Source organism: Lottia gigantea (genome assembly GCF_000327385.1).
Source record: "Lottia gigantea unplaced genomic scaffold LOTGIsca_40, whole genome shotgun sequence".
Classification (NCBI taxonomy): Eukaryota; Metazoa; Mollusca; class Gastropoda; family Lottiidae; genus Lottia; species Lottia gigantea.
In genome coordinates this window covers 230022-374200 of record NW_008709380.1, presented here as the reverse complement: position 1 = coordinate 374200, position 144179 = coordinate 230022, and the positions used below count along the sequence as shown (strand labels likewise).

Here is a 144179-nt window from a genome sequence, read left to right as displayed (position 1 = left end):
TGAATAAAACGTTAAGATTTTTGATAGCTTATATAATATCTCGAATCCCACTCCTTCCTAGGAAAAGAATAAGAGTTGTCTGGATGTAAGAGATGTCTGGATGTATGAGTTGTCTGGATATAAGAGTTGTCTGACTGTATAGAGTTGTACGGTAGTATAGGAGTTGTCTGGATGTATGAGTTGTCTGGATATAAGAGTTGTCTGGTTGTATAAGAGTTGTCTGGTAGTATAAGAGTTGTCTGGTTGTATAAGAGTTGTCTGGTAGTATAAGAGTTGTCTTGGTGTATAAGAGTTGCCCAACGACTACCATTCGACTACCAATCAACAAGAAATACCATGATCAGAACGAGTTTGGAAGAATGAAGGAGACCGAGTAACTCACGCCACACCATCCAGGGCCGAGTTTCACCGCCATGTCATTCGACCCGACCAGATCTAACGAAGAATCAACAACCAAACCAACAACACCGAATCATCCAATTTGATCCAATCCAACTACCAACTACTACGACTACCAACAACTACCTAGTTTGCGATATCAGCATCCGCTGGAAGCGAACGTTAACTTGTCATCTACCTACGTACCATAAGAGTTGCCTGGTAGTATAAGAGTTGTCTGGTTGTATATGTTGTCTGGTTGTATAAGAGTTGTCTGGTTGTATAAGAGTTGTCTGGTTGTATATGTTGTCTGGTTGTATGTCATAGACGAAATATCTTCACGTCTCTCGTCACACGTCTGGGGATTTCCTAGTCTGATTTGTAGACTAAATCGTTCAGTAACACAATTTTAATAGGAATAGGGCATATTAATATAAAATGTTACCTTTACACTGGTCGATAGAGTGTTCTTTTTCACACCGGTTTCCTCAGTATGTGATACATTTCATAAGATCAATCAGGTGCAGAAAGGTAGAACGTCGATCCCAATTGTGGAATTTTGCTGTACATGTGGAACAGAAAGCTTTGATCAATTCAGTTTTCAATGTGTTTCTCAAAATTAGATCCAAACAGTTCGTCCGTTATTTAATTTACCTTTCATCTACACACATGAGTGGTTTTTGTACTCTTAATCGGTGACCGTTCAGTTACTAACAATCTGAAAACAATCCTAGTTAGTTTAAAAGCAATTCCTCACAATTGATAAGAAACCGTTCTAAAAAAGGCTAAAAGATATAAAATGTCATTAAATCTTAACCATCGTAGATATCTTGTTAAACTTGTTATTTATATTGAAGATGTCAGAACTACTGTCAAGTGACAGTGCATTGATGAGAACTTTTTCCTGTTGCATAATTGAAGAAAGTTAAATTATAAAAGACTAGCTTTAATGGCGTGACGATGATAAATTACAGGAATAATACTTGAATTAATTTTCAATTTTAAAATTCCCAAGGCACAGAAGTAGGTTGAAAAAAAGCTCTACTTTAATGATTATGACTTTTTCTATACAACTGTGAATGAGTTCTTCGATCTCTTTAATAGCAAATTGATGCATCTCATTACGTATTGCCAGTTGGCATGAGGTTTTCTACCAAGTTTTGAAATCTAATTCTTGACATGTATTACAAACACAGGATGACTCTGGCTCTTGTCTTCACTTTTTACTGATCTCATCAACCAAGGTATGAGGTATTTGGCAGTCAAAAGAATCCCCTCTGTCCGTATAATAATCGAAGTATTATTGGGACACACTGAAGATTTGTCCACGACCTGATAAAGAATCTACAAAGCTTGTCTCAAATCTATCAAATATTCGCAATATTAATCGGACACATTGAAAACTTGGCCCTGAGCGTATAAAGGATTCTGCTATGGTAGTTTCTTAGTTGAGGTGTTATAAATCTACATAATGTACTTTTGTGGACTAAGTGCTTACTTCTTGAATACACTAACACATATTCTTAACCGAGAATTTTCTTCATATGTAATCAACTGAACGGAATAGGTTCCAATGAAGCTGAAGAACAGACACAGTTAACCAGAGCCGTGGTCCAGACTAGATAAGACTCAACAATCCAATTACTTTCCAGTTGAAATAACTGCAGATGAATAAGTCTCGAGAATTTCCTTCAATTTAAAACATATTTTCACGCATGCTGGCCTTCGCTCTTACGTTCAACTTTATAGACAATTACAATAATGCTCAGAGATTGGTTAGCTGTTGATGCCAAACTAATAATTTGACCGATATCACAATTTTAGCTATGTAACAAATGTTTTCGAGTGTCAAATTTGATGCATCGTTAACTTAAATAAAGGCTTCTTGTTTGTCTTCGGAGAATATTCGACACCCCCGTGTCCCTTTCGTGAACCCTTCAAACTTATCAGCTGGAAAGGGACTAAGTGAAGGTAAACATGTTGATACATACTATATCGTGTTGAAACAAGGGCCAAATCTCAAAAATAAAAATAACAACTTGTGTAGTGACTCAAAAGATACTGTACCAATGTTCATTTATTCTACTAGTCTAGGGGAGTGCTTCGTCGGGTACTCCTAACCAACTGTAAGATTCTACTATACCTATGTTCATTTATTCTGCATATATCAAAGAACTTGTGGTGTACTTGATGTACTTTCGACCAACTGTGATAATATTATAGACAGTTGTTGGATTATTGAACTCAATTCCCTTCTAAATTAGATAATTCATGTTTCATTTGAAAGATGAAATGATCAACATGGTGGTCTAGTGAAGCGATCAACACAAACATGTGTTGTAACATCAAGAGGCTAATTTCTGATAATTATTGTTGATATTCAATCTAATTTTCTCAGTTTTCTCAATTATCAAGTAGTCTTATCTTGGTTTGCATTACGAACGGGTCCACACGATTTGTACATTATTTAGTAGTGTTACGTAAATAAACGGCAGAAATATAGAATTAACAACCAGTCTACATTCGAATAATCGTTTTGCGACATTTCTGAGTAAAGATCACAACAAACAAATTAAAACGTCGCTGAAACGTGTGTAAAAAAAACCATGAGCAGTATTCCAATACCAATAATTCCAATAAGAAGATTCAATTCTACAAAAAAACAGATCTGAGGTTCAAGAAGGTATGCAATTATTGACCAAGCTGCGGGGTTACGTAGAGTGTCATCAGTCACTCCGCAATAAATGACATGTTTTAGATTATTTACCTTTTTTCTACTCCTAAATTCCAACTAGATAAGTCACCTTACAGCTTCCAACATGTTTCAATGTAACAAAATAACACCTTATAATGAATGATATCCAGACTCGGAAAAGGTATTATAGCTTCTATAGACTTATATAAGAGTATATATTATAATGGTAAATCGACCTTTTTAAAACTGTTAACGAAGGTAATTTTCTAATACTCGAGTCTGACAAATAATAAATATATTTCATATACTGGCCACGATTGAAGATCACATTTTATGAAATTAAGCCAAACCCAATATTTTTCATATAACACATTGATATAAATAATATTTAACTTGTAATCGAATGCAATGTGTCCTGGTTCGCGTGGTTCAATCTGATAGTGGATATTATCCGTAGGTAAGTTCGTTTATGACCATAAGAAATTTAGGTACCCCGTCAGTTGTCCGCCTTTGAAATATGCTTTATCTGTCCTTAACTAACCAATTGAACAACGATGAGTTAGGACAACATAACACTGTGCCACTTTAGTGAATGCGGACTGGATAAACGTTTAAGGAAGCAACAACTGTGCAATCAAGAACGTTACTAGTGTACATCAATGAGGTATACGTGGCATGTAGCTTTATTTTCACCATTGATCAAATGGTTATCTATATTAAGCCACGATAGGGTTGATATTATGGACAAGATCATGACTTAAACTCGACAATATAGGGATTCAAAACATCATTATCCGGACATATCTATATTTAAATAATTGTATTTACATTACATGGCCTCAAGGGTGTTTTTTTTTTCTTGATTATTATATAACACGCTAAAGGCAGACTTCTAACAATGCTTTGGAAGAACATTGCAAAACAATTTCTTTTTTTTTGGTCGTAATATTCTGACTATAGTGGGTTTCTTTTTAGCATTTGCACATATCTTACACAGCTGTTGTTTATATCTATTTTTGTGGATTATTATGTTTGAGTGATAACATTTTACTATTTCTATCTTTAAGTCTTAAAATTGTTGAAAATATGACAAACCTCTGCCACCACCATATGCCACTCGATGTCTAAGGAAAACATCTTCATACCTGTTGGCAAAGTCACCACTGTCTATCGAAACTTGGCTGTGTGTGATGATCTTTGGTTACTGTTTAGAAGTAAACATATTTATTAGTTACAGCGAAATGGATTTCTGTTTTACGGCATTTCTGTTTTACGGTATGTTTGTTGTGCAGTTTTGGTTCAGTTCAACCACTTTGTATATCGATATCTGCTCACTTTAATGGCTTTTCGATTTCATCAAGCTCATCTTTGCTGTAAGGCCAACTTTTAACCCCAAAAGATCAGTGGGTCCTTTTCGGAATTTAATGTCAATCGTGCTCGATTCTAAGAGTTCAGATCAGTTCAACGATCAGGACGTGGTGATTACATTAAGTTCGATCTTCTGGTGCAGCTTGTGAAATATGTTAAATGTTGGGGACACAGGTATAACTTATTTCAACTTAATATGCATTTTAATTAACTTCCACATTTTTAAATTATTGAGCTATTGGCGATTGGTAGATATTATTACGAACCCAAACTATCTTCGATTATCATAAATAAAAGTAGCAATATCTGGTTATTCAAAGTACACTGTCTTAGTGCATAAAGGTCGATTTGTGAGACAATTAGGCTATTAGTATGCATCTACAGAAACGTGGGACACGATTTCCGCATTTTCAAATATTGTTATTTTAATCATTACCATGAAATAAACAACGCTACATGATATTTCCCACCTATCCGTCATTTATGACATTGTTTTCAAGAATGAAGGAAATGAACATCGGATGTTTTTTTCTCGTCAGTTATAATCCCACTATCTGGAAAATATTGAAGTATATATATGGATGAACAAATATGTTACAAATGTCGATTAGCATGGAATTCCTGGCTTGGAAGCTTCTCTTTGAAAAAAATGCTATTCATTCACTTAAATGTAAACCGGAATTGGACTATTTCACGTCCCTTTGGAGGTTCGCTTCACTTTGAACAAACTGGCTTTCAAACCAGTTCCATCACAACTTGCTCTCAAGAGACAAAACATTTATTTTAAGTAGTACTCAATAGGTGTTTTTGTTCCATCGAACCTTTTAGACAAGTCAAGTGGATTGATTATATCTTTAGAATGTTATTCTATATTTCATCAGTATTGTGGTATTAAATATGATAACCCAATATACAAAATATTGGCATAACAATACACGAAGAAAACTATTCTCTCAGCGAGTGATATTCTCAATAATTCTCAACTATTGTTTTTTTCTCTCTTAGAGTAATTTTTACATCAGACATATTATGCGACTTTATTATTTTCTTTTCCTTTCAAAAAGGATGGGTATGTTTTCATATCTCATTGAAATAGTCTACCACTACTACAGGAATTTTAAAGAACTGTCTGATTGCAGCTGTGTAACTAACAATAATAACCAAAGAATAAAACAATAGACGCAGCAGTATTCTTCAGAGAAATAACCAAAAAGTAATTTTATTATGTAACAATCGCCTACATATATAATTCGAGAAAATATCTTTATAACAAAAAAGGTAAACCCTATCAAAGGAATAAACAATAAAGGTAATGTTGATAACGTTACAATCGCCAACATATTATTATATACGTCTATAATAATTATGGAACCTCTGCAATAAGATAAAGAAGAATAGTAAACCCTAACTACTCTCAAAAGCATTCTTTACTACGTTCATAAAATATACGACGTGATAGTCTTGCGTTGCTCCATTGTTCATTTATTGAAGTTCTATTTGAAAAATCGAGTCACACAACTAGTACGTGTGGACAAATTGATCAGTTAAAAAAGCATAGATTCTTCATTTTACACGTTGTCGAACTGAAGTGTTACTACAAAAAAATGAATCACTTAACGATAGCATCATCGATCAATCTTAAGAATTATCAAGACTCTATTCCAGAAAAAAATATCATTACCTTACGACACTCGACATTACTAGAAAACACGAAGCTTGGTGGAAATGTCGCCACGGATATTTAAACGTTTGCTGTATTTTATGTGTATTGTTAAAGAATTGTGCAGAAACTTGTCTCCACAAACTTAAAGACTATTTTTAATCAATTTTACAATATCTGTGTGGCCTTTTAAAGTGATGAGCTCAGTCTATTGTCATTTATTAAATACTTCGGTAGTTCGAAGAGAAGCTGAAAGTCTGGAGTTTCCAGCATGTCTCCTACACAATTATAAATTTGATTATGATTGAAGGTATTGATGTACGGCCTGATATATTTCTAATCTTTCATACACTCATCGCCCTTTTTAATATTCGCCCTATAAGGAAAGCATTAATGTTCTAAATCATCTGGAGCTAGCCCTTCACCATTTTCACATTGTCAGGCTATTACGAACTTCTTGGAATATATTATTTCTATCTTTTGATGTTGGTTTGTGTTTTTGTCATTACAAAATTCCATTTTAAGTTTCCCTGCGTGATATAAGATCACTGATGTACGTTAATTTGATAGTTTCAAATGTATTATGTCAATTCAAAGAAAAGCTGGTATATCCATGATTCATGTCAATTCTCTGACTGCATGTCATCTATTAGCTTTTTATCAAAAGATAATAAACTTCTTGTTGCCGGAAGTTCAACAATTGTGCAAATGGAACTTGATGCGTATGAAGTTACGTTAAAAACATTAATGCCAAATGACAGATAGGATTGTCATGTTGTACTTTAAATTATATCAGAAAAACACAAATTATGAAGCAACATCTATTCACAATAAATTATCTACCGGTATCTAAATACATCAATCTTATACGCCCCCTATCAATTAATGTATTCTCTTTTTTCTGTCACAGTGTGCATGTCTTTAACTAGATGTGAAATGGTATAACAAGTGAATATATAGATACAACTGCAAGGCAATTCTGGTTGATGACTATCTTAGAATTCGTCACAGTGCCAAAAAGACTAACAATGAATGGAGCAAATATCTTACCAAGCAGTGTGCATTGCGGAACGGTTTCGAAGCTTGGAATAGGACACGCTTAACCACCGCGTCCTCCTCTTTGTTTATAATGAAATGCAGGCTTATTAAATCATGTTTTCTCCTTTTTTGAAGCTTATGCGCGATATCCAACAGATATGGAACGATTATATGGAATAGTGCAAATTCAAGCTCTTAATGTCATCTGTCTATAAAGATAAGTAATCTTTCGTGATGACAATCTCTTTCAGAGCACCCGTAGAAAACAGAATTAATTTCAATGACATATGTAACAGATTTAAAGCAACCTTTCGATTAACGTTGTGTTGTAGCAGTCTGGATGACTTGTTGAAGCTGTTATTGTTTTTGAAGAGAAGAGCATTGGGACTATTTTATCTGAAACTGATAAGAGGTGCATTGTAAAAATTCGAAATAATCTTTCGATCACCGTCTGAATGACTGAATTCGTTTTTTTATTTAAAAAGAAGTACATAGCGACTGTGCCATCTGAAACTGATAGAAGATGAATACGTCTTGGAAGCTTGTTAAAGGAAACCGGATGATAAGCCTGGACCGGGATAATCTACAGACTAGCAAGAAGATTACAAACTAATGGAGACAATAATCGAGATAATGAAATCAATTAAGAGTAATTTGTCACAATTTGCTGTCAAAAACACTTTGTTTTGTCCCTCCTCGACAAAGTCACCGCGCTCCAGACAGACATGGTCTTAATTTCACACTACTTGGCAAAAAAATAGGGAAAATCTATGAAATATCACACTTTTGTCTAATAAAACGGTAGGACATTACACCATATGCTAATCTATTTGGCTAGATGTCAGTCTAGGTAGTAGATTTATTTTCTTTCTGTCACTGATGATGATTAAGAGGCTCAAAAGAAAAAGTATTTGAGACACTGCATGGTGCGATAAATAGTCTATTGACCGTTGGAAAATGTGTAAACAGATTTTATGTGTTTTGGCAATACTAATTCCCTGTTGCATTTCTCTAAAAGTAGAAAATTACGCATCATTCCTTAGCAGTTTGATTTCGACCAAATTTTGATATGACAATAAGCCGAAGAGTGCTTGTTGTTGCGTTCCCTCGACAGTTGCTGACAGTATTATCTGGCATACACTGTCTTTAGTAGCCCAATCAGGTGCAGAAAAGATGGACGTTTAGAAATTCGTTTTATTCATCACCGGGGAAGCCAGGTATTGTGGTCTGAATGAAACCAATTAATGAAACTTAGAAGTTATTGGTATGTGGTCATTATGTCTTTTAAGATAGTTTACATGTGTATTTAGAGAGGATGCCATGAAAATAGATTCTAGTCTATCGGTTAACAGAGGTCGGTGCTCTACATACTGTACTTGATAACGGCCCCTCTAGAATATATAACTAACCGAGGTCCATTTACAGTTGAAAAGCGCAAAATGAGGCAAACCCTATACTTGTCTTGACAAAGTTTCTATGACTGCGCATTGGATGGCGTTGTCTGTCTTCATTTGCCTGATCTGAAGCAAAAAGTTCATTTTACTTTGATTGTTAACTGACATGAATCGTGTCAAATCGTATGTATCAAGTCTTATTCCCTCTGGAACATGCGTGTCAGACACTCACCGTCATACGATTCCGATTCACAGCTACATAGCTGACAAGATACAATTTATCTAACAAAATGTAGACGAAATTTAACCGAACAGATATAGCTCTTGAGATTTAACAAAAACCAATTAGTGAGTCTTACAAAGAAGTACTCTTGTAGACTGAATAGCTTTAAAATGGGCTTACCTTCACAAAATACAAAAACTCAAAGTGTCATAAGCTTAACGTATTTAAATTAACAGCATCCGAGCCATTTAAAATCCAAACCAATAATAAATATCAGCTTAGCGTTGGTTGTTTCCTCGTATATCTGGTGAAAAATCACTTGCTAAGTCCAACACCTTGTCCATTATATCTCATTAATAAAATGTGCAATTCAAAGTCTCCATTCACCAGGTGTTGAATAAACAATTTTTTCTTCACCATTAGTTCAACATGTTACCATTTTGTTACATTGAAAGGTGTAGATTTCTAATTCAAAATGTGATTCATATCAGATATAAGTTAGAACAGATGGATGTTAGGTGTTACTCAATTCAACTAATTAAAAACTTGCTACAGGATCGATTATGGTCTCGACATTTTAAAAATGAACTGTTCTACAGAAATTTTTTCAATATCTTTTCATAAAAATTGTCTGTGTTGTCTAGTTCAAGTCTCGTAACCGGAAACCATGCCCTGCTGATTTAGCCATGGTGATCCAAAGGTGGAACTTTATACGATTATGTGCGTTGTTCTTTTATAAAAATGTGTTTCTATAGAAGTATTAGATAAGTTTCTCTTTGATGTACCTAAAATAATGAGTACAAGGTGGCTTATATTAAAAACCAATTCCCGTGTGAAGGTAAGTAAACGATCTGACTAAAGAAAGTTGGCCACAAATCTAAATATCGGAAACAGCAGTCTACGTCCCTTCGTCTTCCATAAGGTTCCACCCTGCTGTATAAATGCCACTATTCTCTGTAACATTAGTCGAGGTATGAATTATCAATCTAGGAATCCACTGACTTACTAAAGTTAGTGTCTAAATCATCTAAACATTTATAAAAGTTCAATAACAATCGAAATGATTTCTGGTGGGGTTCAGCACACTGGGCTTTTTCCGCAAGCAGTCAATATACCATGATTGTCATTGGACTAATTTTAAGTCTACATTATTACCTTGTGACATATAGAATATCTTTTGGATGAGAAAAGTTTCGTAGCGATTAATACTATCTGAATGGCATCTAAACATTCGTTGAGCTAACTGTGAAGGTATATGCCAATTTCGACAGACCAAAAATGCTGTAAACTTCAATAATTTTATGCACCATCAGTGAGCTGTTGTATTCTTATTCGCTTTTACACAATTTCGTTTGTTGTCGGTCAAGTTATAAACATTTGCTCTGTCTTGCAGAAGTTACATCATTCAGAGTTTCGGATTTAATCATCAACCTGCCGAGAAATTTTTTTTATATCATAAAAGTAAAAAATTTCTTCTTTGAAAAGCAAATCTTAGAAACTAAGCCAATCAAAACACCAGGAATTCAATTTTCTAACAAAAAAAAATCGATGTAGGTGGCAATGCTCTGATTTCAATTGTTTTATTAAAAGCCACAAATAGATTGAAAAAAGAAATCAAAGTTATAACTTGTTGGCACGGTTGTCATTTGTTAAATGTATTCCAAAATCAAGACAAATGTATATCTGATCATTGGCTGGGTCAAGGGGGACAACTTGGGTCATACATCTCACGGCAAGTCTGGCTTTTTGTCTCGGTATAAAATTGTATGAATACGTACATTAAAATTGTGGTATTGATAGAAAACAGATGACAGTGACAGGTGAAATGTTTGACAACTGACAGTATATTGATTAGAGAATCTCTACGTAACACCAAGATGGTATCGTTACGTTTTTAACAATCCTTATATGAACATGCCTTATGCATATACAAAAGATTGTTCGTTAGTAAGTGAATGGGTAAGATAGTTCTGTGAGTTATAGCGGAGTGCAATGTTATTCCCTTTTGTCATCAACGCGAAATCTCCCCACGTTGGCCTTAGCGATATTTGAACATTCAAGACACAATAGACCTATCTGAAAGATGGAACAACATTGGTGAGACAAAATACATACGGTGATAATTTCACAACAATTTGAAATAATAAAAAAAAAAAAATAAGTATGGTATGGGACACAATCGTGTATCTAAAATATGATTTTTTTATTAAATTTTTTAATGTTTTTAAATATTTCTATGATTTGAAATGTTACCGGATGCGCATTTGCATCTTTTACAACACCGCGTGTCCCACAAACTGTCATAAGCTGAAGTCATGCCGCATTGCATAGAGTTGCTCTCGTTTTCATAAGTCAAATTTCGTATCAGAAAAAGACGACGTGAAACGCCATTGTTTTGGTTGATGAAAACAATTGTTTATATTGGTCATTGGCATTCATTGGTTGACTTATTGTAGTCTTAACTGATGTCCAATTAATCGATACACAATTATATCTAACATCATAACATCATTCCATTAAAGAAATTAAATACAATTTACCCTCTTTGTTGATTGGAACTGAAACCCAAGACAACAGTTACACGATAGAACCAATCATTAAGGCATAAACATACATTAAGGTAGATTACCTTGGTCATGGACGAAGTTCCTGTTTACTGTGATGGTCACTTATTATTGACAGCTATTGCGTGACTATCGTCAAAACGTGACAGACATATACAGATTAATCAAATGTATAATTCTAATGAATAAAGCTAAAGGTAACAATAATATATATATAGAATTGATTTGTAATAAAGATTTGTAATAAAAATGTGTTAAAAATCTAACTAATATAATAACTATATTGTTCTTATTTGTCTTGGACTTGTCAGATAACTAAAGAATTGAATACCAGTGAAAGAATAAAACTATGAAAAATAAAAATTCCATCCTCACGAAATAAAATGGAATTTTCAAAGCGGAAATTGGAAATTGTCTTCATATAGCCTGAAGTTTAGTTTTATTATCAAAATTCAATGCACTTTAATGTGTCTTCGTCCTTGATATTTAAATAAAGTGCTTTTGACGTTGTATCTGTGTACATCCTAGTGTTAAAAGGAACCTGAAAAGTACATGTCTATCTAAACTCTGGAACAGTATATATAGTACTTTGTCGTTTCATCCTTTTGTACTTACCCTTAACAACACTGGACACATTTCTATGTTCCTGTTTTTCTGGTCGACAAAACGAGTTATTATTCAATGATAGAATTCGGTTAATCGTACTAAATGTAAATACGGCGTTATAATCTTTTAAGTCATGCAGTGTGATATATATTATCATTTTACAGAATACAATCATATCAACTCGTAATACGATACACTATTTAATAGCAATGTGATAATATCATTAAAAACCCGATTCATGATAATAATATTATAAGTAGAACTGTGAACAGCTCAGAGCATGGACTCAGATCTTTTCTCATGGCTTTTTACCTTTAGTAACTTCTAGCCTGTTAGTTTTCAACCCGGTGTTTATAAGCCTACCATTACTTAACAACCTGAAACACAATTTAATTTGCAGTATGATAATATTATTAAAAACATTATTTCCATGGAATTAAACTGAATGTTAATCCAGATTCGTCCCAGATTACCAGACTATTATATTCACTATCTAATATCTATATATGGAATATATTTTCCACTAATGAAATGGTTAGATCAGGATTATACAATAACAACTTTCTTGAAACCTCATTAGATAACAAATTAAATAAAATATATATCATTTAGGTCGAAGAAACACTAGACATTGTTTTGGAAATATGTTTTTTAACAAACAAATTATGGTCAAAAGAGATCGCCCACACGACTAGCAGCTGAAAATCTGATCTTTCATTTTAGTTGCAATTCAAGCTGCATTCACAAGACGGCATTCTCGAGATTAAATCAATATTTATCTGAGATATACTCAAATTTGTAATAGCTATTACACGTGTACAACTATCAATATATTTTTTAGAGCAAAATGGTTATGACATTACTACATTAATCTTCACATTTAACTTCTCTTAATTTGGCATAATTTCGGCATTATGAATGTGGGTAAAACTTAAGCAGATGTGGCCCCGGCCTGCAGATATATCGGAGAACTTCTGTACGACAAATTATAGTGATATTTCTTTCCTTACGGTATAATCTGTTATCTTACATTCTGTCACTTTACATAATTATTACTACTGTAAACTTTATTACAATTCCAAATGTCAATGTTCTTTCGAATTGATCGATTGGTGTTTTGCATTCGTGATCAACATACTAAATAGTTCGGACTCTAAAATAATTGGTTAAAGAAATCCATGATATAGACGTAGGTACAATATTATCAGCTTTAGAATAATAAAAAGAGTCTTGTGTGTCATAAACATTTAAGGTTAAAAATGTAAAATTGTTCAAATGTAGACATAACTTGATAAGATTTTTAAAAATATATTATTTTACGAGAAAAATTAGCTTTTATAGAACTCTTGTTTTTTTTATCAGGAAAAATATACAAAAATTTCCTGTCATATAAAATTTCATCCTCGTGTATCAATCTAATTACATGTAAATGATTTAGTTTATTAAATCTGTCTAATTATCACAAACGACGAACGAAAAACCAAGGTCCAAATTGGCATAAAAAAAAAAAACCATTCGATTGTGTTGTCACTTGAGATTTCAATGATCACGTAGATATTGTTTCACCTTGTACTGATAATCAGACAACGTCCATCGTCTATTCGCACATAAACTAAACATTTAAGGCAGTTTGTTTTTAAGAAATTTGAGGACGTACCACAGTTCATATCAAGAGATAAACTTTACATTACCTTCCGTATTCCATAGTCGAACACAAATTATAGTTTCCAAATCGTTACGCAAATTTAGTAAGAAAAATCACAATCACCTTCTGAATTGTAGTTGAGAGTAAGATGGTGCTTGGTATGATGTGATAAGAACATACAAAACATTGAGAGCTTGGGTTACACTATAATTTACTCTAATCATCATTAACGAAATAAAAGAGAGCTATAACCTTTTAACCTTAGCTCTATTACTGTACAATGTATTTAAGATTGGACCGATTATTTCAAATAATAGGAGAATGTTGAGTGGCATTTGTTCCCATTTACAGTGACCACTTCCTGTTTTTAGCATTATTGGAAGGGTGTTGGACACTTTCAAAATTATTAGCTTTAAACTTTTATGTCTCATGAAAAACATTTTACGCAGTATTCGCAAAGAATGGGGTTCGTCGTCCCACCCGGACCACCATGTTTTTGCTTGAATTCCATATTATTGTTCAAATTCAGATTTCCGCTTTCTTATTGCTCTAAAAATGGGCAATTTCATTTTAATTTCAAAGAAATAAGATATCGGCATTGAATATTCACGAACTTATTGCGTTATGCGTCGTTTTTTGTGGTTATGTTAGAAGATTAAATTCAATTACCTCTTTAATTTAGCATGACAAATGGAATATTCTATCATGGTTCTTATTCTGTATCATTATTCCAAAATTTCCTAGTTAATAATGCCTTAAAGTGGTATGATATTTCCCCACATGTATAATTCATTGACATTAAATGATTCGTTCAAGTTAACAATTTATCTCTGTGTATTTATCATTGAAGGTTTGAGAGTTTGGTCATTCATTTAATTATTCTGACCTTATCTAGGGAAATACAATAGTTGATAAGTTGCTACTAAATCTTACAGTTACCAAAGAATACTCAAGTCACAATAGTATATAGTTCAAATTGAGTGCCCTCGGGTGGTTACCTTGCTACAACTTGGTCGTTGGTGACCGTTGGTAGTCAAAATATTGATGTGGCGTCGGTAACAAAACGTCATACATGTACATCCCTTATGATTTTTCTGTATTTTTGATTTTATGTTACTTTGAATATAATTTAGTTTAGTGAGACCTCGTGACAATTTGACTCTTGTCAAAATAAAGTTATTATTATTATTATTATTATGATTTGCATCCATAATTTGCAATATAGCTTGATTACATACCAATTGACAGTAATAATTGTCACCTTCATGAATATTCATGAGGGAAATCGTTTGATTAATTAAACACTCCGCTTTGGGGTAATATCAATCGCTACTAATATATAGTTAATTGGCCACCAGAGAGCCAGTGTTATTGACAGGATATCCACTTTAAATCATTCTTTCTAACTCTCAATAAAGCAGATTGATATTCACAGTACACATCAAGTGATGAGTAAACGGTTGTTATTATAGTTGATCACAATTTGAGTAACATTTACCACTTATTGATAGTACATTTCAGGAACTTCGGGAATATTAACACTTAAAGACTTCATGAACATCAGTAAAAAAAAACGAATATGACAAGAAAATATCGTACTATTTGTTCCCCCGGGTAATGTCCATGAGTGGTCAAGGAAGTATTGAACACAAAGAGTGTATCTTAATTATACAAACAGAAAAAAAATACGATTGAGGAATATATTGGGTCTCCAAAAAGGATTCCGAATTGAATTGGTTGTACTATTATGATGAACATATTTAGTTCTTGATGTGGATCGATGTACTTCAAGTAACTATAAGAAGTACGTTGTATTAAGGCAGTGACGTATACGTTATTAGTCTTTTCGACTGTGGATTTAACTTATAAGGTATACTACCTTTTAAAATGACCAAAAATTGAAATTTTTGAACTTGGTGAAAATGAGGTTTAGTTCATCAGTGGATTTACCTGGTGTCAAAACTATACAATAGAATCCCTCTGTATTCCAAAATAGTTAGATTAATGGATATATAGTTAGTTCATTCTGTAGTAATGGCACCTGGTAGTCATCGCACTTGGTAAGTCAAACTGATTAATATATACACTTGTAGACCAAGTTGGAAACCTTAAATTATGTGTCCATTCTGAAAGGTAGTATTCTTTTAAATCACACACTTTTCAGTAAAAAACTTGTTGTGGGAGTGGGTTGTTTTCTGCAAGGCATGATAAAAGCTAATTATAGTTCAGGAATTAGTTTTAACAAAACATATGATCAATCAATCGATACCAATAATATACCTGCTGATATTTCATATATCATATCTATAATATTGGATTAGGTATCCGGTCTAGACTCGGCCACTAAATTAAACTTTGTTCTAATGGTGGAAAATCGGAAGAATAAATCAATCTTTTCAGTCTGAACATCGCACATGATATGAATATACATATTTAGTTGTGTAATTTTATAAAAATAAGCGTTTAATTGTCAGACAATTCGATTGTAAAATGTCGTGATGTATCATTTTTTTCGACATAATCTGCAAATCGAGGGTATTCAATTCTTCAACTAATGAGTGTCATGAAATAAGTACAGTAGAAGAGTCCATTTTCAAGCTTTTGCGAAATTATTCTTATACCTTGACTGCAATAGTCATTTGAGCCACAGAAGTATGTAAATGCAGCGATTTGATTGGAATGTATGCTGCATGACATTGTGAAGATGTTTAGGTGTTATGACTAAATGTATGCGTTTGCTATTTCAAGGTTTCCCTTTGCTTAGCAGATTTCTGTACATTTGAAGTAATGCATGTTTCAATTTCAATGCTCATGTATGAAATCGCCAGAGAAACTAAGTAAAATCTTACGAGAATTAACATTCCTATTCTGTATTCAAGTGTATAAATGTCAACATATATCACACAATTCTTCTCTTAAAAAGAAATGAAATCAAGGCTATGTAATTGAAAGTAAAGTATCGATCAATATGCCGTAGAAAATATGAACATCAACTCCCGAAAGTTTTTCACATTTCATTAACCATTCCCACTAAAGATTATTGGAAGTGAATATTAAACCGAGATATACATACAACTTAATTTTATCATTTCAAATAAATCCTTTCAACGTCTTCCAAAAATCTTTCGCTCTTTCGACCTGTGAGGCAATCAATTACTTTTCTTGATATTTCGGTCAAATATCGCTTCAGAGATGCTGTAACAATAAAAGAAGATTCGACCGAATCGACTGCAGAATCTGAGTGCAACTGGATTTCCATCTGCTGTTGGCAACTGGACGTATGCGATTCATCGCTGGATTTTTTTTTCTTTTTTTACCTTAGCACTTCGACGACTTGAAAATTGCAGTTGTTCGCGGCCAACTTTCAATTAAATACTGGATCGTATCGACCAGAGAGGTTGGAGTCTGAAACCATCAAGTAGATCGTAGCTTTAGGTAATCTGTCAATTTTCGAATTAAACGTATCGCTCAGGATAGGATAGGATATTTAGAATCTATAGTCGACCAAGGCTTTTTATAACTCGAGATAAATCGGCACAGTAAAAGAAACGAGCTACAGTTAATTGTCCCATTGTTCATTTGGCACCATGTCAATAAGTATTCGTTAATACTTACAGAAATATTTCAGTTAGTTTAATTAACATTCTTTTAGCTTTTAACAAAACCATGTTTACCACTTGTAAGTTTAGTGCACCCCTTTTAAGATGCCAGCTATTAACTGCTTACAGTTAACACAACGTAGTGAAACTTACCCGTAGTTATGCAAAAAACTTCCTAACAATTACAAAATGTCACCTACCTGAAATACAAAATAATAAAATAACTGAATAATGTACAGGAAATGAATGTTAAGTAATGCTAATAGGTGGTTCAGAGAGGATCTGAAAACAAGCTTCTCAAGCAAGCAATTAACTACGACTAGGAGAATCTTTTAAATGTTGGGAGTTCCAACTCGGCTATTAAAGAATATCAGCTGCTTATATCCTACATTCTGACAAAAATTAGAATTTTAGTTGAGCTAGGCGCTTGAAATCTGCAACCCCAATTTCTCCGACTAATGGGTGTCATGAAATAAGTACAGTAGAAGAGTCCATCTTCAAGCTTTTACGAACTTAATCTTCTATCTTGACTGCAATAGTCATTTGAGCTACAGAATCGTTTAGAAAAATTAGAATTTTAGTTGAGCTAGGCGCTTGAAATCTGCAACCTCAATTTCTCCGACTAATGGGTGTCATGAAATAAGTACAGTAGAAGAGTCCATCTTCAAGCTTTTACGAACTTAGTCTTCTATCTTGACTGCAATAGTCATTTGAGCCACAGAATCGTTTAGAAAAATTAGAATTTTAGTTGAGCTAGGCGCTTGAAATCTGCAACCCCAATTTCTCCCTTCTATGTTTCGTAAAAATTACAAGTTTAAATTTATTTATTACGAATTTTAAGAATGTATCAGTTCGGTAAGAGTTTGTCGTATGGATTTGTATTGTACAGATTGGACTACCGTACTTTTTACTTCTGTTGACATTAAAAAAAGTACGCGAAATAAAGTTCAGACCGTTAAGACCGAGATGGATGCCATCAGCAAAAATGAGAGAAGAGATAACTAAGAATGCAAGGACACAAGAGATTTTTAATTGTGGTAACAATTCTTGAATAAAATCGTTAGTATAATGGTCCTCGGTGTGTCTGCACTAAACTACTATATGCTGAACATAATCTGTTTGGCATATGTCTTTTAGCCATTTTTGTTATATTATATAAGTGATTAATTTTTCAACCATCTATATTCAGAATCTGTTAGAGTACTATGTAGCTGATAAAAGGTTTCTTAAAATTTAGGTCAGCTTTCTTTTACTCCGTTTGATGCGATTATACCTCGATTAATGACCCACTAGGTCATCATATAACTATTATTATCCAATAGAAGACGTCATGATGTTATAGTATTTAGACGAGATCATTAAGTAATGACAAATCGATAACAGTATGATATTATAGATCTATATTGACAGAGAGGGTCATTAGTGATGACAGTAATGACTTGCAGGACTTATTCATGTGATCAAAATCAGACATTTAAAAAACGATCGCCGTATATCTCACGAACTAAATATTGAACTGTTTAGCCTTTCCTTTTAGGACATGCCACCACTTACCAATACAGAGATTAAGTCATATTTGTTCGAATGGTATAATAAACTGAGGCACCGTATTCTGTTGGTAGTGCACGTTAAATATGTCCAAACAGATGGATAGTAGACTTATATCACTCTCTTGAATTTTTCTCATTGAATGCTGCATGGCCTTTCTTTTCTTCCTTGGCCAAGCCAAGTGAGTATACAAATATCGATAACATGGGTGAAATATTGGATGAGTCTGGTCGACACAACTGATATGTTATTATATTTCAATGTAAGATCCTAATATATGACTGTTTAAGACTATTGTTACCTTGCTTGACAATAACAATTACATTCCTGTCTTAATTAATCAGGTTACATACCTGATACATCAAAACAGCGGAAGTGAGCTAATTATCTAATAGCATACTTAAAATTCTCAAAGAAATCGTGCTAAAGCTATCTTTTTAATTTACCGAAACAGTCGTTATTGTAGGACTTGGTATCTTGTATTCTCATCCAGACACATCACGCAAATTGTTCCGTTTTGTTCAAGAAATATCCAAATATAGACAAACGTTTGTCTTTATTTATAATTTGTATACGTTCAATTCATAAATATAAAAATTGCCTTGTCCTGTATCATAAACTGTTATGTCTGACAGACTTCATAGAAGAAGACCATTAAAGAAATTGTTATTTATGAAAAGAAACAAATTGCTATTATGATCAATCACTATTTCAGCCTTATAAATTTAATGTTTTGATTGGCTTGTCTGTGTTCGTTTCTAATTTATGTTTTCATTTAAATTCAGCCTTCTCTCAGTGAGGTTGTATCTTTTGCAAAGTTTATACAGTGATGTTGTGGTATTTGTTACTCTCAAAAATTATTGCTTGGCACATTTCGTCGTTATGAAACCCGTATTATCAATTTACAATAAATGTAGCGATATATAGGAGCAAACCTAATATTGACCAGACTCTGAAAAGAATTTGAAGTTCCATCTATTATATTCAGGTTAATGCACCGAATGAAATGAGAGGAAATAATATTTATAGCATTGAAAAGGAACCTTATTATAAGAATTGACTGGTCAATTTCAATGGTGGATGTCAATATTTGTCTATAGAATGTTGTACAACAAGAAGACTTTCAATTGATTCACGATTGGATAAGAATTTGAATACTTAGTTTTCTATACATTCGACCTCATTAACTTGCTGAATGTCTTATTTGATTGGTCTAGACGATTGAAAATAATTCTATCACCACAATCGCATTATAAGGAGATCTCGAGAACTCTTGATTTCAATTGAAAGATCAATCGAAGCATTTTTAATTGTCATCCGTCACACCAGACAGAGTCAGTAAACCGGGAAATCACTATCTCGTAAATCCTTCTTCTTTATAGAGTCAGCAGATATGTGGCGTGGATTTTTAACAGATTTATATACCGCAATGCTGATTAAAACAAGATCGTGTTTCAGCCTCCCAAGAGGCTAAATATTATCTAAATAAATAAGAAATAAATAAGAAAAACCTCCTCACAGAATGGACCAGACTAGTATATAATTTAAAAATGTCTCCGTTAAGTGAAAAAACGAAAATCAATTTCAGTTTTTTGATGATTTCAATAAAGATATAAAATTTGGCTGTCATGTTTTATATTGATGAGAATAACTGGTTATCTCGTTTATTACCACGTATAAACACTATATTCACACTATTTAGAAAGATAGATGAGTCTTAATGAACCTCTAGTTGAGTTCATCAATCAACAAGTTCACAATGATTGGGTAATGGGGGTCTGTAATGTACTTGATGACATTTATATTAGGAAAATCCTTTGCTCAGTTCATCAAATACTGAATAATACATACTATTTTAAGTGGTAAGTCACCTTTACTCAAAAGTAGCTTCCTATCTTATGTAATGAACAGTAAGTCAGTTTCATTATAAGATAAGCCATCAACGTGTACATACCCTTACAATTAATCTCTTCCATTTGTTCTGTGTAAGCCACCCAGTGTAAGAAAACGTAACCATCTTCGAAACAACATCGATTTGATAAACCAAATTTCAGACTAATATCCTAGCCTTCTTGGTAGAAAGCCTGCTCTGCCGCTTTAACAGTTGGATTTAGAGAAAATTCACAAGGAGTTTTCTGAAACACATCTTTAGTCTTGTCGTCCACCTGTTTGAAGGTTAGTTATCTAACGCCCTCAACTATTACTAATTTTCTAAACTGATAAATAAAAAAATCATGCCTCACGTTTCCTAAATGATTATTCTGGTCATTTCTTGATTCCAAATATTGCCGTCAAGACACTTGACTTGTGAGAAGCAATAGGTTTGTCTTGTTAACCGTATTTTTCAATGTGTCTAGGTCAATAGGTATGGCACTAAGTTTTGGTAATTAACTAACCTACTATTCCAGAACTCTGTTAAATATTTGAATTAATCTTAGCACCAATCTCGAAGAAGTTCTAGCAAGTGTTTTGAAAATATTGCTTTAAGTAGTTCCGTTGCAGATTTTAAATTAATTCTTTGAATGCGAAACCTTTGTGAATTTTTAAGAATAATATTTACTTAATTCGTGATCCAACCACAAAAGAGTATGGTACGGATCTTCTACATTTTATGGAAATCGAAGTTTACCAACATGAGTTCCCAATTTGCACTGTATTATGTGTTGAGACATGGGAGATACAAAGTGTCACATTAAAGCAAAAAGGAAAACGGCTCAGACAGTGTAAATCGCTTAGGTTTCATGTACCATTTGGATTGTGTTACAGTTATGTGCTAGATAAAGTGAAAAGGCTATAGATATCTAGGAAACATTAACATCTTTCATGTATGACCATTAAAGAAATTCTTTACCATCTATTATCACGCAATAGATTGAGAAAAACTCGTACAATATTAAAATTTCCATAAAATAAGAGAATCTGTGAAAGGTTCAGAATTCTGAATGACATTTGACAAATCCGAGATTAGCATCTTATAGTCGGTGATGTTTCGATTTCCAATAAAAGTTAATAAAATAGATGATATATCCCTTTTATGTTCTGTTATTAACCATTGAACTGTAGTGAATTAATTCATTTATAGAAACGGTTCACCAATATAAAGTGACAGTTCGGTAACTAGCAAAATGTTTTTATCAATATTGATAATGATGTAGAGGTTTTAGCAACTTTTTACCCGATGTACATCTTGGACATACAATATTGTGATGATTGATTGAGGCATTTTTTCTGTACTCTGTCCTTCCAAGTTCAAATTATGTGTTTCTCTTAAATATACTCAAAGTCTTGAATGCTATCTGTCATACCGTATCAGAAAACATGGCCTTAAACCATCTGTATCTACTTATGTGATGAACTAAATTGGTGGTAAAACATTCGAATTCAAGACTTCCAAAGCAAAGTTACTTTCCTTAATTGAAAGTTTCAATCTACTATACATATATTTACAAAAAATCCCCTTATCCTTAAGATAGCCGAAGTCAAACGTTGCGTTTTACGAAAATGTTTTCGTGGACAACTGAAAGCAGAACAGTTTCTAATTAACACATGTTGTTCCACTGATTAATATGTGAGGTTATGTAGTGCTGTAATTCATTTCCAAGTCTTCGTCTGAAATAACCGTTGATTTATGTCAAGTTGGGTTAACATGTAGTGTCAACATAGGATATTTGATACTTTCTTTTATATGGTTTCTTTTCATATCAATGGTGGCCTTGGAATTTAAGTATGGTCATAACTGACATGTACCTAATCAAATCCCAATCCATAGTTTAAAGTGACAGATTGGCTATCCGTTTGACCAATCGTACCTTAGTCCAAGAAACGAGACTCTGTTTAAGTTAAGCTAATGAGTAACAGTGTTCGCAGCTCACGGCCTTCTAATCCATGTGTGTCCAGAATTATCTGCGTTGGTAAATTGCAAGTTTTTTCTATAGACTTATATATGACTAGTAGTTCTGAAGACTATTTACATATATTCAAGACCCAAATCAACCCCAGTCATGGAGTGCAACAGCCACCAAGTTATCATTCAAGATGAAATTGAAAGAAGAAGTCGTGTTATTTCATCGTATGTAATCTCTTATATATATTTCAATTTTAATTTTTAACATAATCCGAAAAGGTTTATAATCGTGAATGTGATGGTATAGTATGATCTAATCTATTGGCTTATGGTTCGATTCCATTACAAGTAATAACCATAAACTTAAAATAGTCACATAAGCCTTTGTCCTCGAATAATGCAGAAGAAATGGTACGAAAGACGAAAGCATTTAATAATCCTCTTAGAAGAATATGAAAAACGTGGTATTAAATACTAAATTGTATTCGCGTGGGACGAAAATCTATTAAAAGACAGCAGTAAATGCTGCTTGGGGGTTATTAAAATCGTCTCCAGCATTAACTGATGTAGTCGAGATGGCTGAGTGAGTGAGGTACACGCTTCTTAATAAGAAATATGGAATTATTTTAGTTTCCGAACAGTGAAGCACACCGGATGGACTGAATTTGCATTCAAATGTATTATGTGATTATAAATGCAAGCTTTGTATTTTTCAAACTGGCCTTGTTACAGTTTTACAATGCTTCTTTCAAAACGCGAAATTTGCATTGGCCTTTTATTTTAACATTGCGCTGCAGAATGAATTGTCCATTCATCTTTATAATGATGGTAGTTTCCTTTGTTCGATTTTTATGAAGGTCTCATCTGTAAATACGTTATTTGTCCAATCTGGTATGTATGGGCGTAATTGGGGTTTGTAGTTACATGTGACATTTATACCTAAAGGATAGTGTGATTATTTTAATACTTCTCACATCTTTTTCTTTTGTGCATCATTTAGTAGTTATTAATTTAGTTTTTATCATCAGCGCAGCAATCAACATCAAAGTTAATCAAGGTTCTAATGCATCTAGTGCAAACTTAGGAAATTCGACGAATTCCTAATTATAATTTTTTTTCAAAAGCTGAGCACTACAAGAATACTTTCGGCTTTAAAACGCTATGGAAAAGTACCCCGAAGAATATTCCGTTTACATGGCGTGCAAATGAAAACTTAGTTGTAGCATTCAAAATTTAACCGTATAAGTGTATGTATCATGTCCAAATGGGTTTATTACAAAACTTCAGCGCCTGTGTATAGTCTTAGGTGTATACGAGAAAGTTGTAAAAAGTTGATGCATGTGACTGACTAGTTTGTTCTTTACCTTGTAAAATTAAATGCTCAAAAATCTCTTAAGAAGAGTATGACGTAAAATTCCATATATTTCATGTCATTAATAAATGTATATAATGTAAATATAAAAGCTACGTTAATATGAGTGATTTTGAGGACGTTATTCCCAGCAGTACATTCATAGTCTATAATAATAGTTATTAGATAACATGCATGTAATCAAAAAAAGATCTTAATGGATGTACGCAATGACGAACCAATAATTGTGTCTTGATCATATTTAGACAGACGGTTTGTTTAAGATGCTATTAATCATGATAACGTCTTAGTAATCCACGCCATTAAATTGATGGATTCAACAATTCTGTGCTGTATTTCATAAATACTATAGGTAAACCAATAACTGTATCTTGATCATATTTAGACAGACGGCTTGTATTAGATGCCATTGATCAAGATAACGTATTAGAGTCCAGCCACGACGGAAAATTAACCAAGACCATGCTAAGGTGGCCATAAGCGTTGTACATGTGTGAAGGAAGCGTCAGATACTGTATAGTCACCAATAATCGCCGTCCAGATCACCACGGAATCGAGAATATCTAGACAAGCTTCGTACCATCCCTATGAACGCAATAACAGTCAAATGCTACAACCCAACCCCACCTCGAGAACGCAATATGACCGCATAAGTCACAGGTTGGTAGCGACTGTAGTAGAATTTGTAATTTGAAAGTACATTTTCAGTCACCATAAGATCGCAAATGGTTGGATTGCAGTCCGATGTGACTTGCCAGTAAATTGCTGGTTTTCAAAATTATCTGCTGTATTCCATAAATACAAGGTAAAGTAACCATATTTTATTTTAAGGTGATTGACATTATATTCTATGTTGATACGGCGTAGATAAGCCTTTTTATCCCCGGCTTTATTGACCATCGTTCCGGAAATAAGCGGATTTTGTTTCAGACTGGAACATTCAATGAATCGATTTCATTTACTTACTTGAAATCAATGAAGATGCGAGTAATGAAGTCATGATCTTGTAATTTTCCTTCGATTATTATTTGTTCTACTGATCATTAATGAAATTGTTAGAGCAAGAAGAATTATTCAACCTTACCTTTATGTACTATCATTGTCTTTTCCGATGCTTTGAATAAATGGAAAGGGAGACGAAATATATGTTCTATATCTCCTAAGCAATTTAATACATTCTTCTGAGAAAGAAGAGTTATGTAATCTATGCATACTTAGCGAGAAGTACACTGGTGATGAAGGAGTTATTTAAAACTTTGGAGAACTCCTTGATATTACTAATGTCACCACTCAGATCGAAGATTTAAACGGTAGAATTGCATGAAGAAATCAATTTCATTATTTTATTGCATTTTAATTGTTTATAAAGCATATTTTAATAGCAAACAAAATGAATCGTGAATGGGAAACCGAAATATCTCATTTCAGATAAATAATTAGTGATTCTTTTAACATGCTCACTAATAATCAAAACATGTCAACAATAAACTATTTTGAGTTTTCTCGAAATAGTCTTGTGTCGTAGCCTATTTTTATCGATAGCAAAATAATTATTTTCTATGTGTGCTTTATGTAATTGTTAACATTTAACAAATTGTTTCTTTTATTTCAGAACTACTTTATCACATTACATCTAGCTATGTTGAAAGTATCATTAAATTTAACAGCTGAGCTTGGTGCTTTTGAGGTTTCACTTTATGTCTCTTCGCTGTAAGATTTTTCTGGGTTTCCTTTTTTAAATTTTGACAAATTGTATTCTTTCAATAATAGTGTCCAATACTGACCTGGCTATCCCATAAGTTACGGGTAGACTAGAATTTAAATTTCGCTTTCTCTACAACGGGGTTCTTCTTATTTGGCTTTCAAGAAATCCAACAGAGCCCTTTCCTTCTAAGCAAACAAAAATGCTGGAAATGACCGTGCAATTAATTTGAAATTGCTTACTTTTTCACAATGCCGAGCTAGTGATCACAGCCAATCTGACATCCCGACTGAAAGTCTATAACCAAAATTAACCGCAATGTTTACAGTTTGTCTGTCGATGGTCCTGATTATCTGTATTCGCTGCACCCAATGATACAATAAAGATTGCTTTTGCAATCAAGGTATAAGACGTATTTCGTAGTAGCTTGACATTGTGGGGATGACCTGCTTAGAAAAGGTTAGAATGTCCGGGAATTTATTATTCTGGTTTATTATTTGATGGAGCATTTCATATTAAATATCTTATCTTTTATGACTAAAATTATTGAAATTGCTAGGAAGTTCTGTATAATACATAACATTTACACTGTTGAGTCGTTCTAGCTTTTCAAAATTCTTAAGAAATAATTTACAATAATTTCGATTTGGCATTTTATTTTGAATTTAAAGAAGCAAAAATTATTTTAAGCTTGTTCTCTTTTTTTATCATTTTTTTCTGTTTCTGTTTCCACAGCTTAATAACTTGCTCCGGGTATCGTCTTGAATTCGTGGAGTAAATGGTTGGCACTACCTCGTATCATCTTCGTGATCTTATTCAATCTTCTCGTCTGAATCCCAACACATAACGCGACACTGGCTCCACAGAAACGCAATTTGCCGTTGTATCTTTGAAATATCAATGTTTAAATACATTCCTGTATAACAATATTCTAATTATCTACATTGTTCTGACATTTTAAAGAGTAGTCAGAGACAGCTATAGACAATTCAAATTACCAGTGCTTACTGAAACGCTTCCTTTGAGACACCGAGACAGGAACTCTATACGACGTGATAAGTAGTTTGTAATACAAGGATCATGTCTATATTAATAACGTCTATGTGATTCGTAGTATACCCGTCAATTACAATTATATTTCATACATTCCTTAAAGACTCATTTTCTTGCCTTGATTGCATGTGTCACATCAGAGCAATAACGTGATAAGCAGTTTGTAATACAAAGATCATGTCTTTATTAATAACGTCTATGTGATGCGAGGTGTACCGGTCAATTACAATTATATTTCATGGTTTCTCTAAGGACTTGTATTCATCACTTGATGACATATGTCATATCAGAGCAACACTATGTTTCTTACAGCGGTAAACCAAACATGTATAGCCTTTGTTTTGTCTTTTTCGCGAATGCTTCATCGATATTACCAAAAGAAAAGGAAGCATCATATTGTAAATATTATGAGCTTTCAAACTGGACCAGAAAAATTTCTTCTAATAAAATACCATGTTGGTGAATCTGACAAGGACCAGACACCGAATATCGAAGTTTATCTCGCAGAAAATTCTTATATTTTTTTACATGGGCCAACTGAAAAGTTAGAAACTCTGTTCTCGTCTTTTTCTCATATGCGTCATCAATATTACCAGAAGAATAGGATGCAAATTATTGTTAATAAAGGTCATCCATTCTGGATCTGAAAGATTACTTCTCATACGCCACCATGTTTGTTATCTTGACTTATCGACTCTTGCCCCCTAATACAATGTCGAAGTTTATCTCGGAGCTCTCAGAAAATGTTTTCAATTGGTTTTGTGATCCCTACAGGTCGATTTAGTTACGATCCTTGAGATACCAATCGGCCAGAGGTAAATACTAACCACTATAATTAATTAATTACAGAATTACATTTTTCCTGAAGATGTCTCCGCCGACCTCCGGCTTTTAGATTTGATTTGTTCTATATATATTTATCCAAATTGCCGCTACAATTATTAGTAAAAATTGAAGTAATCATTTAAGAATTTGAAGTCAACAATCTAAAACCATTGTATAAAAGAACCACCTCAAGCATTTAAGAAACACAATTTTTTTATAAATTCAAATTGCTCTACTTTAGTCCTGTTTACTACTAGGTTTTTTTTTAATGAAATCCGTGTTAGTGCAACTTCAATAGCTTTACACAATGGACAGTTTGTTATGCAAGTAAAAAGTCCTAAGTCTGATGGACAACATGCTGACAATATCCCTTGAAAGGATTCCTGCTTTTCTGATTGAATAACTCGAGTTAAGTTATGTTCAATCAACCAACTATAAGTCAAGACGTAAACGATTTTTGCTGCAATATCCTTTCCGCTTTTTCCTTCTTTTACATCATATTCGGTGCAATTACACAATACTTAATATCGATTTTTTTCTGAATGTTAGAATTTAATCATTATGCTTGTCCAATTTTGAAAAGGTTATTCATAACTTGGTTTGTCTTGGCGAAAGCCGTGTATATTCATGAAGGTATATTGTTACATCGTCTTCTAACTCTTTTCCTTGCTCCTTATAAAGGGCCAATTTTGAAAAAGTTTACCCTCATTTGAAAACTAGCTGTCCTTGTGAAGATTATTTATCCGGAAGTAATGTCGGTAGCATGAGATGAACTCTTAGTCAATTTAATGACCACGTAAATATGGTTTTACATAAAGCCACACCTAAACACAAGTATTCTATTAATGAACAGAAAGTTGAACACTATCTCGAAACTTACAAAGATAAACAGCGTTCCGGTGAAGATAATTTCCTGTTTGTGTTGTATCAATCTGAGGAACATCTGAGCTTTAGATTATATACTAATAAATCTAGCGGAAGGATATTTTAATTTCAAAAGAGATTTAATTACGAGACCCATCTGCCTTCAACTGAAGTAGACGAGAGATTCGTGTTGTAAATTAGAATCAGAGTTATCAAGTCGTAATATGTTATTCCAGAGCGTATCTCGATCCAATTTAACAGATTGCTAAGTCAGTGTAAGTGGCTGTAATTTAGTGTAATAGAGATAATGCAAGATAATTCATATGAAGGGTGGTCAATCAGCTACCCACTATCTTGTGAACTCACAAATTACGCAAATGAACTAGTTTATTTCATGTTGCGATATTGATAGTGTAGTTCATTTAATGAGGTATATGGTTAGCAGCTCAGTAGCAGTTATTGAGTGTAAAACCAGTGCTGTGGTCAAAGTTGTGGGTTTGTGCCCCTTGTTTATAGGGATATAAGAGATATATGAACTGCATTTCGTGATCACTCAAGACTGTCAATTGCTGTAAGTTCTTCCAAATCTACTAGAGGCAACTGTGATTCTAAGTATGCATGGAGCTCATATTCACCAAATCTGGCAGTAGCAAAATAGAAAATGGAGGAAGTCGATCAAGATTGCATTAAATGAGACAGGTTTCTTTTGTAATAAGTGCATAGATGGCCGAAAAACACTAACTTGGTCTGAAGCTTTACTAAGATTGCATTAAATGACACAAGTTTCTTTCTATAATAAGTGCATAGATGGCCGCAAAACACTAATTTTCTCACTTGGTTTGATGATCTGACAACAAAATTTCAATGGAACCTCTACTTACATTGGCTTACATATTACTTTGAATCCATTAAGACTATCACAGTCTCATTCAATTTCGAATTCGCATGGTTTTAGAACATGCATTCATTTCAATGTCGATTTTTTTTATCATTGTCTTACAAATAAATGAACCATTTTCTTAGGTTGTCGATAATAAGTATGTTCATCGACTGAAATCAAATTTAATGAAGCTAAAAACAAATGATGTTTCAGTTTTTGCAAATCATTAAAAATGAAGCCAATAAGGACAACATCTGAAATCGTTATGTCATTGTTCAAAGAAAGAAACGTCGTGGGTGCATTTTTGTGAACATATTGTGTTATAATTATCCTAGGGGTTTTTTCTCCTTTAAAGCAGAGTTTCCTTGTGAGACTGATGGGAAGAAACTGTCTACCATGTCGTTCAAATTAAAAAAATAACAGAAACCTGCGAAGAAAAATAGCTTCATAAACAGTAATGAATATACAACCAGTGAGTTATTTTAATCAAATTTTACCTAGATCATATCACACGGCATAATTCAACATTCACACAAGGAAACTGCAAATCAAGACGTCTTAACCTGCATATTGGATTAACTTAACGAAAAGAAAACCGGAACAGTATGATATATATTTCCTGTGTGGGTGTTTCATCTGCTTCTTTGCAGCCCTGTGTTTTTTCTAAGAATTCAGTCAGATAGCTTGTAAGCATCAGTCAAAGGAACTAGCATCGTATAACATAATGGTCAAGTCAACATTCACACGGAGAAACTGCAAATCAAGACGTCTCAACCTGCATAACTTAACGAAAATCGGAACAGCATGATATATCATTAATTAGTCCCGTGTGGGTGTTCCATCCATTATTCCAGCTCTGTTATTTCTAAAATTCAGACAGATATCGTCATTAGATAGCTTGTCAAAGGAACAAACATAATGACCGACTCAAAATTCACACGGAGATACTGCAAACCAAGATGCCTTAACCCAAATATTGGATTAACAGTAAGATATACCATAAATTTGACACGTGCGGGTGTTCTATCTATTATTCCAGCCCTGTTATTTCTAATAATTCAGTCAGATATGTTATTGGATAGCTTGTGAGCATCAGTCAAAGGAACTAGCATCGTATAACATAATGGTCAAGTTAACATTAACACAGAGAAACTGCAAATTGGATTGACTTAACAAATTTGATACTGTATGATACGTTACAAATTGTATCCATTATTTCAGCCTTATTATTTCTCTGAATTCAGTCAGATAACATTCTTGTAATAAGAATGTCAAAGGAACAGGCACCATATGTTTAATTGCGGAACCTCATATTATTGTGGCTTAACCTATAACGCCACACCCTAACCCCTAATACGTTACTAACGCTAACATCGTACAAGATCATTATTCATAATCATCGGAGTGGATTTTAAGTGAGCAAGATTTGAATAAATCGTTTGATAGAGTGAAAACTTATCCCTCTTCCGAATTAAAGACAGGAATATTCGAAATGTAAATCCCTGTTGGAATCGAACTGATTTCTGTCTGTAACTTTCTCATTCATCTTTCAAATGTTGGCAGATTATCGGTTCATGACGGGGGATTAATACTTTCAATGAATTAAATTCCCTAGGGTCGAGATAAGTTGTTAATTCCCTTCACTTGTCATGAAATTTTATTTTTTCGGGTTTTTCAGTTCTGGTATTCGCTTCACGTCTGCTACAGATTACCGCAATGTTTTCTGTATTTAAATATCTAGTATCTTCATATGGTACGTTATACACGATATAAAGCCATTTCGTGTTGATACATCATTTATATATTCACGAAGATAAAATATTTACATCCGTGAGATTAGTAAATGTTAATGTTGACCACCAATTCAGCTAAAATAGCCTATCCTCGCAATCTCATAGATTTCTGATCCATTTAAATAGTTTTTTATACGCCCACATCTCTCTATGTGGACGTATATTGTCGGCACCCCTGTCCGTCCGTCCTTCCGACGCTCTAAAAACTAGATTTTTTGATGGAATCAAATGAAATTCGGTATGTGTATACATAATCATAAAACGAAGATCAAGTTCGAATTTGAGCTATTTTTGACCGTTAGAAGCAGAGTTATTGCCCTTGCCCCAAAATCATGAATATGCTCTTACTCTCTTAGTTTTCAACTGATTTTGATGAAACTTAAAAAGGATGTTATTGGACCTAAATCGAAAGGTTTGAGAAAGTTTAGTTTACTTCTGATTAAATTTAAGGCTTTTTCAAGATTTGACCTCTTACGTCAGTTTTGAGGAGTTATGGCCATGTATCCTCTATAGAGTAAGTGCTTCTATCAACATCAATTGCTCGTAAACACTCTAAAAACTAGAGTGTTTGAAGGAATCAAATGAAATTCTGTATGTGCATACATATTCATGAAACGACGGTCCGTCAGTCCGTCCGTCCGTCAACATTTGCTTGTAAACTTCAGTATGTGTATACATATTCATAAAACGAAGATCAAGTTCGAATTTGAGCTATTTTCGACCGTTAGAAGCAGAGATATTGTCCTTGCCCAAAAATCTTGAATATTTACCATCCGCATGCCGTGGTGGGCGTATATGGCTGTGGCCCACTATCTTTAGATCGGAACTTGATCTTAATTTAACAATGTACGATTTCAGTGTAACACTTGAATAAGATATGATAAATGAACAGCTGATGCACAATTTCAAAGACCTAATCGAAAAAAACTTATGTAACAACTAGATTGACATGCACCTGGTGCACACGTCCCAAGGCCCCAATAAGTATTTAGTAATCCCATGCTTCATGAATATAAAAAATAGAATTCATCCTTCAATAATCAATTGAAGAAAACTGTCAAGTACATACGAGAAGGACAATTCACAACTCGAAATCGACACGCAATCCTTGATTTGAGGAATTGTTTTGCTAACCTTTTGGTTCAGGGTTCGATCTCTGCATAGGTCGAGCTAATGTCTACGAATTTGTTATTCTTATCCGTGATGCCAATGGGCTAAATGTTAGACAGGACCATGTCCTTGTGTATTGGGCCTAATTCTGACCCATGTAAAATAAAGGGTTTATTATTTGTATTACTGGAAACTGTATCTAGTTCAGGACTAAAAGCAGAAGCTCTTTTAAGATCCTTTGACCAATGGAAAAATCGAAAAAGATTAGGTCAATGTCTAAAAATATTTCATGAAATGAGATTTCCCACTGTCAGGTATCTTTAATGTGCAAAGCCTGGGCCTCGGTTTATTGTCCCATCTGAACGACCAGGCACTGTTTCCATGTCAGACCCTCTTACCTCCGTCACAGACCCGGGGAAACCTAGTTGTAAAATAATAATGAAACATCTATGGCATAGCAAGGTAGGGCATACTTGCCCTTTCTAGTGATCTGGTGGTAATTAGTTCCTGGTCCGGCATTCTTTGCCATGTTTTAAGATATTTCAATCATCAGTACAAAGTATCTTGATCATCTTTCAGCCTTCGGCGCTAGTTTGCGGCACAAGTGGCTGTTATTATTCATAATGCAACGTTGATTGATAAATAGCTCATCTTCAAGGAATTGCTTGCAGGCTTCCGTTTAATGTAAGCTCATCAAGAACTTGAAACCTGCCTTATTAAATGAAAGAATGAGTGCACATAACATATTTGAATTTCTGTAAACAAAAACCAACACATTAGTACACAGTCAGCGATCTCTTGTAAAACTAGCATTAGTTCAACAGCATTACTTCAATGTGCAATGCGATGTTTGGAAACGGAAACAAGTGTGTGTGTCACTGAAACGTCAACAAACATTACCACATTGTGGTATATTTACACTCCAAACACATTATAATGAAGGCGTTTAGTGAGTAGACTTAACGATGGGAATCATCCTGCTCTTGGACCATTGATTTTGTTCTAAAGCCGTGTCTTATCTTATTACCTAAGAAAGTGAATATCGAGAAAAGATAAACTTGTTAATGGAATCAGTGTAATACTGTAATGCAAGCAAATTTCGCCAAGTCAAGCCTAAAATACAATAATTGGGCGTTAAAGAATAAATTTATTGATAAAACGTTGAGATTTTCTGTCATTAACTACAGAAATTCATTATGGTAATTATTATAACAATAGGTTGTAAACAGGTTTTATTGGGATTTTATTTTGAACGAAAAAGTAACAACAACTTGATCGGCTTCTGGTGCGAGGACATTTTTCTACAACTCTAAACAATTGAGGACTCATTAGCGTCTTTAGAAAGAAAACATGTTCCTTACAAAATAGTCCTTTGTCTGTAAACCTGTACAAGAAACCATTTCTGAGTGTCTGTGAAAAAGCGTAGGCCAAGGGGTTTCAACCTTTTTCTTTCTATTACCCCTTGTCCTTTGTCGATCTTTGATCGATTGCATTACCCCTCCCCCCCCCCCCCCACTACCCCTATAAATCCTAACAACATCGTCTTATATATTTGCTCTTATGTTATAAGCTCCAGATTGAAATGAAATGAATGGAGTTTTGCGTCCTACTATTCTGCACCATGTGGCCCCAGATTGAAAACACATGGCGAAGGCAATATCAGGGCGTTCTTGTAACCTATAATAGTCGTAAAGGAGGGCAAATACTTCAAGAAAACTTCTTTTATGGTGTAATATGGATTGATTTTCTTTAAACGACTTGTTTATCACAGAAACCCACAATTCAAAACCTCAGATCGAACTACTTTATATGAAGGTGAAGGTAGTGTTCTATTGACATTTTCTTAAAATCGACAGTACCCTGTGGTGAAAATCACGATTGCCTTTTATCGAAATTTAAAAATATAAAATAATGTTATTATTTCGAGATTGGAAAGTAGGCGGTGATGACTCCATCAATAATGACCGGCTACAGAGATGTTTGTTTCAGGTCCAACTGCCAATCTTTTAAAGAGTACATGTTTATTGTCTAGAAGTCTTACGGGTATCCGTGTATGAAACAGATACCAAAGTTAATATGTAGATTAAACAGAATTAAGGACACTCTAGCTGCTAATAAATCTTAAAGTTTGACATTAAGTAGCCTTTCACGTAAATAAAACAGATCAGACACTTTTATTCTAATATTGATGAACTCGCTGGCATGAGGATAGGAATTCGCTCTCGACCTCGTCTTGTCCATGAGGTATTATATTACTTTACATTATTCTTACTGCTAGTTGCATTGCATACGTATTGCCCGATGTTTGAATCTTATCACTTGCCTGGCATGTCATACCAACCTTCCCAAACAAACAAAAATGTCTCATGCACTTTCAGATGTGTCACACATCATGAATGATCAGATAAAACGAGTTTAAACGCACCCTCGGGTGCCATGTATGTACGTTAACTTAGTAAGTTTCGTAAAGGTTAAGTTTTATATCTGAAGCAAATTAAGCCTGACATAAAACTGTATGTTTTTGAGTTTTGACGATACAATTGTTGTTGTTGAATGAAAATCCGTTTGGCTGAAGGTAGATAAAATTTTAATCAATATCAGTTTAATTGGATTTTGGATCGAAACATCCTATTCTTAGTACGGAACACCCTTTTCAGTCAATGCATGCAGAGGTAAACAAATCAAAATCTATAGCTGTAATCAGATTAACCAATTAAAGTCATTTGACATTAAACATCGAATCTTGCTATCTTTGTGCATGGAAAGATCACACTAATGGGAATCTTAAATGAACAACGACCACTTTTATTACGAGAAACGTTCGATGCCTATTATTAATCAGTTGCTTACAATTGCTATCGACTGGATGGTCTTAAATTCCGACTTTATTCTTTTGTATTTTTTCAGTAGTCAGTTCGTTAGGGTCGACTGAATAAATCGTGGTGAGATTATCGTCGATGCCGCCAGATGCATGCAGTCGTTTGTAAATACAGTCGCTTACAGATTCTGACAATAGCATGGTCATAATTCTTGTCAATATCGCCAGCTACTCTCAAAATCAGACAGTAACCAGCTCAAGTCAAGTCATCCTAGATGCTTTATCGACTGCGATGTATTCTATGGGAAGCACGTTGACCCAACCACCCCAACCTCTGGCCCACACCTATCAAAATATATTAAAATTGTTCGCCGTTTGACGTCTTTAATACTCATCGGATGACTTTCTTTAAGAAACGCTAATTACTTAAAAATATTAAATTCACATACATTTCAGACAGAGTTCTAACGAAGAAGTCGCCACGTTTAACAAATTATATTCCAAAAGAATTGTTGAAAGGAAATTACCGGGTGCTAATTAACTTAGTGTAATCACGTTTCACCACGCGTAGAGTTTATGAATACACCGAAATCTGCAGTTTTCAATTTAATTAAATGGTTTGTTGAGCAGTGATTTGATTCACCACTATCTCTGGAGGCCATGTGTTGGCGTAACATTCACTCCTGATATTTATTCTGGCCTTGTTGGTTATATAACTAGCGCATTTTTTTTTATTGAATAAAGGTAAGGTATGAAAGTTTATCGCGTCAAACATGCTATAGTGAAGTTATATTTGAAATTTCGCAACTTTTCTTTTAAAAGATAGATTTAGTATAAGTTTAAAAACAAAATTATGGTTGCATTTTTTTCTCGAAATTCTAAGGGTATGAAATCCAAGATGGCGCCCAAAATGGCCGCCGAACAGTTATTATATTTTCTCTAATACGTATAATATAAAAGTTATCTATAGGACACTCGAACGGGCAGTCAGCACAAACAACGTTTCACACTCGAATGATCAGTGATATCATCAATTATATTCTTAGAACACAAGATATACGGATAATCTACCTCTGACTTTATTTCATACTACGTTTCGAAACATTTCCATATATCTTGTGTTCCTAATGTTAACCTTCCTACTCTATATATCTTTTAAATATTAAACTATATTCTGTTTGAAAAAGAGTTTTAAAAATTGAACTGAAGATATATATACAATATTCTAAAGATAGATATCAAAACTTGTCTGCTAACTTTCACAATAGTTATTGATATTACGAACACGTTGGATAGTTATCGCACTTCTATTACGGATATTTATTCTGGCTACGATATTGCAAGTAAATTAATTATAGTTCTATACAGTCTTGGTGATATGTGTCTATCACGATAATTAGGTCTAATAAAAATTATAAACCTAGTTTAATCTGAAAGCAGAAAAATGTTTCTTGGATACATAATAATTTACGGGGGTTTGACTTAAAAGATATTATTATCGTCACTCTTATTAATTATCCTATTGACAAAAATCTCATCTAATTTCCACTCACGCTCGAAAAAGAATAATGTTCAATTATACCTAGATATTTAAAGGAACGTGACAGAAAATATATTCCCACAATTAGCAATTTTGAGTCCTTTGTACCAGGAAGAGTGTTTGTAGTTGTTGCCCGAGGCGATACTTCCTGGTAAATAAAATCAACATGAAGTGCCCGGAAATAAAAATGAAAGAAGAGGAACTTTGGATGAGTAGGCAATAAAGTGAGTGCTGGTTCCTATTCGAAGAAAAGACAATAATCAGCGGACATATTATGAAGAAATTTGTCGTCTTTCACTACTTGATTAATAGGTCACAGTGTCATCTACGAATTGTATCTTCGAATAGACATGTTCTGAAAATCTCAAATAAAAGTCATATATGTATCCATCTTCCGCACCAGAAGGAAGTTCTTTAGTATTCTCATTTAGTAAAATCCCTGGTGTGCCCAAGAATATATTTTTCAAACCTATGCTTAAAGGAACCGGTAGGCCATTTTTTTTTTACTAATCATACTTTCGTCTCAGAAACTTGAATTTTTTAGCTGAGCTAATCTATAAAAGTGTTCACAGCTCACCGTCGAAATTTGAGACTTCAAATCCATGTCTGTTCAGAATTATCTGCGTTTGAATGTTAAAATGACGACTCGTCACGTTATGATACTCAGTGATATATACAATAGACATATATAGAAATAGTGAATAAAATTCCTAGTTTGAAGAATTTTAAAATGAATTATGTACATTACTAGTACTTCTAAAGACTATTTACATTTATTCAAAACTAAAATCAATCCCCAAAATGGCCCACCTGTCCCTTTAAAAACGAAATTTAGCCAAATGAATACGGTTGTTGTTTAGTCCAGAAGTGCCCTTAGTTGTTTATAATATCCAATCTTATCAAAATGCATTTACAATGGTAACATGAGTGACTGAGCTACTAATCGAGTTGTTTCTTTATTTTTTTTTCTTTTCCGTCTGACTTCTTTATGCTATCCTAATGAAAAGTGACTTCCAATACGTAAAATGTACTAATTAACAGATTACACTAAAGATCCCTTTTTGTTGCGCTGATTTAACCGGCAGACTTACTTGATTTCAGTTGTTGTATAGCACCGGCTCTATATCAAGAATGTTTTTAAGATAGCGCCTTATAATGGTAAACCTTTTTTGATAATAACAGTGACGTAATCTAGAATCTCTAAAAACATGCTTGAGGCAACATTTGATCTGGTTACCAATAACTAGTTTGAAAATTCTGTTACCCGACATAGGTACACCATTAGTGTAAACAAATTACAGACACCAATATAGATAACCTTATCAAAATAATGTAAGTCCTGACATTAATAATAGAGCAGTTGTAATCCTTTCACATTGAAGAAAGCTGATGGTGTTTTCTTGCTCGCTTACTAGAAGTAAGCCAATCCCTAGTAACTTTCGGAATGATTTTCACCCTGTTAGTGATGAAAGTTTGAAAGAGTCACCTATGCCCAAAGTGATACAGATTGTGCACGATCCATCGATGATGATACTGCTGTTCTACGGTCAACATGTGTTGTAAGGGTTTGTATTTTTTTCAAATTTAGTTTTATCAAACAATTACGTGTAAGGATTTTCTCAATTCTGAATTTTAATATCAAGAGTAAAGATCTGGGTAAAAACAGTATTGTGAATTGGTCATTATGTACGACAAAGCTCAAATACTGAACTGTTATCAAAGGATGGTTTCTGATAACATCTTGCAATGTATTCCATATTTCCAGTGACACATCGAATTAATTCATTTCTTAATGGACTTCCGGTAGAACCGGAATTAAATACTGATAATGAGTTATCACCCTTGGATATGTGATATTTTCAGAAATGATATTTATTTCTTTACTTCTTTTCAAGACAAGTTAATTCGACCCTCGAACTTTTTTGATCTTAGAACGGATCCCACCAGAGAACAGATAAGTGTGGTATGTTGGTTAGCAAGTAAATTATTTGAAATTGCTTCACGATAGGACAGCTTTAGCCCTTTAGATGTTAAGATTATATATCTGAAGGAGTACTTGCACACCCAATACGCTTGTCGCTAGATTGGCAGTGTTAAAAAAATTGATCTTAACCTTTTCTATATTACTTCATTGCAGATGAACAAATAGGAATTGCGGTGGAATTTAATACATAACCCAAAATAAAACTTCCCGAACGAATTTACGATGAGATTAATACCACAAGATTTAAATTTAACCTCAAACTGCTCGTTTTAAATATTGACTGTTTATCGCATCTGGTCGAAGTCTTCTAGCCAATTAAACACTCAAATATTCATTCATATTCAACTTGAACAAATAACGTGTGGTGGTATTAATTAATTTAAAATTGAGGTTTTTAAACTTTTGGTGAAATTAGAAAGTAATTTGTCTTAGGTCTAAATGCGTTAATAATTCATTGACGTCGTCAAAGTGTATAAGTGTGAACTGAAGCGGACTGTCAAACTTGGCATATCAAAGTTTTTCATGTGAGTTGACATTTTATACACGATTCTGGTCCTGTAAATTGTATTACCAATTGAAGTTTAAAATTCGTTGGTATTCTAAAATAATATTTAACACTGTGGGGAAGGGTCATAGATTTGAGCAAGGGGCTATAGATTTGACCACATGGAAATGGTCGTCAAAATCTTCACTGGCTGACAAAGCTCAGTTTCGGATATTCAACGTAGATTTCTGGATCAAAATCTCCATTGGATCATAAATGCTAATGACTACATTAATAACGAAGAGGAGAAGAAAAGAAATGAAGAAGGTCGTTACTTCCATGAAGGGTTTTTGTTGAAATGATGAGGAATCCGACATTTATTCTTTATTTCGAAAAGTCATACAGAAAAAATGAGCGCTATTAGGCGACTTTTTTCCTCTTTAAGTCCTCGTGTTCAATTCTATTGGGATTTTAAGTTGAATACCAAGAACCAAGGCGTGGAAACTTGTATCGACAACTAAAAGAATGTTGATATTTGCAAGCGCATGTGTACAACCTTCTGCCAAATGTAGCACAAAAGTAATGTCTGCTTTTGAAAAGAGCTAGTCGTACTGACAAGTTGTTGTTAAGGTGTGAATGATCGTTACTGTCTACGAAGAAGTAGAACAAAATCAGTAATTGGTGGTAAAAAATAAGTCTGATAATCGATGGTGGAACTGGTTGACATTTTTACTTTAAGTCAATTATGTTACCAACTTCAATGAAATCAAACGCTGATGTTAAATAACATTGATATTTTTTCATTTTGTTCAATGAAAACTAAATGCGATAAACTCGACATGTGTTCTCATTAAAATGGTATTCTCATCTGGGGATTAAAGATACAAATTTGATCGGGCGATTGGAAGACAGTTCCAGAAAAATGAAGTTGAAGACATTCCTCGTTGAATTTAATATTTCTATAAGTTGATTTTCAAATAAATATTCATGCACCGAGCATTTTGATTAAAATTTGGCATTTCAGTTACAATGTTTTCATTCGCAAATTTTGTCATTCTAGTTGACGACTGCTAGCATTTGAACAATAATTGTTAGATTGAGACACTGACATTTGGTTTATTTCTGATATTGTTGCTTAAAACTTTCAATTGAAACTCGATATACATCTTAAGATTGAGATGCCATTCAAACAATATGAAAAGAGAGTTAAATATATTGACATTCGTTTAGAAGCATCTGTTAATTGACACTTCAGTCAGTTAAAAAATTTTTCCTTGTGAAATGATGTCAAAACATCAATATTATCTCAATTCATAACACGAATTAAGTTGAGATAAGAAAGATGGTATTAAGGTTAATAGTACTAATACATCAAAGTTTACTAGACCATAGTCGAAGTGCCAGAATGTGCGTTTTTAGAAGTCTGTAATCGTTGGAATGAAACAAAATTATGACACTTAAAGGGACATATTCGCCATTCGTTTAACCAATCATGCCTTGACTAAGAAACATGATTTTTTTCAGCTGAGCCAACCAGTCTTCACAGTACACCTTCGAAATTTGAGCCTTCAAGTCAATGTGTTTCCTGAATTATCCGCGTTGGAAAGTTAAAAAGACGAGTTGTCTTTTCTTGAGACACTACCACATATAGAAAACGCATCTACAGAAATAGGAAAAGAAATTCCTTGTTTGAGATATTTTTGAAGGAATTGAACGATTTACGTACATTTTTGGTACTTCTAAAAACTTTTACATGTACATACATGTATATTCAAGACTCAAACCAACCTCCCAAGATGGCGTCTGTCTGTGTTCGTTTGCGTGAAACGTGATTATGACACCTTATCTCAATGTTATCAGACTCTGTGCAACTGGATGCCTCAGTTTAGAAAAAGCAATTCCACTTATTTATGAAATCAGATCAGTAATAAAACTGACACGAGCTATTTAATATTATTATTTATCCAATTAGCGAAGGTGAAGTTAATAACATTGATAAAAAGGCTAATGAAAAAATCAGTAATGATAAGAAGGGTGTCATATTCCCGATCATCATGTGCTGATGTGAGAGGAGGGGGCTGAAAAGTTCATAAGCTGACTTCGGAAGGAATAATGTCACAGCAATGAAACTTTTTATGAATAACATTCAACATTTTAGACACTTACTGAAACTGTTAACTGTTTCTTTCCAGATCAAATGGCGCTGGTTGAGTGTTTCAAAACTTTGAAAAGTATAACTGGGAACATTGTGAATATGGATATAATTTGGCACACCAGGCTGGTCGTAGGAAAGCTTGGCACTATTTAAAGCAGAGCTAGCCAGTTCCCTTGAACATTTTCACACTCAAGATGAGTATTGGGTTCACCCAAAGACCAAACGACAGTCGGTGCAGAGTTAACAACTCTTCTCCCCTCCACAGAAGGCAACGGTGTTTCTGGTCCTACTTTTCAAAGTCTTGAGTAACTCAACATCGTCAGTTGCTCTGAAAAAAATGGACATGTCAACTGCCTTTTCGGCATATGGCAATTTGTGAAGGAAAATATTTGAGGTATATCGTACATTATTCGGCACCCTTATTTGATCATTTTTAAATCATTTTTTATCTGATGTATCATCTCATTAAGAGGATACAGACGTTTAAACATGTGCTTACCAGTAGATAGAGCTCAATTTCAGCTATCAATATATCTTTACGAACTTTCAGAAGTGGATCTAGAAACAAGAACTGTCTAGAAACAAGAACTGTCAAGAAACAAGAACTATAATTTCAACTTTTTGTTCAGTAAGTTATCGCAATAAAAAGAAAACTGATTTATATATGTACATTTCCCACGGGGCCTATAATTGATAAAGTATTGTATGTGCATTTTAAAATATACATCAGTCTACAGAGCCAAATGCATAAGCTCACGTAGTATGAGGGGTTGGCCAAATTTGCCAAGGATAGTTTGAAATCTTTGCTCTGTCTATAAGCGGTATACATGTATGATAATTATGTTTCTTGCAGACTGTTTGTGACTACCGTATCACAAATGAATTTAACGCTGATTACTACGTACTACGAATGGAATAATTTGATTTTCATGTTGTTTTATTTTATAGTCGTTCTAATGTGCAGAAACCCCAGAAAATCTACTCTCATTTTAAATGCGTTAACATTTCGATAAACCTCCACAATAGTACGGCGATGTAGCTGCGGTAGAGTAATTACAAAGATGAAGCCAATCAAAACCGCATCATGCCTTGTTATTTTTCGTTTCTGCCATTTTCATTGTAGTGCCTACAATTTAACAAATGTCCAATACTGCACATATACATATTACAATTTGCATTGATTCGACTATAATTAACATCTTACCTGTCGCTTACTCCTTCATGAGCCATTTTAAGTCCTCCACAATAAGCTAAGTCACTTCATAAGATAATGATGATAACTTTTTACACTAAAACCCTTTTCTTATGATTAAATCAATAGCACTTCAAGTCCTATCAATTGATATAAATATTCTCACGAAGCCTTCTTCTGAATAATTGATTCGTCAATTATTTAAATAAAATACAATTTAATGTCACTTTCAATAAACGATTCGTGATCAAATAATATTTTTTGGTTGAAAAAACTGTCCTGAAGAAAGTTAAGTGTAACTTTGTAAACGTTTAATATTGTTTCAGTACACTCTTAAAGAACTGACGATTTCTTAACACAAGATGAACAGAGTATATAAGATTTCACCAAGGTGTCTATTTCGCTCAACAAGTCATTGTGTTATCACAATTTTTCACTCACCATGAGCAGTCTTCCACACTAACGTCCGTAAAGGTAAAGATACAGTATGTTCTTCAAAGATTTATAATTCTTCCCACTGCTACAATCAAGGAAATCGTATCGGATGAAAGTAATTGAACAATAATGGTTTACCACTATTAACGAAATAATACGATGGACAATTGATTGATAACTTCGTATGACCACGTGCTAAGGATAAACCTATAAAAAGTAGTTACAAAGCGTTTTGATAACTTTTATGTTCAGAATATACACGCCAATAGAATTAATGAAACGTTCGATTGTATACACGCAGTAGCTTACTCGACAACACCATTCAAAGACATCAAAATGATCCCCGCCTGTACGCCTTAACAATGTTTACAGTATAGACAGGTTCTGTATACATCAAACAAGTGTCAGTCTGTACAATGCAGCACAATACATGCCGAGGAAAAGTCTGACTCTACATGAAATGTAAATCAAAAGGAACTGCCATTTTAGAGCTAATAAAATGGATGACAAAGTACCACACCGTGTCATTCTGATCTGGGGGCTTTACGATTGGCTTTTACGTACAAAAGAACACGTTCATAATTGTTTAGTGGTTAAGACCTCTAAACGCGATGACGAGCGAGTTCTGAACACACTACGGCTTGTCTCACTACTCAGTGCTTGTTCGTGTTACAAGTTGGTATTGTAGCGACATCCACAAGAGTGGCGTATTTTTCAAGTATTTGAGACGCCTTACGAACACCATATATTTTCAGCAGTGATTTTTTTTGGTGATTGTTGACAAGTCTGTTCCTCTTACTACCGATGATTTCAGCAAATAATACCTTCGGACTTGCGTGTTTCCGTCTCAGTGGAAAATTCAACCGCAATTTGATGGTAACATGTTTTATGGGCGGTATACGACTCCTAGGAGTTCCTTGATGAATTGTCAGTCATTCTGAGCTTCCTTTTAAAAGTCTATCTAACCTACGCGTTGTGTGTCTTTAAATATATTGAATTGATGGATGATCTTGAAATTTAAGAGACGATAATCAGGAAATTTCGATGTAAAGAAAGCATTGCAAATACATTGCATTCAGTCAAAAACACAACATGAAAAACAATAATGATAATGCCATTGAAAGTGTTTTCAAATTCATTTCACTGTTTTCGTGTGAAATTTTAAAAACTTTCTAACCCAGATATTGTCAAATATATTTAAATGATGTCCAAATTGACCATATAAATTTACCTGTACGCACGAAGAGATAACTTATTACAATTATGATGACAATAATGCATAAAGTTGTGAGTATATTGATGTCCATTGGTAAATGTTTTTACAACTAAGTTTTTGGATCATATGATTAGAGACAGTTATACCTAAATATACCTTAATCTGTGAAACGGTAATTGATATGACTATGGGTGATACGTCAACTCTTCAGTACCTTGAGCAATGTCACGCTGGAAAACTTTCTTTTTCTTTTTTGTTAGTCAAAGTAAATTTAACGTAAACAACGTCTACGAAACACGAAGCAGATCGACACATTCATTATCAAAATTGATTACGACATAAGACAGAAAAAAGCCTCATTAGGAAGGATATAATATCATAACCTGAAACTATAATGATGACTTTTTGTAACATCCAGTAGAAAATCTTAAACAAATAACATACGCCATACTATTTATACATTAGTTGACCAGACGAAACCAACCATCGCAACCATAACTACATCTGATTGTTATGTACATTTCATATCTTTTAACAAACTTTATATGATCTCGATTTTATTTGCCCAGGACATCGATATCAACACACCTGATACGACACTTGCTCACTTACGATTGATAAACTTCCTCATATGAAAATTTCATTAGCTGCTACTATTGCCAATATGTTGTGCTGGATTTTGAGTTTCGTTTTATTGATCCTTAGTTCTTGCCTTATTTATAATACCTTCAAACTGAAGTGTTTAAATTGTACCCAAGGCCCATATTTTGGACTTTGCTGATCGATAATGATCTGAATAAAAACAGGTATTACCGTTGAGGATATGAAACTGAATGTTTTCGTATTTAATATATATCCAATGTAGATATTTGAAATGTAGTAATAAGAGACTAGCCGGAGTATGTCTATGTTTTTGGTAGGGGTTAAGCTATATTAGTCTGTGTTTTCTTTACATCTCCTATGATGAACTATATTTCTCAGATCGAATTTCAGTCAACAAATAATAATGGCAACGTTTCCACTTGTCTGCATCTACGACAAACTTTTCACATTGTGTTCGACAATGAATAGGCTGTCTTGAAATGTGATTCTTTTTGTCTCAAGGGGACATTGGGTACCCTGTCAATTCCTTCAGACCTAATTATTAACACTTCGCAGATTTGAAGTCTACTAGTTATGAATAATTACGATTCATCGAAAAGTGCTTCCGTCCTCGATTACCAAATGAGGAAATAAAACTTTATGAAAAGAGCGAATTTAACTTGTTGTTGGGCTTGCAAAACAATGCACGGCAAAACTTTTTTAGCAGTGAAATACATCGGTAGTTTTATAGTTTTAGGGTTTCTTCTCCATCAATGGTTAAGTTATTTCCTATTAGCTGAAGAATGGGAAAGACAGTTAATAGAACTATTGCTAAGTCACAAATTTATATGCAATGATGAGATAGCGATAAAATAATGTAATAATGAAGAATAATTCGAATTCTGTTTACAGAAAGCAGACCTGTAGCCATAAACTGTAAATATGCAGATTATAATGGAATTTAAAAAGTTTTGGCTTGTAATTACTTTTCAAACTACATGTGTTCAAGAAGGCAAAGTTATGAATGGTTAATGTATTATCACATATTAAGTGGGTAATGCAGAAGAATCAAATAGCTTCTTTATTCAAAACCCTGGAAATGATATCCAGAAATAACCAGAAAGTCTACTTAAAATCAAGCTAAATTTAGATTATATATTTATCAGTTCATCAATCAAACGACAAAATTATAATTTAAATAATTTATAAGAATAGGTCCTTAGGCATAAATCCAAAGATGAGCTTACTGCGATGAGTTAAGATAACCGAAACAAGATATTTTGCCACCTCGATGTCGACAATGAGGCGTAGAAGAAGCTCACCTAATGGATGGTAATAGAACCGAAATCGAACCAAAATAACAGCTAATAAATCATTCGGTATATAAGGGTGTATTTCATTACTTGAAATCAATAAATCGACGATGCATTGTCTGGATTTTGAGAATAGTCTTAATGCCAAGAATTCCCCAAGAGAAGAACAAACGTTGATATCAGGTTTGCCAGTAATAAGAATTTTAATCTGGAAGAAAAGTGTTGAATGAAGTTGGAAATTAATTAAATAAAGAAAAGTGAAATAATAAAAAGTAGTCATTATTGCGTATCAAAAAACGTACTAAGAATTGTTGTCACATTGTCCTTAAAATATCAGTGGCACAGATATATTTGTCACTTGAAAGGGTAATTTTCCGGGGTTCATCTTTTAGCCCTCTTGCTGGGAACAACTTCGTACGGAATTATAGTTAGTTAAAAAAGCAAATATGCTTTAGTTTATTACGATCTAAGGTGAGAAAAGGAGCATCATTCTGCAACCATGACAAAAGGTTCTAAATGTCATATGTAATAACAAAGTAACTCGTACAACTTGGTCTCATTAATTAAAACAGTGGTCTTCCGAACTCATACGCAACTTCTAGGTTTTGTTGGTTTGAAGTATGCAACAATCATGCAGGTGGTCGCAGCTCAGGTTTGGAATGTTTAATATTTCTCTGACTTCTTAAGAGAATGTAACACAAGTAACACACGATCGAAACTCATCAGTTGAATGCGAACGATCAACACGCAATTCACATGCAAAGCAGTACTGAAAAAAAGTCATAATCGACTTCCACACGTACGCAGGCGAAAGGCAACTTGTATCTTTTTACCCAACTCAAACGTAAGTTCAAGACGCAACTTTTACACAACGTGTACGACTGTACGCCGATGATCGTAATTGTAAGTTCAGATAGCAAACAACACACAAGTTCGACAAAGAAGTATATTATATTATTAGAATCTCTAGATTTGGAATGCACGTCATCAGTGGCCGCTAACGAGATTAGGAGATTGATTCGTTATTTTTTCAGGATTAAATACGTGATATAATTAAGGTGATAAGAAAATATTAGCTTTTAACTTCAGGAAAGAAATAGAAAAACAACTATGACAGTCGTAATCATAATAAGGTAACAAATCCAGTACTAACGATCCGAACCAAACACCGAAACCTGAAATTCAGAATAACATATCGGCAATACATTGGTAGTAGCAATTGAACTAGGAACTGAAGGAGCTGAAGTGTATCCATCATAAATATGGAAGTATGGTATAATGAAAAGTGGTATCAGGTGTCTAGAACAGTTATCGTAAACAAAAACATCTGAAATGACAACACGACAATATTTGATGTAAAACTCTGTAGCTTTTTGTGAACGTTGTTTATCCCATCCTTCAAAGGTGATAGCATTCGCTTACGAATATCGTGTGATGTGGGAGAAATTAATGACGGAACTAGGTGTGAATTGTTACGCCTATAGATAATGCCTGTGTTTATTTTTAAAGGTTCATTGAAACTTAGGCGAAAAAGGTGCGAATTAACAAAGCGTTTTGTACGTAAACGGCGTCCTGTACCCTATAGGGTTCGGACTCACCATTGCAGTAGCTTGAAAGAATACACAAGGTACAATAATTTTACCAGAGTTTACAATATTGAATATATTTATCAATGATATCATATGGTCTGTATCAAGGCTTAAGAAACATTTACCATTCAAAATAACTGAGTGGGATGATTGTTGATGTAAACCTGAGCAAGTCTTGTCTTTGCAGCGATGCTAATTTGGCAGGTATGATTTGTTAATCATCACGATCTTGAATGAGATGAGAATTGATACCTTGTTGAAGTTGTCGGCTTGGGGACTTCAACTAGAGATATGCATGTTTAGGATTTCTTAGTGAAATTAGTTATTCGGTACTGCATATTATTTTTGAACCGTTAATATTAACACTGGCGTTAGAATTTTATTCGATGACAACTCTTAATTCATTTGAAACCAACAGCATAGGTCATCTACTTGAACTCTCTGTCCAGCTTTATAACTGCGTGTTTTGATGAAACATTCATTTTGGACAGTATAAATAACGTAAATTGCCTTATCTGGTCCATCTAGCTTTATTTGAAGCTAATCTGGCAGTTACAGATTGGTCGGTTACAGATTGATTGATTAAACAACAAAAACTTCAACTAAAAGAATTATTGAAATAAATACACAAAACGAATCATTTCAATAAATAAACCAGATAATATTTTTAAATTTCCGATACAAGTTTTTCTAATCAATTTCATGAATCCAGTGTTCAACTTGTTTTTCTATTTTTAATTTAGAAAGGAAATTGCATCTTTTACAGTTTGTTAGAATACATCCGGGTTTTTTCTCCAAAAATAGCTACTTCTAAAACAGAAATAATAACAATTTCAAAATGACACAAAATTAGAAAACCTGTCAATGGTCGTAATTACGTTTCGGTCAAATTTAATGTTGGTGTTATTTTTCTTCAATTCCTTGCCAAATTAAATAAACAGTATTGATAAACCAGAATAATCCTATCACATTACAAGAGGATTGTGGGCGAAAATATTGAGTTCAGGACTTACGGCAAAACTTAAACTCGATATTGTCGATATGGTACTTATCATCTGCCCGGAGTCTATGAGCAATCAACTTCGAATTGGTCACAAGAAAGACCGAAGGCTTGTCTATTCCGATTGCCTTGTTATTAAACATTTGACCGCGCTTAAAATTGAAAGAGTCCTTGAATATTTCAGTGTATTACAGAAGTTCTAAATGTATTTTCAAATATATTTACCAAATAAGCAATATTGACTATGAGCATTTTGCGAATGTGATGCAAGTGACATCCGCTACAGACCTTATTTAAATGAAGCTCAAATTAAATGAAGTCTTTGGACTCAAACAGCTAATAGAAGAATCATAATGTGCTATCGGATTTTTTTTAGTTCCACGGCGGTTTAACTGTTAAATTAATTCATACCCTGAAACAAACTTTGGGAGATATTCTGAAATCCACAAACCATGTTAAGTCGTGTTTGGCATACTTTTAACCAGAACTTCATTATGAAGATTTATTATAATATCCATTAGTATATCAAAACTGCGGAAAAGTCAAGATTCGCCGGAATGTCTACCAGATAGGGTATCATTATTGAAATGGGAAGTTAATTAATAAAATGAGAAGTTAATAACAGCGATTAACTTAAATATGGTTAAGAGCTTCTATTAACCCCCGCCTATAGACCGCCAAAGAAAGGGGTTAACAGTCACTTAATTCTACAGCGTCTTCTGATATTTTTTCAATCCACCAAATAAACACGTTTTCATTCCACTAAACCTTCAAACCTTTTATAATCTTCAGATAGAAAGGTCGCCAAAACACACTGTGAATGTGATAGGTTGCGTATATCCACGCTACAGGAATGTCGTCTAGACATATCGAGAATATTTACTTAACTACCTTTTGGTGATATATTTTGAGATATGTACTACATTACTTTTAAAAAAAGAATATATACATCGCTTTCGAAAGCTAACTTTGACAATAACTAAAATTTGTCTGTGTATTGGGGACAATCTTTATTCAGGTGACTGTAGTTTCCATTAAAACTAAGTGTTTGAAGAGGTCTCTAATCGCGAAGTCTGGCTGAAAATTGGAATTGGTGTAAATTAATAAATATATACAGTGGTGTAACCTATTTTCGTGGATATAAGGATTCAACACCAAATTTGGTCAAAGTTAAAAAAACGAAAAAAAAAATTTATGTCTTAGATGTTTCCTCAGATATTCTACAAAATAATTAAAATTGGTTTATTTCGATTTTCTTTATGAATCCGTCGCTTTGACCCATATTCTATGAGCAACCAACTCGGCAACGGCGGCAGAATGCGTCACATATTTTCGTGTACAATGTTTGATCTATAAATAGGTCTAGAAAAACACGTTGTATGGATACCGGGTGGTATAATTAACTTCTCTTAGTATTTATCTTTAATATCAATTCATTATAACTAGTGACAATTCCTTCAAAGAACCACGATTTAAAAAATAATAGAGACTGACAAAATATGATACGTAGCGTGATTTATTGCTAAAAGTTACTGAAACAACATAAGAATATGGTCCACTTTGTGTTCCATAGAAATTTTCTGCTGACACGGAATCCGCTAGTTGATCACGTGGCATCATTCGTTGGAATATATTCTAGCAGACGACACTTGGAATTCCGATTACCGCTTGGGATTATAAGGAAATTCGACCGATAAAAAATGGTGACGTTTGGTAATAAGTGAAATCCGCCATTTTGTATTTGTCAAAGTATACATTAATACATTTTACCTTGCTTGAAACTACTGGATTCATTCTACTAACTGATATTGTAGAGAAAACCCATGTTTATTAAAACAAACTAATGCGGAGGTCGCGCAAGGTCGCTCATGTAGATTATTAATCCTTTCCGGAAATCCACGAATAATAGGTTTCCACGAAATTAGGTTACTCGACTGTACATATATATCTCAACAATACTTGTACATATATACATACATTACATACAGTATCCATAATGTGCAGAAAAGTAGGGCATGAAACTCATTTCATTTCAATAATCTGCGACCTTCTGTCTGAAACTCCCATCATATATGAAATAAAAATCTGATGATATTCATTTATTCATTATATTTTCATTTTATTTTGTAATGTATGATTATAATGCAAAGACAAAATCACACGAATGTGATTCAAGGATTATACATGAGATTCATGCAAGTCTGTGCATGCCCATTTCAATGAAATGTCATTAGCCTTAAAGTATTAATTAGCATGGTTTCTTCCTAAAAGAAACTGGCATGATTTTTTCTCAGACATGTGCAAAGAATTAAAATTGTCAATCTTAAGTCTTCCGTTCTTGCAATTATTTATTAAAATTAATTTGATTTAAACTGATTTTAATCATATTTCTTGTGGAAACCCTATCATCATTTTTAGTTCTATTTCAATCGACAGACCTCTTATATCTCTTTCCATAATCATAGTTTACAGCAAGATCATTTATAAGGTTTGAAAACACTGTAACATTACAGAGTTATCTCCCCGCAGGACGATCAATTGTGTCGAAAAGGGAAATTTTCTCTTCACCTGCAGGATTTCTGCGATCCGCTTTTCTTTTCCTGGGTTTTTCTAAACTTGGTAAAAGATCACTTTATAGATCATGATAATGTATGTCAGAAACGAAAGCAGACAGCCTTTTTTCAATCAAAAATTGGTAATTGTCTGGCAATTCGGTTTCTATCAATTATTCAGAAGATTATCAGTAGGCGGAATATTTGATTTTTAAAGTCACAGTAGTCTGGTTTATATAAAGGACATTTATTCAAACTCGGGTACCTATATATAGTTTGCCTGTCGCTTCCAATCATTCAAACGGCGGGGGAAATACCCCGAAACGTTGCATAAAACTTAAACCAGTGATTGTTGTTCCATAAAGCTGTATCTTTTAATCAAAGTGTTATTTCAAATGATACCTGATGTCGGACAAAATAAAATCTATGCTTCTGTCTGTTGAGATGGGCCGAAAACAGTGGATCTTCAAGGCATGGCTACATTTAATAATAGAGAAAATTAATCACGATTACAGATAGGAAGCAGTGACGTCACGACCACCTAAGGGGGAAAATAACGCTGGACCATCAACTAATCGATGGCTGGTTCTGAAATCTTACAAGATCTAAACTCGATTTCATTCTTTACAAGGTTACAACAACTTGATGGCAATCTGTCATTATTAGTAATGTTATTATTTACATTGAATTACTTTGTCTATATAATAACATCATTGGTTTATATGGCAGAAATCAAACGTCTTTTGTCTTTCTGACCACAGGAAACTACTATTAGTCTATGCGAAGCATATTTTCCTTTATTAATCTTTCAAGGAATCTAAGATAAAGTCCGAAAATGTACTGCCCATGGGAGCAGCCACATTGTATTTGAGCATAAACGTGCAACTATTATACGGTGGAGCCTTATAGTACAAAAAGAACAAAGCAAAAACTTGGCGAAATTGTTTATTATCACCTAAGTGAAAAACGTATAAAAAAAAGGGAAAATATTAATTATGAGTTAGATTTTTAGCTTTAGTTTCTTCATAACTTGTGACTGATTTAGACAAAACCTTGCCGTTCATCTGTTTTGTTTTGTGTTCTAATTCAAGCAAAGCTACCAGTGGACTAAGCATTCATCACTAACCATCCAGAAATATCCTTGGCGTCAGGGCAATGCAGATTTAAATATCAAATCAATAGTTTCTTTATATCCACCTGGTATTCAAAGACTAAAAAACAGGATCTCGGCAAATTATTTAAATAAACTACAGAGAGAATATCTAACAAAATGCCGCCGGGATTCAGCTTTACAAAAGACTTAGCAGGAATATGGAAATGATTCCCTGTATATCGCCATAGGAGGTCAATTAGGAAATAGAGAAATTTTCTTAACAAATGACAAGCAGGCAGGATCCTTAAAGTACAGGCTGTTATTACACTATTATTCTAGGGTTTTATTACAAATATGTATATAATGTTCAAATCATGTTCTCAAGAACGCTGTGAGATGCTTTTCATTAAATGTTTCATCTATGAATACTCTTCTTAAGTAAATTTATACTTTTTCTTTTAATCGTTTCCTCAAACCTAATTTGAAATTAATCCGATTCCGCTTCTGGCAGTGTTTTATTACGAGGATTTACTAGTGTGACATTGCAACTGTTAGAGAAAAGTGGTCATCGACGAATGGAATGTCGCGTCACTCTATGAAAATGATACAAACAGAACTGTTGTTTATTAAGGCAAGTGGCATTAGGCATTAGCATTAGCAACCTATCTCTAATTAACTTGATAAAGGTTCCATTAGAGCCAGCAAAATGTATTACCAGCTTTCCTCATGCCAGATAATCAACAACAAAACAAATTTAAAAAGTTATTATCTCGCTGGATACAGGCAACTGAGCAAAATGTTATAAAAACGGACATGTCATGTCATGTACCTAAATAGAAATGTATTTATGATGCTAAATATATAGTAGAAAAAAGAAAAATAGCGTAAGCACAAGAGCATTATTAAGTAACCACATCCAACTTAATTAAACCCCACGAGAGCTTCCATACAATATTATTGGATCAAAATCAAGATACAAAACACATGATGTTAATATTCTTTCTTTTACATCATGAAGGACACCATGGGTAACACCTGATCTTTTTTACAAAGAAAATTTTTAAAAAAATATCGAGATTTACATGTGTTGATTTCAATGGCAGTTTTCTGTTTATCTTTTAATTGTTACTTCTATTTCTGGTGTCAATCTGGGACTGTTTCTGTGAATCTAATAAAAGCCGAATTCAAAAAGTCCACAAAGGCTTAAATTCAAGAACTTTAATGTGACAGAAGTATAGCTGATGGCATCAAACTAACCACCATATTTTAATAAAGCTGTACTCATAAAAACATAAAAAAAACTAAGTTGAAATAGGTTGGGCTGCCATTACAATTGTTTAGAAGGGTTAGACATAACGGTAGAACTTAGTTTCACATTTTCATAGAATTATACTTAAAAAAAACTTAAGAAAAAGTACTTGTTTAAAAGATGACAATGAACCATTCAAATTCAAACGACCGATCATAGAGTATATGGAGACTTAGATATGGTATTTGATAACTATCTATGGTAAAACATGAATTCGGAGATTAGAAGAGAAGCTACAAACTAACCTTAATAAATAATTCTCCAATTCGACAACACCAACAGTTGATAACGTAGTATTCTCCATCTTCTCCTCCGTAGAAATCTCGATCTACTCAACTAGGGTTCGGTGGTGACTAACAGTAATACAAATATCCAGTTATTGCACAGTCTTTTTATTGATATACTCTGTAGCTGTACCACTGTACCGTTCAGAGATATTTACTGGCGATCATCAAATTCCCTGAAAAAATAACAAAGATTAACATCTGCTTCATTAAGGTCTGAGGTAACAAAACGAATGATGATATTGGTATCAACGGATGTTAATTTTAGCACTTTCTGGGTCGATTCTTCCTGACCTTCCGGAGGTTTAAGATTCAATCCATGCTTTGGTGAATATCATTTCTTAATTCTCCGTGTGCAACAATTTTTTATCATTGCCAATCGCATGATAGTTAAAATTAAGAAGCGAATTGTCGTTGATATCTTTAAAAACGCTAAATTTTGAACTTTCATGGCAAAATACGATCACGTTCACCTTAGAGGATTCATCAGAAAATAGGAAGAAAATCTCCAATTATTTCAAATAAACCTCAAATGACTTTGCTCGACAGCTAAATAACGTATATATTTTAAAATTATTGTTTACGAAAATGTAAATGGTAACAAACCTTTCCAGATCTATCCAAATGTATCAAGCTATAAAGACAATCTTGAACTATGAATATTTAAAGTCCTAGGTAACACAAGCAAGTCGAGTATTTTATTGGTAGTTTATATGTACTCGCAATAGACTCGTTCGTCGTTAAATAATGTGAACTACTTCGCAATAAGAAAGGAAAACAGATTTCAAAGTGGAAGTTTAGTAGGAGGAATTGCATACCATTGAAATATCTCTTTTTACGGAATTTTCGCTCGAAAAGTAACCTCCTTTATAAAGTTAATTGGTGAGGTATTTATACCTATAATTTATTATACTGATAATATCTCACTTTGCTAAAATTATTTACCACTTACAGCTTTTCTACATCCACATTTCCACTTCCTTTCAAGGTAATGGTCTTCCAAACAGCATCGTAGGATGTTTCGCAAAATCTTTAATCGTCAGGAATCGTACTCTTTGCGGATACACCTCTATGTGTATTGACAATTCTTGATGTTTTGCACCATTCAAAAGTATAAAAGCATGCGAGACAGTCTGTCCAAATAATTGTCAATATCTGTCATATAGTTTATAGACTAAGTAACTTTTCACACGATATCCTTTTGCCGCCTGGATCGTTCGCCACTCACAGTACTTAGTAATCACGATTCACAATATAAATTAATCTTAAACACCTCAATCAATATAATCATTCTGTAATCACAAACTCTCGAATCTCCACTTCTTAGTTCAATTAGCTCAACTGTTCAATTAACCAATGCTACATGTTCCTTGTATTCATGCAGGAGAGATTATTTAAACCATCATGTTTTGATACAAATGATTGTAAAGAAATAAAGGGACAGAATATTCATTTACTGTTCACAGCGTCTTTTCTGTGCTATTAATGGAAATGAGTGAACCAGATTATGAAATGGCTATAGAATGTAAATGATAATACAGACTTTAAATATTCTAAAATTACCTATCTCCATTAAGTAAATCCTTGTAAAAGTGACTTGAGCGGCATCTATTACGCAGGGCTTGACATCATCCTTGGAATTCCACAAGAGACAAGAATTTAGAAGAACTATAAGTTTCAATAAACTTCAATGATATAGAAATAATTAACCTAAATATAAACCAGTATACTCAGACAAAGAGGTTAGACAAAAAGATAAACCTTTTATGAACAACAATATACCTCTCAAAATAATGAAAAGAAAAAACGATAAGCTAAAAAACAAAAAATGCAAATCCTTTTTAGCAAATAAGGAATGAAGTGATCATTAAAGGATGAATTTAAAACCAAAATACATCTGTATTTGATATAGATAAAATAACTTCATTCGAAAGAAGATCATCTCTACTGCTTTTAAATGCAGTTATGAGTGGAAGTGCGTAAATCGGTATATTCATTTGGATCCAGCAATTAATCTGATTGTCTCAAATACCACTTGCCTGATTCTGTCAGTTACAAGGTCGACCTTGATCCTCTACAATTTCAATGTAATTTAAGGGAAATGATGACGCGATTTTAAGGTTCCCCAGAGTCTTCGATGCGCCGCTCTGATTGACGTTAACAAGAATTTATGAATTATTTCAATGCAAGAAAAAAACTCTTCCGTGACAAATAGCCATTTCCAAACATTTATGGCATATTCCCAATTATCTTTGAAATATTAATTTTAACGGGAAGTGGAAAGCGAAGAAATCCGGAAAAGTGTGACAAGTATCTCATGTAAAGTTCATAGGTGTACTACGGAGAAATACGTAGTCTTTAGTCTCACTGGAAAACAAGAAAATTTGATTAAGTAATAAATCATATATCTCTCCAAGGAAAACTTTAACACTAATATAATACTGTTAACAATAACTATTAGCTTTCGAGGAAGGGAGGGTTTGATTCTCCCAAATGTACAGGCCTAGGGTGGAGCAGACACTTTATTTAGAAATTTGGATTAAGGGTCTTGATATTGGGTTTTCTTCTGTTCTTATTCTGATCTTAAATTAGAAAAAATAACTCGCCCGGTGGGCGAGAAGTATAGTATCTGTTATATGCTGATTGTTTTTAGTTTACTATGAACAATATTATCATTTAAGTTCTTATTTTTTGAATATGCAACTATCATTTTCTGCTTGTAGACATGGGGGAATTTCTCTTGAAGGCATGAACTATCTTGCTTGCTCGATTGCTGGTTGTATTAAACGGGACAACAAAGGGTGCTATGCCTACATTATGATGAATATTTAGTCCTATAGGTCTTGCTGTATTCAATGTCTCAATCCAATGGGCTTAGTTTCTCCTACATATTGTTTGGGGCATTTCTTGCATGAAATTAAATATATTACATTCGAATGTTCACATGTTAGATGTTCCTGGATCGGATAAAATTTTTTCGTAGAGTTGCTTACAAAATAATGAGTTTCTGATATAAAGGGATATGTTTTGCATCTACTGGACAAACATGGAGCACTTCTTCAACCTGGAGGTACTTCGGCATAAAGTCTGTTTTTAGCTGCTATCTGTGCTAAGGTGAAATTTTTTATGTTTCGTAAAAATCGTTTAGAGTACCAACGCTCTTTTAGTTTTGAGAAAACAATCGTACAGGCTTGGTTGAAATCAGAAGATCTTGTACAAATTCGATGAAATCGTAAAACTGGTGACTTAATTATACCAGAAAAGGTATGTTTTGGGTGAAAGGAGCTCTTGTGCAAGAGTTGATGAGTATCAGTTTCTTTGAAATAGACTTTAATATCCAGTTTATTTGTTTCTGCTATGGAATCTCCCTTAAAGACTGCGGTATCGAGAAAGTCTATGCTTTTGTCACTCACGTTTGCGGTTAGTTTGATAGAAGGATGGTGGTTGTTGAGAATTTCAAAGAAATCCCAAAACTGTTCGATAGAATAAGTCCAAACCATAAAAATGTCATCCAAAAAGCGTCCGAAAAAAGTGGGTCAAATGGACAGAGGGGCAACACCTCACGTTCCCACTCTGCCATGAAAAGGTTTGCGTACGAAGGGGCGAATCGTTTGCCCATTGCTGTCCCTGAAGTTTGTAAATATGTTTTACCATTAAATGTGAAATCGTTCCGACTAAGACAAATCTCTAAAAGCTGTAGAATTGCATCGTCGGGTCTGTTTGGATCTGGGTTTCTATTAAAAGCTTTACGAACTGCCGTTAAACCAGTAGTGTTATCGATATTGGTATACATAGAAGAAACGTCGATAGAAATTAAAATAGCATTAGAGGGAACTCGAAGATTTTTTATTTTATTGACAAAATCGGTTGTGTCTTTAAGGTAGGCGCGATGTTGACATGCTAGAGGTAGCAAGAAATGATCAATGTATTCTGACACTGCATATGACTCACTACCACAGTCAGATATAATCGGGCGGCCTTTAGGGATTTTATTCGAGATAAACCACTCCTTGGTTGGATTCTTATGGATTTTAGGCAAAGTGTACAAATGTCTCTCGCGACAATCAGGTTTGGCAGACAGATAGTCATATTGTTTCTGTTTGAGATAACTAGTTTTGACTAAATCGGCAAGAATATTGTTAATCATGTTAGCAGTTTCTTTGAAAATTGGTTTCGGTAAAATGGCATAATGTTTAGGATTATTCAGTTGATTCTCTGCTTCTGAAACGTAATCCTCCCTATTCAGAATGACACAACACGAACCTTTGTCACTCTTTTTAATAACAATGCTATCGTCTTTCTTAAGTAAGTTTAACGCTTCACGTTCCACTCGTGTGAGATTAGGCTTTTCGTGTGTTATGGAAAGGTTCACTGTTTGGCTATTCATACTCGCAAATGCTTTCAATATTTCAGGATGGATGGCGGCCTGAGGGGGTGTCCACGTGGATTTAGCAATAAACATTGTTCTAGCACCACGTGGGGGTGGTTTCGAAAAAAAATATGTGCAGCTAAGATTTCGTTGAAATCGTTCAATGGATGGTCGGAGATAATTCAAGTTAGCTATCTTTGGTGTGGGAATAAATCCACGGTCTAAGATTGAATGCTGAAGGGGTGTGAGAATATTGCGGCTCAAGTTAACTACAGTTTGGCCTAGCGGTGGCCTCTCAGTATTTTTATCCCCAGTAATTAGTTTAAAGACTTACTCGATGCTTGAAGCTGGTGTATCCAAAACAAATAAATGCTGTTTGCTGTTTCTGGAGACAGGTTGGCACAGTGCGAAAAGTTTGTCATATATTATCTATCATTGGAGTATTATTACAACGCTGTTTTGTTGTTCAAAATGGCGATATATTACATTTTCTTTGTACCAATGCAAGCTGTAACACTGTTTCCGATTTCACCTATTATATTTGGCTTCATTGACTTGGCAATCCAGAAACTGTTCCAATCACGTCTTTTTGGTCGTTTGAAAAGTAACCAAAACTTTGTTTGTCGTTGTGATGTCATGAAGGTATTTCATCAGGATATTCAGATTTGTGCTACTTTATTAACAAACTAAAAACGACATCTGAAATGCCTACAGGACAAGGATATGATTGGCAAGAGAACAAGGCTGAAGTTCAACATTGACCAACCATAAGACTTGGCTTATCAAATATTGGTTCATATTCTGAAATATTTTATTTTTAAAATTCATTTAAGCTCCATGAATTAGAAATAAGATTAATTATTGTTATTTTAGAAGTCATATAGAAGCAGGATGTATGTGATTTTCTGATTGCAGCAGGTTATTTCTCTAAATATCTACAGATTCATTACTCTGACAAGCAAAATACAACAATCGATTTCCCTCCGATTATCATTGGTCGTAAATAAAAGAGATGGAAGAATTAAATACCGATAATTCGGAAAATTCAATATAATAACCTACATTGTCTTACATCAAAAACACGAAACGACATGAAGCACTAATCAAGTCAATTATTAATGTAAATATCAAAGCAAAATAATTAATAAAAAAAAGTCTTAGGAAGTAAAATTTGATGTATCTTTAACAAGCACACTGTTATTTTCTCTGACCAAGCACAGTGTACAATCAAATGTTTTCGTATAATTTTTAGATTGTCAAAGTTCATTAGACCATGCAACTTGCAAACAGGTGCCTCAAATAATCGACTGTAGGTAATTCTCACTATTTTTGGTCAATTATGGTCGAAATAAAGCCATGACCTTCTCCAGTGAGCTTCTTGCTGCCCTTATATACTGGGGAAATGTTTCATCGACATACATGACAAGATTAAAAGTGATAAATGTTATGTGAGTATACATTTACTTCCTTTTAGCGACAAAAAATTTCTAAAGACTTTATCAGTGTCTTTCAGCTTCGTTTGCTTTATGATATTGAAATAAAAACATTAGGCTACTGTAACAAAAGATAGATTTCGTAATATCATAAAAATATATTACCTAATGGGTTTTGACCAGGGCCAAGAGACAAAGGGAACACGAGAACATGCCTAGGTTCCTACGCATTGACTTATACTGTGAGGACAATTTCAGTAGCCACAAGTTCACTTTCAATAGTTACGAGGGTTGGCTGGAACGTTCTATGCCTCAATCAGATTGAAACAAATGATTATCATCAACTACAATCTAAATCATAGACGTAAGAACTACAACAGTGTTATTATTGTCTTAGTATTAGACCATCTTGTGAACTATGCCCATTGTTTTATAATCCTGTTTCTCGTCTACCAAAATGAATTTTTTTTGTCTGTTTAACTGCCGTCCTTTCTGACCATTTTAATGGTGGCTGCGGAAAATCATTGCCCGCCTTGCATCTACAAATTGCAGCGCTGCTGGATTATGTAGAAAAATAAACGAAAACCATCAACCTGGTATGAGTCTTTCAAGGTTCACTTCACCTAAGAACTTTTCAGTCAGCCCTTGTAAATCGTTGTTAATAAAATTTCAAAAAGAAGATAATGATATACTGTTTTATTCTAGAGATAATAAGGAATATAATTTAACTATCACCGTGTTTGTTCATGCCATGCCTTTGTAATTTATAGTCAGAAGGTTGCACTAATCAAAGAACGTTTTTTAGTTCAGTTTGCTGCTGTTCATAAATTATTTTAATTGGCATTGTTTTAAATACTGTAAATACTTTTTACAATAATGTTTGATTGTAGATCAACCAGAAATTTTAAAGTTCTTTAGCTACACGAAGAACATGCACAGATTTTGATGTACTAATAATGTCTGAAGTGATACACCACACCATGTAAGCTTATCTAGTGTTCCGTTTTTTTATTTACAATTCGACTGGGATATCATTATAGTTGAGGAAGTCAGCCCCCCCCCCCCCCCCCCCCCACACACACACACCCCCATACCCACACTCAGACTCAGTAATTCTCTAGTGGCTTTTATTGCATTGTTGTATGGATGAGAGGGATGGATAAGTGTCTAGTCGTTCGTACTTATTAGGTTCTCCTTCACTTCAAGAGAACAGCCACATCATTAAATATTCCGTTAACTTTCCTGATATATTGAATACATATAACGTTCTTAGATGATAAATAACAATAAAAACAGCATTATTAAGATTAAAATATTCAAAATTTGTTTTTATTTTATAACAATTGAAAACTTCTCCTTTAACAAATTAGAAATGCCAAAAATTCAATGCGAAGAATCATTAACAATATAACTCTATATGGATATACAAATTATATTTTAATGTGATAATGTTCGATGCTTTTATGAAGACGAATTGGAAGAGCATGCATTGTACTTTTATCTGAACATAATTATTTTAATTGAATTGACACCTTGCGTGAACAGAAAATAAATTTATGTCTCTTTCAGTAGATATTACCAGTATCTAAAAACCCCGACATAATATTCTCTTAAAATGTGTCAAGACAGATAAATGTATTGAAAGCGTAGTAGGGAGTATTTCTTTTACCACTTTGCTTGATCACTGTTTAATATTATATATGCGAGTAATAATGAGGATTTGGAATTCCTTCTCCAACTAAACCTAGTTTTCATCACGGTAATCTGAAGTCGTTAGCTTACTTAAGTAGTCATCAAAACATAGCGATCACCAGTTGCAACTCTTATGCTACTGGGTTGTGAGTTGCGTTCGGAACTCATCGGCACTTTCATTATTCGCAACCATCGACTGGTAATGAGGAGACTTTTAGTATTCAAGTAGCTTCAATAATGACTACAAGTCATGGACGCGTATTTAATCCATCGTTCACCACGGACTTACCCGCAGAAAATATCCTAAAAACCGCAAGTTGTGATCTTGTGAAAAATGGAAATTATAGTCTTTATCTGCTGACTTAATAATAATAAATGACAACTTTTATTTCGATTAATTAGTCCCAGCAATATAAGACGTATATAATCTATTCAATCTATAGGAATTGGGATCTTCAATACCCCCATGTAACTGAAACAGTGCATGACAATAATGTTTTTTTGTTGATAGAAACTCCGGAAACACATCTCTATTCTGAGCAATTAAATAGATATTTTCATTCAAAATGTGGTTATTATTATCATTTATAGAAGTAAATTCGATCAGGAACAGGAAATTTAATCAGAATAGTTCATGGACTTCTGAGCACACAGGATGGTTATTGTTCTTCAAAAAACCTGATTCTTTTATACTGATGAAATACATAAATAAGGATAGGGGTTGATAAGATTGTCTTGTCAAGCATGTATGGGTACATCTTCTTAGTATCGTCTGGAACCAACGATTTGCAAATCAATTTACTTTAAATATGGATATTTTATTATGCCTTTATGAAGGTATTACAAATTCATGGATATGTCACTATTCCTTACAAGGGTAAAGCCATGACTATTCCATTATGCTTTAATATAGGTAATATAAAGATGTGAATATTTCATTATGTTTTAATAATGGTAATATTGAGCCATTAATATTTCATTATGCTTTAAATGGAGCCATTTATATTTCATTATGCTTTAATAATGGTAATATAGAGCCATTTGGTATTTCATTATGCTTTAATAATGGTAATATAGAGCCACTGATATTTCATTATGCTTTAATAATGGTAATATATAGCCATTGGTATTTCATTATGCTTTAATAATGGTAATATAGAGTCATTGATATTTCATTATGCCTTAATAATGGTAATATAGAGCCACTGATATTTCATTATGCTTTAATAATGGTAATATAGAGCCATTGATAATTCAGTATGCTTTAATAATGGTAATATAGAGCCATTTATATTTCATTATGCTTTAATAATGGTAATATAGAGTCTTTGATATTTCAGTATGCTTTAATCATGGTAATATAGAGCCATTAATATTTCATTGTGCTTTAATAATGGTAATATAGAGCCATTGATATTTCATTATGCTTTAATAATGGTAATATAGAGCCATTGATAATTCAGTATGCTTTAATCATGGTAATATAGAGCCATTTATATTTCATTATGCTTTAATCATGGTAATATAGAGCCACTGATATTTCATTATGCTTTAATAATGGTAATATAGAGCCATTGATAATTCAGTATGCTTTAATCATGGTAATATAGAGCCATTTATATTTCATTATGCTTTAATCATGGTAATATAGAGCCATTTATATTTCATTATGCTTTAATAATGGTAATATAGAGCTATTAATATTTCATTATGCTTTAATCATGGTAATATAGAGCCATTTATAATTCATTATGCTTTAATAATGGTAATATAGAGCCATTTATATTTCATTATGCTTTAATCATGGTAATATAGAGCCATTTATATTTCATTATGCTTTAATAATGGTAATATAGAGCCATTAATATTTCATTATGCTTTACCAATGGTAATATAAAGCCATAGATAATCCATTATGCTTTAAAAATGTAATAAAGGCCATAACAGAACTTCCTACACGAGTAGTTCATTCGACATCAAAACATATTCAAATACACCTCAATGTATTAACAAGCATACAAGTTTTATCAAGATCAACCACAACGGCAGTCTGAACACAAAGATGTGGGCGATAAGAACATGTGGATAGAAATCCAGCATCAAAATCAATTAATGTGGTCTTACAAATATATTTTGACACGACTTTGGTTTTAAAAAATTCACATGATATCGTTGGTAATGTGTTATAAATTTGTTAATAAGTCAATAGGATGAGCTAACGAGGCGATGTAAGAATAAACCATCTTAATGAATTGATTTCTTCGGTTTTTACGTCAATGCAGTAAAGCTTAACGAACTTATCTAATTAGAAATTTAAAGGGACAGTGAAAATTTGTATCCTTTCATAAAATGATTATGGTGAGAACACGAATGCTAGTATGTATACTTACTGTTTCAATGGCGAATTGTTTTTTCTTTTTTTCAAAATACTTTTTATATACCTATTTATTTTCTTATTCATTTTTGAATACACGTACTGCTGGAACCGGGTTAGATTCTTGTTGAAACCGGGTTAGATTCTTTTTTCTGGAACCGGGTTAGATTCTTGTTGAAACCGGGTTAGATTCTTCTTTCACTTCGAAGGGCCTGAGGCATCCGTGTTCCATCATAGTCATTAATATGCAGATGATTATATGATTATGATTATATGCAGAAGAATATAATATATGGAGGAACAATCGTATGCCAAACTTCATTCAGCTATTGTAGCACGGAATCGGTTATCAGTATTTGTTCATTCACATTGTGTATTTCTCCGTTTACATTATGGTATTTATTTATTCAGAATTTTTCTATATATTATGTCACAATAGGGAATTAGTGAAGACTGTATAATGTGACAGTGAAAACTAAGTTAATGATACAAATCCACTGATAATATCATTAACTTTGTTTAACAAACCTCATTACTATCAAGGACAGTTGGGAGAGGTCTTCCTAACCTTTTTAACTCTTATTATCCTCGTCTAACTCTTTTTTAACCAGTCACCCTTGATAAAGAAGTCCACATAGCTTATGATGCCAGTACAAATAATTTACATAGCTTTCACTTTAAATAACAAAATGTAGAAAAATTGCCTCATCATTAGGTAGTTCAATAGCAAAAAGCCGTGCTTAAATTGAATTTCGTTAAATTGAATTACATGAGGTGTTTTTTTTTTTAAATTAGACCTATCTGTCCAATTTAAATAATTGCATAATTCACCAAAATTTAGTCAAATTGTCAATTATGTGAAGTCGACCAAAGGAAGAAATTTCTTCTAATAAACAAGTTCCTTGACAAAAGAATAAGTTTTTAAGAGACAAATAGGAAATAAATTCGACTCTAAAAAAGAAGATGCAAATTAATGAAATAAAATTATAATGTTACCAGATTCCTGTGTGGGCAAAATGTCAGACATGAACATATGTCTTTGATATTCTGTGATATGTAAAATATCACTATGTTTATGACTCATTAAAGCTATCAGGGATATGAAAAATTATACATGAAATCACCGAACATTATATATTGGTCAAGTAAACGCTTACTCGCTAACCTACTCGCCCTGGGTTGTCAGTGACGCAGATTGGAGGGGCTGGCATGGAGAAAAAGTTTACTCATTCGGATGGAACAATTAACCAGTGTGCTACAGACCGTGTACGTTAAATATCCCTCCTTCCCCACAGTTGGAAATCGAAAAAGAGTAGGCTAATACCGTTGTCCAGAAAAAATTTACCACATGGCGTCGCCAAATTAGATGCAGAAGAGTAGGACGAAAAATTCCATTTTATATTTTGTATTCTTCGCAAAAAGTCGTCTCAATGTACGAAAATTGAATGCAAAACCTAACACATCATACCACCGTCAAGATCAGCTATTCTTCCATATCTTGTCAGTTCGTTAGTCTTTTATCTGAGATTATTGGGATAAAAACTTTTAACTATTAAAAGAAGATTTCATCTCCAGACAAAGAATCATAAAACTTCTTTAACGAAGAAAATCCAGACATATCCGATTATTCCTCTTCCAGCTGCCACATAAATCTATAAAAGCGAAAGGATGCTCGTATTTTTTTCTATACTTTTTCCTTGTTATCTACAGAGACAAGACAGTCCCATTGAGTGTATATTGATGTCAAGGCCATTGTATTAGATTTATGTTAGTACGAGGGGTGCCCCATATGTTTCTGTCTTCTAAAATAGCTAAAACTCAATCAAACTGCTTGCATCTTGTTTTATCAAACATTTTATCTTTGTGACCCCAGAGCTGTTATGAGACTTTGTTCTCATCACCATCTAACACCAAGATTCGTCAAAGTCCGTCAAGAATTGCGTCTTCCAAAGTGTTGGCGAACAATCGTGGAAGGACCGACGGTGTACACGGGTGACTGCAATATACGCGCAACAGTCTATGTTGGCGTATGAATAAACAGTCACGTACGCTTAATAAACGCCATCTGAATAGTTTTTTTGTGCCATTAAAATTAAGGCCATGTGTTGTTCATCTTAAATGTTTTTAAACTTGAGAAGAAATAGAAATAATTCAGTTTTCCCTTGATTCAACTAGCTGTAAATATTTAGCTGAAAGCGAAAATCAAAAGCAGAATTACTTTTAGATCTATTGATAAGAGAAGTATTCGAACATACGACACCTAATCACTGTATCCAAACACATTAGTTCGTTATGCCAGAGGGAATCTTTTAGAATTGAATAAAATCGAATTATGTGATTTAGATGTGTTCATCGTTTCACTGGCTGATCATGGCGTTTTTACTCTCTTTTAAGGCTAAAAACTGATAATAAAGAAACCATTGTTAAAAACAAATCCACTGGGTATTATCCAGTAATCTACTGCCGACAAATAATACAGTAAGCATCTCAACAGTGAAATGAAATGTATTTAAAAATGTAAGAGATATCGTCAAGGACAAGTTTTTCACAAAAACATCAAAGAAGCTGTAACGTATAACTTGCAAGAATATTCCAGGACGAATTTTAGATCACATTACATCGCTTGAAACTTCAGTTGCTTCTTTTATTAGCTTACTGGGTTTATATTATTTCCAGATTGGACAGATTATTTGAAAACGGACCATATCGGCCAAAAACCGGGGCAACCGGATAGGCCAGGATGATCTGTTGTAGTTGTTACGGATTTAATCATCAAATTATTTGAAAATTCCATCATCATCGGCAACATCTCTATCTCATTGCCCAGTTTTCGCGATGAAAACGCGACAGTTCAAGTTATTCACCCTCAAACTTATTTTTATATACTTGTGAAATATGAATATTAAATAACATGTTTTTTAGGTTTTGTTTTTTATATTTTTATATCACTCTACAATTATTGTATTGGACAATATTTTAACAGTGAAAATAATTTAAAGAACAATTATATGTGACAGATCAAACTTGGCAAACTCTTTTAAGTGGAATTCAAGAAAAAGTTGTATCATTTTATTAGTTTAGAGTGTTAACACAATACCAAATGTTAATGAAAAACACAGTTCATTCTGACAATAATATTTTTAAGGAAACATTTTCATTATTAAGCTGATTATCATTTTCATTTACATGTTTACATAGGAAATTGAAAAAGATATTACATCCATTAGTAAAGAACTGTTATCGAAGCTTATTCCATGGAATAACTCTTGTACTGATTTCTGCCGGAGTATAACTTAATAAGACTAGCACCATTAACTCTGATTCAACCAATTTGTTACCTAAACGACCATCTCATACCGACTTCGTAAAACAACTTGAGCTGAGCTGTAATTGAAAAATCAGCTTGGCTTTCAATTTTACAGAATCAGTTCAAAAATAGTTGACAAGTGTACGAGTTTACTTGAATTTAACGCACTTCTTCGAATGATTTGAGTTTTTTCATCGTTCATCATTTCAAGCGTGTTTTTTTACACCAAAGTGTTGAAAATTTGGAAAACAAATGAAGCATTGCAAATTTGCTTGTAATTTTTCTATGGATATTACCTTGGATACGAGAAAGGTCGATATAAATCGGCAACTACCAATTTTGAAGTCCCAAATCATCGACTGACCGAGCAAACGAACGCCGAAATGGGACGCATTCTTCCATGTCCACGCCAAATGTAGATAAACTGGATTTATGTTACATAGAGATGATATTATTAAGATTTCATATTCCTTATAATTGTGACGGCAATAAAGTCAATTACATGTAGTTCGGATTGAAGGTTTTCATGCTCTGGCACAGTTTTAAAAGTTTTGGACGACCATCTTGACAAGAAAAAGTGAGTTTATACAATGGTACTCGGTAATAGTTAAACATGTAGCGCACCAACAATATAATATTTGTAACACGAAACAAAAATATGAAATCTTCCTTTATCAATATCCAGTTACGAGTACATCTTGGCATGTAAACTACGTTATCCGTGTTTTTAATCACGTTACCTATTAAATCTAAGCAATAAATTACTCTATCGTAAGACTTGATATATATTAAGTCGACCCTATTGTTGGACAGCTTATTATATTATTTCTAAAACCATAAAAACAAAATGAGACAGACGAGACTGAGCAATTAATTAGAAAATAATTTAGTAAAATGAGAGGAGATGCTCTTTGAAAGAACCGCTCACATTTCCAATTTCTAAATTGGTTTTAAATGATCTTGTGTTCGTGGTCGTAAAGATAACTATTTGAATACCACACGTTGGCGAAAAAAATACTTATGGATACAGAATATGACATTGCAGTAGCTGTCAAGGCTGAAAATGATGCCATAGAAAAAGTGCCAAATCGTTTAATTATACAATCTAGGCTTTGCTTTTACAGGCTAAGCACAAATATCTCAAATTCGAAAATAAAATGTGACCTGTGCTGCTGTTCTAACATAATTATCGATTAACCATATTTCAAACTAGGACCTAGGTGTTTCTAAGACCTAGCAGGGTCGGAACATTATGACGTAAAACGGTATGACCTGTTAAGAATCCACCCTTTCATTTATCTGTCGCATGTTGTATTTATGACTAAGTCAGTTTTTGGTACCAAAAATAGGTTGTCCATGTCCTTCAGATGTAGATATATCAAGAGGGTTTTAAAGGTTTCGATCTATTATTAATGACCGTTGACAACTGACGTTTATCCTATGAGTTATCATACTATTTGTCAGAGATTTAGCTATTTGTTAGTGATGGCCTGTAAAACCCGAACAATAAAATACAAGATTGTACATCAATAACTATCACTGAGTATCACTGCGGCATTAAAGATGTTGGATACACTTGAAATATGACTCTATCCATTTGGATCATCTAAATTAAATGCCTATTTACCGTATCAGGGAGTTATAAAAGAAGTAATGATTACGGTGTGATTAATTGGTAACTTGATATAGTGCACTGTAAATGTCAAACTTAGATGGAGTAGACAGAAGTCCTTGATATTTTTATTACGAGAATTTATGTGTTTACAAAGATTCGAACCATTGTATGGACTTTGGACAACATCAAATAATCTAATTCCTATTGGAACCATATGTCAGTAACCTTTACTATGGAATAACCACATTGTATTATGGAATTAATAATCCTGAATATAGAGTCTTTCTTTCTACATTATAAAACAAATTATTATTCTAGTTATCTGCTATGTTCTGTCTATCACCATTATTCCTAATTATACAACTCAATAGTTATTCTCCTCATGTAGTACATGCTTATGCCGAGTGTCGCCAGAATTAAAATCGAATAATTAACTGTATTAAGTATACGCACCAGTTTCCTTTTTACAAGAATCAAAGGGATATGGTCGTCTAAATACTTGCTCTGCTATCTGGATTGGCTATTTCAGTCCGTACAGCAAATGCAGTAGCGTATTTAGGAGGAGGGTCATTGGGCCATGGCCTCCCTCGAGCCTTTGAGGCCTCATTTTGAACTGAAAATTAAACTCTCTTAATGCCCCAAATTCATCTCAGAGTTGGCTTTTGTGGGGGCCCCTGGTAGCCCCAGATCCCTGGCCTCAATGGGCTTGGTCTTTTTCCTCCAGCCCCCTCAGGTAGTTTCTAGATACACCCCTCAAATATTAAGACAACTGCATGCTTATCTCTTATCTTTTGAATGTCATCTATTCTAATTACTGAGCTCTAGACAGTTTTTAATTGAAGAAATATAGGCTAGTTTTGACAGATGTTTTTGGTTAAATTTCTTGATTCCATTTGGAAACAATATAACATTATTCCAAAACAGTAAATAAATTTTGAATTGCACAAACATCTATGCCTTAGGGTTTTTCTTATTTACAAAATGACAAAATTGTTTCGTGTGACGGAATACGATTAAAACAAGACAGTGTTAAAATAGCATCATTAAGTTGGATTTTGCCCAATGGTAGACTAATTAAAATGAAGTAATCGGATTGAGGATTGAATAAGAGTGCATGAAACGAATACGAACTCTGGAAAATGATCATTATTGACATAATTATATGATAATATTAAAGGGGCAGACTGGCCATTTTCGGGGATTGATTTGGGTCTTGAATACATGCAAATAATCTTCACATGTTCTAGAAATGTACGAAATTGCATAATTCCCTCAAAAATGCCTCAAACTAGGAATTTCACTTTCTATTTCTATATATAGGCTATCTTTTCTATGTCTGGCAGAATCTCTACAAAAGACTCGTTTTTTCAACTTGTTTTCAAATTGTTTTGAACACACAAGGATTTGAAGGCTCAAATTTCGATGGTTAAAAATGGCGATCTGTCCCTTTAAATGCCTTTAATTTAATACTTCATTAACTTCATTGGTGTTAGATTTATAATATACGGCAAAAATGTGTCTAGCAAATTATGTTTTATGCATATGTATGTATTTATACGAACTTAAAAAATGTTTAGAGAAAGAAATCTCACCAAGCGTTGTGTTTATACTGAAAGATCGAGACTAAACTGGAATCGTCAGGCGATCAATGGCGGGAAATAATGATGAAAGCAGACATAATCCTGAAAGAAGACTTCAAAGTTATTCTTCATTGTTAGACAGACATTTCTTAAAAGTTCGTTTCACTGTAAATGACTAGCCCTGCGGACCTGCAACACTAACAGGGGGATACCGGGTTGAAATATCTGAAGGTGTTATATCGACCTATACTATAATCGCGCCTAGAACCCCGTTTGATTTGTTTGGGTGGCAATGTCTTGCAATGTTAATGACATTAACAATTGTTTACAACATAGGAAGATAAAGCTTGACAAATTCTAAAACTTGGTAAATATGAGATTTTTATTCAACTTTTCCATTCAAATAAAGATTTTCTGTTAGGCTACTCCTGAGAAGGAAATAAACGACGACCTTGGTTTGTACAATAGGCTTGTACATACTATTGATGTAATTCAGTGGTGCCCATGGCATTGTTGTTATCCTAATGATAATCTGTAATTATTATACATCACAGAATTACAGTGGACAGATAATTACATCCTAATCTGTCCCTCGGGACTTCACCACTAATCTTTCATATCGGTTTTGGTTAATTCGTGGTTATCTCCCATCTTTTACAAAATCAGTCTGCTGATTGTGAATGAATGTCGACTCTACATCAGACAATCCAGCTCACTATCGATTAAGAAGTTATCCTAGTGCTTTTAAATGTTGTGATATAATCCGTTACTGAAGTTAGATTAGCAAATATTGTACATCGACATACGTATACTGCACACAGCACAATTCAGTTTAGTTCGACACTTCTGAACTGTTGTGTTTTTGATAGTCCCCTTTTGATTAACTCACAAGGGCGACAAGATGACAAGGTTTTAAGGTTGATTTAATAAAGAAACAGGAACTAATTACAGTGGCAATATCTCATTATTAAAACAATGTAAGCCACGCTATTTGAATGTTTACATAATCAAGTGGTGACGTGAGCCTTCCATATATTACGGATTTATAACAGATTTAAAACAGTCCCTACAACACCTCCCTACTGAAAATAGATGCTAAACTTTAGCATCACAAACAGAGTCTCTCAATATGTTCTCTGGAACATATGGCACAGTCTTTGGTTTGGTTTGACTCTGAGCTTGTGGAGCAAGATCTACATCTAAAATCTCCATTGGATGATGATCTGTCATGAAATCAGAAATATTGTTTAATACATCACCAGGTTCATTGTCTTTCCTCAGTTGCATGGCGTGGCTGCAACTTTTCCCAATGTCGTCTCCACACTGGACCATGATGTATAACCTTGACGTTGAAGCATCCACAGGACGTTGGTGTTCTCCGATACTGCATCAAAAACTCTTGAAGTGCTTGGTTTGGTGGCAGAGAAGACTTCTTGAGAGCTTGCTTGAAAGTCTGCACCAAGCGTTCAGCTGCTCCATTAGTTGCTGGGTGGTATGGTGCTCCTGTCAGATGCGTTATCCCACGTTCCTTGCACCAGCTCTTGAATTCTTCAGAGGTGAAGGTTGACGAGTTGTCAGTGACTAGCGTGTGAGGGTATCCAAAATGAGCAGGTAAATAGTGGCTTTCGAGGACGTGGATGATTTTGGGTGAATGCATGGTTACTTGGAGTAAGCATCTGTTATCACAAGCCATGAAGTTGATTGCATGGTCCAGGTGTAAGCGGCTCCAGGGCTTCTCTGGTAGCATCCAAGGGTGAACTGGGGGCTTGGATGGCTTGTTCTGATGAACACCACACGAGTCACATCGTCGGCTAGCCATCCCAATAGCTGTATCGATGCCGGGCCAATAGACAGCGGTTCTAGCTAACTGCTTCATACGTTCCATGCCAAAGTGTCCTAAGTGCAACAAATCCAGTATCTTGGACTGCAGACTCTGTGGAATCACCACTCTCGATCCATGGACGAGACATCCATGACAGATGTTTAGTGAGTCAGACAACTTCCCGAACTTGTTGACTTCTTCATTGATCTCAGCACTCTTTGGTGGCCAGCCTTCACGGACGTAGCGCATTACTGCAGAAATTACTGGATCTTTCTCTGACTTTTTCTCTGGATTCCTTTGTGAAGCTGTCAAAGTCTTTGACACATTGGCAATTGGGCGCTCACTTCCATCTGGAAAGCGATGAAACAGGACTGCTCCAATTCCAACGTTGGACGCGTCACAAGACAATCCTAATGTTTTGCCTGGATCGAAGTGTACCTGGACTTGGTCCGAGGCGAGAACCTTCTTCAGCTCTTCAAATGCGGCTTGTTCTTCGTCTCCCCACTTTCTTAGTGAGGCGGTAGAGTGGTTCAGCAAAAGTAGCCAGGTTGTTGATGAACTTGGAGTAAAACTGTACTGAACCAAGGAAAGACTTCAGACTTGAGACGGCAGTAGGTGGTGGCATCTTCAAAACTGCTTCTACCTTTGATCCTTTCGAGATCCCCTCAGCCGACAAGGTGTGTCCAAGGTATTCAACGCTTGGTTGTGCGAACAGACACTTGTCACAACGACATCTGAGTCCTTTGTCGTTGATACGGATGAGCAAGTGTTTCAGGTTGTCGCTGGCGTCTTTTCCGCTAACTATCATATCGTCCTGGAAGACGGCAACCCCTGATAGATTACTAGTCAAGTTTTCATGATCTCCTGAAAGTAACCAGGTGCATACTGCATTCCAAAAGGAAGTCGATCTTGCAGGAGTACCCCACGGTGAGTGCTAAGTGCCTGCCTACGTTGGCTTTCTGGTGCTAGCTTTATCTGGTTGTAGGCATCAGCAAGGTCGATTTTGGTGTACCCGAATCCACCTCCAAGCCTTTGCATCAGTTCCTCTGGGAACGGCATTGGTTGACGATGATCTTCAAGCTGGTCGTTAATACCCACTGAGTAGTCACCACAGATCCGCAACTTAGGCTTCAAATTGCCAGAAATAGGGGTTTTACGAATTGGTACAACTGGTGTTCTGTATTCGTTGAACTGGACAGGTGTCCAGACTCCTTTAGCGATGCCTTCTTCATAACCCTTAGCCAAGTCATCTCGAAGAGCAAATGGAACAGGACGTGCTTTGTGAAAGTCTTGTTTCGCATCAGACTTGAACTTCACCTCTAGTTCGAAATCCTTGAGACATCCCAATTCCTCCTTGAAGAGATCGGGGAATTCAGAGGAATTCAGGATGTGTAGTTGAAACATCCTCACTCATGGCTTGACTCTCTATGCTCCTCAGTCCTAGAGCATTGTCCACAGAAATTCCTAAACTCTGGATAGCGTTGCGTCCTAGCAAATTCAAATGTGGAATCTTGGTGACAATGTAGGAATTAACCTCTGGTTACCAGTCACTGGATCCTTGGTTTGGCTCATGAAAGTTCCCAGCACTGGTAGGTCGTGCTTGCTGGCAGACTCGTAACGGTGTCTGACATCTTTGAGCTCCGGTTTTCCAAGTTGTCTCCATACCGGCAAAGTTATGAAATTGCCTGTTGTGGCAGTGTCCAGTTCCATGATGAACTGACGGTCCTGGATTTGGATAAGTACATCCAATTTTGGAGTTTCTTGGGAAACTTCACTTAGAATAGCTTTGACGATCTCTGCTTTTGTGATCTTCTTCACGGAAGGCTGCGATCGATCGCGTTTCCCGTACTGTTGTTTCTTTCTACAGACAGCTTCCAAGTGTCTTTGCTTGTCACAGTAATGGCATTTGGCTTCTTTGTAGGGACAGTCTATCGCTCTGTGGGTCTTTGTACATCGGTAGCACTTTTCTTGGTCTGTGGAAGTAGACAGATGTTGTTGTTTCTTGTGTGGACCCTTGTTCTTTTTCTGGTGCACTTTGTTGACGGACTTGGTCTTGGCAACCCTCGCCGCATCTTCGGTCTCTATGGCAACATCAATAGTTTTGGTAAACGTCAGTCCAGAATCTTTGATCTTGAACAGGGCCTTCAAGACAGCTTCATTGTACACAGAGCATATGAATCTCTGTCGTAGAGCTTCATCCTGGGGGTCATTGATCGAAGTAAAGTCACAGGTAGCCGCGTCATGACGAATTCGGGCTGCCAGCTCCAGTAGCGTTTCACCAGGCTTTCTTTGCATGTCGCTCCAGAATTTGAAACGTTCACGAACCACGAACAGTTTAGGGTCAAATTGTTCCTTCATGTATGTAAAAATTTCTTCCATCATTAACTTGTTGATATCTTTTGGCGGAGTTTGCTGCGCTGCAAGGTTGGCCAGTTGTTTATAGACGGCAACAGTTTGGTTGCTTAGAAAAACCTGAGCCTTACGTTCGTCAGGCACTGCATTGGCCGCTATAAAAGTACAAAAACGAGAACAATAGTCGGGCCACAGTTCTCGGGCCAGTACGTGGAGAAGAAGGATTTTCTTCATTTCTAGCGGTGGCAGCTTTAAGCTGAACAAGCCTCATAAGTTCTTCCATGTCTTTCTCATGCTGCTGTTGCTGTTGTACAAGTTGTCGCTGTTGTAACTCCAAGTCTTCTTTATGCTGTAGTTGTTGTTGAACAAGTTGACACTCTTGTAACCCAAGTTGCTCTCTCATCAACTTGATCAATTCCGCCGTTTCAGACATCTTTCAATCTCTCGTCAAAGGGAAGTAATCCTATCGGCGACGCCAAATTTCTATTGTGTTTTTGATAGTCCCCTTTTGATTAACTCACATCACAAGATGACAAGGTTTTAAGGTTGATTTAATAAAGAAACAGGAACTAAATACAGTGGCAATATCTCATTATTGCTTATAAGTACTATTATGTACAAAACAATGTAAGCCACGCTATTTCTCGAATGAATGTTTACATAATCAAGTGGTCACGTGAGCCTTCCATATATTACGGATTTATAACAGATTTAAAACAACATTAACACTACATATTTTTATTTTCACTACACTGTAAACTCCGAAGCAAGTTTGGTTCCGTATATCAAATAATCATAAAGATACATTTTGGATGGAGAAACATAATGTAGAGAGATGATATATTCAGCACAACACTCTTTTCCCTGAAAAACAAAAACACATATGATTACAACATGTTGTTCCTTCTGTTACCTGATTATACAGTATGTTGCCAGATATTTTAGGCCATTGTGAGAGAAAAAAATGTGTTTAAAAGTGTTAGCAGAACATTTATTAGTATATAAACAAACCTTTTTAGGCCTGAATTTACTGAAATCAAGAAGCCAATTCGGCCACATCTTGAGCAGGTAGTGGACTGGATCCAGTGGTAGAAATCGTTCACGTTGTTTATCATCAACAGTGTCGACAGCTTTGACTTTCAACCTCTCTAAACATGATCCAACCAGTACATCTTCATTGCCGACATCATGTACTTTACACGGGCTTCCTTCAGCAGCCAAACCAATCGTCACGAACCTTTTTAGAGCTTCTCGACTTAAAACGTACCCTGCCCCTCCACTCATGTATCCTTGTTTGAAATACCTCATGAAATTATGACCAAAATAAATCGGTTCTGAAGATGAAAAATTCGACACAAATTTTCGCAGATTTTCAACTACGATAAAAGTGTCGTCATCTGCTTTTAGGAACCAATCAAATTCTTCTAAATAATGATCGTGACAGTACCTAAAAGCTTTTGCTGTTTTTTTTGGTAGATGCTTTCTTCCTTCGGGAACGTCCAACTTTAATATAGAAAGGGTATCATTGGCTTCACTGCTGAAATATAATGTCTTATCACACCTACTACCCCAGGTATTTCTGACTGCCATCACATTCTTATGATTCTTTGGTTGTGTCAGAACCCAGCACAAAATTTTTGATTTTTTGACAGGAATTGAAGATCGGGAAGATGGTGCACTCTCTGGAACAAAGAAAGAAGGTAGATTAGAAATTAATCATTACTTTCTGCACAAAGTTCAAATACGTGAATAAAATATACCCTCTGATATACTTATTAGGATAATTTATTTGATAAGCCGTCAGAACAAATTCTAACTCAGTGCGAATACAAAACTTCCTTGTACAGGAAAAATTGTTATGATGTAAATTAATACTGAAATGTGGCTTTGGTGCATACGTATTTCAATATTGCCATAAGGTTTCTTTCAACCAACTTTGTATATTACGAAGTTGGCTATTCTTAATAATTTCACCTACCCGGATTGTTTACAAGTGCATCCATAGCCATTGTTCGATAATGTGTGGGATGGCGTAAACTTCTTTGATATAAAGCAATTATTACCAATGTCCAGATCATAGCCAATATAATCGCAGCAAATCTTGCTACCAAGGACTTCATTCTAACTATATCTACCGGTGCTAATATCAGGTCCTATATTCAACACAGATAACATAAAGATACTTAATGACTCCTTTCATATCGTTAAGAAGAAGTTAAAGAATCTGAACAACTAACTCAAATAAGGGCATGTTAATTTGCAGAAAACGATCTTACATATATTTTTTTTGTTTAAGTTATTAAAGGAATAAATCATATATCATAAATTGGGAAGAGACAAATAAATACTACATATCTACGAATGTCCACATCGTCACCTTATTCGTATCCATAAAACAAAAAAACCTTAAGGTGATATTTACGAAAACATTTCATACTCACAAAAAGTCAAATTTCCATTTTAAATTTTTTTTGTATAAAATCTTTTCCTTCTACTTTCTTCAAACTCGATATAAGTTTTGTTCATATGAAGACTTGGTATTACGTGTACAAATCCGGTAAAAATCCGTGTTTCGTTTTCAGCTCACTGATAAATAGTTTACCCCTTGGCTAAACTTTATGGTCCTTGATTTTATCACAGAATTAAATCGAAATTTTATACAGTACAGTTACATCGAATTTACAAATTAACCATGATAAAGTGATTGGCCACGATCATGTCGGCAGTGGGGGTCGCTCAAGTTTCTTCAGAAATTTAATTTTTTCCATGTTGGGTATGATGAGGAAAGATCATTGTTAACTGTAACCCTTTGCTAAGGAGATTTGAAAGAGGTTACTTTGTATGTATATCAGGGACACTGTTATTTAAGATTTTTGTGCTCCTCGCATTTCCACTAAAACTAAGTGTTTTATGACGAACATCATCAGTAGCTTATGCGATAGTGAAGTCATAAACGGTTAAGCATTTATATAGTGCTAATTATATATCTCTTTACTTTAATACAAGTTGTCTCCCTTTACAAACTAAAAATGTGCTCATCATGTTTTTAATGATCTTTGTAGTCGAGTAATTTGTAAAAAACTGTGACCTTGAGCAACAATCCAGCAAAATCATTTGTCGGAGCCTGCAGATAGGGTCATAATTTATCGGACTTAAGTTTAGCCCTCTTAATGTTCAAAATTCATCTGAAATGCTTTGACGTCTTGGGGTGTGGCGGGGGTTTGGGGGCAGCTCCATTTCCCTGGACCCCGGAAATGCGTTTTTCAACTAAGTGCATAATGTATTTTACAGAAGCTGAAAATATAAAAATAATTTGCAATATCAACTTTTAGGAAAAACGCTTTATATAAACCTAAATAAATAACCATCCTCAACTGAAGATATTTTTTACATCGATTGCCTTCCATATAATGACATACTAACAACTAGAAATTCTAGATAACACTAGTGGCGTTAGCTGTCCATAGACAACGATCAATAATTTGACCAGTATAGTGGGTTAGGTGACCACATTACATTATTTATTCAGCCTATATTTTAACAGGGTGGTATGCAGAACACATTTCGTTACCGTACATGCTACAATCGTTTCAGTGAATCTATAAAATTAAAGTTATCAGAAGATTATCTTCAAGTCAGTTTTCGAGTCATGAATATCATTAAGTTGTTATCTCAACTATGTTTACGAATGACCGATTTCCCTTTCAAGCCATTTGTTTATAATGTGTAGTTATTTATATTGGCTAACCATAAACCTGTATTTTGATATCGGATTTTTTTAATGTTCAATAATAACACCTTATTATACTGCTATCTTCAGGCATACGCTCTATCACTACATATAGTATGTAATTATTTGGCTTTTCTACTGCTGCTCATCGGGACAGCTTGTGAAGACAACTGATTAGCAAATATGGTGTCCAATATTTGGATATGAGGCCTGTGTGAAGCGACCTCTCAATGAGAAGTGAAGTACGGAGACTTAAGACACAAATCTCTATGACAAGATTTCTTATACTAGGTCCACATGTTTGTTGTATTTTTCATATATGTTTTGAAATACGTTTTTTTTTTATTTTATATTTTCAGAACTGAATGAAATATAAGTATTCCTAGAATGGAGAAAGTGGGGGTTAAAGCCGGGAACATGAAGATAGAAGCTACTTCAGGAACTACAATGCATCGTATAGAGAGCTTTCATGAAGAATCACTGATTATCATTACTAAAGCATTGCGTCACGTGGCTGATGACCTATATGGACACTACGCCTATAAACCGCTTTACAAGGAGTGCTTATTTGTTATTTTCCAATCCGTTGTGAGATTGGGTTCGTGATTGATAATAAAATAATTGTTAATATTCTTTTCACAGCATTTCCATATTATTATGCCATTGATTTTTGTTTGACAAATTGAACAACGTATATACATTATAATTATGTCGATGATGCACATTGTGAAAACTGTTTAAAATATTGTCCATATTCTTGTGCCATATATTACCTTCGCTTTGTTTAATTTATTAAAATTACTTCCAAATGATGTCAAGATTTATGACTGTAGATTTATGAAATTAGGTTATTGTAATATGTGCACGTCCGGTGATTATTGAAATCATAAATAAGAGCAGTCGATTTTGTGTTGGGGTAGAATAAGTTGTTATGTTACCTGAATAAAAAGTGGACTGCTTCTGTATGTAGTTTTAATCGCCCTGAATGTCTCCGCATTGAAGAGTTATACAGATGCTGGAAAACATGCCTATGGTTACTTACAGGATTAATATGACATCCTGTTCTATCATGTTAAGAAGTACATGGAGATGATGTAGCTCATAGTATCTACCATTATAACCAACATGTAAGCATCCGGTCACTGCAGGCTGTATGCGTTAAAGATCCTTCGACAGGTGGAATGAAAAGAAGTAAGCTAATGCCGCTGCGGCGTTGGCAAAATTTGACGAGTTGTACACCTTAATTAGACAAATCATTTGCAGAAAAGTAGGACGTAATATTCTATTTTTTTACGTGGTTGTCTCCCTTTGACGATTCAGAAATTGTGCTCTGAGAATCTAACACCTGCTTTAAAGGTCTTATCTTAATTCAAGCCATGGGCAATAATGTTTCGAAAATAATTTGTCTTAGATAAGATTTAACTAGGAAATAGAATGTAAAATTTACACCAATGGACCTCTCGTATTTGTATTATGGGATGTTCTGGTTTTCGTGTTTGTTGGTGTCCACTGTATCTGCTGAGTTCAGCTATGAGGAAGTAACATACAGAATTCCACCAACTCCAACAGGTTTTTATGATCAAAGTAAGTGAAGGGAAATATTGACTAATTTAATAAATTTTCCTCAAGATACCATAAAAGCAACAACCCATTGTAAACACGAGCCTTCCTAATTTACTATCAGATCTGCACGTTCTTCTGCCTTTGTTGTGCTGCATCTGAAATTGAGAAATTGGGCCACTAAAAAGCTGTATCCAGTGTAAGGATAAATACCAGACGCGTGGTATAACAATGGTATGTGTAAGCCTCTTAAATCATCACCGTCATTACTAAAGTAATATCAAGCATTCTGAATTTGACTTGTTGAATAGATTGACTTCTAGTCTAGATTTTCGTCTTGATTTTGCAAGAGTTGCTTGGAAGACTAAGTGTCTCAGGAATAAAATGATTTGAACATCCCGTGACACGTCCCCAAAAAACTCATGCGATATCGTCGAAGATTGTCAGATTAACGGCATTGTTACCTAAGTACTGTTTCCAATACAAGAGAAAAATGTTTACATTATCTTTGACCTAGATTGTACAGACAAAATATCAGATTGTGAAGAATTTGGTATAGCCTCCTGTTTTAAGCCTTACGAAAGCTGGGCAAGAGAAAACTGTGCCAAGACGTGTGAATTCTGCCAAGGTAAGATGTTGCGTATAAGCAAAATAAGAATGATAATGGAAGACTACCAGCATACCGTTTAAGCCATTCACGCAGTGCCATGGCAAGATGCTATGTAATCTAGCATTTTCATGTACAGTACGTTTAAATAAAGTTAGAAAGGGACCATTTCAGGCAACGTTTTGTGGGTTGTAGCAATTTTCAATTATACATGCTATTGTTTTGACTAGAACCAGGCGGATATACAGCTGGGAAATACCAAAAATGAACCCCATCTGAAAATAGTACCACATTATGGAACTGGATTGATGTGATGCCAGGTGATCAGCCATTGTTACACACTTAGGATTTGGTAGATTACAGTCTGAAACTTATAAGCTAATGACAAAAAAGAACTAAATAATGTTTCCCTTTTCAGGCAAACCAGAGAAACCACCGACATGTACTGATGTCGAGAAAGGCTGTGATCTCTATACTACCTCAATCTGTACAGATCCAAGCTTTATAAGCTGGGCAAAGGCGAAATGCAGGCGATTTTGCAGAATGTGTCCAGGTGAGCTAAAACCCATAAAGAGTTTGCGAGGGTTTTATGTTGTTAGTTACCCTTGGGGATCAATATGCTGTAGAACTTTAGTGCTTACTCGTTGTTCTTAGTCTCTATGATATATAAGCAAGCCACCTATATTAGCTATGTGCTCGCTAACACCACCCACCACAGTAGGCCTACTTCGTCATAGGCGGGCTCAAATAAGGATTGACCGCGGTCATAATCTTGTTTATCTGTTCCAGTTTCCAAACCTCACCATATGCTAGGTTCCTATATAGAAGATATTATATTTTTTCAGAGCAAGTTCTAGCTGAACTAGATTTAATGACCACTACACTTACACCAGTCGGTAAGAAACTGAATCAAACACGTGTAAAGTGGAACTGTCAGCAATTATACAACCAAGCGTTAGGAGATCAAACCATTACCACTGGGCAAAATTTCACCCGGAGAAATTGCACAAGAAGAAAACTTTCTTGTCCCAACTCCTTTGTCGATTTGTGCGCTTGACATTTTTTTCCCAACAACTGTTTACATTTATATTTTATTGAATGGGGCCTCTTCGTGCGTTTTTCCAAAATATAATATATTTCAAAGCTTATATACTTATATACTTCCATACTTTTGGATCGAAACCTGGTTTCTGCTTTTAAAAACCTACACATATCATATGTAATAAGTAGCCTATGTAAATTTCAATATGTGCTACTACAAAAAGAAGATGTATTTTTATTGCAGATTGCTTTGATAAAGTGGTGTGTGAACGTTATGGTAAAAAAGCTTGTACAGGAGACTTTGCAAGCTGGGCCACAGACAACTGTCAAAAATATTGTGGATTCTGTTCAACAGGTCGGAGTAATAAATATTTACAGCTATCTAAGACCCAAATAATTGACTATATTGGAGCATTATGAAATATTAAAACTGTAATAACGTTTAGATCACATCTTGACGTGAACGCGGGGATCAGGTTGGACTGCTGCCAAATCTCATGCTGGTCAATAACTCTGAACCTGAAAAAGGTTTCAATTCCTAAATACATGTTAACACATCGACATGCAAATCTTAATAATACCATCTTAAATTCATACTATATCTATCATTTTTTATAGGTGTAACCAAATCTAAAAGACTCTGTGTTGATAAGCTACCAAATTGCCCACAATATGATTCTAGAATTTGTACAGATAAAAAATACTACTCTTGGACTGATGAAAATTGTCGTTCTACATGTAAATTCTGTCAAGATAGTGAGTACACATTTTAGTCTCTTACAGATACAGATATGTTCTTCTTTCAAATTTCTTATCGTTTATACGGGAAGCCAGTGGGAGCCCCTTGACGGCTATGTCCCCCCTTATTCGACCCTCCTATTAAATGATTCATAGAAACGCCAAAGATTATGCCTTTATTATTGTATTTGGTTCTTTATAGTTTTAATCGTCACTTCGCTTAAATTTGAGCTTCGAAACACCAAATTGCTCTGTGTAAACTATGTGATCTAGTCTTCAGCTTCCATCATGTTTTGGACGCATTTAAAGCTTTCAAATATGTATTCCCATTGTCTTATTTTTTATTTCAAGAACTTGTTCCATTCCTGATACCTACTCCACAAGCTGTTCGTACTCCAAAACCGCCAACAACATAAAAAGACTAACCAGTTCAGAATCAATGTACATAAAAATAAAATTATTTCAAAATTCATGTATCTCTGCTATGTTTAGTGTGGGTAGCCCTATAATAAATATTAAACTATACAGCCTAACAAATTATCCGGCAATACATTGATAGCCCATTTTCAGAGAGAATCGACACTTTCGCCCTTGTTAGCTCGACATAATAAGCTGGCCCAATACGTTCCATGATATACACATGATATACAGATTGGATATCGGCGCATTAACATGTCAATATCTCATCCGGATAATCCGTCCGAGAACAGACCCAGACCCCATGCCTCAAAGGGCTTTGTCCCTTAAGACTAAGGCGGAGTCTAAGTGAGACACCTCTCATTTCTCACGCCCAAGGAAGGCACATGTTTAATCGACTATTGACCTTTGCCTCTCTCAGCCCTATCAGACCTAGATCTACTACTAATAAGTTGTTTTATATCAAATTTGAACATTTCTCTAATAAAAAAGCCTCGGCCTTGTCATTGCAGTCAATGCAACCAATGTCAAAACAATTTTATGGTCAAAAGGGGGAAACTCTTGTTTTCTTAATGGTAGAGTTATTTCCCTTCCTTCTAAAGACTGGATAACGAAACAAACACTGTTTATAAACACATTCTGTTTTGTAAAAAGAAGATCTTAAAGAACGTATTTAGGTTTGAGAATTAGAAAACATCTTGTAGTTCTAAAATGGGAGTTGTAGAAGTTTATGTTGAATATTGGTAAACTGATTTTCATTTTATAAACAAGGTCTAAATTTTTATTTAAGTTGTGATTCAGTTAATGAATTTATTAGTGCTACGTAGTTAAACTTGTATTATCCAATAGTTCCCATTTAGGCCTTAATTTATTTTTCAAAGGTTTTAATATTTTAACGAAGTAGATTTGTTAGATCTACACAAAAAAATGTCTATTTAAGAATACCTACGGGCTTCAGTCTACAGTACAGCAGTAACCAAGTAAACAATGACAATTTACAATTGAAGATTATAGAATTTCAATTTGAATGGAACTATTGTCAAGAAATGGATTTTATATCAAAGATTATAATAGCTAAGCTTATACAGTAGGCCTATAGCATTGAAATATACAGTCAAGTAACCTAATTTCGTGGAAACCTATTATTCGTGGATTTCCGGAAAGGATTAATAATTTACATGAGCGACCTTGCGCGACCTCCGCATTAGTTTGTTTTGATAAACATGGGTTTTCTCTACAATATCAGTTAGTTGAATGAATCCAGTAGTTTCAAGCAAGGTAAAATGTATTAATGTATACTTTGACAAATACAAAATGGCGGAATTCAGTTATTACCAAACGTCACCATTTTTTATCGGTCGAATTTCCTTATAATCCCAAGCGGTAATCGGAATTCCAAGTGTCGTCTGCTAGAATGTAGTCCAACGAATGAAGTCACGTGATCAACTAGCAGATTCCGTGTCAGCGGAAAATTTCTACGGAACACAAAGTGGACCGTATTCTTATGTTATTTCACTGACTTTTAGCAATAAATCACGCTACGTATCTTATTTTGTCAGTCACAATTTTTTTTTCAAAATCGTGGTTCTTTGAAGGAATTGTCACTAGTTATAATGAATTGATATTAAAGATAAATACTAAGAGAAGTTAATTATTCCGCCCGGTATCTATACAACGTATTTTTCTCGACTTATTTATAGATCAAACATTGTACACGAAAATAGGTGACGCATTCTGCCGCCGTTACCGAGTTGGTTGCTCATGAAATATAGGTCAAAGTGAAGGATTCATTAAGAAAATCGAAATAAACCAATTTTAATTATTTTGTAGAATATTTGAGGACACTTCTAAATTTTTTTTTTTTTTGTTTTTTTAACTTTGATGAAATTCGGTGTTGAATCCTTATATCCACGAAAATAGGTTACACCACTGTATATATGAAGAGTTTTATTTTGTTGGCTTTGTTGTCAAATGCTTAACTTACCTCTTATACCGGTACCTGTCCTGAAGTAACATTAATCATGGCACCAAAATTCAGATATTTATCTTAAGTTATATGGTTGCTTTCCATTATTGGTTGGGCCTGAATTGATTTTTTTTATTTATATTTCAGTGGATCCTGAGGTTACGAACCTCGGTACCGAGAACTGAGGCAAGAACTCTTGACACAGTTTTCACCATCCGAGGTTCATATCAATGGTGGTGTGGGGCAAAGATGTGAGTGTGCTCAGTTTGAACTCAAAATTAAGTACCGAATAGTTAACCACAGTGTTTCAAAGACATAACAGTCTGTGTTCTAAGGAATAGATGTTCAGAGAAGACATATTTCCATTCATTCTTTTTTTTTCTGTTTCCATATTTCTCAATTTAATTTTATTTAATTCCCAAATATTTCCAAGATATGTATTCTGTTATGTTATTTTTACAGCAAGCTTTGAAGTTACTATCAATGGTAAATTGGTGTTCTCCAAGTTGAATTTATCAGGTTTCCCAATCACAAAAGATGTATGTTGTTAATTTAATTTAGTTTGAAACATTTTAACTTGATCTGATCTTACCTATGATATATTTTATTCCATTAAACCATCAAACAATTTTTCATTGAAATTTTTCTTTACAGAAGGCAAATTGATTTTGGGACACTTTTTTCATCAAAAACCTTCCATTAATGTTTTCAAAAGCATGTAACCACATAAAACCAAGAGAGAAAATTTTGAATATATGAACCCACCTGAATGAAATTTTTTTTTTCTATTTCAGGTAGCTGAAGCCATCAGAGAAGCACAACAAAATTTAGAGCCCAAAGTCATCACTGATTCTAAGAGTCCAGGGTGTACAATACTCTAATTAGATGAGCTCCCTTCGACCTTTAGCTTTGAATGATTTGATTAGCAATGGATGAAAATATGCACTGTCGACATTTTCTTTTGCCTATCATTCAATATTCTTATATTTTCTATATTATAGATGTCACAAAGTCTCCATCATGGAAATTAAACTAGATGAGATTTTTTTTATATCATTCCATGCTCATAAATGAAAATGTCTTGGCTCAGCTTCTTCTCTCCATCAAAAGTTTTGCTCAAATTCTTTTACACAACTTTCTAGTATAGGTTTGAGTTTTGATTATTTTTATTGTATTATTAATAGATACAAGGCTAAAGGTTGAAGGACAAACATCTCGGTGGAAAGAAAAATTATTTTTGACTTTGATTTTCTTATAAAGAAATCCAGAGTAGATTATTTATGAAGGTTTAATGCTAAATAAAGCCTGGTATGAACCTGATGCTCTCAATCAATTCTGATTTTATTATGACAAAATATTATTACAAATAATTTTTCTTTAGTTTATATTATATATCATTTGATCTACTGCACTATGTTATAAAATTTTATTTTTATTAGTTAAATGTTTAACTTTTTATTAAATAGCTGATAAAGCACGAGCAATTTCAAGTCTCTTAATGTAAACAAATTTTGATCACATCATAGCTAGCATCTTTTGCTTGAAAAAATTTGATCTGTTCGAATATTTTGTACACTGGGGTACTTTCATAGTTCATATGTGTATAGCTTAAAAGTACATGAAAATATGATTAATATTTTGTTGGATAAATATAAAAACAATTTGAAGCTGAATAATTTGTGAATATTAGCTGCTTTGACCCAATTGCAATCAAAAACAGAATGGCAGACTGGGGAAACTCATGGAGAAAAAACTCCAAAAGTTTGTCCCTGTCTATAATGCACGCTTTCTAGTTTGAAAAGCTTTTTTTAGGTATAAAATATTGTGCACTATTCAAATATATTTGTTACATCTGCTTGTTAAAAAAAATTGTACAGGTCAATTTATCTTTTAAATGTGTACAGATATTATTCAATAAAATTATTCAACAATGTAAATTCCATCATAATAATTTACCAAATTACCAAAATTACCAAAAGATGTAAATATTGTTTGTCACAATTTATATGAAATCATTACAAATACCTCTGTAATAAATGTGTATTAATTTTCTTGAGCAATTAAAACTTATTCCTTTATCGTGGAGTTTAGTTTTTCTTTGATTAAACACAACTGGCATTTCTGTACATTTTCAAGTCAATGCCAGCACAAGCCATTTAAGTCCTCCTATCCTAACAGAATTAGTTTTAACATCTGCAGTCCATTAAAAGGTTCTCTGAAGATTACTAATGGTTGTAAAATCTTATGCTTGATCCTCCATGATTAACACTGAACAATTTGACCTTATCAGGATAAATAGGTCTTAATGACCTGATAAATGACTAGTATAATTATAATACAGTGATTCACATTGTTTTTAAACAAGAATTTAAAGTAAGGTATGAGATATCCTGTTTAACCCACTTTCAAACTCAAAGCTTGGAATCCAGATAAATTCATACTCATGACAGTCTATGCCAAGGTACTATCTTATTAGGTCGTTTCCAAAATAACAATTCCAATTAGACTTGGCTATGATAGAAATGACTGTACTGGATTTATAATCGTCCTTGGATTGTTCTGGATATTTTCGTTCCGTTATATGTGTCTTGAAACCAAATCCTAACTTTTAACACTTTAGAGTTATCCCCCTTTATTAGCATTACACGCGAAATCTATTTTTGTCAAAAATTGTAAATAAAAGCCTAGAAATTGATAAAGAATGACTGGAACTGTGAGGGCTTTGACTGACGATAGTCAGTTTCAAGTAGAACTGACAAATGCTGGACCAAAATTAGTTGTAGTAGACTTTTTCGCTACTTGGTGAGTATTCTGATTCATAATCGACATTGTTTGGGTGCACGTTTACTGATGTTGGTAGATTTAGTTTCCCATCCAACTAACCTATCGATGATTCATTGTATCCAATTTCATTTGCCCACAAAGTGGCCCATGAATATTATATAGTTTTAGTAGTCCTAGTAATCTAGTAGTACTATTTACTTTTGTACAACTGAAATTACAACACTTTGCCTCTCAGCCTATTTGTTTGTAAATTTGAATTTATTTTAGGTGTGGACCATGTCAGAGAATAGCACCAATATTTGAAGAATTTAGCAGTAGATATCCCAGAGCAGTCTTTTTGAAAGTAGATGTTGATAAATGTCCAGTAAGTGAATTGGATATACGATAGACAACATACGCTTTGTTCATGCATTTTGGAACGAATTTACATCATCAGGATAGATATATTTATGGACTACTTTTAATTTAAGTTGAAAGTTGAAAAAAAAAAAAAAGAAATTGAATTTACATAGGAGGGGCTTAGATGTTCAGATACTTTGATCTTGAAGCCAATCCAGCTGCTAGAGTTTAGGACTCTATAAGTTATTGTTTTTAATTTTATAAATTTTATTGTATTTCAAACTGTTTTCTGTTTTCAGGAAACAGCTCAATCACAAGGTGTATCAGCTATGCCAACATTTATATTTTATCGTAATAAAGTTAAGATAGATTCTTTGAGAGGTTCAGACTCAGCTAGTTTAGAAGATAAAATAAAGAATTGGTATGGAGACGAAGAAGGGGAAGAAGATGCTGCTCCAGTTAAAGGACATGTAAGATTTTTATTTTTACATGTCGCATTGTCTTATTTGCCAGTTGAGTTCAAATCTCTTACAATTACAAGCTTCTATAGGATGTCAAATATTGGTTGTTGGACATCGAGTGTCATTCAATGTGGATCAAAATCCAAAGATTAATGACTATTATTGTTGGTATACAAAGCCATAAATGAGTTACATGCCTTAGTTACATATTAAATGAAGTAATGGGCTTCACTTCAAATTGTACATATTGATAAGAATGGATGATTATGATCCATAAGGTGATTTGGAAGAATATTACTTCTTGTAGTGTAAATGTACCTTTAAAATTGAGTTGGTTAATGGTAGTTTGATAGGGTATTTTTTTTTTCTAATTCAGATGGATTTATCATCATTCTTATTGAAATCAGAATGTGAATGTTTAAATGACAGTGATGAACACCCCTACACTCATGCTTTAACGACAAAAGGTGGATATTTAGAGTCAGATTGTGATGAACAGGTAAAAGAATAACTCAAAAACTAAAAAGAAATCAGCCTTCAATGGATTCCATTACTTATTGGTATCTTATTATGTTGTAATCCAAATTTAAGTTCTTATCCAATTGTTTTTCAAGGAATATTTCAAGATATTAACCATCCAATTGCCATATTTTTTGACAAAAAGTAGATGATTATCAATTGATATTTTTTTTCAGATAATTATTCAGTTTGCTTTCAATCAGGCAGTGAAAATACATTCTATGAAAGTACAAGGACCAAAAGGTATATTTTGCTCAACATTTATTTTAATACATGTTTCATAATATTTGATGGCTGTCAAGAGATGTTTCAATGGTATTGTAACAATGGCGAATTTGACATGTATATCGGGTTCCTGTTATCTGTGTTCCTCAATTCATCTCAAAGCAAAACAATTGAAATTATGATATTCATTTGACAAATACTGGATTCTATAACTTTAATGGTAAACTAGTTGGACACATGCTTGTGCATATTTTATCTTTTTATTATTTATTTTTCTAAGCTATGAAACATTGTTTTGTTTTGTTTTTAGATAAAGGTCCAAAAACATTGAAAATATTTATCAATCAACCACATACATTAGATTTTGATCAAGCAGAGTCTATGAAACCTGTACAAATAGTAGAGTAAGTCTTTAGCCTTTTCTTAGACTCATTTTGAGTTACCAAAGTAGAAGTGGGTTGACTTAAGATCTGATAGTTAAGCAAAGACAGTTCTTAGTGATTGTTTATTTTGTTTCCTGAAATGTGTTATTGTATGAAGATACAGACTGCTTTAAAAACTTTTTTATTTAGTGAAATATTAGTTGAATAAAGAGTGTATTAATATTTGAAGTGTATAATTTGTCACACTAATCAAAGAGGAATGTGTATTTTGCAGATTAAACCCAGAAGACCTAACAGAAGGCTTGGTATCTTTAAGATTTGTGAAATTCCAGAATGTACAGACATTAACAGTAAGTAATGATCTTTTTATACCAGTAAATACTATATTCTATAGTATGATAAATTTACTATTGATTCTCTTTTGTGAATTGTATGTTGATGAAAACAATCAATACCATGCAGTGTACATAGGGTAAATTTTGTAAGGACAAAAAGGGCTTCTGTCCTTACAAAATTTACCCTATGTACACTGCATGGTATTGATTGTTTTCCTTAACAGGAATTAATTGCTCTTTATTTTTAGGTTTTTATAAAAGATAATCAAGAAGGAGGGGAAGTAACTCAAGTAGACTATATTGGTTTTGTTGGTAGTCCAGTTAGTTCAACTAATATGGCAGATTTTAAAAGGGTGAGTAACACTAGAGTTATTTGATAGAAACTTTCGCTTATTTTGGCCTAGTGTGAAAGAATCCAATGAATGTATTCGCTCAGCTAGCGACAAAGCTTGGAAAGATGAAGGATACTTGTTACTTTGAGAAAGAAAATAATTGCTAAAATCTTCATGTGGTAACCTGAATCTCTGTTTAACTCCTAATTATTTTTGTCGAAGATATATATTGATGGTTTGCTATTTATAATTTCAGGTTGCTGGAAAGAAAGGAGAGAGTCATTAATAACATGGTGGAATAGATGCTGATTTCTGTTTTATGTTGCATAACATTTTGAATCTTCTTCTTATATTATGATATAAAACCTTCACATAAACCAACCAAAACTTGAAACTCTTAAAGGACTATTCTAAATAATATCACATCAAAGTTATCATTTGGCCAATAAAAGTGTAAAAAAAAGAATCAAATTTTGAATTTGCTTCATGCTAAAATTCTTGTTATTCCATCTTCATGTCACTTATTGTTATATGAATATTTATTTTATTGTCAATGAATGTACAGATTAAAATGAATTTAAGATAATTTTTTTTTTCTTAAAAGAAACTGTCCACAGCTTGTAAGAAAGCTGTCTCGAGTGAAACCTTTGTCTAGTATTCCAAAATGAATTAAATATACACACTATTTATGCAAGACAATAATTAACCAATAAATGAAGCTTAACTATCTCACACTACGAAAGCGTGATTTGAAACGGCTGTAGTCTGGATTTCTCTTAAATAGAGTTACGTCCCTTTGACTACACTTTTCAACCGGAAGTTTAGCAGTTCAATGGCTGCCTTGATGAAGAAATAATAAAAATGTTGGAGTGAAACAAGAAATTACAACTACAAGTTACATTTCTACTATTCGCTGCTATTCTCTACGTTCTTTCGAAGATCATACTGTCCTATTTTGGGCCAGATAAAAACTCATAAGAGTCGCAATTTCCATCTACGAGTAAGGGGTTTTCCAAAATGTTTTGATTTTTGATTCATGTGCTAATACTAGTAATAGTAACTGCCTGATGCACTGTCTACAAACAAGTACAAGCACAAAACAAATACGATCGCAATATTTATTAGATCTAAACCTTGCTGAATATATTGACTTGTTTCTAGTGTAATAAAAAATCAAGCTATATCAGACATATTTAAGTCCTTGTCATGTAGAAAAACTCATAGATTTATCATTCTTAATTGTGTAACTCAACCTAAGCTCATTTCTGGCCTTCGAATGCAATACAGAATAATGATAGGTCATATCTAAACACGACCTAATGCTGATGTAATGGCCAGCACTTTCAGTGTCTCCATCTTTCCTCTTAACTGTTTGGAGGTCAGATCATTATCTTAGCGTGACTATTTTTTAAGTGATAGTGATAGAAGTAGATCCTAATATTTGGTCATCTAAAACTTCCTCTTAGTCTTGATCTTGAATTGTTTAGAAAATAAAATTTATTGTAGATCAGATTAGACTTCAAAACTATGTTGTTAACTGCACTTAGTAACTTCACAGTTAATTTATTGCAGAACTGATATGGCATCTGAAGTCACACTTGATGCATTTGATGTGATGGCAAGTTCACCTACAATGACAAATAAATCTGGCAAAAAGTCCTGGGATGAGTTGAGAAAATCTGTTCGAGATTCCACCAGACTGCTGTCACACTTAAAGAGCACAATACCTTCAGCATTTGTATTTCGTAACTATGAAACTGATAATGGTACAAGGACTAGGATTTATTTTTTGGGTATTCCTAAACATAGTCGAGAAAACACACTGCTGTTTATGGATCTACCAAGCCATGAGGAGACAGAGAAAGGTGATTTTGTGCCTCAAATATTAGATTGGGAGCTGTTATTAGAATCGTTTGAAACAGCATCAGGAAAAGGACAGTTATCACGTGAAGAACAGTTAATGAGAGAGAGAAAAAGACTAGTGTTATATGGTATTACATCATTTGATGTTAATGAACATCAGGCCTTGTTTGTCTTCCCTGCTAATAATAATTTATATCAGTGTAGTGATATAGGAAATGTGGTAAGTTCTTCAGATTGATAACAATAATTTTTAACATCTCTTCAGCAACCTACATGACATTTTTTTTTAATGTTGCATTTTTGGTTAAGGGTACATCAACCTATGCATAGCTACGTATTTGAAAGTGCGGTCAACTAGAAAGTGAATTCATTGAGAAATATATGAGACTATGAAAGCTTTGTTTACCAGTACTTTTATTATCTCACTAGTAATTTTGTTGTTCGGTCACTTTTCAGCAAGCCCCAAGGAATATAGCACCCAAGCCTATCAACACCTTCTGTCACAGTGCTAGAATGGATCCTAAAATCTGTCCCACTGATGTGGATTTAGTTGCCTTTATTCATGATAATGATGTCTGGGTGACCAATCTTCAGACTGGGTGTGAAAAAAGACTTACGTTTGCACATAAAGGTAAGAATGATAACTCTGTTTGTTATAATTGAAAAATCAAATTGAACTCTTCAAGATTAAAGAGTGAATGAGAGGATTATTATTCCAAGAATATAGAAACAGAGGGAATTATTCTGTCTGTTATTGTATCAAAGCATCTCCAGTGTACTGGCAATGAGACTTCTTCTTTGCATAATACAACAAACATCTGTATATCTAAGGCAAAAACCAATTATAAATTATCATCTTGCCGAATTAAAAAAAGCACCAATAGGAACACTGTTATCTTTACCAAGGATACACCCTTGTCATTGATAATTCAATATAACTTCAGGCACTGGTCAGTTATCTACAGATCCTTTAAGTGCTGGTGTACCTTCATTTGTTATTCAAGAAGAATTTGACAGACATACTGGATATTGGTGGAAACCATCCTACACTCCCTCTACCTCAGGTAAACCTCCAGAATGTACCATATAAATTAAAAGAAAAATGTACATGTATTGATTGTACTGGATTAGAACAGATCTCAGATGTGCGTACATTGGTTTTCAGCAATTACTCATGAAAGCGCTGGCCCAGGTTACAAGTTGTATATGTTTTTCAGCCTCAGTTAAAACATACCAAGTATTATATGAAGAAGTAGATGAATCCGAAGTTGAGGTTTTAAATTTATTCGCTCCATCAACAGAAGATCATGGTATTGATGAATATCGATACCCTCGTGCAGGTTGGTAGAATTTCATTTATTTTTTTAGATTTGGAGAATTCATATGTATAATTCATTGTGTTTATAAGAAAGATCTACTTGAGGTTAGAGAAAGCTTGTGAATAATAATAAATAATGTTGAATTGCAGGTACAACTAATGCCAAAAGTAGTTTAAAGATATTAGAGTTTGAAGTAGATGGCCGTGGAATGGTAAGTGTACTTTAACCTTGCACTGAGTGTAAATAAAAAACCTCATAAAGTGAACTTCAAGTTATTTAACTCTCAGTGTATGAAGTTATGTGATGCAATAGTCGTTTCACAGTCTTTTGTTATTATATTTGGTATATCAATCTGTTTTGATTATAGATATTAGATACTATGATAGAAAAACAACTAAGAGAACCACTGTGTGAATTATTTCCCTGGTATGAATATATTGTCAGAGCTGGCTGGACACCTTGTGGCAAATAGTAAGTGAATATTTTTTTTTATATCAGTTGATACAAAATTCTTAATTCCGAAGTGGGACTGATCAACAGAAGATTCTGTGTAATCCAATATCTATTCAGCTTAATCACTTTTTGTGAATTAGAAAATTGCTACTACTAGCCATAGTGAAAGAGTTAATCCCAGGTGAATTGTTAAAGAAGTTTATTATCTATTTATTTACAGTATATATAGTCATCTATTAGATCGTAAACAAGAGAAAAGTGTGTTGCTATTGATACCAATAGATAATTTTATACCAGTACAATCTGATATTGATATGTCTAATGGTACTGATAATCTACAGCCTATTCAGATATTATACCAAGAAACTTCACACATCTGGATTAATGTAAGTTGGGATAATGTTGAAGAGTAGTATAGCATTTTTAAAATCAAAATCACCTTGAAATTTTTAATTGAATTCTTATTGAAATCAACTATAGAAATGATACTTTCTCTTCAAAGAGTCAACAAAGCTAGAATTGTTTATGTGGTATATATTTATTTTAGTGAGAAATTTATGTTATTACCGAGGTAATAGCCAGACTGATATTCATTTTTGTTCTGCTTGACAAATTTAATAAATATTTGAAAGATACTCTAATGTGCCCTATCCATCCTGAAGGATATGTTATTAGAAATATTCAAACAGAATCACAGTATTTTTATCTTATCTCTGTTTATTTCAGACCCATGATAACTTACAGTTTTTACCATCAGAATGTACTGAAGATAGTTTAAGTTTTATTTGGTCTAGTGAACAATCTGGCTATAGACATCTATATTATATACAAAGTGAAATCATACATTCTACAACATCTAGTTTAAATTCTTCTAATCAAAGTATGGAATATGATGATAAACCAGGTAAGGAACAGTTATTAGGTATTGACATTTATTCCTTACCAAATCTTGTCATGTTTATGTCCATAACTTTTTTCAAAAACAAATATTTCAATTATCATTTATTTCAGTTTATTTTTTTTTCAATTTATCATTTACTTTAGAATGTCCAGAATGTAATAAATTACAAGAAAAACAGATAACTCAAGGTGACTGGGAGGTCTTATCTTTACCAGTAAGTATTTCACTGTTACTAACTGTTTATTTTTGTATGATTTTGTACACTATAACTGTTTTGATCTCTAAAGCCCAAATGAGAAAAACTGATAATATAACAATGAACAAAGCTATAATATAGTTTTGAATATGAAAAAATGTAGGACGTTAAACTTCATTCATTTCATTTCATTTCATTTGAATAGGAACAATAGACTATTAAAGTGTAGGGCCCCAAGATTTCCTGAACTACCCTAAAAAAATGAAATATTGTCCATGGTACGTAGTATGAAAGATGATTTTTTTTATAGGTATGGATTGATGAAGAGAGAAAAATAGTATATTTTACAGGCCTTAAAGATACACCTTTAGAGACACATTTGTAAGTTTACCCTATTTGGTTGAATGCTTTCGGGGAACAATGTCAGATGTCTTTGTTCTATCATATCATATTCCATATTCTCGCAAAAGTGTAATCCCAAAGTCAAACATTAGTACAGAGTTGAGAAATTATCTTCACCCAATTCAATCCTTTATTATTTGCCGTATTTTAAGAAACTAATAATTTTTGAAATACTACATAATTTTCCATTTTTATCCAAGCATTATACTAAAATTTCCTTTTGTGATTTCAGATATTATGTGTCATATACCAATCCAGGTGAACCTATCAGACTAACAACGTTAGGTTATAGCCATTCTGTTACTATGGATTCTGTAAGTTTACTTTATTTATATATATATACCTACCTGATGGCTGCTTCATGGATTAAAGATACCTTGACAAAGAAAAAAAGAGTCGGTCACTGCCATAGCATAATTCTCCACCCACCACACTGTATTTTGTTGTCTATGTTTGATATTCAAATAAGGAGAATAAAAGTAGAACATAGAACTCAATTGGGTGTAAACTTTATTAGAGCAGGATTTCCATGAATAAGGCAAGAAACAAAGCTTTGAAATATTATTTACATGTTATATTCTATTTTTTGTTATTTTGTAGAATTTATCTATGTATGTTAGTGTTTATAGTAGTTTACAACAATCACCTAGGTCAACAGTTAATAAACTTATATTTAATAATAATAATACTATTACTACTAAATGTCTTGCTGTTTTAATGGAACATACAGGTAACAATAATATTCTTTTGAAAACTGTGAATTTTGTATCAGAAACATCTGTCAGAAACAGGAAATTTGATCAAACCATTATATCTGTGTTGATGCAGAATTCCCTGTGAAAGATAAAGATTTTCTCTACGTGAAAAAAAGATCCATCAAATCTATGGAAAGATCAAACATAGTGCCATAACTAGTTATATTTGAATATTGAGCATAGAAATGGCTGTCACTTCACCAATCTTCTTTTCTTATTATTATTATTGTAAAAACTTTAATAAATAAATACCCTCAACTAATATTGGAAGTCAGTAAGATACTTAGTTTTGGTTATATAATTTTCAGTTTGTCAACAATTCCATGCTCCAGAAATGTTTAACTACCAATCGACGTCAGGTTGTACTAATTATGGAATGTATTATAAACCACATCATTATCAACAGGGTAAAAAATATCCCACTGTATTATTTGTATATGGTGGTCCACAAGTACAGCTAGTTTCAAATTCTTTTAAAGGGCTCAAGTAAGTATTTTTACATTTCTATGAGATCCAAAATGCTGCATTGAAACTTAAATGATTTTTCTATCTGTGAGTCTTGGAAATTGCGAACATGCAAAAGGACATCTCAGAAAACTACATTGTTGACATACTTACTCCTTGTTTAAGAGACAAACTAGTCAAACTTACTGCTCTGTTCTAAGTAGTTTGATACACTGAACTAAATGAAACCAAAACAATGATTTTGTTTGATTTTGCAGATTTTTAAGGCTGCATACGTTAGCTGCTGAAGGATATGCTGTAGTAGTGATAGATTGTAGAGGTTCTTCTCATAGAGGTTTAATATATGAAAGTGTTTTAAAAGACAGTTTAGTAAGTAATTTCCTTTATTGTGTTGGACATGAATTTAATTTTTACTGTTCAAGACAATGTAAAACTAGTGATGAGGTTCTGTAGGACAGTTGGTTAGATTAACATGACTTCATTTGCTGTCAAACAAATTGTGATTATGGGTTCTAATCTCAGTTAGCATTTGCAAGTCTGGTGACCTTGAATAAGTAATTTTACCTCTATTTCCATTCAATCCAGCTGTAAATAGGTACTGATAGTCTGGGAAAGATCCAAATCCAAAAGGATCCTTGTGAACCTTAGTTGTTATCCTTGTCAATAAGGACTATGAAAATGAAATTTTGATTTTTGTTTAATTTAATTGTAGGGTACAGTAGAAATAGATGAACAAGTTGAAGGCTTGTTTTATTTAAATTCTATGGTAGATTTTATTGATATTTCACGGGTAGCTATTCATGGCTGGTCTTATGGTGGTTATCTTTCCTTGATGGGCTTAGCTCAGAGACCTGAAATATTTAAGGTAAATAAAGGCATTACTAACAAGTTTTAACTAATTATAAGACATTCTCAGAAATTCAATGTTTAAAATTGATTAAATTTTTCATTTGAGTTTACAAAACATTTTAAATAAACAGTTTATAAATCTTGAACTTTATTTGAACAAATTTTTTGGAAAAAAAAAGATAAAATATGGGAAATATCTTAGATATTGTACAATTTTTTACAATTTTTGAAATATTCCTGTATTGGAGAATTTAATTTTTATCTGTATGTATATGTCATTGTAGTGCTCTATAGCTGGTGCTCCAGTAGTAGATTGGACTCTATATGACACTGGTTATACTGAACGGTATTTAGGTCTACCAACAACCAGTTCAGAAGCCTACCAGAAAGGTTGTGTTTTACATTATATCAACTCCTTCCCTGATGAGTAAGTGTTTGTTTATATTAAATCTTGATAGATATAAGGGCTCTACACTCAACTGTTTGAGACTGTTATCTACAGGTTATCTTTCATTATCTGGTTTGGAAGTTTCATTAATGAAATTCTGGTTACATTATAACAACAGAACAGTCATTGATGTAAAACTGATCAGTGCATTGATTAGAGCTTTGGTTTTTATCTCTCAAATCCATTAACGATAGCTGTCTTGATATTGTCCATTTATATAAAAAAAACATGGCCATACAAAATAAATAGCCTGTTTTACAGGCCTTGTTTTTTCAAAAATCTGGGCGAGAGGGCGAATTTATTATTTATTATTCATTAACGCTTTTTTAGATTTTCAACTGGAATAAATCGGAGTGAGCGAAAGCATTTATTATTTATTACCACAAATTTAATATCAAGGCAACAATCAGGCATTTTTAGGCGTGTAAAACAGACTATTTATTTTGTATGGCCTAATGAATATATGAGAGTATTTAAATTACTATTTTGAATGGTTTTTTCTGTATTTATAGAGAGAATCGTTTGTTAATAATCCATGGTTTAATAGATGAGAATGTCCATTTCCACCATAGTAATTATTTAATTAATTCATTAGTTAAACATTGTAAACCATATCAACTACAGGTATGTTCAGTTTATTTCATTAATATTTTCTGGATGTGATCTGAGAGTAGTAATATCAGCAAAATTCTGAATCAACTTTGACCTTTGCTGAAAATCTGCTTTGGCAATCCTTCAAGTCTTTTAAAGTGGAAAAGGACCTTCAATTGCCAAAAGGATTAGTAAGTGCCCATATTTCTAAACTTGTATTTATTTGGTTGATCAGTTAGAATAAGGAGATTTTGTAAAATGTCTTGAATTAGGATGGTGATGACAAATTAAGGTTTTACATTATCTGTTCACAAAATTTGAAATTTATACAAAGTGTATATAAAATGGATCTGTTTTTGTAGGTATATCCTAATGAAAGACATGGTATAAGAGGACATGAAGCTAGTGAACACTATAAAACTATGGTGCTGAGTTTCTTACAAAATAATCTGTGATATCTAAACATTCAACTCTGATAAACTAGGGGCTGTTAATTTGGTAACTTTATTTTAATATTGTAATGAAATGAATTCCACGAGGTTGGAGATACTTTTAACACATGGCTCTGATAGAACAGTTATATGCTATTGAAATTGATATTTTATTGCTTGCTGGGAATTTAAGTGAGCAATTTATATACAGTGGAACTTGTATTGACCAAGTGGTTAGGGAATGCTCAAACGTAGCTGCTCACTAAGAGTAGTGCTTAGCAGGGATAAGAAAGATTACGGTATGAAATGAAAGAAAATATATATTTTTCCATGTCTTTCCTACTTATTTGATAAGTGCAGGCATACAACCTAAGAATATATAGAATTTACATCAAATGTAATGATAAACTTGATTAATATTTGGTATATTATTGCTTTGACAATTGTCATAAAATCAGATTAAGTTATCTGCTATTGTTTATCATCTGTATCCCAAAATGTTTTAATTATACATTACAAGGATTGAAGAGAGGTTTTCTAAATTTTGTATGTGTATCAGGGACACTGATACAATCAGTTTGCACCATTCCTCTTGCGAACCCACTAAAACTCCTTTTTGAGGATACACAAAAATTTTTTATAAAACCTCTTAACAATCCCTTTGAAAATTATGTTAAAATTTCCTGTTATACTTACAATAACTATTGTCTCATGATTGAAGGATGGTCAATACCTTTGCTGATATTATATTCCAGATATTTAAATAAATTAGGGTAATCTAGTTACCTGGGAAATGCTGTCAGGAACTTCATAAATACACACAGTTTCATCATGATTTAAAGAAATCTAATTGGTTGATATTGTGTTTGAAAATTAGTGACCAATCATTACTAAATGATGGTTTTTTCGTGAAATGTTTTATTTCTATATCTATTAATATTATTATTCTGTGAATATGTTTTTATTTAAAGCCTGTGATGATGACATTTTTATTATTAAAACATATTTATTTTAATTATCGTGTTGTTTAAAAACATATTACTTTAGTCCTGCTAGGGTTGCTTTGATGTATGACCGTATGACGTTCACGGCTATCCATTTGGATGCCTCTGTGGTAAAGTGAGTTGGACGCCAATAAAGCTGTTTTGTGGGCCCTATAGTTATAAAAAGAGTAGATAAGAAAACAATAATTTATTTGTATACCGGTAACTCAATAAATAAAAATATCACAGATTTCACAAAACTGATATCACAGTTCACAATAGAAAACATTTGTCTTAAACAGAAATGTTGACATTTTATCACTAGATGCCTCAATTAACCTGTTCAGTTGTAAATTAAGGGTCAGCCAAATAATGCCCATATTCTCAGCAGTTCAAAGGAAATTTCTATTTTGACTCAAAGTTCTGATTTTGAAAATGAATATTGAATTAAATAACATCAAATCAATTGTGAAGTATAGAATGCAATATCAAGAAAGTGCAAAACTCAAATATAATTCAAATTATCTTAGCTATTTGACCTCTGAAAAGATGTAAGGTTGACAAACCTAGTTCCTAGCCGATATAGCAGAGTCCCACATGGGACCCTGCAGCAGTTAAAACACTAACAGTGTTCATTACACCAGGTTAAAAAATCTATTCATAAGATAAAAGCACAACCAAATTTTTAGTATGTTTGGTACAGCTTGTTCTTTAAAGATAAATATGCCTGTTTCAAATTATATCTTGCCAAAGTGCAGAAATATCTTCATCTGTCTTCAGTTGGGCAGAATGTATCCTGCTTCAGAATATAGAGCATAAAGAGAAACGTTAAAGTAATAAGTAAAGGAATAAGGGTGCTGTAAGTGAAAATGCAGTGATTCTGTACACTATATTCAATTTAAAATATTTTTTTGGCTGTGCTCACTGTGATATGTTTCAAATTTACACTTTAACTTTCTGTTTTTCTGTCGCGTCTAATTCTTCTCTCTCTTAATTTATCTTGTAAACCTTGCTCCATTCTCGCTTTATTCATTTCCTGAGCTTTTTCAAATTCTTTCATTTCTTGTTCATGCTGTTTTCTCAATTGTTCAATGTTACCTGAAATTTAGATGGAGGTGATGACAATTCTGACAACTTAAAGGAAATGTATAGAACTTTTCTTAACTTTTAAGGTGTATGTGGGCCACTAATAGCATCAATTTGCACCATTCCAACTTTCAGTTAGACATCGTACTTCCATAATATGCTTTTCATGAATTACAAAAGAATGAAAAGATTTTTAATCTGCAAAATGTTACCAGATATGCTGGTGAAGCAATTAGTTAGACAATTTTACTCATTCAAAACAACTGTCACCATTATTCAAAATGTCCAGCCCCATTATAATCCTTGTCAACCTGAGATATCAGCACTACCAGATGATGGACAATTATTTGTTACAAAATTTTAAGCTTACCAAAGAGTTCCTCTGTTGATGGAGCTGGAGCCAATTCTTCCAATGGTAGAGGAGTAGGAGCACTAGGTGAGGCTTCATCAGGTGTCAGGGTCTGAAAGAAATCATGTTGTCAATTTAATCTGAGAGTAATGAAAACTTGACTGCTAGTCTAGCTGTCACTTTTTTCCAATACTTTGTGTTTTTCAGTCCTAGATCTCCAAAATTCAAACATTTGGAATGACAAGTTATGCACTAAGAGTTTATGCCAAAGGTTTTTTTTGACCATGAGAATTCATTGTACATTAATTAAATAATCCATTTCTCTCACCTTGCCATCTTCAGTTTTCACCAAATCTGGTTGGACCACTTCTTCTTGTACCATTTCATTCTGTTTTGTTTGAGATGGTGCTAAAAAGGAATGTTCGTTTATAGTTATCCTGACGAGACAGACTCACTGTAAATATTAACCTGTGCTTTCAATTTTTTCTAAAATGCACCTGCTCATTTTTGCAATGCCTCTTAGGGGGGTAAAAAAAACTGCACTATACACAAAAATATATGGTTTTACGTTTAAATATGATAATCTTTTGGTCATGTTAAGTTCTGATCATGGGCAATACCACACAATTTCAATAATAAACCAGGTCAAGTTTTAATTTGTCCCATTACTGAACAATCCTATTTGTATATATTTTTATGTTAAATACTAAAGATGAAGTGTATAAATGAAAAATGTGCAAAATCTAAACAGAAACATGAAAAAAAGTGATTAAAACAAAAGGCATTTGAACCAACACCTCAAACAAACATAAAACATGCATCACCCATAACCTCAGAAATAAAATCATGTCAATGCACGTGCCAACTTAAGATACATGCACTGAAATGTTACTGTGCAGATCACAAAAATAGTAGGTTTTAAAATTAACTGAAACAACATAAGTGCATATACATGTACAGTTTTGAATGCATTTTGGTGCAAATAACAAGTTTACAACAACAAGTGCTATATCAAGACAAATTACTTCCAATACATACCCATTAGATTTTCAAATTCTTAATAAAGTAATAAATAATATATTAAGATTGGAATAATTTTGAGTCAAAAAATGTATAAATGATAACTGTTAGCCCTAATTATTTACCTTTCACAAAAGTTGTATAAATACTGCATATCCAATATTTCAATGTTTTAAAAATCCAAGAGCACCAGTCAACAATACACATGTTTAGACAGTTGTCTGTATTTTGTTTATCTTCATACCAATAGTATGATAGTCATTGTGATTTTGAATACTAATATGGGGATATAATTCATTAATAAAAAACAACTTTTCTCAAGCAGGCTTATTAATACCAAACTAAACTTGTTTTTTTTTTCATAAATTTTTAAATCATAAAGTTTCATAAATTTTCAGCACACAAAAAAAGCCTATTTAATGGAGAATTTAAAACGTTTACACAAGCAATACACTAAAATTTTAAGTAGATTTAGTGCTATTAAACACAATACAATTTTGGATGATAGAGTTTCAAATCTCCCTCAAAATAGGATGGAGTGCTATTGTTAATGTTTTGAATTGGATCCAGATATATCTTCCTTCAACTATAACAGTCAATTGGACAAGAGTTAAAAATAAATATTCAGCTATGGACCTACCTCCTTCAGCCATTCCGAGATCACCAAATTTATCTCCCATTCTTTCTTTGATTAATCTCAATCTCTCCTGTCGTAATTCTGTAGATTTTTTGTTATATAACTCTGATAATTGTTTGACATCTTTATCTATTGTACTTTCAATTACCTAAAAAAGAATAAAACTCACCTTTAGATGAAAATTATTATATACTAATACACTAATTATTGTTATAATGAGATATACTTATCAGTTACCTATTGATCTAAAGCATGCATGATAAATAGATTACTAATAGAGTTTATTCATATTATATTACATTAAGATAAGCTATTGTGTATATTATCACGGCAGGTCAAAAGGTAAGAGCTTTTACTTACATTGTTAAACCACTGTAACAGGGCTGCAGCACGTTTATGTGTCACACTATAACATTGATAAGCATGGTGATGTCTATCAGGGGTCTGCATATCAACATAGATATTATTACAGGCCCTGTTTAAAGTATCAATTTCTGATCGTTCACAATATGGAAATTTGATATTAGATAAATAACGTTGTGCACTGGTTATATTTTGACTGGCTGCTATTAAGTTATTTCTACATTCAGTTGCCATTTGATATTTATGTTGAACATTTCTGAAACAAAAAATTGTAGCAGTGTTGATTCAAATAAAAGTTTGTTTGAAAAGCCTCTTAAATGATAAGTGAATCTTCAGCTTTATTCAGATAGTTGTTCCAAATAAGCCAGACCCTAATCAAAGGTCAGAGATTGTAAAGCTTTCTTTTTGACTGCATAACATTTTTGCACCATTTCATGAATTTGGCGTAGGACTTTGCTATCAAATAGGAACTTGATACAGAAAAAGGCCCAAAAATGTCTTTCAATGCCATTAAAGAAGGCAGAGTAATCACCAAAAAGCCAAAACTTACTGAGCACTTAGTTGTGGTAGATCATACCATCTTCGTACAGCCAGAGCTAACTGATTACACGCATGTTGTAACAGAACACGACTGTTATTCCATTTATACTTAGCCAGCGATACTCGATCTTTTCTATCTTTAATTTGATTGACTTCAAATTCTAACTTATTTTCTGTTTCACTACCATATTCACCACTAAATATTTTATCTACAATGGTAAAACAATCAGTATTATATCGGTAAAGATATTGGTACACTGGGATGATTCAAAACATAAACTGAAAGACATTTTAATTTCAAAGTTGATGTAAAGTAACTGAAATTTTGGACAGGACTTGACTGTGTACATTACATTGCATGAAATCAGAATATCTCAAATAATTATAGGTTCTCATATAACTGATGCCCTCTGATATGAGCTCAGTCTGGAAGATATGTAAAAATAAAAAATTCTGTGCTTAGCTCTTCTGTTTTTTAGAGCGGACTTAACAATATCTTAATTTGATTTTAAATTTTCAAATCACTATGATCAATTAATATGCAAATCTATGTAATTATATTTTGAGGAATGGTCAAAGTAATAAGCTTACTAGCTGTATTGACTTTATCTACATTTTATAGAAATTAATTTGTGAAAATGAAAGCATTCATTCAAGCCTATTTAGTGTCCAGTGCATCCCAGGCACATGTTTTCTGCAGAATAACCATAATAAACTAGGAATAGATGAAAATTTCAATGAAGGCATTCCATGTGAATCATGCAATATCAAGATAGTGTCATAAGTAAAAGAAATACCATTTGTTAAAAGATAGTCTGAAAAAAGTTGCACATGTTATATTTACTATGAAGTATTTTGGAGATGCCAAAGAAAAGTGCATGCATCAGACCTATTGCTCTTAATAGATTTGTTTTGTACAATTTGATCTCATTTGAATTTTCGTGTAATTGATGCATTTTGTGCAAATTTTATTTTCATTCAATTAAGAAAGAAAAGGAAACACACTTGTTTGTCTTAATTCTTTATCTTTTTTTACTTGTAACTATTTGAAATTGAGGATTTGAGCATCTCAAGAATTAAAATTACCTAAAAGTCCTTCTTGTTCATCATAATAGGTATTTAAAGTTTTCACTTGATTCGTTAGCTCTTCAACCTCTTTCTGAACTGTTGCGTGCTGGGATTTCAAACTCTCTAATTGACTCTTGACAACTTCCTGGCCGTTAACAGCCTCTAAATACTCTTCCTGTAATATCAGATAGCATTAGCTATAAACATGTCACACATAAAACAGTAAATAAATCTTCTCAATTATTCTTGTACATGTTTTACCTTCTCATTACATCTCAAACTAGATTCTGTTTCGGACACCTGATACAACATTTCGTCATGATAAACTTCCTCATATAAATAGTTAGTTTGGGGTATTTTAGGGGTTTTTTAACTTTAATAAAAAAGACCCACTGATAGTGACCTTCATTAACTATATAATTTCGACTGTTATCTAAAAGTATTGTGGCTGATTATCCTTGGTAATATCACATAATGGAACACAATATTGTGTACTACTCTTGGGGTTTATTGTACACAACATTTCAAAAATTTACACAGTCATCATCAGGGGAAATAAGTATCATTGTTGATAGAATTAATAAAAACTTTAATATCAATTTTTAAAAATGTTGAATGAAACTGATAGAATGTAACGCCTGTAACAATTTGCTATAGTTCTACAGAGAATTTCTCCATATCATGTGCATCTATTATTCATAACTTTTCAGTCAATATTGAACACTCCCATGGCAGAACTGATAGTTATGTAATTCTGAATCGGGTAAATTAAAACAGATCTGATATATTTCAAAAGAGAATTGGATTTTTTGTGAAATATTTGTACCTCTCAGGTAATTTCCATTTCATTTCTATATCTAATAAATGATCTGATATATGACAGTTTCTTAGTGATATCTATTATGAAATTCTTTGTCTCGCTGTAGACCTATTGTTCATCACTTTATGTATTCTTTTTAAGCTCTAGCCATGAGACGATAATTCAAGATTTTTCTTGAGAAAAGGGGCCTTCAAGCCTCTTTAGACATAAAGAGCTTTTAGATTACATAGATCTTTAAAATTATCAGCTTATTTTCAAGTTAATCTGAATGTCTTACAAAAATTAATGTAATATAACATTGTGAACAATAATATTCAAATATCTAGAATTATCACAGTAAGCCTACACTTTCAGTCTAATTAAAATGAGACAAATTAACCATGTGACCTAACCTAAATTTGATTGGTTAAAGCAGGGTTAGGTTTAAGGGTTAATTTGACGAATGTTCAATAGGGCTTTCCTTAGACCCTGACTGAAGTGGCTATAATAAAGATAAAAGCTAAGAAAAAAAATGGAACGAAAGTTTGGTCTAATTTACTTTAAGGTATAAAATAACATAACAGATTTCTAGTGCACAGATAAGATAATATTAGATTTATTACCTGTTCTTTTGACAGCTTCTCATCAAATGATGTCTGGTCTTTAAAAAACCCTCTCACACTTGGTTCGTGTAATTTATCTACATCAGCTTTTTCCTTGGCTCTGAAATAAAAGTTATATGATTTAGTTGCTTCTACTGAGAGCACTTCTTTGTTCTCCACTGTTCTCAATTCTCTCCACTTCTTCATCTCCACTGAAACTAACTGTCCTTGCTCTCCCCACCTTAGTCTAAACTGAAACTAACTGTCCTTGCTCTCCCCTCCTTAACTAAACTGAAACTAATTGTCCTTGCTCTCCCCACTTTCATCTAAACTGCAACTAATTGTCCTTGCTCTCCCCACCTTCATCTAAACTGCAACTAATTGTCCTCCCTCTCCCCACCTTCATCTAAACAAGTTGTTCTTGCTTTCCCCTCCTTCATCTAAACTGAAACTAATTGTCCTTGCTCTTCCAACCTTCATCTAAACTGAAACTAATTGTCCTTGCTCTCCCAACCTTCAACTAAACTGAAACAACAAGTTGACCTTGCTATCTCCTCCATCATCTAACCTGAAACTATAGTGTTCTTGCTCTCCCCTCCTTCATCTAAACTGAAACTAATTGTCCTTGCTCCCCCCTCCTTCATCTAAACTGAAACTAATTGTCCCTGCTCTCCCAACCTTCATCTAAACTGAAACGAATTGTCCTTGCTCTCTCAACCTTCAACTAAACTGAAACAACAAGTTGACCTTGCTATCTCCTCCATCATCTAACCTGAAACTAATTGTCCTTGCTCTCCCCTCCTTCATCTAAACTGAAACTAATTGTCCTTGCTCTTCCCACCTTCATCTAAACTGAAACTAATTGTCCTTGCTCTTCCCACCTTCATCTAAACTGAAAATAATTGTCCTTACTCTCCCAACCTTCAACTTGACTGAAACTAACTGTCCTAACTCTCCCCACCTTCATCTAAAATGAAACTCATTGTCCTTGCTCTCCAAACCTTCAACTAAACTGAAACTAGCTGTCCTTGCTCCCCCAACCTTCATCTAGACTGAAACTAACTGTCCTTGCTCCCCCAACCTTCATCTAGACTGAAACTAATTTCCATTATACTGAAACTAATTGCCCTTCCTCTCCCAACCTTGATCTAGACTGAAACTAATTGTCCTTCCTCTCCCAACCTTCATCTAGACTGAAACTAATTTCCACTATACTGAAACTAATTGCCCTTCCTCTCCCAACCTTGATCTAGACTGAAACTAATTGTCCTTCCTCTCCCAACCTTCATCTAAACTGAAAGTAATTGTCCTTCCTCTCCCAACCTTCATCTAAACTGAAACTAATTGTCCTTCCTCCCCCAACCTTCATCTAGACTGAAACTAATTTCCATTATACTGAAACTAATTGACCTTCATCTAAACTGAAACTAATTTCCATTATAATGAAACTAATTGTCCTTGCTCTCCCCGCCTATATCTCCCCTCCTAGCCTTGGTCCCTAATCCCTTTCAAATCCTTTCTTGACCAATGTTCATGCCCCTCTACCCAACTCTTTCTCTTTCTAACGGTCATTAATCTCCACCCACTTAATTTAAACTGTAATCTAAAACCAGAGGAACATTAACCCAGAAAAATGGCGTCTGGCAATAAATAAAGATAGTATTGATCACTTACACTTTATCAGTAGCAGCCTTATATTGCTTCTCTGTTTGTTCAACCGAACTTTGAATATTGGTTAAGTTCTCCTTTTTCATTGACAAAGTACCAACCACATTTTGTTCTTCCAATGGTCGAACAGTTTTTTCTAACTCTATGTAACGTTTCAACATGTTTAAAATAGCTTCTGGTGATTCGGTCTTAGAAATAAAAATGAAAGAAAGCTATAGTATTTAAGTAGGAAGGAAAGTATATCAAGAGCAATTTATCGGGTGATTAGGTTCAGTGTGTCTGGTACTGGTACGGTGTCGTGGTGTAATATTGTCGGCAAGCTCGCCAGACAAGTTACAGTCCGTCTTGATTGATTATCTCAGATTCTAGTTAAGAGTGACACCAGATCTAGTCTTACAAACTTCATTAGCACAATTGATGAATTAAATTAGTTAATTTCATACTTGGTCTCTATCATTTCTCGTTTTAGAACGTTTCAATTTCCCGTCCTTGTCATTATGGGAGGTTTGGTTTAGTCTTAGTCAAGGTAATCATAGAGAGTTTTGTTTAGTCAAGATAAACGATCAGATGGTACACATGTTACACACAGCCCGGTCGTTCGCGCTTAGTAAGGCAGGTAGAAATCATTACTTTCAGGATAAAAGGATCCATGTTATCTCAACCCTTTTTTCGGCCATTTCTTACCTTTGATTAGGCGTAAGTGTGTATACGTATCATTATCCAAATCCAACCGATTGGATTCACAAGTTTATTTGTATAAAAGATATGACCCACAAGTGGAATTCAAAAGCACTCAACAATTTATGAATAATCGAGACCTACCTCCATTTTGTTATTTTGATTGGGAGCTCCTGCCTGTGTTCTGGATTCAAACGGTGGGGCAGATGGTTGTGGTTGTGGTGGGTAATGCTTCAAAATTAAAAGAAAAAGTTTAATAACTACCCAAGGAACTGGTGTCTGTATGCAGTGGCGTTGCTATGAATCATTAGATGGGACCTAGTAGAGATCACCCAATTGTCAAGGAGGCTCTAAGGCGATTATTACCCATGTAAAACGATGGAGGTGTCAACCAAGCCAGCCTCACTTATAAAAAGGTGCCCAATGCTATGGCCATTTAGAACGCAGTGTTATGTAGATTCATTTGGGTAAGTGTTCATAAGGTGCGGATGCATCCACTGCAAAAAAGACATGTCATTTTCAGTTTCAATAATCTTATGAGATTAGCAAAAGATTTTATATATCCAACCATCATATTGGGCTTGAGCATGGTATGTATTGTATGCAACAATTTCAGAATTTCGCTTGACTCCACGGCTTTCAAATAGTTTGATTAATACTTTAAATGATCATATTAATTGGTGCTTTTTCCTCAAGACACACTGGTTAGCAAGAGGTTAGAATTAGTAAGAACACAATATTATTACGTGGTTAGACTGTGGTTGTGGTGGTGCTGTTTGGTGACCATTTTGATGGTGGGGCTGTTGATAATAATGTTGTGGGACAGGTTGTTTTGGGTAAGGTCTGTGGGACTGCCCATTACCCATTGAAACAGCTGTGGGTTCTGAGTGAGCGCAACCCATAACGCTTCAGATCTGTAAGAAAATCCATTGCTTAATTAATATGCTACGAATCCATATCGGGGACATTGATACCATGGATTTGCATCATTCCAATTTTCAGTGAGACTTCTCTGGTTTTGCAATTCCACAAACTAAGAGTTTTTAGACGTATAGCTATCACAAAAGCTCTTAGATATTATTAGCGATTATATTGGCCATTTCTATAATTACAGGAACTACAGAAGGAAAAGAGGACGATGTAATTTAAAGCCGATACACATTCAAAAACTTTAAAACCTCAATCCAAAACTGGAACAAAATCACGTGCTTGTTATTCTATAGAAGATTATCTCGTGTCAAAACGCAAGGACCTACTATGTCTTGTACTGTCAACATACCTTCTAATATGTTCATTTAATCATTAATCAATATTTCGCACAAAGATGGAGAAAATTGTATTCCTCTGAGAATACAACTGAGACAATTATTTTGATATAAACCAAGGTTCAGTTGAAGTCATGTTTACGATCTGATTCGCTTCTACCTAATCAATTCAAATCACGAATAAAGTCAATTAACCTGTTTAAAATAAGCTCAACATTAGTATAGTAAGAGTGTTCACAACATCAGGTATGTTAATATAATATTCAAGCACATAATTATATTTTCCAACAAACCTTATTTCAGTAATGATCCAAGGGAATATTTTCACTCTCGTTCAATAATCCGAGAAACTAATAGATATTGGGCAATATTTGGAAGGTTACTGTATTTACTCAGTTTTGTTATTATTCCCCTTTGTTATGTTTAGTTTACTTGGTGACCATGGAGATTTATAAACAATTTACTGCTAGCAGGGTGGTTAATTATTATAAGAGCAGATATAACTATCGATTACAATTAGGCCTGGACCCTATATCTACTTAGTATAATATACTGAACAATAACTATAAACTAACACCATGTGTTAAGCTGTTATAAGTCGTATTAACTTTTATTCACTCAAAAGACTGGCTAATCCGATGATCTCGTCTACAGTCCGTATACTTCTTCTTCTTCTTCTTGGTGGATGGTGTCCGCTTCGGAAAAATTCCATATCGCAGACATTGAGTAGGGAACGGGTTGCTCCCATGGTTTCTTCTGGTTCTTCTTCTGTGTTTCTTCTTGGCGATCTATCGAAAACTAAGTCCCCAATGATCGCCACACCTACAGAGGAGCGGGACGCTCTTCTGATGTAAGTCCGTATACCGTAAATAGCCCTTTTATAATCGTGTACAGTTTTTTACTTATTCTAGCCTCTATCATCCAGTCCAACTTTGTCTTCGCACTGGCTCTGCTGCGATGAAAGATCACAGACAGGGGAAGGCTTGGTGTCAGAGACATATTTTGAAAATCGTTCTTGATAAATGACATTGAGTCCTTTCAGGCCATTGAATTATTTACACGACTGCATCCCTGTAATCAGGCAAATAATTCGTCCAGTTATGTACTCTGTGTTGTCACAATGTTTTCACATTTGACTGAAAGAAAACTGTTCACCACAATTACAGATGACCATTGTCAGAGCTTATTTCTCTAAATGGCGTGATCTTGGTTGGCCAAGTAATCATGGGGATTACATAGCGGTCGGAATATGTCAAATCATGTCATCATTGTGGTTTGTTCCGAGATTCAAAATTACGAATTGATCTATAGGAGTATATATAAAATACTATGAAACACTGACTTGGGTTTTAATATGATATCAACAAGAGGTAACAAATAAGTGAAAGCATTCTAAATAGAGAAAGCTCAAAATTCTCAGGGAAAGTTGAGTTCTCTGTAAACACCCGATGTACTTAATGCGTTATTTATCGGACCAAACTGATTGAAATAACAGCTATAGCAACCTGAATGTCGCCAAGTCCTTTTTGAGGCTATTGTCAAGAGGGGTCGATCAATATATAACTGATGGATGATAAGTATCAAATCATAAAGACTGTTTAAGTAGATGTATATATTTTATAGACAGGAAAAGATAATATATATGATACTATCTAGTTATAAATATTATTTAGAAATCTGATACGATACATTACTCACGACACGGGACATATACAGTTATTACTTAATGTGGTTAACAAAGAGCAGTTAAAATGTGTGTACACAGTAGGATCAGCTGTATTCAACGTACCATTGAATCGTAAAAAGGATTATGTCTAACTCGGAATGAGAATTAAATGCTCAGAAAGGATTGTAAATCTGTTTAGGTATGTAGACTTTTATTACAAAAAATATTTTATACGTGTACTAAATGGTCATATTCAAATATAATGTTCAACCGCTGTGGTTTAAGAAATGAAAGGCCTAAATGTAAAATCAATTCTTTTTGTGTGGATTGAAGTATTTACTTCATATGTGTACTGACAAACTCAGGTAATGTTTGGGTTCATACAATTTCTCTCCAGTCGAAAATTTTTCAAAAATTTTAGGTCCAAATATAGGTCATATTCAGGTGCAATTTCATCACAGGGAAGTGTGATAATTCAAAAGTGAACTTATTAAACCATTATTTAATTATGGACCTCGTTGCCTGAAAGACATTCAAAGATATATTACATGCACTTGAAGATTTGATATTGAATATTTGAGAAATGACCAAAATTTTGGAAATCACAGTGGTCCACCATTAGTTTCATATATGTACTCCCTTTTAGCACCATTTTGAAAAAGCAATACCCGAGACGGGGAATATGAAAGTAAATGAAATTGCATTTTTTTCTGAATATTATGAAACAGACAAGCACACCCATAAAAAAATTCCGAATTTTATGTCTTTCATGATTCTGTCGAGCTAAATTTCCTTTTGTATGAGAACTTCGTCACGCTATATTGAATCCAATTGCTTGTAACGTAAATATATTATTCTTTAAAAGATCTGTTCTATTCGTAATAAGCATACCTTTGTGAATCATGCAAATGCGCAGTACCAATTGGAGAAAAGATATCATTGTTAAATCTTAATTGTTTGTGTCTATTTTGCAGCAAACCTTCGAAGCAGGCATCCTCATGGTGAATATGCTGGGGTTCATCCACGATAATATCTACATGTATAGCTTCTTTAAACGCAGTATTAAGTTTTGTTTAACGTAGTGAACAAGAAGTCGAACCACCACCAACTCAAGTGAAAATAAGCCTATGCAAGAGCTGGCTCTAATGTCAACGAAATGACTACTATATACAGTAGCTGAACAAGATGGCGAAACGCACTCACGATCAATAGAGGACTAAAAATTTCCAAACAACAGAAAATTTACACTTGTGAAACCCTAATATTCACAGGCATTCAGATTGAATAATAAAACTCATTGGTTTCGTTTAAGAGATAAAAGGAGTATGCATTTTTTGAATGAAAGTGGCATGGTTTCCGGTTTTCCACTGGAAGCTTGTCATCTACCAACCAACCTTAAATTAAAGTGAAGAACACGTTTCAGAAGATGAAAATCTCAAATGGCACACTCATGAATGTTTTCTCGTGTGCGAAATTAAGCCGATTCATACTCGTCTCTGCCACCAGCCAGAAAAAAAAATGTGGACATGGAAAACCATCAAAATGAGTGATTGTATGTGTCGATGGACATTTTGAAATTGCTGATTGAAACTATGAAGAAACATACCAAACGTTTGTTTAAATCTTGCTATCTTTTATTGGTAACAGTATATAGTAATCATTACATCTTGTTTTATCAAGCAAAGTTTGTTTAAATCTTGCTATCTTTTATTGGTAACAGTATATAGTAATCATTACATCTTGTTTTATCAAGCAAAGTTTGTTTAAATCTTGCTATCTTTTATTGGTAACAGTATATAGTAATCATTATATATTACTCTATCACCAAAAGTTTGTTTAAATCTTGCTATCTTTTATTGGTAACAGTATATAGTAATCATTATATATTACTCTATCACCAAAAGTTTGTTTAAATCTTGCTATCTTTTATTGGTAACAGTATAAAGTAATCATCATATCTTGTTTTATCGAGCAAAGTTTGTTTAAATCTTGCTATCTTTTATTGGTAACAGTATAAAGTAATCATCATATCTTGTTTTATCGAGCAAAGTTTGTTTAAATCTTGCTATCTTTTATTGGTAACAGTATATAGTAATCATTATATATTACTCTATCACCAAAAGTTTGTTTAAATCTTGCTATCTTTTATTGGTAACAGTATAAAGTAATCATCATATCTTGTTTTATCGAGCAAAGTTTGTTTAAATCTTGCTATCTTTTATTGGTAACAGTATATAGTAATCATTATATATTACTCTATCACCAAAAGTTTGTTTAAATCTTGCTATCTTTTATTGGTAACAGTATAAAGTAATCATCATATCTTGTTTTATCGAGCAAAGTTTGTTTAAATCTTGCTATCTTTTATTGGTAACAGTAATATAGTAATCATCATATCTTGTTTTATCGAGCAAAGTTTGTTTAAATCTTGCTATCTTTTATTGGTAACAGTATAGTAATCATTATATATTACTCTATCACCAAAAGTTTGTTTAAATCTTGCTATCTTGTATTGGTAACAGTATATAGTAATCATTATATCTTGTTTTATCGAGCAAAGTTTGTTTAAATCTTGCTATCTTTTATTGGTAACAGTATAGTAATCATTATATATTACTCTATCACCAAAAGTTTGTTTAAATCTTGCTATCTTGTATTGGTAACAGTATATAGTAATCATTATATCTTGTTTTATCGAGCAAAGTTTGTTTAAATCTTGCTATCTTTTATTGGTAACAGTTATAGTAATCACCATATTTTGCAGTATCTTAACAATCAGGATTTGTCAAGAATAATTATTCTTCTCTGAATAGGACATTTCCATGCTGTTATTCCAAATGATATCCTCAAGTAAAAAAAAAGGTCGTGGTACTCATTTATTTGTTTAATTTTGTTATGTTGTCTTTAATAGTTTCCTTTAAGGAAACATAGAAATCATAAGAAATTATCTTTCCTCTGTGACTTTGGGTCTCAACTCAAAAGTTTCTTCCTCCTTACCTTAGAATATAGGTTCCTTTCCACGGGTATTTTCTTGGTGATACTCGTTTCTAAGTTCCTTTCTGCCATGGATTTAACCTTGGTACTCGTATCTCAGTTCCATTCTCCTGGGAATTTAATATTTGTGTAAATTTCCTTTTCTCTAGGATTTAAGTCAGGGTGATACTCGTATCTGAGTTCCTTTTTCCTAAGAATTAAATCTAGGTGATACTCGTATCTAAGTTCCTTTCTCCTAGGAATTAAATCTTGGTGATACTCGTATCTACGTTCCTTTCTCCTAGGAATTAAATCTAGGTGATACTCGTATCTAAGTTCCTTTCTCCTAGGAATTAAATCTTGGTGATATTCGTATCTACGTTCCTTTCCCCTGGGAATTAAATCTTGGTGATACTCGTATCTAAGTTCCTTTCTCCTAGGAATTAAATCTTGGTGATACTCGTATCTAAGTTCCTTTCTCCTGGGAATTAAATCTGGCCGATACTCGTATCTAAGTTCCTTTCTCCTGGGAATTAAATCTTGGTGATACTCGTATCTAAGTTCCTTTCTCCTGGGAATTAAATCTGGCCGATACTCGTATCTAAGTTCCTTTCTCCTAGGAATTAAATCTTGGTGATACTCGTATCTAAGTTCCTTTCTCCTGGGAATTAAATCTTGGTGATAGCCTACTCGTATCTAAGTTCCTTTTACCTAGAAATTAAAACTTGGCGAAACTCATATTTAAGTTCCCCCCTTCATTATTTTTTTTAAGTAAAAAGTGAACGTAGTCGTAATGATAAAGGCTTATATTATGTATCACCAGCAATCAAAAGACTATAGTATATAAGAACATATTAAGTAATTTTTCATTTTTACTATTATTGCAAATGTTGTACATGTATTTATTGTATCCAATTTTATGGTAATCTATTGTGCTAATTGCTACTTGTACTTATAAATAAAAAAAATCATATTTTGCAACTCTTATATGCCGGATCGGACATTAAGTATATGTTAGCCATTAGGCCTAGGCCTACATATGGCTTTCAATGTCGGTGAAATGGAAAATTTAATGACAACTCTAGTCTAATGAAGTATAAAGCCATTAATCACTGATTGGTATTACAATAACTTGATTACCAACCCGATAATCCCTTAATTACCTGTTATAAATCTTAAACTAATCATCAATTCAATTATCTGCTAACGGTACTTCTTTGTTTACATTTAGAAATTGAAACATAGTTATCTCCCTTAATCTAAGCAAGATAATTCTGACCTATATTCTATTAAAACATTGCCAATGACACTCTTGAAGTATGTTATGAATTTCTGACAAAATTCAAGAAAGTTTTAAAATTTTACAGTTAATCTCCTGTAAAAAATGAACTTAAATTCAGAGAAATGTAAGTTTTCTATCCAATAACCTCCCGTTTAGTGTACTTTATTTTTTTTTCTCTCTTTAAATTAATTACCTCCCTTGAAGTTAAAAATTCAGATGTCAATCAAGTAGCCTATAGCTCTACATGGAACTGGATATAATATGAACATGGTGTAGTAGACCTTCTCTCAAGCTGAAATTGAGATCAAATTTCACAGGTCGTTGAAAAATGTCCGACTGACAAAAAAATAAATAAACAACCCTGTTGTTAAATATCGACTATGAAGCGAATGGCCCCTCCAGCCTGTTTGCAAACCACATTTCAACTTCAAAACAATGGATCTTCTCCTGAACACGACTTAGTTCCACAGCTTCCCTTAAAATTCAAACTATCAAAGAGCAATTACCAGAAGAAAGACAGATGATTTTTAAACTCGGGTCCGATAGGACTACTGAAGATCGTACTGGTACTTTACTGCTTACTTGATGGTAAGAAAGTGGGTGAGCGAGGATGAATTTTGTTTCCGACAGTGTTTTTGAATATAATTTTCCGTGAGACTATATATCATTTTGTTGATGGAAAGTTGTAGACTTGTTAATCTATATAAGTTGATGGGAAGAAATACATGACAAAAGAAAAACATTTAGGACGAGAGGCGGCAAGTATACATGTATACTATAATTGTCTTCAATCAAAAAAAAAATGGGCGTGACTGTGTGTAGAAATCACGTGACAGACTAACGATTCTTTCCTCTAAAAAAGAAGAGTCATCTAGTTTCGCAAGCAGACGACGCTTGTGTTTACAAGGAGACGATTGTCAAAAACCACTGTAATTTCATACCGTTTATCCAGTGTGATTTATTTTCTAATTTTGTTAGTTGGTAAGTTAAATTCTTGTAAAAATCATGAAGCAATAGCATAACTGTCATCTGCATAAATTGTCATCATTCATCTTGCTTGGTTTGGCAGCACTATTATTTATGAAATAGTCATATAATGACATTGTGTTAGGCTGTTAGGTTAGGCCTTCACACTCATAACTGTGTAAATGTCTTGACAGTTGTCTGAGTTGATTAGGCAGAGCCATAGGTTAGATGTAGTTTCAGTGTTCAATTTGATGTTGATCACATTACTTGATGGGCCAATTGACTATTATAGAATGTTAGGCTACTGGTATTGTTGTTAGCTTATTCCACACAATAGGCCTGCCTATTATAAAATAAATGTCCTTTTCTTTTCTATCTGAGAAGCAGATTAGTAGAATGTAAATTTAATTTCATTCCACTGTTGAGTCAGCTTGCAATGTGCTTACTGTATTTTATCATTCAATCATGTAAATATTTCTATACAGTAATTTATTTTGATTTAAAATTAAGATAAAATTCTAATTAATAAAATAAATTTGTACGGTATTTCGAATTTCACATTTCAAAATAAATTGATATTATCTAAAATCATTAAAAATGTATGTATGGTATCTTATTTGATTTGATTCCTTTTTTAGACCCAAAAATTCAGTTTGAACAGTGGTGTTCAACCTTTTTCTTTCTATTACCCCGTTCAGGACCCTTGGTCGATTGCATTACCCCCCTTATCCCTCTAGATTCTTACTTTTTTTGTGATGATCTCTTCGGTTTTCCCTGCAATATCAATCATACCATAAATCCCAATCACAATGAATAAGTAGGCGTTCAGTAAATATTTGATGTAAATGAAATCGCCTAAATGGCTTTTCATCTCTAGGGTAATCTCAATAATACATTCTCACCTAATATAGAAACAATAGTTATAAGAGAGAGTGACAAGAGTAAACTGATGAGAGTTGCATTACATTTATAAGATTCAGCTAAAACTGAAGTCATTAGCAGTGATAAATCCATTTAAAAACAGTAATCTTACTGATTTTGAACATAAAAGGCTTTAAAATAAAAAATGGATGAAAGAAAAGGATCTGAAGTATCTTAAAATAATTTTTGGAATATAATTATGATAGTGTATGATGTTTCCCTGATTTATTACTGTCTTATTGGCTTCATTTGTGTTGGTTATCATGTTGATTAGAGGCAGTAATTATTATCTCCCATCATCACAACAGATGACAAATGACTATCTTCTGGAACAGTCTAGTGAGAAGAGAATGTAATCTTGTTTATTCGTAGGATGTTATCTTAGTGGGCATATTTCATTCATGATAATTCTAAATCAAATAAACAGACGTTTGTACCCTAAATTTGTGCTGTGCAGTGTTAACTCACGTACACACTTGTTCAACACAAGTTTGTTTACTTAAAAAAGTTAGATAAGAAACACTTGAGCAATTACAGTTAACCAGTTTCTTAATGATATAATTCATTTATCAAACGGTTTTCTCTTTAGCTGGAATAAATGGCCGCAAAGTTTTTGACTAGAACAAAAAGTCGCGATAATTGGGATGGAGGTAAACATCAAACCCGTTTGGAACATATTTGTGATTTGAATATTGATGATAGTCCTTCCAACGTGAAGAAAACTGGGATTATCTGTACTATAGGTAAGATTGAGCTATATTTGATTTCTTTTATAACTGAACTGCCTCATTTTGATGTGAGTTTGTGTTTAAATAGAAATTTGATAGAGCCCTTAAGCAGTAATCATAAACTGTTATGCTTACATGTAATTCGGGGCTGAATAACTTGGACAATGTTTAAGATTCAAAACGCCCTGGTTTCTGTAAGTTAACTCTCCATTATTATTCTCAGGATTATCTATTTGTAATGAAATACAGAATAACTTTTACGTTAATGTTCCAATTCCTTTATTTTACTGCTGATTAGTTTCTATCTCTATACTGTAGAACATCATGTAACTCATTTGTAATTTCAAGCAAATGTCAATTTTCCTGAACCTGAATTATTCTTACTGAGGACTATTACAAGTGACATGTAGTCACATTCACTCAATGATACAATCGATTTCTTTTTTTTCTATAAATTGACACTTCATGGTAACCTTCAAATGGACTTCATTTGAGCTATTTCAGAAGTAATTTCATCAATACCAGTACTTAGTAAAAATACATTTAAGCTTATTATGTATCATGTATCACGCTACTTAATGCTGTGAAAAGGGTGCATTAATCTTAAATTGTGTCCATGATTCACATGTGTTACTGCAGTTTACTTCAAATTTTGGGATTGAAAATATCTCAAATCTGAAGATTAATAAATCAAAACGTTAAAAATTGGACCTTGATGAGGAAAAAATTTTCATATACAAACTAACTACTGCTGTGATAATGAAAGACATCTCTAAATTGTTATATTTGAACATTACATTCAGGACCAGCATGCGATTCAATAGAGATGATAGAAAAATTGATAGAGAAAGGAATGAGAATATGCCGACTGAACATGGTTCATTCTTCAGAAGAGGTATTCTTTTGATTTATTATCCTATTTTTTCTGAATATGCAAAGTGGATTCAAGAATAGCTTAGAATCTGAATCCTTTCAATTTTTTCCATATAATATATTCATATGTAATTGTCCACATGTCTGCACGTCAGCCTTAGGCATGAATTTAGATTTATGAAAGGGTGATAGTTAGAAGATTGAACCAAGGTCTTCTATTCATCAAAACACTGAACGCTTATGGCTTCTATTTGCACCATTTCAATTCCTGCAACTCTGTACATTCCCTGTCATTCACTACTGCACTGCCTAGTTTTATAAAGACAGATTTTTATTATAATGAAACTTTTGCATAGGGAAAACTAAAGAGTAGGAAAGAGGAGAAAAAACCCATTATGTCAACTTTGAAAAAGTGATGAGCATTCGGCATTTTCCCAATTTCACCATTGGGACTTAAATTAGATGTTATTTCAGCTATTTTTTATCTCTTTGACTGAACTGACCTATTTTTCTTGAACTAAATATTGTCCAATCATCAGTTTTGTAATGAAAAGTATTAGCCTTGAGTCATGAAAATGTGATCTGCTTTCTTTCAGTTTCACTAGTATAGTGTATAGAAAGAAAACCTTGATATAATGTGTACACTATATTGTCCATGGCTCTGTTTTATAATAACCCAGTTCCTTGTGAACTATATAGTGTCAACTGTTTTGATGACACTTGTTTTCTCTTAAGAAAATTGCCTCTCATAATATTCTTATGAATACGATATTTGATACCGGTAATAAATAAAAGTATGAGTAGGATAGTATCCAACAATATTTTTTCCTTTGGTTGAGAGTACGATGACCTGGACTAAATGATCTTTCCTCATTATTCCAGTCGACCCACCTGTATATGGGTTAGTAATCTGCGCTGAGGTTTGACCACAGATCAGCTGGTAGACAAAATCCTTGTGAAACCAAGTTGTTTTTTTTCTAAAACCATTTGTCTTATATTTCAGTATTATATGAAAGTGATAGAAAACATAAGGAAGGTTGTATGTGAGAAGTATGATGAGAGTCAAGTAGCTATAGCTATTGATATCACAGGACCTGGTGCTAGAATAGGAAGATTTAAGTCTGTAAGTAATTCATTTACAATTATGTCCTGTCATTTGCAATATATTACAAAAATAATCTCACTTAATTATATGTCCATATTAGAGACATCAATTTGAAGGCTGATGTTCAATTACTCTTTTGGTGGGCAACAAATTGTAGAAGTAACATAAACCCCTTGTGTGGCAAGACCTTCTTAATGTTAAACACTGCGCTCTATACATTTAGATTACGTTTGATCTTATTGTAAAAATTTGAACCATCTTACTTTTTTGTGCATTATTGTACTAATGTAGTATCTTGCAATGCTAATGAAGGAAATTTGGTTTTCCTTCTCTCAATCTTTTCATATTTAATGTTATCAGATAGGTTATTTATTTATTATTGATGCTTTCCCAAGTTTATGGTTTTGTGGACGACTTGGGCACTTTTGATAATGTATAACCTTATAATGATTTTCTGCATATTGAACAATTCGATTATAACCGAGACTTATTAGTTAGCACTATATTGTTACATTTGACTAATTTAATTAATTTGTATGTGTTAAAGCTTAGTCATGGAATTGATTTGTAAGGGAAGTCTAGGAGCTGGTTGTCTTCAATCTAATGAATTGAGACAATCTGACTTTGAGATGAACTCACTGTTGAATATCAGCTTGATTTCAAATCTGGCTCTGTCAATGTTCAGATAAAAGTAGGGCTTTGATTTCCTCGAGATCTATTTTTTAGAAGTTTAATGTATAATGAATAATGAAGAATGTTTTGACACTTCAGAAATAACTTTGTTCACAATAATCTAATCCACGTGCAGTTTGAATTATATTATATTGAAAGTTCTAATCAAATCAATTGAATATGTCTGTATGACCTTGAGAAATTTAAAGGTCACCTTCAAATGAAAGTCGACCTTATGAAAATACAAACCTTTATGTTTCCCTTCAATGACATCTAAAGTTGTTGGCTATCATACATCTTTATTTCCGAAGTTGAAGTGATATATTTTGGTATGTATATTGATAGGTCAATACTCTGCAAGTGCAGTTCAATTTTAGAAGAAGATATATATCCAGATGGATCTTATCAAGCTTAGTGTTGATGTCAAACAAGAACATTATTCAGATGTGTAATGTATCAGAACAGGGCTATTGATTTGATTTTCTTTGCCAGTCGTGTCTGATTAGAAACTCAGCATATCTGTCTTATTAATAAAATTCAGAAAATTTAACAAATGTAAAGTTTTACCCTGAAATGTCTGGCTATAAAAATTAATAAAAGTCAAGAGCACTGACTGTAAAATAATGAAGATAACTGAATAACACCATGTGGACAGGAAACTTGTTCTTGTAAACTTATAATAATTACGGTATATTAACTGACTTTAGACATAAAGATATTCAGGTCCAGTTATTTCTATCAGAGGTATATGATATTTCTCTACCTTATTGTACTTAAACACCCACAGGATGTAAACTAATGTAGTACAGTTTATTAAAATAAAGCTGGTTTGATTATTACTGAATTATTGTAAACATCTTCTACATTGAAAAAGTTTATTATTTTATTGATCAAGAGTTCATCTCATGCTGCTTGCACGTGTTTTAGATATTGTATATACAGAGTTTTCTTTCCAATAAATAAGCTTAACTTTAGGCAAATGAGCTAAGTAAGCAAATCATACAATGCCTCAAAAACATGATGTGCTAAATGATAATAAACAAACTTAAATGTTTTTGAAAATTGTCTAAGCCTACACAGAATGTTATTCAACATTTATAAACAAGATACAAATAGATTTATTTTGTTATAATGATAATTGTTTAATCAAACTAGAATATATTCTGTGATCATAATACTAATAATACAATGCTAAATTTATATAATAATATAAATGAGTTTTATATAGGTCATATTAGCGTGCAGTTAGTATATAATACTAGTAGTCAATTATTATATTCAGATACATACTATAAACTTACTCAGTCATGTTATAATTTATTGGATATTTTATTCAATGATATATGATTTACTCATTGATTTTCATAATTGACTCTTCACTGTGTTGAGTCTATGAAATCTGCTTTATTTTCTACTATAGGGCTTGTAACAGAGTATCTGATAGAGCTCTCATAAATAAAAAACAAGTTGAGTGATGTTTTTGTATACAAATAAGAGGATAAGTGTATCATCAATTACTTCATGGCACACGAAAGAAAACTTGAATCATTCTTAGTACAAAATCTTAACTTTATAATGTATGAAAATTTTTGTCCCAAAACTAAAAATTTATTTAATTTCATTAAATACTATAATAACTCATAATGGAGTTGCCAGTTATCCATGACATGCTTATCTTTGGACCAGTTAACTCTTTTAACACATGTGACTGCACTATCAGCCACAAAATTACATGATACGCAGAGCCCACCCACATACCAGCAGTCCGTGAGGCTGTTACGACACTAAATATAAAGTTTATCAAATGTACTTAATACCATACTCGGTTCAGGGTATATAAAATTTAATTTATTTACACCTGAGTGTTCAAAGGGTTAATGAAACACACTCATCTGTACTTAAATTTAGATTTTTGATGTACACGTGCAAGATTTAACCTTTGAAAGATATTTTGTAGGATATTGGAATATGTATAACATTAAAAGCAGGAGGTACTATGTTGTTAACTCATGATAAGAAATATGAAAGTTGTTGTGATAACCAACATGTTTATGTTGATCAACCTCAATTCTTCCATAACGCAGAAATTGATGATGTCATTTATATTGAAGATGGTCCGCTTTCTTTAAAGGTCTTGGAAAAAAGTAAGTAATTCTTGTGTGATAAGTTTCATTTTTATTGGAATTTTATTTGATATGTTTCAGCCCACTCTGTTTTCAGTAATAAAACAAACTGAAACTGCAGAAAGATTCTTTAAGTTTAAAATTTTATTGATTTTTTGACATCAAGTATTTTTCTTTCTTACATGGTTATCAAGTCAAAGATGTAAAATGATATTGATTTTACTGGTACAAAAAATACTTCATCATTTTGAAGTATTTATTGAATTCCTTTCTGTTGTTTTTTAAGCATACAGAGAATTTTTTTTTGCAATAACGTTATTCTCCTAGGAGAATGCTCTAGGCGTAAGAAAATTCATTATTAAGGCTTTTTATGTAACTAAAGAGCTTTGAATATAATAAGATATCATATTTGTTTAAGATATTCATAAGTTTGTCAAAATATTCAATTTTATGTGCTTCAATTTCTGATGGCAGTTTTAATCATACCCTTTATTTAACATTGAAGCTTCAAAATACTGGGTACTAAACTTTAATTTGACAGTGAAACATGGTGTCTCAACTTATTTATTTGTTTTCAGCCGATAACTTAGAGCTAATTTGTCAGATAGAAAGTGGTGGAGACATGGTTAATTTCCAGCAATGTCATATACCAAAAAAACTTCCTGGTAAACCAGTTTTAACTCAACGTGATAAAGATGCTATTGCCTTCGCCCTAGAAAATGATGTAAGTGAAATGGCTCAATAAATTATGTACCTTGTCACATTTCTAATTGTTTTTACAGACAGATAAATAGGTTTTACTGTTAAAAAACGTGAAATGTACCAGTTACCATGTATGTCTGAAATATATGATAGTTGAAGAAAAATTCTTTTTTTATTTAAAAAGAAGATCTTGTGAATCATTGTGAATTATCATGCCTGTGATTCTATCCAGTTGACTGAAATCAAGTGGGTAAATTTGTTGACGCGAGTCTAAAGTGTAAAACAAATATTAATGGTCAAAACGTGACAGATTCTAAATTTTATGGTTGACATTTCCAACATTGACATGATAGTTGATCCTTTCTTACTTTACAAACAAATGATCTGTTTCACTTTCACAATTTGAAAGATTTAAAATGAAAATGTCATTTATCTAATAAGATTTTTATATTTGATTAGAACTGCTAGTCACAATCTTTCTGATAAGGTGAAGGATGGTAAGTTTCCAACCTCTGATTTGATCACTGACTGTAGATCTAATTTTAACCCTTGAACACCAAGTGATGACTTTAATCTTATGATAAAAACATTAAATGACTTCATATATTAAGAACCTCTTTATCAGCTGTTCTGGTGTATATACATGTACCACATAATTTTAGGTCCAATAGAGCAGCCACTATTGTTTGAAGGGTTAAATGTGTTTTAGTTTTTATCAAGAGAGTGTGTGTTTCTATTGAAATGGCTCTTTTTATGGTTTATTATTAAAGGTGGATATGATACTAGCATCATGGGTTTGGTGTTCAGATCTGATTCAACAAATCCGACTGGAGCTGGGTACGAAGGCTGATGCTGTACATGTAATAGCTAAAATACAGAACTATGAAGGAGTTGTCAAGTAAGTCAGATAAACTCTTTTATCTTTTACAGCAAATTATTGTCTCTAGACAGTCTGCTTGACACATGGTGTTTGTCTTCAAATTAGTCTTGATTAGGTGTAAACTGAAATCGTGTGGTTAAAACATTTATAGAAACACTCTTAAGATTAATCCTCTCACATTCGCATAAAAGTTTGTTAATTGATCATGTAAATAATTTTGAATTATCATGTCTGTGATTGAAATCTAGTGGGTAAATTTGTTTTGAATCCATGATGCCTTCATTTATAAAAGTTGTTAAAGCAATACCATATATGGTGAAGACATGAAAGTAGGCCCTGTTGTTTATAATTGCAACATTAAGCTTATAGAATCAGACAGTTTTCATGTGTGTAAACTTTGGTCTTGTTAACTATGTAATTATTTTACTCTAAATTAGATATTCTAAGATATAAATTGAGAAAATCTTGCAATGCTTGGCAGTACATGATAGAATGAAGTGTTTATTGGATTGGATGACTTGAAGATCAATAAAAGTTGGCTATCCATAGATCTTGTTTTGACACCTGTCAAGCCGTCATATTCTAATAATTATTAATATATTTATATTGACTGTCTTGTTCCCATCTTCAAGTGGTGATATTATATTATTTACCATAAGAGAGTGATCATGACAAAGAAATAGAGTGACAGCATTGAAGGAGAAAGAGAAGGTTTAGTTTAAAATACCCTTTCTTAGGTTGTAATAGTTCAAATCTATGCTATAAGTGTCTCTGATACACATAAAAAGTATAGAAAATTTCTTTACAATCCATTGAAGATAACATATAACTTTGCATGCATTTTTAAAGCAAAAGATCAATAAAAAGAGTCCTTAGAGGTATATACATTATACCAATCAGTATATCTACTCATGTATAATTCATACTGGTTTATAGAAATCAGCTTATATCATACTGGAAATAACTTTTCATTTTACACTTGAGATACATGAAAAAAAATTGAAAGAAAATTATTTTTTTGCTGGAAAATCCTCTCAACAAAATTCATCTTTTGCCTAAAAGAATAGTAATATTTTGCCTTCACACACTTCTTATTTCGCTGTATAAATCCCCTCAAAAAAATTCTTGTTATGTGTCTAAATACATGTACCTTCAATTAAAGTCTTAATTTGCTGTAAAGCTGTTTTTATCTCTTACTGAATGATGTTTATAAACTAATGATATTAATGTATTTCAGTTTTGATGATATATTGAAAGTAAGTGATGGTGTATTGGTTGGTAGAGGTGATTTAGGCATTGACATTCCAGGAGAGAAAGTATTTTTAGCTCAGAAAATGATAATAGGAAAAGCTAATAGTGCTGGCAAACCTGTAATTTGTGCTGCTCAGGTAGGACTAATATTCTAGTAATTACTCTTAATAAAACATTATAATGAATTACGACAGGAGCATCCACATTGTATGAAAATAACATCATATGTTCATAGCATCTTTTCAACCAGCTGGTTCTTGGATGCTATGAACAAGTATTTAGGAAAGATGACTTTTCAAGGTTACCAGAATTTGGCACACTTACTAACCTTTTTGGGAATACATATTTTATCGACTTAATTCCCCAAACCTCATAGCAATAGGTCTTGGCAGCTTCATGAATTAAATTGATATTTGTAGATGTTAGATAGTATGGTACATAATGTTCGACCTACTAGAGCAGAAGCTAGTGATGTAGCTAATGCTGTATTAGATGGTATAGATTGTATTATGTTATCTAAAGAAACAGCTGTTGGTACCAACCCAGTTCAAGTTGTAGAAACTCTTTCAGCTGTAAGTACCATAACACAGAATTTTAACTTAAATCAAATATTCTTAACCATGTAACCTCCATGTAACCTCCATTTCCAAAATGAGTTCTTTTATATTTGAAATATGAGTTAATGATCTCTTGTCTAGAAGATATTAGAGTTTTCATACTTTCGAATTTTCTTGCTCTTGATCATCTTCAAAGCTTGCCAACAGGTATCATATGATTTTAACCAAGAAAAGTGTTTAATGAGGTCAAGGTATTTGACAGAGTGAAGTGCTATTGTATTTCCTATTTTGTTAAGTTTTGATATTGATGTGTGTAATAGCTAGCTGACCTGAAGATTTCATATTTAAACAAATGCTTAATATCTACTTGTAGATCTGTCGTGAAGCAGAATCAGCTGTATTAAGTGATAGTGTATTTAAAGAATTACAAGAACAAACAGAACCACCAGTAGGTAAAACACATACTACAGCTATAGCTGCTGTGGAGGCAGCTAGTAAATCACAAGCTTCGGCAATAATAGTTGTTACTTCATCTGGAAGGTAAGATAACAGCATGTTTTTTCTGACACGATTATGCACAAAATTTGTAATATAAATCCCATGTAAAAGTTAATACTTGCATATTGAGGAGGGAAGTGTCTTTTGTGATAGTGGCATCAAGAAAAGAAACTGCAGACGCCTGACTAAAATTTAAGGTGCAAATTGATGCTATCATATACATAAAAAGTTCAGAACACCTCTTTACAATCCTATGTTTTTTCTCTGTATTTCCTTACAGCACAGCAGCAATGATAGCTAAATACCGTCCATCATGTATCATAATAGCTATAACAAGATCACCTAGTACAGCCAGATATCTTCATTTATTTAGAGGCATCCAACCTTTACTATATACAGGTATAGTTTATATTTTTCATTTATCTGGAGGTATCCAACTTTATATGTAGTCCATAGGTATCCTTTGATCAAAATATAATTGCTTTTTGGATATGAGTCAATGCAACTTTTGAAATTGATTTGCACGCATACTTTAACTTAATATAGGTAGAGATAGTACAGTGTGAAATTCTGAGTAACAACATGTGTCAGGTTCTGTTTTAATTTTCTAATACTTCAGATGAATGTTCGTATGAATGGGTTGATGATTTAGATAGAAGAATACATAAAGCGCTGTTAATGGCAGTTAATAATAGTATAGTTGTAGAGAATGATGTAGTGGTATTAGTAACAGGATGGACACCTGGTACCGGTCATACTAATACACTACGCTTAATTACCGTTCCTAATTTAATTGAAAATGACCCTCAACAAATCATGAATTTAGTTAATGCCACGTCTAATGAGGAGTTTTGAATCTGGATCCAATTATAAGGATTATTTTTAGTTCATACAAGAAATATATTGAAGTCTGCCATTTAAAGTATCAATAAATGGCATCATCCCACTCTTTTAGTATTGTCATCAGTATATCAAATTATACCAATTATTTTTTTCGGGATTTTAAATATTAGCTTCGAAATAGCAGATTTGGTCTTAAATTAGATTTGCATTGATAAAAATGTTGATAATTAAAGGCATTTATCAGCTAAAATTGAAGAGATTTTTGTTAAAATTTCTTGAAGGAAAGTGTTCTGACATTAGCAAAAAAAATTTGATTTTTTTTTTTATATCTTAAAGTTATTTTTAGATAGTTATCACTATTTTAAAGCTGATTTTCCAATTCATCACAAAAATAATCCATAAAATTTGATCTGCTAATGAAAGTGTAAAATCAGTAGTAAAAGATGTTCACTGGATCATGTTTCTCTAACATTTATAATTTAGATAGAGATGAAAAATCAATATTATAAAAACTTTTACAACCAAAAAACTTGATCCAGTAACTTGATATTATTGCTTCCATCTCCAGATAAAGGTGTTTTTAATTATTCTCAGAATAAATTGAAGTGCAATATTACATTAAGTATTTGTTAATTGTTAGTTTTTACTGTGATTTTTAACTTGTTTCTGTCCAGCCATTGACCATTGCCTACCGGATTAGGGAACATTTTTAACTGAAGGGACCATTGAATCTTTAAAATCATTCATCAATCTGTAAAGAGATAAAGGTCACTAAACCAGCTTATTGTCAGCTATCTGTAGCACCTTTGAAGTCCAGTTCTCCTGCAATGATATGAAAACCTACTGTGTTAGTCTAGACTAATGTCAATTCTCATAATCAATAATAATTTATAGTAAAAAAGTTGAAAAATTGAATTGACAATGGTTGTAACAGTTTGGTATTTTTTTTATCATCTATGGACATTTGAAATTGAGCACTATCAGCTGGTAATGTACATATTTAGATATTAAACCCTGCCCTTCCAATCTTGCCTAAAAGTTTTTCAAATTAAATTATTGAACTGGTTTAAAAAGTCAAATTAATTCAAGTTTTTAGCACATTCAAGCTGGTCTTCACATTCATTGTTACAGATGATAGATCTGAATTTCCTATTTATCAATTCCAAATAACGTGCCTATATTTTATTGTAAATTTTTAATATGTTTTTATGCTACCTCATCATGCTTTGATTTGTCAGTTATGTATTTTATGAGATGCTGTCAATTATGCGCCATTATTCAAGGAAAATATATTTCCTGCTCATTTAATAGTTAACCAATATTATATATTGTTTGTTGTTGATCATGTACTTAATTTATTAAATATTATTATATTATGCACACCTATATGTATTTTAAAATGGCAATGTGAAGAAGGCATGGCACAGTTATTGAGGTTATTGCTTCATTTCATCTGGCAAGAATTTTCAAGAATTGTTAATCTTGGGGTGGTGGGCAAGAAATGGGCACCACTACTGAAGCAATAGAATTAGTATATCAGACATCTGACCACAGGATACAGACATTGGCTCTGCAGCTATGGGAGTGTAGGTAAGATATTAATTAACACACAAAATTTGGAAAACGAAATATTATGATAAAGTCAGGCATGGCAGAGACAAACAAATAGAGGCGAAGACCTCTCCCAAGCTCCACTGCACCTCAAAATTATTTAGTATATTATAACAAGGTTGTAAATTCACCATATATTTAATGATAATTATATACGAATCATGGTGAAAATGAATGGTAAACAATCTGCACAACTGTGCCCTGAGTAACAAGAATATGAACAAGTATCTACAAAGGGTTAAAAAGCAATAACAAAAAAAAAATAATTTAGGCTTATAAATTTCATCATTGATTCATTAGCTAATTAATTTTGATTTTGAGTTGATTATCATAAAACAGCATCATGCCTTTGGAAATTAAATGAAATGAGTGCAGTTTTATGTCCTACTTTTCTGCACCATGTGGGCTAATGAAGACAGAATCTTTAGAATTAGAATTCCTCAATAATTATCAAATCAGGGAATTAGTGATCCTAAAGCATCTGTTCTTCTTTATTTAAAATGCTTAATGCTAATTATTCTTATGTAAGATAAATAAAAGGATTTTGATATGGTCCCATAATATAATTTGCTTTAACTCTTGAAAATTAACTTGGAACACAATAACAGACACAAGGGCTCTCAGCTCTGTAACATAGGTACATGTAAATGATGTCACTTTGCAATACAAATTAACAACATATGATGTATGACTTCAGTTCCAAACATTGTCCAATTCAAACTATTTACATATGATAACATAAATAATGTATGTACATTAATTTACAAAAAAAACAGCAGTAAGGCAAGGATGTTGAATCCTCAGATGTGAAGTTATATTTCAGCTTAGTGGTTGGTAAATATTTGAAAAAAGAAGCGGCAAATAAACACCCTATCAGTTAAGGCAAACTTTGAAAACTTAAGCAAATCTCAACAAACTTTGAATAGTCTGTCTAATAATAAAATTTATTATCTATTTGTAGACAACTAGTTTTAGGACAAGAAAGCCACATTTTAAATTAAAAGTTTGGTAAGGAATTTTGATATCATAATATCTACATAACTAGCCATTTGTTATAAATAAATATCAACCCTTAATTAACAATTTAGAAAAACTACAAAATAAACATCACAATGAAACACTCTTTTCATGTGGTCGTTATCACCTATTTCATGGTTTTTATATCTTATTGATCAATGTTAAATATAAATTTAGGTCTTAATAGATAAAACATAGAATCCATGTGCAACCAAACTCGTCAATCAAATATACCTAGAACAAAAAGCGCCACCACATATTGAACCATTGTTTCGCAAATGAATGCAATTCACAATAATACTTGATAACAGAGATATATGTATTGTAACCTAATGTTGAAAACAATATGTATTCGTGAAAAAATCAACAACAGGAAGTTGATGATCATACATTATATTGTCTTTAAAGCCCCAAATGCAAAGTATCTGTTTTTCATGTCTTTGAATGTCCTGTTGAGGAATTTGCTGCCACTCCTGATGCAATGCTGCATCTAACTCTGTTAAAGTTTGTACAGGAGGGTCTCTACGACGTACGCGATGTCCCAGAATATACTGAAGTTAGTGGCGCTTAACTTTTTGTTCTACGTATATAATGAGATTATAAACAATTGTCTAGTGTTATAATTATAACTGTTACTAGATATATTTCTTAGATTGCAGACAGAACTACTTTAAAGGCACGTCACACTTTGCAAAAATACTTGTCAAGTTGAAGTATTAAGTTACTGAAAAGTAATAACTACATATAGATTAGTTATTTATCATTTATTAGTATTAATAATATATCCTGTTACCATCCGATTGGTTCCATTTATTACAGTAAATAAATATCAACCAATCAGATTTCTAGAATTTATTAAATATAAAATCTTACAATACCGTCTGATATCAGACCCCTGGTATTAATCTACCAATATATAATCATAAATACTAATAAAGATAGGTATTAATTATTATTATATACAGATTGGGCTTTTATAATCCACCAAATTCAAAGCTTTTTAAGCACAAGTGTACTTCGTCCAAGCATTTACTCTTTCGACATGTGACTTAAAGGGCAAATTCATAAAACACGAAAATTGAGTTCCCATCTATACTCTCCTTGAGTAAAAGCCATTTTTTTTGTTTATTGGTTCTAAAGCTTTTTACTTTTAACCGTTTGATTTTAAACTTCAAGTTATTCTACTTGAGGTTTCATTATCATATTTATACTCAGTGTTCAAGGGTTACTTTGAATTGCTGCATGCCATTGCATTAAAACTGAGTATCTCTGAGTTTCAAAAGCATAATATTCTTCATTAAGTCATGGGGTAAGAAAAACACATAACGTGTATTTCAGTAATGATCACTTTGGTCTTATTAAAATAAATATTGTAATATATTTGGTATTTTGTCTCAGATGGTTCTTATTTAGTCTCCACAAAAATTGGGAGCAGCAATTTGCATTTTGATGTAGATTTCAGGTTTTGTACACTATTGGTTATTACTTATTATATTTGGTCTTAGTTTTCTCAAAGACTACTACATTTGTACATTGATTAAAAAGTGATTTACGAAGAATTGAACAAGTTACTACTGATATTATCAACATTATATCACAATTAGAATTGAACAGTTTTTACCACTATACAATATAAACAATTAACAACCATACTATAACAAAATAAATTCTCTGTTCACTCGTACAATAAAACAATCATACATGAAGACTTGTTTAACATCTTTCAAATCACTTCAGATATTCCAACAAATATACTACCATGTGTAATAGAATAACATCATCAAGTGCCTTGTTTTCTTAGAAAAGCTGTGAATAAGATAAATTGCGACAAAATAAACTTCCAATAGTAATAGGATAACCTGTTCAATGTTGTATTTTGTCTGTTTTGGTTGTAAACAATTTGGGATAAATTGAAAATATATATACACAGTACAGCTGCCAATTTCTACAAGATTTCTACATTCAGTTGTCTTTTGTTAAGAAAGATATGATCTTTGTAGTATTTTGTTGAATTTGGTCATGTATCTAAAGTTGTTTGAAAGTTGTGAAACACGCCTAGTCACTGAATATTGAATATATTAAATCTTTTAAAACTTCTACAATATCCTGCTGTCAGCTCCATGTGGGGTCGTAATTTTTCCAAGTTGATGGTGGAGACAAGTAGATTCTTCTCCCTCGGAATACAAAACTAACAACACCCCTATAGGCTCCTCTTGGTACACCCGCCTACAAATCACAACAAATAATTACAAGTGCTGTGAATTTGAATCCAACTCAAGGTGAGAAAAATTATTATCTAGGACCAGTGCTTCTTGGCATTGGCTTCCATCCCCAATCAACTTTAGATTCTAAACTCTTTTGTTGGTTCAAATAATTCTAAAGCGACATTTAGGGGTAGAGATCACATTCAAGAATAGAAGACAATTTTACCGTAGGAGTAGTATATCTGTAGTCTTATGTTATTCAATATCACATGTTAAAGACTGAACATGAAATTTTTTTTTTATAAAACATAGAATTACATACCTTATAATCATCCATAATTCCTAATTTTTTAGCGGCAGCTTTGTATTCATCTTTAGTTTTATAGGTGACTCTGACTGGATGGAGTTTTGGTTTATTAGCTGATACAACCACCTCTGTTACTGTCATTTCTGGTGAATTATATACTTCTTGTAGAAATTCTGTATCATATCTCTCCTAAAACAAACAAAAAACATGTTTCCTTTATTGGTTAAAATAATCTATATCTAAAGTTACTGGAGCTTGTTTAGCAAATTTTTATACATGACAATATACAAGAGTGAAAGATTTCTCAATATATTGGAGCATAAAAGACAAAAAGATCTATGAAAAAAGAGATTTATATTGACATGAATTCATCCTTAATGTATCACATGTACAAAAATTTTAACTTACCTTTTTTAAATAAGAAAGATCCATTTTAGAAAAAGGCACAAGCTGTTCATTTAACTTGATAAATTTTAAATGTTTTTCATAGAATAAACCACTGAAAAAATAAATAAATATATCAATCATATTAAAGCAAAAATCTGCACCTTCATGGCCATTACAATTTTATTTTCCAACAGATCTTTAGCAATCAGCTGTTAACATACAGGTCTCAAACATCAATCGTAATAAAACTGTTCAAGAAGATACTTTGACCTGTATAAAAACAAATCAGTTTAAATGGGACAAGCTTGCTGTGGTTAAAAAATTACTTGATCTACATGATTAGTACACATCTCATTAGCAATTTCAGCATTTAATAATAAATAAGTACTTACTTGCTAACACCCTTTTTACCAAAAGTACTGGTTCTACAAATTTCTGGTCTAATACACTCTCGACCTTTTCTCTGATCAGGGTGTCTCATCCAATCATCCCAGAATCTGAAATTAATAACAATGACATTCTTATCTATGTCTATATAGGAGCTTAATACAGGAACTCTGAACGGTGTTTCAGATCATGACCTTCACATGCCCAATTTAGCATTTTGATCTTTGCAATGTCATCGTAAAAATCTGCAAAATTTATTCATTAAACTACAACTACAGAGAGAGTCAATGCTTACATAATATGAGGATCTAAACACTAAATATTACTTACGCTTGAGGCCATTTTGGTCCAAGTTCTAACCATAATGATTTTTCTATCATCCATCCCAACCCAGGGAAAAAATCACTTCTGTACAACTTCTCTGTTAAGAAAAAAAAAACATAAATTGTCTTAACTCATGTATCTTTTTATTCTAATACTTTGGTAATGGTAAAATAAGAAATACAATATTTGTTATGAAAAGCTGCAGAAACAGTACTTTTATCTACTGGCAAATGTGTATAAATATAGTAAGGCATATACATGGCACATTTTTAAAAGTAAAGGATGAAATTAAACGATCCCATACCCATCTACCAACTAATTTCTAAAGGACATTTCTCAGCTTCTCTAAAAGGAAATGTGTGTGCTTCTTCTCAAATCCGTCCATCAGATTAAAAAATTTTTGATTCTGAACCCCTTCCAGAAGACAAAAAGTCATGGATGAAGACTAAGGGAGATAACTTACCTGGTTCTTCTGATACTAGATTAGCCTTGCCATTATCATTCCATGCTGACACACACCATAACTCTTTCTCTAGGTGTAACAGAGGATATGTGGCTGCGAAATACTCATAAAAATCAGGTGATATGTCAAGATCATCTGCAAATATAATTCATTATTGTTAGAACACTAAACTAATCAGATAATGTTAAAAACATACAATTTTAAATGAAAATTATCTTTAATAAAAAAATATTGTAACCTTATACATTAATACATATTCAAATTTCAAAATGGTAAAAATTTTCAAATTATATTCTTAGAAAATTTTACTTGATAAATGAAAATGAAAGACAACTACTTTGAGCATACAGTTCTTATACAATTACTGAAATGTATAGATAATGCTACACATAACTTCTTATAACCATGTAAAGAACAAGACCTTACCTTCAACTATGATAACTGTTGAAAAATTAAATTTATGAAAGACTTGATCTAAAGCCCATTTATAATGTCTTGATATCTTATAATAACCAGCAAACTTTCTCTGTGGCCATGGTAGCTTTATATCACTTACATCTGGTTGCTGAAATGAAATCAAGTTTAATAAGTCTAAGCAGAGTAGAGTTATTATAAATATGCATTAAATAAATTTGGACAGTTTTTTTTATAAGATATATTATCAATGGTTAGCAGACATCAGGAAAGCAAATGAGTAAAACATTTTTACATCTCCAGCAAAGTCAAATCTATAATGGAGAGCAAATCTCTTTAAACACACCAAAGACATGACTATTTGAACAACCAACTTTACCCTAGGTGAATTGACTGGTATTTTAATTTCTTTTCCACATATCAATTGAATAAATGAGTTATGTACCTTTATATGAATGATGCCATGAGCAGAAACATATTTCTGTATAACTGTAGCAGTTGCCTGATGACCACAGTCTTGGGTCACTATGATGGGAAATTTCTTAGCATCTGGTCTATATCTAAAGAAGAAAAAATGTATTGATAATTCATGAAATTAAATAGCAAAAACAATAGGGTTGGATAATAATTTATGTGAAACAAGTTTGATTCTTTAATTTAAAATCTGTTCAAAATTCAAGGCTGGGTATAATTTGGCAAACAAACAAAAATCACCTCTAATTTCACAAATGAGCTCTGCCAATCATATATTTAGGTTTCCGATTGATGGAAGGTATGCATGTGCGGAAGAGTTCAATAGAAAGTTGAGGGGCTTTAAATAGGACTAGCTTTAACTAACACACTAGTCCAATCTGGATGTCATTATATGCAAAACATGAGATGATACTTTGTGGTATATAATGGCTCGTTCGATACCTCTTGTGATTACTGTGTTTACAAGCTCAATGTTGTGAATTTCCGTTTGATATTGGAATCCTCTCATATTTAATAGCTTGGAAAGTCATGAAAATGGAGAAATACTGTGGACATAAATTTTCACAACTTCTATGACCTTCACCTTGACCCAATACAAAAATATCAGGATCTTCAAATGTGGTTCTTCCTTATTGACGATGTTTAAAGACGTTCAACAAAAGTTGATAAAGAGCATGGTATTGAAATATTTAAACTGCTAACACAATCTCTTTTTCCACATGAACAGTTGTAAATATTGCCTACGGTCTCAACTTTTTCACACAAATTTCAGATTTGCGAGGAAGTTGTAAACACTGTTTTTACAGCAGGTATCGAATGCAGTACAATGTATATAAATATGAATGTATTTAATGATATTAAGATTGACAGGTGTTCTTGTCATACCTGTCTTAATACTACAGATTATCAATAAATCTATATTCTTATAGACTAAAAAAATATAATTATTGATTCTAAGAACAGCAGTTAAATAATAAATATTATACGTTTACATTCAAATATTTTTAAAAGAAAATTTCCTTTAAATCATTATTGTTTGTAATTTGGGGTTATTTTACTTGAAATTCATCATTATTGTAATTTATCAGGCAATTTTTGCAACAGCTCCATATCAACAAAATATTTTTTACCGACATAAGTGTCCTTTTGATTTTTGAAATACAAAATATGCAAGTATTCTTCATAAAAATGGCGAGAAAATTCTTGCTCTGAGATATGGAAGGCATCGGCTTTGAGGGCATCTTCTCAAAAACTTAGCAATAGTGAGATAAAACCTTCATTTTAGTCAGTGAGTAATCTGATGGGTGAATAAAACTAGATTTAAGATATGTTACGATAGTGGCTAATAGGAGCACTAAAAGTATGTGACGTCTGTTAGGTACTGACCCTTGATGTACATATTTACAAGTCATATCTACAGTCAACCAAATCAAATACAGTATATATTTATTTTAGACTAGAAGAAATGCTAAGTTGCAGATCAATAAAGTTTGTATTATTATAACTTATAAATTTTGATAGTCAATACTTTAACTGGCACTTAGCAACAGTGTCTCCAAATAACTTTTTAATGTCATTACATAACATAGAACAATATTTAAGTATACTATTACTATGTTTTGTAGCATACAATGGCTAAATTTACATTTTTATTATCATCATCATTCATCCAATGATGACAATGAATTGCTGAAAGTTTTTTCACAAGAGGTATAACATAAGCTAGTGTCATTTGAATTTCTAATAACTTTCATACTAAACTTTTCAAATTTCTGACTATGAAGGTGATAATGGACATCATAAATAACAGACCCACTTGTGTTAATTCAACTACAGCTAAGAACTATAAAAACATTTAGTTTATAGAATCATTTACCCAAAAACTGAGCAAATCTTATCTCCAACATTTATGTTTCAAGTATATACCTGGCAAAAAAAACTAAAGCCATGTTTAGAAAAGAAATCATATCATTTACCCATTATTTGAAATATTATCTAATACTTACTTTAAAAGTCTGTCTAAACTTCGACTTACAGTCACTCTATTACAAGCAAACATTAAAATTGGTAAGACTTCTGTTCCTAATGATAGCTTTTCATCACTGACTTTAGAAGCTTCTTTTTGAGCTAAATAATACACATCAATTTTAATCAAACCGGAGGAAATGTTAAATTTGATTACAGTATTAAAAAAAAAGCAATTTAGAAAATAACTGATGAAATTGACAAGCAAATAATATTAAAATTAGATGCATATTAGACAATGTTTTATGTGACTTCAGTATTGTTAAAAATATCAAGTCTTTACTTTCAACATATTTATAAAGCTTTCTTTCATACATGAAAATCATCCTTTCATAAAATGATCTGGTAAGACCAAGATTCTTCAACTATCAGAACACAAGTGGAAATTTTTTAAACTATTGAAGAACTTGAGAAAAAGTACCTCAAATATACACGATGAAAATAGCAAGTACATGACATTAGTATCTCAGTTGCTTACCTTTATTTTTCAACTGTTTTAAATCATCCAGTAATTTCTGATTTTCTCTTAACTGTGAGTTTATTTCAATTTCTAATTTTGATAATTTGATATCTAAAAGAGGTTGTATATCACCTGCTTTCTGTAATATATCATACAAAATAATCTAAAATATTCATAACTTATAACAAAAAACACCGGGGGAATATATTATGGTATATAATATTCATAACTTCAACGAAGAATTATATTTCATGAAAATGAATGAAATTAGGATTGCATGTATTTTTAATACTGAAAAATCTTAAAGGGATTGTTAAGAGGCGTTTTAGCTTTTGTATGTGTATCAGGGCCATTGATTCATCATAATTATCAGTCAACAGTCAGATGTCCATAGCTCCTGAAATCGCTGAAGTGCTTTACCATATGGCATATATGACATCACAATAATAAAAGCTGTGAATAATATATAAGGACCTAGGTGATAGGCATGTCATATATCACTTAGATTAAGTACTATTTCTAAATTTCCAATGTTTGATCAGATGTCTGTGGTTCTCGCAATTCCACTAAAACTAAGTATTTGATTAATTAGTGAAGTCATTAAACTCATAAAATATAGTGGAAATGCAGAAACCACAGACAATCTCGTCGAAAATTGGAATGATGCAAATTGATGTTTTCACTGTCCCCGATACACATAAACAATTTTGAAAAACTCTTTACAATCCCCACAAGTCATCAGTCCATAAGAATGAAAAAACATTACCTTTTGAGGGTGTTTGTTGGTAAGTAAGTAGTAAGTAAGAAGGTTCCATGATAAGAACACCCCAACTACCAGTGTTATCAAATAAGACCGTTTGATTCGCATTCTTCATCAATTAATAATCACGTCATGTTTATATTACTATTCATATTCATCTGAAATACAAATAACTCTATATAAAATATGTTAGCAATTAGTAAATACTGATCTGGATAATTAATTGAAATCTAACCTCATGCAATGAAATTGAATATTAAAAGGCTGGTATCATAATAAATTCATATTCATCTGAAATACGAAAAATTTCATATAAAGGCAATTGGCAATAATTAAAGTATGATTACCAAATGGATAATAGATATACCTAATTAAAAATCTCAATTCAAGAATCAATAACGATAAAATCAAAATCTGATATAATAAACCAAATACAATAATTTAACACAAAAACTAATGATATATGATAATTCAAAAATCATATGAAAATGATAAATGGAAAGTAATGAACATCATAATTCAAACATAATTTATATATATATATCGTGTTACATGATATTCTATCATTAATCCACTATATATACCATACTTTAACTTGACTACCAAGTGACCTATTACATATTCATTTTATACATTAAATTACATTCAAGTGGCAAGGTGCTCCAGTTTACAGGGCATATGCCTTAAATATATATTTTTTTTCTTAAAAAGTTGAATATCAAGCTAATGGTTTAAATTTTTTCAAAATCAAAATATTTCAAAATTAATGGAAAAACAAAATTCATTTTCCAACGACACATATTGTTGAGCACTAATAGAAGTTTTTTTAAAAAATGAAGCTGATAGACAATTTCAATTTGATCAGTTGTCTCATTGACTAAATAACAATTTTCATTGAGAACATGTTATAGAAGCTAGTTTAAAACCACACAGCTGCTAAATTATTTTGTCAGCAAAACAGTAATAAAAGTGTGTTCAGATGACTATTGTTAAGGCAGCTGAACTAACATATGTTCTTCAAGGCCTTGGTCCTCTGATACTGACTTAAGCTGCCTGAACTCAAACTTACTTAGGAGGTGGCTTAAAACCTGGCTTGAATAGTTAAACCAGCTTAGTTTGGCATTCTGAACACTACTGGCATAAACAAATTCCTGATATTATCATTGTTGTCATAATGTACTTGTAAATGAAATGAAGACAGCAACGCCATGCAGGGTGCAATGAGGGAAATTTTGCCAAGACAGCGGCATTAGCCTGCTCTTTTTCGATTTCCAACTGTCGAGGGATATTATAATATGCACAGCCTGTTGCACACAGGGCCTTGGTTTATTGTCCATTCCAAACGACTAGACGCTTTTTCCATGTCAGCCCCTCTTACCTGCAGCACTGACAGGGGGAAACCGGGTTGAAAAATCCGAAGGTAATATCTCGACCTATGCCGGGATTGAACCCTGGACCTTCAGGTAAGCGAGCAAGCGTCTAACTTACTGAGCCACCACGGCTCCCCAATGTGCATCTTGTGACCTCTGAACTACTCAACTTCCGAGATGTCAAATTATCTGAAATTTTATATGCATATGAACGCTCACCAAATATCTGTAAACCAGGCTTGAAGAACTGTTGATAATTAAGCAGCTTTAACTTTATTCGTCTGAACGCCCTAAAAGAGTCATTATGGACGTACGAACACTTCAATAAATGGACTAACTTTTCTATTTATTTAAAAATTTCATTCACATCTGTTTCAAAATTTACATATCTTACAAAAAATCTATTCTATGACATGACTTATACACAATTACTTTCCAAATTGAAGTCAATTTTTAATGAAGACATAATAAGTTTATAAACTTTAATATTAACATCATAATAAAACTGGTTTTAAGATTTTAATTAAAACTATGTATGTTAAACTGAAGGGAATACCATAATGCTCTTTCATGTATGACAGTATCATTCATTAGACCAAACTAATGCCTGTGCCAGTGCTCTCGAGAGTCAACCCAGAATCGGCTCGCACCTCCCCCATACCAAATAATATACATTCTACTTGTAGTACAGAAATATAACTTTAACAAGTCGGTCAAGTTTCTCACTTTATCAGTAGACAGAAAAAAAAAGAAAGAAAATTCTTACACTGTTGTCGCTTTTTCTTGCAGAGAAATTTATTTGTATCTGAAAGGTAAGGAACCCAAAACCAAATTCTAATTCTAATAAGTGATATGGGTAGGTTTAATTCAACTGAATGGTAAAAAGTAATCAAGAAACTAAAGGTTGTATTGAAATAACCTAGGGAACTAGAGATTATCAAATTCAGTGTTAATAAGATTAAAACAATACAAAACCATTAATTTAGTATTCTTATTAATCTATCTGATCAGTAATTAGGGTAATCAAACCTTTAAATCTGGTTTCAAATAAAGCACTGAAGATAGCAGCTACATCTAATACAATAACATTGTACATATATGTAGAGGCTTACATTTCAAAGTACATAACTTGTCAATTGATTAAAAAGCACATAAAAAAACTTAACATTTCTTGTGAAGATTTTAATGTTGACAGCTTACATGTAAATGATTTATTCTTATATGTTGAAATCTATCTATATGATGCATAAAGAATCACAATACCTGTACTTTTTAAAAAAAAACTTTCAAGATTATTGACCAATTTAATGAACCATTCTTAACAAAGATATATCCAAACTGACAAAAGTTGACACTAGCTCATGATAAATGACCAATAAAGGTCAATATAAAACAATAGGTTCATTCATCATCGATTATATTTAGCCATTTTGTAATATGACAAAAACTTACACTGTGTATCTATTTTACAATGTTCATTGATCAAACATGTTTGTTACATACATTAAACATATTGAAATAATACAGTTAAACTACAATTCTTTTGCTTTGCTTCCTATCAACAAGATATTTCGTCACCCTTCCATATTAAAAATATACAGTTATATTCCATTTATTTTGCTTTGCTTCCGATCAAAAAGACATGTGCTCAACCTCCAATAAGTAACATCAATTGAAAGACACAATGTGTGACAATTCTTTGTGACAAACAAACCATGTGCCAGTCAACAAAGACAAGAAGCTGTTGATCCACTATACTGCATTTAAACATCAAAAACACATTGTCACAAAACGGAGGGCTATTGCAACATTAATAGTAAAATATATGTACTAACTTTAACTGTTTAAGGGATTGTAAAGAGGTCTTCTAAACTTCCTATGTGTATTGGGAACACTGATAGCATCAAAATACCATATCAATTTTCAATCATATGTCTGTGGTTCCTGCAATTCCACTACAACTAAGTGTTTTATATGACATCACTTTCACAAAAGCTGCTATTGACAAGAAGACATGATAAAACAACTAGGTTAAGTGGAATTGCAAGAACCAAAGACATTAGATTGAAAATGTGAATGTTAAAAATTGATGATATCAGTGTCCCCCATAAACATAACCTTTTTAGGAAACCTCTTAATCCCTTTAACTATTAATCTTAAAACTAAAAGTCATTCTGAACATCAACTATTTGTATCATAGTCAACCAATTACTTTAACATCATCAACTATTTATGCCAGGCTAGGCAACCATATTCATAGCCATCCAATACTTTTCCTAATGTCAACCACCCTTCTCATTAGCAACCATGTATCTACATGGTAGCATATCTTATCAATCTATTTCAGAAGAGTAGAGGTAAGGCAGTTGCTCACCAGACATTACCTCACCAAACAAATGAGATTTCTTTTGTAAGCAACTGTTCCATGGGCAACAGTCAGGTGAGCAGCTATCCCAATCATATGTCTAAAATCATATCCAAATTTACCTGAATCCAATAACCATAAAATATATTTTCCAATATATAACACAAATTGTCAGAAAATATGACTATTCTATCTTTCTTACAGCAATGAAATGGAATCAATTACTAGAAAAAAACTTGGCTTTTATTGTACCACAAAGGTCTGGAAATTAATGCAAATAGCATTAATAATATTCATTTGATTTCCACAACTCCTGTTTTGTAATAACAATAATTGACAAGACTGAAAATGCTTCCAACATTTTTTTCTTGCCTTGATAAGTTAAAGACAGTTTGATTGGAAAAGGAGGGTTTTTCTTGGTGAGAATTCAATGAAGTGTAGAGGGAAATGTCTGACAGAATGCTATTGATTTGTGTTAAAAGCTATGATTGCTGTACATATTTTACCTCTCACTAGTCTCAGTTCAATCATCACTGCCTTATAGTTTCACCCCTTGCTATATAATTCCATATTACAACAACCAACATCTACTATAAAACCATTTCACAAATATTCAAAATAAAATTTTAAATTTTATTCTTGGAATGGCTTGGCATTTATAGAAATATAAGGTTTGGTGATTTCACTTTTAAAATAAACACTGTTCTCTTCCATAAACTTCTGATGAAAATGACACATTTCAAACAGAAAATTCCCTTTTATGAAATCATATTCCCAAGAAATTATTCTTTCTTTGGTTGACATTTTCATCAACCCACAGGCAATCTAAGGTTCTTTATTTATGAGTTGATATTTCAAATGAAATAAAGATTCTGTTAATATTTTGGTCGGACAATAATAATGGAATATTTTACATTTATACATTGAATATTAACCGGAAGTAATTAGTACCAGTAATTTCTATTGATTAGCCAATATCAATAATGCTAGATACTGGTAACTACATTGCTTTTTTCTTTTCTGTTTCCGTAACAAGAACCTGAAAATGCCTAGCAGCGATTGTCAACTTCAACTCAATCTCAAACCAAATTCTTAGTTGTGAAATATCTTCCTTGAAGCCATGAAACCCATATCATTTCAATCTAGATGAAACAATCTAATTTATCTCAATCATTATCTAATTACCTATACTAATCTGATTTTCTCTGTAATTTAAAGTTATCTCCCTTAGCCATCAGAAGTGATGTGCCTAGCTAAATTAATCTTATTGTAAGTAAGAGAAGAGTATTTAATTTAATAGATCCAACACCAAAAGAATTTATTTTCAACAAGAATGAACAAAAAGAAATATTAATCCATTGATTCTTTCTACCAGGAAGTCAATGGCGGAACTTGGCATTGAGCTTTCTCAGATTATCCATACATATTTAATACTCATCAAACAAATAGAATAGTCATACATGATGACATATCTAAGATCAACAATGCACCACATATTCACAAGCTATTCAAAATCACAGCACATTTATACCACAACCTTTTATAAACAAATCAAATGGAGTCAGATTATAGGATGAAAGGAAACAGTATTTCAGAGAACATATATGAACACCAAAGAATCTACTTTCAACAAAAATGAACAACAAGCTCTAAGCAGCCAGCTACTCTTTCACTCACATAGCCTTACTTGTAACTGTATAGTATCTGAAAATAAACATTGCCTTCTGAATACAATACATACAGTTATAATTGCCTTTTAACCCTCTGTATATAACAGTAAGTCAATAAAGAATCAGGGATGTATAATAATCTAACTATAAAAATCAATGATCATTAAGGTTATAATAATCAGTTCCAGCAGAAACAAGAAAAGCTCTAAATACTGATATATAACACTGAATTGTATAATTAGTGATAGGAAGTGTGTAACAAATATAATAAGAATAGTGACATAAAAAATGTAAAAATTCAAATTAAATTGAAACAACAATACATCTGTTTACCATAAAACAAACATTTTATTACCAGATGTGTATTTAAATAGACATTAATGTATACAACAGAATGACAAAACAATCCCTAAACTTTTAGAAACAATACTACAGTATAGTGTAGCAAAAACCTTTTCTGCTCATCTGGTTTGATGCTGTCC

General features: G+C 33.0%; 8 protein-coding genes across 8 annotated transcripts; 4 read left to right on the top strand and 4 right to left on the bottom strand.

Moving 5' to 3' along the window:
- Positions 1–71172: 71172 nt before the first annotated feature.
- Positions 71173–74684, bottom strand: LOTGIDRAFT_163477 (hypothetical protein; the record flags this gene model as incomplete). Its single annotated transcript, XM_009059991.1, has 2 exons — positions 71173–71300; positions 74462–74684. The coding sequence occupies 2 exons, from the start codon at positions 74682–74684 to the stop codon at positions 71173–71175; spliced, it is 351 nt and encodes a 116-aa protein (XP_009058239.1).
- A 289-nt stretch (positions 74685–74973) lies between these two features.
- LOTGIDRAFT_191447 (hypothetical protein) lies at positions 74974–76751 on the bottom strand. The gene is made up of 4 exons (XM_009059990.1): positions 76693–76751; positions 76230–76404; positions 75263–75933; positions 74974–75115 (listed from the first exon to the last, which is right to left on the bottom strand). The coding sequence occupies exons 2-4, from the start codon at positions 76369–76371 to the stop codon at positions 74999–75001; spliced, it is 930 nt and encodes a 309-aa protein (XP_009058238.1). The 5' UTR covers positions 76372–76404; positions 76693–76751; the 3' UTR covers positions 74974–74998.
- A 2681-nt stretch (positions 76752–79432) lies between these two features.
- Positions 79433–82343, top strand: LOTGIDRAFT_163475 (hypothetical protein; the record flags this gene model as incomplete). Its single annotated transcript, XM_009059989.1, has 7 exons — positions 79433–79565; positions 80059–80169; positions 80567–80701; positions 80994–81044; positions 81434–81544; positions 81808–81945; positions 82279–82343. 7 exons carry the CDS (start codon positions 79433–79435, stop codon positions 82341–82343), a joined length of 744 nt encoding a protein of 247 aa, XP_009058237.1.
- Positions 82344–86948: 4605 nt separating this feature from the next.
- LOTGIDRAFT_217500 (hypothetical protein) lies at positions 86949–90274 on the top strand. The gene is made up of 9 exons (XM_009059988.1): positions 86949–87112; positions 87362–87458; positions 87733–87903; positions 88271–88393; positions 88590–88656; positions 88949–89042; positions 89296–89371; positions 89605–89709; positions 89945–90274. The coding sequence occupies exons 1-9, from the start codon at positions 87012–87014 to the stop codon at positions 89972–89974; spliced, it is 864 nt and encodes a 287-aa protein (XP_009058236.1). The 5' UTR covers positions 86949–87011; the 3' UTR covers positions 89975–90274.
- Positions 90275–91321: 1047 nt separating this feature from the next.
- On the top strand, positions 91322–98614 carry LOTGIDRAFT_217498 (hypothetical protein; the record flags this gene model as incomplete). Its single annotated transcript, XM_009059987.1, has 18 exons — positions 91322–91775; positions 92012–92199; positions 92507–92630; positions 92769–92891; positions 93020–93085; positions 93245–93341; positions 93544–93709; positions 94050–94227; positions 94377–94438; positions 94731–94801; positions 95055–95136; positions 95423–95552; positions 95886–96063; positions 96300–96411; positions 96755–96907; positions 97176–97318; positions 97852–97963; positions 98293–98614. 18 exons carry the CDS (start codon positions 91322–91324, stop codon positions 98383–98385), a joined length of 2532 nt encoding a protein of 843 aa, XP_009058235.1. The 3' UTR covers positions 98386–98614.
- Positions 98615–100293: 1679 nt separating this feature from the next.
- Positions 100294–103543, bottom strand: LOTGIDRAFT_122423 (hypothetical protein; the record flags this gene model as incomplete). The annotated part of the gene is made up of 6 exons (XM_009059986.1): positions 100294–100442; positions 100801–100891; positions 101081–101187; positions 102440–102584; positions 102797–103055; positions 103350–103543. Coding segments are annotated over 6 exons (945 nt in total), but the record flags the coding sequence as incomplete, so codon positions are not given.
- Positions 103544–116243: 12700 nt separating this feature from the next.
- On the top strand, positions 116244–127471 carry LOTGIDRAFT_217490 (hypothetical protein; the record flags this gene model as incomplete). Its single annotated transcript, XM_009059985.1, has 12 exons — positions 116244–116321; positions 117817–117970; positions 118759–118850; positions 119832–119951; positions 122563–122749; positions 123307–123452; positions 124201–124328; positions 125548–125698; positions 125981–126133; positions 126492–126658; positions 126897–127015; positions 127236–127471. The coding sequence occupies exons 2-12, from the start codon at positions 117826–117828 to the stop codon at positions 127469–127471; spliced, it is 1644 nt and encodes a 547-aa protein (XP_009058233.1). The 5' UTR covers positions 116244–116321; positions 117817–117825.
- Positions 127472–131421: 3950 nt separating this feature from the next.
- On the bottom strand, positions 131422–138388 carry LOTGIDRAFT_217488 (hypothetical protein). Its single transcript, XM_009059984.1, has 11 exons — positions 138299–138388; positions 137551–137671; positions 137054–137174; positions 135019–135133; positions 134586–134724; positions 134160–134294; positions 133703–133793; positions 133378–133482; positions 133007–133097; positions 132614–132787; positions 131422–132313 (listed from the first exon to the last, which is right to left on the bottom strand). The coding sequence occupies exons 3-11, from the start codon at positions 137104–137106 to the stop codon at positions 132200–132202; spliced, it is 1017 nt and encodes a 338-aa protein (XP_009058232.1). The 5' UTR covers positions 137107–137174; positions 137551–137671; positions 138299–138388; the 3' UTR covers positions 131422–132199.
- Between the last annotated feature and the right edge of the window lie 5791 nt (positions 138389–144179).

Excerpts from the sequence above, each read along its gene's own strand:
- LOTGIDRAFT_191447 (XM_009059990.1), bottom strand. The coding sequence starts at position 76,371 with ATGAAGTCCTTGGTAGCAAGATTTGCTGCGATTATATTGGCTATGATC. Across the intron at positions 75,934-76,229 it reads TGCACTTGTAAACAATCCGG|AGAGTGCACCATCTTCCCGA; the intron begins GTAGGTGAAATT and ends TCTTTGTTCCAG. Across the intron at positions 75,116-75,262 it reads GTAAATTCAGGCCTAAAAAG|GGAAAAGAGTGTTGTGCTGA; the intron begins GTTTGTTTATAT and ends TTTGTTTTTCAG.
- LOTGIDRAFT_217500 (XM_009059988.1), top strand. The coding sequence starts at position 87,012 with ATGACTGGAACTGTGAGGGCTTTGACTGACGATAGTCAGTTTCAAGTA. Across the intron at positions 87,459-87,732 it reads TAGATGTTGATAAATGTCCA|GAAACAGCTCAATCACAAGG; the intron begins GTAAGTGAATTG and ends TTCTGTTTTCAG. Across the intron at positions 87,904-88,270 it reads CTGCTCCAGTTAAAGGACAT|ATGGATTTATCATCATTCTT; the intron begins GTAAGATTTTTA and ends TTTCTAATTCAG.
- LOTGIDRAFT_217488 (XM_009059984.1), bottom strand. The coding sequence starts at position 137,106 with ATGTTTGCTTGTAATAGAGTGACTGTAAGTCGAAGTTTAGACAGACTT. Across the intron at positions 134,295-134,585 it reads AACAGTTATCATAGTTGAAG|ATGATCTTGACATATCACCT; the intron begins GTAAGGTCTTGT and ends TTATATTTGCAG. Across the intron at positions 132,314-132,613 it reads GAATTATGGATGATTATAAG|GCGGGTGTACCAAGAGGAGC; the intron begins GTATGTAATTCT and ends TGTGATTTGTAG.